The sequence below is a fragment of the Coregonus clupeaformis genome, chromosome 13, assembly GCF_020615455.1.
Source record: "Coregonus clupeaformis isolate EN_2021a chromosome 13, ASM2061545v1, whole genome shotgun sequence".
Taxonomy (NCBI): Eukaryota; Metazoa; Chordata; class Actinopteri; order Salmoniformes; family Salmonidae; genus Coregonus; species Coregonus clupeaformis.
The window spans coordinates 8,242,894-8,385,393 of NC_059204.1; the positions used below are offsets into that span (position 1 = coordinate 8,242,894).

The 142,500-nt window shown below is 43.3% G+C and overlaps 8 protein-coding genes across 15 annotated transcripts; 3 read left to right on the forward strand and 5 right to left on the reverse strand.

Annotated features, from left to right (window-relative positions):
* The first annotated feature begins 15,782 nt into the window (after positions 1 to 15,782).
* LOC121579126 (heart- and neural crest derivatives-expressed protein 1) lies at positions 15,783 to 19,082 on the forward strand. Its single transcript, XM_041893439.2, has 2 exons — positions 15,783 to 16,641; positions 17,181 to 19,082. The coding sequence occupies exons 1-2, from the start codon at positions 16,168 to 16,170 to the stop codon at positions 17,274 to 17,276; spliced, it is 570 nt and encodes a 189-aa protein (XP_041749373.1). The 5' UTR covers positions 15,783 to 16,167; the 3' UTR covers positions 17,277 to 19,082.
* Positions 19,083 to 22,374: 3,292 nt separating this feature from the next.
* LOC121579127 (histone deacetylase complex subunit SAP30L) lies at positions 22,375 to 27,788 on the reverse strand. The gene is made up of 4 exons (XM_041893440.2): positions 27,088 to 27,788; positions 26,225 to 26,347; positions 25,424 to 25,522; positions 22,375 to 23,711 (listed from the first exon to the last, which is right to left on the reverse strand). The coding sequence occupies exons 1-4, from the start codon at positions 27,271 to 27,273 to the stop codon at positions 23,583 to 23,585; spliced, it is 537 nt and encodes a 178-aa protein (XP_041749374.1). The 5' UTR covers positions 27,274 to 27,788; the 3' UTR covers positions 22,375 to 23,582.
* Positions 27,789 to 29,371: 1,583 nt separating this feature from the next.
* On the reverse strand, positions 29,372 to 45,424 carry LOC121579128 (gametogenetin-binding protein 2). 6 transcript variants are annotated; one of them, XM_041893442.2, is made up of 15 exons: positions 45,210 to 45,424; positions 44,325 to 44,449; positions 43,592 to 43,672; positions 43,130 to 43,383; positions 42,662 to 42,760; positions 42,291 to 42,407; positions 41,861 to 41,974; positions 41,530 to 41,739; positions 37,263 to 37,437; positions 36,812 to 37,000; positions 36,008 to 36,236; positions 31,126 to 31,251; positions 30,341 to 30,486; positions 29,880 to 30,107; positions 29,372 to 29,725 (listed from the first exon to the last, which is right to left on the reverse strand). In XM_041893442.2, exons 2-15 carry the CDS (start codon positions 44,415 to 44,417, stop codon positions 29,531 to 29,533), a joined length of 2,256 nt encoding a protein of 751 aa, XP_041749376.1. In that variant the 5' UTR covers positions 44,418 to 44,449; positions 45,210 to 45,424; the 3' UTR covers positions 29,372 to 29,530. The 6 variants fall into 6 exon arrangements, with proteins under 6 accessions (XP_041749376.1, XP_041749378.1, XP_041749377.1 ...); XM_041893444.2 differs by having other exon boundaries at positions 36,062 to 36,236; positions 45,210 to 45,423; XM_041893443.2 differs by lacking the exon at positions 45,210 to 45,424 and adding an exon at positions 44,831 to 45,011.
* Positions 45,425 to 47,246: 1,822 nt separating this feature from the next.
* pigw (phosphatidylinositol glycan anchor biosynthesis, class W) lies at positions 47,247 to 53,795 on the reverse strand. Its single transcript, XM_041893449.2, has 2 exons — positions 53,635 to 53,795; positions 47,247 to 48,791 (listed from the first exon to the last, which is right to left on the reverse strand). Exon 2 carries the CDS (start codon positions 48,786 to 48,788, stop codon positions 47,319 to 47,321), a length of 1,470 nt encoding a protein of 489 aa, XP_041749383.1. The 5' UTR covers positions 48,789 to 48,791; positions 53,635 to 53,795; the 3' UTR covers positions 47,247 to 47,318.
* Positions 53,796 to 53,906: 111 nt separating this feature from the next.
* On the forward strand, positions 53,907 to 74,590 carry LOC121579129 (unconventional myosin-XIX). Of its 2 annotated transcripts, XM_041893448.2 has the most exons (24): positions 53,922 to 54,174; positions 55,976 to 56,129; positions 56,336 to 56,484; positions 56,760 to 56,873; positions 57,115 to 57,247; positions 57,465 to 57,534; positions 58,100 to 58,202; positions 58,367 to 58,463; positions 58,668 to 58,744; positions 58,855 to 58,945; positions 59,163 to 59,331; positions 59,659 to 59,732; positions 59,975 to 60,096; positions 60,487 to 60,600; positions 60,957 to 61,133; positions 61,760 to 61,900; positions 62,038 to 62,145; positions 62,380 to 62,450; positions 63,075 to 63,154; positions 68,917 to 69,080; positions 70,973 to 71,102; positions 72,279 to 72,364; positions 72,783 to 73,112; positions 73,337 to 74,590. In XM_041893448.2, the coding sequence occupies exons 1-24, from the start codon at positions 54,127 to 54,129 to the stop codon at positions 73,448 to 73,450; spliced, it is 2,916 nt and encodes a 971-aa protein (XP_041749382.2). In that variant the 5' UTR covers positions 53,922 to 54,126; the 3' UTR covers positions 73,451 to 74,590. The 2 variants fall into 2 exon arrangements, with proteins under 2 accessions (XP_045080155.1, XP_041749382.2); XM_045224220.1 differs by lacking the exons at positions 70,973 to 71,102; positions 72,279 to 72,364; positions 72,783 to 73,112; positions 73,337 to 74,590 and adding an exon at positions 68,283 to 68,371 and having other exon boundaries at positions 53,907 to 54,174; positions 68,917 to 69,074.
* Positions 74,170 to 76,018, reverse strand: znhit3 (zinc finger, HIT-type containing 3). 2 transcript variants are annotated; one of them, XM_041893452.2, is made up of 5 exons: positions 75,833 to 76,018; positions 75,625 to 75,662; positions 75,388 to 75,456; positions 75,064 to 75,147; positions 74,170 to 74,882 (listed from the first exon to the last, which is right to left on the reverse strand). In XM_041893452.2, the coding sequence occupies exons 1-5, from the start codon at positions 75,898 to 75,900 to the stop codon at positions 74,713 to 74,715; spliced, it is 429 nt and encodes a 142-aa protein (XP_041749386.1). In that variant the 5' UTR covers positions 75,901 to 76,018; the 3' UTR covers positions 74,170 to 74,712. The 2 variants fall into 2 exon arrangements, with proteins under 2 accessions (XP_041749386.1, XP_041749384.1); XM_041893450.2 differs by having other exon boundaries at positions 75,064 to 75,150; positions 75,833 to 76,015.
* A 4,766-nt stretch (positions 76,019 to 80,784) lies between these two features.
* On the forward strand, positions 80,785 to 97,649 carry vkorc1l1 (vitamin K epoxide reductase complex, subunit 1-like 1). The gene is made up of 3 exons (XM_041893453.2): positions 80,785 to 81,222; positions 91,000 to 91,109; positions 96,682 to 97,649. Exons 1-3 carry the CDS (start codon positions 81,032 to 81,034, stop codon positions 96,906 to 96,908), a joined length of 528 nt encoding a protein of 175 aa, XP_041749387.2. The 5' UTR covers positions 80,785 to 81,031; the 3' UTR covers positions 96,909 to 97,649.
* An 8,775-nt stretch (positions 97,650 to 106,424) lies between these two features.
* On the reverse strand, positions 106,425 to 121,107 carry LOC121579133 (beta-glucuronidase). The gene is made up of 12 exons (XM_041893454.2): positions 120,844 to 121,107; positions 120,239 to 120,424; positions 118,068 to 118,249; positions 117,679 to 117,821; positions 117,236 to 117,423; positions 115,549 to 115,701; positions 115,103 to 115,281; positions 114,446 to 114,592; positions 112,157 to 112,241; positions 111,299 to 111,475; positions 110,838 to 110,973; positions 106,425 to 107,230 (listed from the first exon to the last, which is right to left on the reverse strand). The coding sequence occupies exons 1-12, from the start codon at positions 121,054 to 121,056 to the stop codon at positions 107,067 to 107,069; spliced, it is 1,953 nt and encodes a 650-aa protein (XP_041749388.1). The 5' UTR covers positions 121,057 to 121,107; the 3' UTR covers positions 106,425 to 107,066.
* Between the last annotated feature and the right edge of the window lie 21,393 nt (positions 121,108 to 142,500).

The following is a 142,500-nucleotide window of genomic DNA, read 5'->3' on the forward strand; positions in this document are numbered from 1 at the left end:
GAGGTTGAGGTTGGAGTTGTTGTGGCCCCTGCCACGGCGGACCTATCTCCAGCTCCCAGGAAGCTGCTGGGCTTTGGTGGAGCCAGAGTTCTGCCCATCCATCATCCTTATCAGGGGGAGTCTGGCGGCACTGGAGTCCCAGGCTGCAGCAGGCCCAGCAAGGCCTGCTCCAGAGGAGAGGAAAGCAGAGGGCCGGCCCAGTGAGTGCTGCTGGGGCCCAGGACCCTGAGACCAGTAGACAGAGGGAGGGAGGGAGGGAGGGAGGGAGGGAGGGGGGGAGAGCTGCAGCACTGCAGTGATAAGCCCTGATACAAACAAAAACAACAGGCCCCGTCCACTAACATCAAAGACCCCCATTTAGATTTGGAACGAGGGGCCGGGGGGAGGGGGAAGGGGGGGGACGGGGGGGGACGAGGGGTGTTCATCAAAGCCTGTACCACAAACTGACCTGTGCTGGGAGTCAGAAGACATCTTTTACAACACAATGTTAAATAACCAAAACACAGTAAATAACACAGGGAGGAGGAGCGGTTGGAATGTCAACATCTAGCTGGTTTGTCTTGATAATGTGTTCATGGCAAGGCAGACGGATAGAAAGCAACAACTCTCTTCTGAATGTGAAGCAGGAGAACCAAAATGATTGAAAAGGGGAAATATAAGAGGCAAGCAGGGATCAGACATGGAATGGGGAGAGTTGAATGAATATCCCTGTAGGTAGGGAATAGCCTGTCCCTGTCCACCCCACCATGGCAATAAAAGGCATTTTCAAGAACAGAGGACCAATACCAATGATCAGGAATGGCCGGCTGCATTTACAACATCCAAAAAACTACTTCCTCATCAGAAATGACTACATCGACAATAACAAATAGAGTCAACGAAAGCTGAAATAGATATTGTTACCATTTTTTTTTTTTTAAGTCAAGTTGATCATCTCTGTGTCTTCAGACCAAGTCATTGATTTTCAACATGAGATGCACCAGCACACATGGAACAACATCCTGACAGCATAGAAAACATGGTACCATTTATCTTGATGAATCTCAAAAGCAAGAGCCATCCATCTCACTGAAGATGAAGAAGGTTTTCTCTGGTTGGAAACGTAATAAAAAAAAACATTTCTAATGGCTCTTAGTTGTATTAAGGCTGGTTATAAAAGCCATACGGCTACTGTCAGACCAGGACGGGGATACAGCTTAATTACTGTAGCAACATACATCACTTTCTGATAACATTAAAGGAAAGCTTCCTTTGTGTGGCTGCAATCTGTTCAGTGCCATTCTAATGGTCTCTGGCATGAACCAGACAGAGGGCGCTTTAAAGCCACACTCCATAGCCAGGGCTACTTATCTGATGTCGTAGGAACAATATGGACGACTACAGCTAGAGAGGCCTTTGAATTACAGTCACCAGAATAGATTAGGACAGAGCCAATATGTCATGTACAAATGTAGGTCAGTTGAAACAACTCAAACGCAGCGCTTTGACACTAATGATTGGCATACAGTACAACACAATGTACGTGAAGGTTGAATATTCAGGAAAAAAACCCTGCGAAGCTGAACTCTGAACTACTCTCAGCTTTACTGAACAAGAGTAAGCCTAGGCCAAATATGATATTTGCTACAGATCAATTATGAACTATTCACAATTCATGTCGGTAAAACATTGTTATGAATAGTATCGTCCATCTGTGCCATTCAAGGACACAGACAAAATAATAGGTTAGGGAAAGTAAAAGACTCCTGTTTGCACATTTCTACTTTTATGTGGAACTCTTACAAATCAAATCAAATTAAATTAAATTTTATTGGCCACATGCGCCGAATACAACAGGTGTAGACATTACAGTGAAATTCTTACTTACAGCCCTTAACCAACAATGCATTTATTTTTTAAATAAAAAAAGTAAAATAAAACAACAACAAAAAAGTGTTGAGAAAAAATAAAATAACAGTAGGGAGGCTATATATACAGGGGGGGGTACCGGTGCAGAGTCAATGTGCGGGGGCACCGGTTAGTCGAGGTAGTTGAGGTAATATGTACATGTGGGTAGAGTTAAAGTGACTATGCATAAATAATTAACAGAGTAGCAGCAGCGTAAAAATATGGGGTGGGGGGGCAGTGCAAATAGCCCGGGTAGCCATGATTAGCTATTCAGGAGTCTTATGGCTTGGGGGTAGAAGCTGTTGAGAAGCCTTTTGGACCTAGACTTGGCGCTCAGGTACCGCTTGCTGTGCGGTAGCAGAGAGAACAGTCTATGACTAGGGTGGCTGGAGTCTTTGACCATTTTGAGGGCCTTCCTCCAGTCCTCTGTTGACTTCAGTGATTTTTTTTGCAGGCTGTTGTTTTCACGAAGTATTTTAACGCCCCTGACAGATATAATAAAATAATCCACAATGGCACCCTATTCCCTATATAGTGCACTATGGGCCCTGGTCAAAAATTAACGCACTATATAGGGAACAGGGCGCTGTTTGGGACGCGGACATGGGGATGTAATTGAAAGCGTCTGGCGTGGCGTGTTAGCCTGCGTTCTCAGTGCTTCTGTCTTCACGTACAGAGAGATTCCGACCTGGACACACAAGCTATAGGTGAGTCCCAGTATATCACGACTAAACGTCGCAGCCATTTCACACTGATCTACTGACTGTGAGACATGTTGTCCAATGGGAGATAAAAAAAAAAACTATAGGAACATCTCTGAAACATTAGTGTGTCCAAAATGGTACCCTATTCCCTATATAGTGCACTACTTTTGACCACAGTCCAATGAGCCCTACGTGGCCTAGGTCAAAAGTAGTGCACTATATAGGGAATAGGGTACCATTTGGGACACAAGCAATGTCTGTATTAAGTCTTCCTCCTTGGTTTTAAGTGCTTCCAAGCCATGTACCCATAACTGTACCTAATGCCTAATACTGTACATGTTGTCTTGGCAAAAGTCCCAGTCAGAACCACCATAACATGACACCGCGGATAGTGAAGGGACTCAAGGGAGGTCAAACAACATGTGAGGTCAATGGCGTGGTCTATAAATGGGGTGTGAGCTCCGTGGCTCAGTGAGTATGAGGAACAATGAGTGGTTAGAGTCAGCGGGCGGAGCGGGCCAGATGTGGCATGGTGAGGCTGAGCGGGGAGACAGATTTACGTCTCTTTCTTTAATGAGGTAACATCCTTTTCACTCATAAGACTTTTAAGAACCTTTTTCTCCCACGTGCGAGGAAGCAGTTCTCTACCGAGGTGAAGGGAGAGAAAAACGGGAAGAGATATTGTCTAATTTGCTACGTCAACGTAAACAAAACGAAAGTAGTCAGTAAAGGGAGTCTCTGGCTATTCGTGGAAAGTCAGATGACTCTAATAGCAATGTCAAGGTACTGTTCGACCGTTCATGATCTCTACATTACCTCTTATCAAAGCCAAATGAGTCTACTACCAAAGAAAGCCAAAGCGTGATTAGAGCCCACAGTAGTGTGTTGTATAAATCTGAAGGCCCTAGATTGTTTTTTTGCCGAAGCAGTGGGCGGCCCTTTATGAGCCGCTAACATGAATGAAACAAGGTTTTAAAACAGAGTAGGTAACAGTGGATTTGTGTGGCTGCACTCTGGGGCCTCCTGAACACTGGGCTAGATTGTTTGCTCGGTCCTGAATGGTTGAGTCAGCACCCTTTAACTCCTCGACTCCAGGTCTGAGTCCCAAATGGCACCCTAATTCCTTACACAGTGCACTACTTTTGACCCGGGCCCTGTGGGAAAAGGGTGGCATTTGGGATGAAACCCTGCACTACAGGCTCTCCACTTTTACTCGACAATGTTTGAACGGTGTTGAAGGACCCTCGGATGAAGAAAAAAAAACACCCATATCATTCATGAATGGGTGTTGCTTTCTGGGCTTTCCATAAAGAAGGAGGGAGAAAATGTCACAGAGGACCATGAACGACAAGAGTGTAAATAGAACTTCTGGGAAAGTGATGTAATCCGGTGCTCCGGGTCATGCAGAGATGTTATTATCTCGGTTTGGGGTTCATTAATCCCGTGCGGAGCGGCCCGATGACAGGGTTTCCACCTTGTCCCAGCTGCCTGGACCTGCCAGCTGATTTAGGAAGGCTCCCTGCCTTGGTATGTAAACCATTTGCAGCAGGAATGTATAAGCAAGCCATAAAAAGAGGATTTGGGCTGAGACACACAAGACAGATCGTGCCATAAAACAATGCGCCCCATCTCCAGTGGCCAACGGTGGTTCTCACCGGCAGAGGGGAGCCCGCAGGTTCAGAGTTCGCCCAATGACAGACCATAGATTTGAGGGGGAGCGTGTTTAAACCTGAGAATGGATTATTATCCCAGAACATTTCAATCCTCCTCAAAAACAAACTAAATATAATACACGACTCTCATGAGGGGTACTTAAAGGCCCAATGCAGCCGTTTTTATCGCAACATCAAATCATTTCTAGGTAAAAATTAAGTTCCTTACTGTGATTGTTTTCTATTAAAATGGTCAAAAATAAACAAAATAGCTTCTTAGCAAAAAGCAATTTCTCAGGCAAGAAAGGACTGTCTGGGAGTGGTTTGAGTGGGGAGGGGGGAAATGAAAACTAACTGTTATTGGCAGAGAGGTTTGGAACTCTCTTTCTTATTGGTCTATTAACTAATTTACCGGCTGGTGATGTCAAAAGGCAGGCCAAAACTCCATCCCACCAAAAAAAAACAGGCTGACATTTCAGGCGGTCTTTTCAAACAGCTCTTACACTAAAAGGGCATTATCACAATTTTCACAATTTCACAGTATTATTCCAACCTCATAGTGTGGAAATATACATAAAACACAGGACAGTCACATTTTTGACTGCACTGGGCCTTTAAGAAGAAGACATGCACAGAAGAAGAAAGAACATCTCAGAAAATCTAAATTCAGCCAGTCAAAATCATGGCACCGTGGCTGATTTTTTAAAAATTGTTCGTAATTGGCATGCACAGAAATAGACCTACAAGATGGGCTCGCATGCTATGAGAAGAGTTCACAGGAGATCCGTGCACACTGCTCTCTCCATCCATCCACGTCTCTCTCTCTTTCTCTCTCTCTCTCTCTCTCTCGCGCTCTCTCTCTTCCACCCTGTCCATGCATTACGTGTGGATAATTTTAAAAAATGTCTCTCCAGATATTCTGAATAAAAGTGAAATAAGTAATTATAATTTATATTATTTTACTTGATAGGGACCATGTACAACAGTTATTGTACCAGATTTAATGACATAGTTCATTTTAATCTGCAGTCCCTGTGTTCAATATTGAATCAATAAAGATCAACGAAAGACAGGATAACATTTCTCTCCCATTAAACAACATCTGATCCAGGACCAGTGCCACGCCCTGACTCTGGGGACTGGTATTTGTTGAGTCAGGGTGAGTATTTTCTGTGTGGTATGTTCCTATGTTGTATTTTCTAGGTTTAGATCTAGATGGTCTAGATCTATGTTGGCCGGGTTGGTTCCCAATCAGAGGCAGCTGTCGCTCGTTGTCTCTGATTGGGGACCATACTTAGGTAGCCTATTGGCACTAGTGTGTTGTGTTGTGTTGTGTTGTGTTGTGTTGTGTTGTGTTGTGTTGTGCGTTGCGTTGCGTTGCGTTGCGTTGCGTTGCGTTGCGTTGCGTTGCGTTGCGTTGCGTTGCGTCTGCGTTGCTGCGCTGCGCTGCGCTGCGCTGCGCTGCGCTGCGCTGCGCTGCCTTGGACTTCACGTTTAGTTTTGTTTGTTATTTTGTCGTTGTGGTTAATATTTAATAAACATGTACGCATATCACGCTGCGCCTTGGTCCGTCCCCTCTGTAAACGAACGTGACAACCAGGTCCGACCGTACATCTCCTCCACAAAAGAGAAACGGACACCATTACACAGGAACAAAACACACAAACCTTTAACAAAAAGGTTCGTTGTTAAACAACAACTTTTTGCCTTTCCAGCATAAATCAAGTAACATTGAGCTCCCTTTGTTCATAAAAAAAATATCCTTCATTTTGGTGGCAGCCAGGCAGCACATATAGTCTTCATGCAAATGAGTGAAATGTATACAGAGAATTACAACATGTCATACTGCATAAGACAACAGCTGAGCAGAGAGTTCACAGAAACCTGCGCTCAGGCAAGGTAGAAAGCTTTTTCTTTTTTTTAAATTGCCCAATGGGTCTACATTACACAGAGATGATTTCCTACCTTCCTAAATAGCGAAGTGTACTAAATATCCAAGTGAATTGGATTAAAGTATATATACGTTTTAGGGAGGATAAATCAACAATGTTATCACTGCTGAAAACTGGCATGGACAGAGATAGGAAAGTAGTGCTTCCTATTACATACAGTGAGGGGGAAAAGTATTTGATCCCCTGCTGATTTTGTACGTTTGCCCACTGACAAAGACATGATCAGTCTATAATTTTAATGGTAGGTTTATTTCAACAGTGAGAGACAGAATAACAACAAAATCCAGAAAAAAGCATGTAAAAATTTTTATAAATTGATTTGCATTTTAATGAGGGAAATAAGTATTTGACCCCTCTGCAAAACATGAATTAGTAATTGGTGGCAAAACCCTTGTTGGCAATCACAGAGGTCAGACGTTTCTTGTAGTTGGCCACCAGGTTTTCACACATCTCAGGAGGGATTTTGTCCCACTCCTCTTTGCAGATCTTCTCCAAGTCATTAAGGTTTCGAGGTTGACGTTTGGCAACTCGAACCTTCAGCTCCCTCCACAGATTTTCTATGGGATTAAGGTCTGGAGACTGGCTAGGCCACTCCAGGACCTTAATGTGCTTCTTCTTGAGCCACTCCTTTGTTGCCTTGGCCGTGTGTTTTGGGTCATTGTCATGCTGGAATACCCATCCACGACCCATTTTCAATGCCCTGGCTGAGGGAAGGAGGTTCTCACCCAAGATTTGACGGTACATGGCCACGTCCATCGTCCCTTTGATGCGGTGAAGTTGTCCTGTCCCCTTAGCAGAAAAACACCCCCAAAGCATAATGTTTCCACCTCCATGTTTGACGGTGGGGATGGTGTTCTTGGGGTCATAGGCAGCATTCCTTCTCCTCCAAACACGGCGAGTTGAGTTGATGCCAAAGAGCTCCATTTTGGTCTCATCTGACCACACCACTTTCACCCAATTCTCCTCTGAATCATTCAGATGTTCATTGGCAAACTTCAGACGGGCCTGTATATGTGCTTTCTTGAGCAGGGTGACCTTGCGGGCGCTGCACGATTTCAGTCCTTCATGGCGTAGTGTGTTACCAATTGTTTTCTTGGTGAATATGGTCCCAGCTGCCTTGAGATCATTGACAAGATCCTCCCGTGTAGTTCTGGGCTGATTCCTCACCATTCTCATGATCATTGCAACTCCACAAGTTGACACCCTGACACCCTTGGAGAGCTCTTTGGTCTTGGCCATGGTGGAGAGTTTGGAATCTGATTGATTGATTGCTTCTGTGGACAGGTGTCTTTTATACAGGTAAAACGCTGAGGTTAGGAGCACTCTCTTTAAGAGTGTGCTCCTAATCTCAGCTCGTTACCTGTATAAAAGACACCTGGGAGCCAGAAATCTTTCTGATTGAGAGGGGGTCAAATACTTAATTCCCTCATTAAAATGCAAATCAATTTATTACATTTTTGCCATGCCTTTTTCTGGATTTTTTTGTTGTTATTCTGTCTCTCACTGTTCAAATAAACCTACCATTAAAATTATAGACTGATCATTTCTTTGTCAGCGGGCAAACGTACAAAATCAGCAGGGGATCAAATACTTTTTTCCCTCACTGTATCTATATGGACATAAATATATATATTCACATGCTCTGTATTCCTGCCATTGTACGATAGTGTACACTCTGTCTAATGCATGGCAGACGTCATATGTCAGAGACAGAGGAGCTGCCATAAAAATGCCCCAGAGGAAGAGGAAAGAAAAGAGAGCTGGGAGAGGGAGGAGGAAGGGGAGGAGGGGAGGAGGAGGAGGGGAGGAGGGGGGAGGGGAGGGGGAGGAGGAGGAGGAGAGGAGGGAGGAGGAGGGGGAGGAGGGGGTAGGAGGGAGGAGGAGGAGGAGGAGGAGGAGGGAGGAGGGGAGGGAGGGAGGAGGAGGAGGAGGGTAGGGGGAAGGGAGGAGGAGGAGGAGGAGGAGGAGGAGGGGGGAGGGGAGGGAGGAGGGGAGGTGGAGGGGAGGAGGAGGAGGAGGGGAGGAGGGAGGAGGGGAGGAGGAGGGGAGGGGGAGGAGGAGGAGGGGAGGGAGGAGGAGGAGGGGAGGGAGGAGGAGGGGGAGGGAGGGGGAGGGGAGGAGGGGGTAGGAGGGAGGAGGAGGAGGAGGAGGAGGAGGGAGGGAGTGGGGAGGAGGGGAGGAGGGGGGAGGATGGGAGGAGGAGGAGGAGGGGAGTAGGAGGAGGAGGGGAGGAGGAGGAGGGGAGGGGAGGGGAGGGGAGGGGAGGGGAGGAGGAGGGGAGTGTGGTGGTGTCTGCTTTTTCTCAGGAGCGATGCTGCAGAGTGAGGCCGACGTGGAAAAGCCAGGGAATGGGAAAGCAGTGCGAGCGGGGCAGAACCTCCAGCCCTAAGCATGGCTCCAAACCCACCCCAGGCCCACGACCCAGGACAGGGACAGCACGAAGCCCTGGTCCCAGAGGCGGTTTGGGTCCAGATGAGACCCAGGGCCGGGGCCAGGCTGTGATGGCCCATCCTGGGTTCAGACGAGCAAGGTGGTTCACTGGCTGCTCAGATGAGATTTTCTCTTCCCAGAGAATTCCCCCCATAACGAGGCTCAAACAATATGGACAGATTTGTGTTCCAGGCTTCCATTATTTCTATTATGTAAAAAAAAAAAAGATCTAAAAACATCTGAAAGTACAATATTGTCATACACCTTGATGGATGAATAACAATATTACATTTGATACAAGGATCGTTATTTCTCTCAATGGAAACACATTGAGGTAGTGTATATTTTTGAATGGAAGAGTCTCTTGAAATATTCCCTCCCATCAATTTCATAGGGAATTGGTACCTATTGTAGAAATCAAAACAGGAGAGCACCACGACAGCAGTATCCTCACTGTAATTCACATGAAAATAACTTCATTTGTTGGTGTGGTATGGCGTTCAAAACACTCACGTCGCTCTCTTTGCATTACGTTATCCTGTGGTCATAATGCTATTTTGTTGTTTTGCCACACACACACACACACACACACACACACACACACACACGTTCCCTCTGTGATTATTATACACATACTGTAAATGGGAAAGTCCAGACTGCAGATAGCGGCTACCTCACCGAGGCATGGCATCCATGGCTCATAATCAGCCTGCGTCCCAAAATGTCACCAGATTCCTAAGATAGTGCACTACTTTTGACCTGGGCCCATTGGACTCTGGTCAGAAGTAGTGCACTATATAGGGAATGGGGTGCCATTTTAGGGACGCAGCCCGAATGTCATAACATTAGCGCAGAGGTTACCATGGTTATGATAAGCGATCCAATCAGGAACAGTATTGCTGTGATAAGGATCCAATCAAGCGTTGGTCTGAGAGCTTGTCACTGCATTCAGGTGGCAGATCTGACATTATCGTGCAGCCTGACGCAGATATACTTTTTAGGGTCTATTCAGATACATGTAGATGCTTCAGGGAGGTGGACAGGACAGGAGACTGCATGGCGTGGGCACATTGTTAAGTCAGACCCCTGTCCTGGTAACCCAACTGATTCGGACCAGCCCAATCGACATGCCTTGTAATGCTAGCCTGGTCCTAGATCTGTTGTCTCCTTCTATAGCCTGGTCCCAGATCTGCTGTCTCCTTCTATAGCCTGGTCCCAGATCTGTTGTCTCCTTCTATAGCCTGGTCCCAGATCTGCTGTCTCCTTCTATAGCCTGGTCCCAGATCTGCTGTCTCCTTCTATAGCCTGGTCCCAGATCTGTTGTCTCCTTCTATAGCCTGGTCCCAGATCTGTTGTCTCCTTCTATAGCCTGGTCCCAGATCTGTTGTCTCCTTCTATAGCCTGGTCCCAGATCTGCTGTCTCCTTCTATAGCCTGGTCCCAGATCTGCTGTCTCCTTCTATAGCCTGGTCCCAGATCTGCTGTCTCCTTCTATAGCCTGGTCCCAGATCTGTTGTCTCCTTCTATAGCCTGGTCCCAGATCTGCTGTCTCCTTCTATAGCCTGGTCCCAGATCTGTTGTCTCCTTCTATAGCCTGGTCCCAGATCTGTTGTCTCCTTCTATAGCCTGGTCCCAGATCTGTTGTCTCCTTCTATAGCCTGGTCCCAGATCTGTTGTCTCCTTCTATAGCCTGGTCCCAGATCTGTTGTCTCCTTCTATAGCCTGGTCCCAGATCTGTTGTCTCCTTCTATAGCCTGGTCCCAGATCTGTTGTCTCCTTCTATAGCCTGGTCCCAGATCTGTTTGTGCTCATGCCTACTCCTTGTCACTCGTTGGCACATATCATCATCATGTCTGGCGTGACAATTCCATAAGGAGTTGTCAGGAGAGGGTGGAATGCCAGAGAGCAGAAACAGGCTATTGTAATGCAAGACACTTATGATAGCGTTTAGGGGAATTTTTCACTCCATGGCCTTAAGAGTGGTATGCTACACCATCTTTTTGATCCTCTTACAGTTCACTCAAAACGTTTTTGCCTCGAACAAACAGGTTTTCCAGATGCTTACAGTAACACATTCACTTTGCTCTTTGAGATTTTGCCACATGCCTCTCAGTCCTCCTCTCTGCTTCTTGGTTTCTCTGTCAGTCTGTGTGATGTGTAACTTTGTTAAACCTAAACTAACCTCTTACAATGCTCCCTCCAGGAAAGCTAATGGCAATCTCACATCTGTAGCTCATTCATTGGTTTTAATGAGCGGAGAGACTCCAGTATGAACGAACAAACATGACCTTGAGCGCCTACCTGTTTCTACCATTAAAGGCAATTAGTCCTACAAACACAATGACAACAGCACCATTATAGCATACACCGACACATAGTATTATAGAATGGTACATAAAAACGGATCTTTAGTACGAAATGTTACTTCCAGTATCAACTAAGCCCTTTAAAACGAACTTCCCAGGGTCACATCTATAGGATGATGTTTTTTGTGTGTCAACGCTGTTCTCCCAAAATACTCTGCAGCATTTTGACATAGAGCAGCTGTGCTCTTTTAAAATGACTCCTGTGAAATCATTAGTGCCAGTCCCGTTGGTGGTCTCAGGAGCCGGGACTGTAAAATGGGTGGTGGTGGGGGGGGTATTTGTGTGGGGTGTCTCGTGTCTGCCCAGAGATGGGGCTGGGGCTGGTATTCTGCTGGGGCTGGGTAGGCTTCTGTCCAGACCACTGGTCTCGCTCTCCCTGGCTGAAAACACACAGCATAAATCAGCTCAGAGGGCACCAGGGTCTCCCAACCTCATCACTGCTGTAAACAATCACAAGAATCTACCCCAAATGTACCTCGCCGAGCCACCCTCACCACATTCCAGCCGGAGTGTCTTATCTTTATTGGTGGAGGATGGGAGGAAAAACACAACACAGCGACCGACGGTCACGAGGGTGATGCATGAGAGAGATGCTGCTTGAGATTGAATGGGGACAGGGAGACGGCCAGGGAGGCACATGAAGCCAAAGTGCATATTTCCCCGCCCTAACGAGCAGCCATGGAGAGAGACTGTCTGTTTGTGTGCATAACGTTTAATCAATTTGCATTTAGAAGTTTCATGCGAGAGATGGATATAAGGGAATACGGGAAAGAGAAGAAGAGAGGGAGCATACTGTGTGGAATAGTTATGCCATGCTGAGCACGTTAGCTTTGAATCATTCTGGGGATATTTGTTTAAAAATCTGAAGTCCAGAGTAAGCATTCTGAAGAGGGGGGAAACGGCACCATTGAAAAATCTACATGATGACACAAATAATTCCGAGGAGAATTCATAACACGGTCAAGATGGTTCCTATGACCTATTTTGGATGTTTCCCCAGGCACAGCTAGAAAAGACAGAGAAACAGAGAGAGACAGAGGGGGAGAGCGAGAGAGAGAAATAAAGAAAGGAGAGAGAGAGAGAGAGAGAGAGAGAGAGAGAGAGAGAGAGAGAGAGAGAGAGAGAGAGAGAGAGAGAGAGAGAGAGAGATGGGAGTTCAGAGGTAAAGGCATACGGTTAAGAGGTCACTGTTGGTGCCAGGGACCAGGGTCTTTCAGTGCTCCTGTTGGTGCCAGAGACCAGGGTCTTTCAGTGCTCCTGTTGGTGCCAGAGACCAGGGTCTTTCAGTGCTCCTGTTGGTGCCAGAGACCAGGGTCTTTCAGTGCTCCTGTTGGTGCCAGGGACCAGGGTCTTTCAGTGCTCCTGTTGGTGCCAGAGACCAGGGTCTTTCAGTGCTCCTGTTGGTGCCAGGGACCAGGGTCTTTCAGTGCTCCTGTTGGTGCCAGAGACCAGGGTCTTTCAGTGCTCCTGTTGGTGCCAGGGACCAGGGTCTTTCAGTGCTCCTGTTGGTGCCAGGGACCAGGGTCTTTCAGTGCTCCTGTTGGTGCCAGGGACCAGGGTCTTTCAGTGTTCCTGTTGGTGCCAGGGACCAGGGTCTTTCAGTGCTCCCGTTGGTGCCAGGGACCAGGGTCTATCAGTGCTCCTGTTGGTGCCAGAGACCAGGGTCTATCAGTGCTCCTGTTGGTGCCACAAGATGCCCAAGCCTATCCAAGACTATGAGGACGCTGATGCCTTTTTAGTGTTGAAAAGTGTTGGCTACAGCGAGCTATAGAAAAATATGACCAGTGTTATATTTCATATCTGTGTAGTGGAAGTCTTAATCAACAGTGTCAGGTTTTCTTTTCAAGAGGCTGTGTCTGCATTGGTCGTTTCATACTGACAGGAGAACCGTGAGGGGCAGATACTATACAAATGGAGGGTATATTAAATGGAGTGATTGTAAATCATTCATTCTTCTTGAGATACCTGTGAAAATTGAGCCTTCGCACTGGGCACAGACATCAAATCAACTTGTATTCCACATTGGTTCAACATCATTTCATTGTAATGACATGGAAACAATGTTGATTCAACCAGTGTGTGCCCAGTGGGACGGCTCAACTAAATAAAATGGATAGAAATGATGACAAGAAATGAAATCTAAATCAAAGAACAGCGGTAAAAAAAATAAAAAAACTTCCAAAAATAAATTGTAAAGGCAAAATAAAAAGCAGAGGTAACGATGTAAAATACTTGCAAGTTGCAACCTGTTGAATCAAATACAGTCTAATGTTAAATGGCAAATTATTATTATTATTATTATAATATAACAATGTAGGCTATATCCAATAATATTGAAAATGTCAAGCAAAACAATTCTGGTGCACTCGAAAACAACAGAGTTGGCCAAAAAAAAATGACACTGACATTCGGATTATCGTTGCAATTTAACAACTGAACACCAATTATTTGATATGGTCCTACATCTTACTGACCGTGAAAAGGAAGCTAGCTGATCATGACTGCATGGCCACTTCTCTGACAGCACAGCCATTTATAATGGGCATATTGTTGTGACTGATTATTTCTCGTGACCGTTGGCATTAACATAGGTGACGTTAAAATATGTAGCCAACTGCCCTAATGTAAACAGTGGCCTTCCAAGGAGTGCTTTTATGGAATACGTGCGCTAAACAGGAACGTGACACCTCTGATTTATTACTATATTTAGATAAGAAATGCAGTAAATGGTTTCTAAATAGCGTCAAGGTCATACAATGTAATGGGATAATGTTTTAGGCTGATAGAGATTAGATGGTATGTTAGTATGGGGCTGTAGTAGGCAGCGATGCGGAATGCTACTTGACTGAGCTATGGAGAATGAATAATACTGAGCCCGAAGAGAGATAACCGGCGCGTTCCTTTCAGCTGCCCCCCTCGCGACTGGCTCTCCCGTTATAGCGTCGTTGAAGCACGTGACGCTAAAGCTCTGCGTGTAGGCCCAGTGTATTTGTACACACGCGTTACACAAAATATTTTAAAAATATTCACACACAGAACCGTCATTCATTTTAACCCCAAGACCATAAACATTAATTCAAATTGTGCGTCATGCGTTTGAATTGTAAACATTTAGCCTATGAGAAAAATGAATACTTTTATTACATTTTTTTTTTTTAAATAACATTAATGTTTTTGTAGCATATCAATACTTAGACTATATGCTGTTCCCGCATATTTTTACTTGATAAAAATGTAATTACTTGAACAGTGAATAAATAATCTCATATCAGAAGCCTCTCCAATTAACGGAATACAGACTAATAAATAATGTATCCTTTCCATGTTTATAATATAATAATAAGCCATTTAGCAGACGCGTTTATCCAAAGCGACTTACAGTCATGTGTGCATACATTTTTACGTATGGGTGGTCCCGGGGATTGAACCCACTACCCTGGCGTTACAAGCGCCATGCTCTACCAATTGAGCTACAGAGGACCAGGTCACATTAACTGCATGGACATTTTAATAATAACCTCTAATGAATGTGTGTTATTGTGCAAACAAGTAGACTTATTTGACGAAATAGGCAGCTTCGAAATGTTTATATTTTATTCCCAAATAGGACCAATATTCCAAAAGATTCACCGTGTTGAATGTAAAAAGTAACTTGCTAGATTTACGAAACGATGTTATCATTTCATTATTCAGAGGACACACAAATATTAGGCTATACTTTTTCCCCCCTATTCAGGTAAACTCATCAAGTGAGGTCATTATTTAAATTACCTTTATAAATTAAGTTTCTATGGTTTTATATGATTAGGCATTTATATAAAACTATAACAAAGGTTGATTCTACAGTTCCGGTATGATTAAAAGCAACAACAAAAAAATTAAAAGCATGGTTAGAATGGACCGTTTTTGGATTGCGTAAACAACAAAAGGAATTGTGTGATGGGACGATTTCAAATGTAGGGTGTGAAAGAGCAGAGAACAAAACAATTGACGCATTTGAAAGGTTAATTAATAAAACATTTGTTTCCAAATGTTCTTGTAGGGTTGGCACTGCTCAGTCACACATCTCACCAATGAGAATACACAGTTTGCGCACTAACCGAGTAGACCATATTATCAATTTTGCAAAATAATAATGTTAAGATACACCATTGCATTTTATTTCTAATGTAGGCCTATTACCTATACGTTTTGCCTACACGTTTATTTAGCATTTCTATCTCTAGCCTACATTATATTGAATTAACCATTTCCCCTTCCTCAAAGTATTTCACATCTAATTGTATTAGATGTGAAATATATTACAAAGCCTATATGCTCACAAAGAAATAAGCTACAACATGCATGCAAGGAACTTGTTTTTTTTCCACAAATGCATGTAATATAGGACCAATGGAATCCATGCTGAACGAAAACACAATATTTTACTAACTGAAGCAAAACATAAATTTAAATATGATCAATTCTGAGTGTGGGGAAAAACCGCGCGTAAAGGCTGCAGAGAGCTCATTATGGAATCCGCAGGAGCATTTTCCACTATGAGTGTTCGAATTAAACATGAAAACTATGCTCTTCTTCGGGTTGAAAGGGGAACAGGCCGTGCAAATTATGTATTGGTTTGCGTATACGCTCGCATACGGGTTTTGGTTGTGGCACCATGGCACATGTTATTGTAAACCTCGCTGACTGCGCTGCTCTCCCACACTCTCCACCCCAACCTGTGGCCATCTCACCTCATTGGCTGACTGGTCGTTCTGTTGTTTTGGAAACCATATAAACCTGAGGCCCAGCACCTTCAGCAGGGTCAAATTTCTTGCGCAAATGAGAGCAATCCCACGAAAAAGGAGTGCTCTCCAGATTGCCAAAACCTGTCTGGATTATACTCCTTCACTTCACACGTAATTGTTCTAGTCTATCAGAATGACGACGGTTTCTCAACAAACTTGACTCTTTTTTTTTTTTTTAGGAGAAACGTTTAAAAACGTGTGTTGCTTGTCTTATGTGTTTGTATTTGTTATAGTGAAGGTCTTCCTATGTCAATTGGAGCATCATTCGCTAATGTCACTTTCTCCTGATCACTATAGCATTGGTCAGTGACGAGTTTTACCAACCTCAAGACTCCAACAAAAGACCTGCTGGGACCTGTGGAGATTTTTGTTTATCTATTTTTTAAAAAAATGAACCTTATTGGGAGCTACCAGCATCATCATCTGATGCACGAGACCTTTCCATTCGTCCAGAGGTGTCATCAAGATACCCCGTACTTCCAAAGCTGGGTGGTGAACCACGGCGAAGTCCCTCCTGATTTCCAGATCCAGACGCCGTACTCCACGGAGTTTGGGGCTCAGGGTCCGGCTCACGACAGCCAGCTGGACGCTCCCTCAGCGCGCACTGGGAAGAGGAGAGCCTCGGGGCCGAAGAAGGAGCGGAGGAGGACGGAGAGCATCAACACTGCGTTCGCTGAACTGAGAGAATGTATACCAAACGTACCCGCAGACACGAAACTGTCCAAAATTAAAACGTTACGACTAGCAACAAGTTACATTGCCTACCTAATGGACGTGCTGGCTAAAGACACTGGGGAGACGGAGGGATTCAAGGCCGAAATCAAGAAATATGATAACAGAGATTTGAAACGGAAACGGGAAACGGTAGGCTATGTGTACTAAAATGCTTATTCTGAAAACTTTGTAGGCCTAAAAAGTCTTTATTGGAATTTACATTCTGCCATCAACCTAAATTACTTTAATCGTTATTGAGTGTATTTAAGGCGTAATTAAGGAATATGCACCTTCGTGATTGTGGTTTTAATTGTTGAAACAAAGTTGAGGCCATAATGTTGCAATTACTATATAGGCCTATTCATTTGATGTTCAAATAATTTGCTTAACCACGTTTGTTGACTCTTCAAAGCGAAAACATTTCACAGTATAGAACAATGAAAGTCATTTTAGAATCCCATATCAGAGTTATATTTTTTGCTCAATTGAACAAGCCTGAGAAGGCCTTTAAAGATGCACAGTCGAGCACTATGATCCTGCTAGCCTGGTTGTTAAATAGCAAATGTAGGCTAATTTGTGTGTATTTAATTCAGACCATGTCAATTTACATTGAGTTAAAAGTCAGTCAGCAATACAATTGCATAATGCTATATCAATATTCTAAACCACCATTTTCCTTTCTTTCACAGAACGAGGACCTGCAAGAGTCATTAGGAAACGAGAAAAAGTTCAAAGGACGGACAGGTTGGCCTCAGCAAGTCTGGGCTTTGGAATTGAACCAGTGACTGTTCTGACCTCATTGAGCAGAGCGGCAGCAGAAACCCACGCAGACTCCGTATTCAAGCACTTCGCTGCAAGGAATACAACCACTTATATACACATCTATAGGCCTTCTACGTGCAATGTTCAAATTCAAACAAGGTAGACTTGGTGAAATGCAATATTATGCAAATGATTCAAAAACTGCCTGGATACCTTTTCTTTGTCATTTGTATTCTTTGATAGAATATAAATGAAAGTTAGGCTATATAGCTTAGAATAAATATTTTTGGTTGTGGATAGGCCACAATACCGAACGGAGAGACTGACACCGTGGGATATGTGCGGTGTTTCTTTATTCTTTACGCGGCAATCAATGTTCAGCACTATTTTTTTCTGCTATGCATTGTCTTGTTATAGTAGTGTCGACTTGTCGTGCTATGTCTTGTAAATATATTTTTTTGGGAATCTACCTCAAATTAATGTAACTGTCCCTTTGAAATAGAAAACTACAGGTATATTTTACTTCCAAAGGACACAGGTGGCTAATTATTAGACTATATATTTGAATCTGACGAAATTGTTCTTTGTGTGAATTGGATGTAAAATTATATTAATAGATGACTTAATAAATGAATGACATAATTCATCACAACATCGTTGTAAAACGGCAATGAAATCATTCAGTGCTTCAAAAGAATGATTAGGTATAGGCCTCCAAATCTTGACATGCATATCCCTAGGCTACTATTTATTAATTTATTTTATTTGAGGATACATTCTCTAAGTATTTACATTTTTTTATTGATACCAATCATGAGACACATCCGAGTAATGGAACAGTTTGGTAAAAAAAAAATGTTGGTTACAAATGGTACAATTTAATCATAGCATGTGTGAAAAATAAAAAAAGGCTGTGGAAGACCATAAGAACACCCATTCCCTCCCACTACCCCAGGTCCCCATACCGCTGACCCTCGAGGATACATTCTCTTATTTTGTTTCTTCAATCTTTTGTTTTATGGTAATGTACTAGATAACATAAGGGTTTGAGGTGCAGTAGTTTAACATATATAAACACATGCTTCAGTGTGCTGGGGTCCGAAGTAAAATAAATAATCAGTGGCATATATCTCTAGCCATAATTGATATAGGCGAGAGAAGTCATATGCCATTTGTGATGGCAGTTATAGGCTATTTTCTTGGGTATAAGCTAAAACATTTGATTGGCTCTATACGATATTTACCACATTCTGAAATTAATTATAGATCAATATAGGTCTATAGCAATTCAGTTGAAAATGTAGACGAAAAACTAATATTTTGTTACGTTCAATTTACGGTTATATATACCATTTTGGCATGGGACAGACGCACGCTGTTTCGCCTGAACCAATAAAACTGTCTTTCGATTGACTTATCAGCCCACAAGATAAACTCGTCCCATCAATCAATCAATTTCAAAGCATAGCCTATACCAGGGTTTCCCAAACTAGTTCCTGGGGCCACGTTTTGGATTTTGTCCTAGCAGCTGATTCAAATAACCAACTCATCATCAAGCTTTGATGATTTGAATCAGCTGTGTAGTGCTTGGTGCAAAAACTGAAACGTGCACCAGAGATGACGTAGGCTATTATTTCAATGACGCAAAAACATATAGCCTTGAACAAAAATGTGCTTATAGATCACTCAGCAACTATTTTTAAATATTAGGACAGCATAATATTGGTTTGGTAGTCTATATTTGCAGAGCCCTATGCACATACAGTGTCTTCAGAAAGTATTCATACCTGTTGACTTATTCCACATGTTGTTGTGTTACATCCTGAATTCAAAATGGATTAAATAAAACACTCACCCATCTACACACAATACCCCATAATGACAAAATTAAAACATGTTTTTAGAAATGTTAGCAAATTAATTGAAAATGAAATACAGAAATATCTCATTAACAAAAGTATTCACACCCGAGTCAATACTTTTGTAGAAGCACCTTTGGCAGCGATTACAGCTGGGAGTCTCTAAGAGGTTTCCACACCTGGATTGCGCAACATTTTCCCGTTATTATTTTCTAAATTCTTCAAGCTCTGTCAAGTTGGTTGTTGATCGTTGCTTAGATTTAAGTCAAATATGTAACTCGGCCACTCAGGAACATTCACTGTCTTCTTTGGCCTTGTGTTTTAGTTTTTGTCCTGTTGAAGGGTGAATTCGTCTCCCAGTGTCTGGTGGAAAGCAGACTAAACCAGGTTTTCCTCTAGGATTTTGCCTGTGCTTAGCTCCATTATGTTTCTTTTTTATCCTGAAAAACTCCCCTGTCCTTAACGATTACAAGCATACCCATAACATGATGCAGCCACCACTGTGCTTGAAAATATGAAGAATGGTACTCAGTAATGTGTTGTATTGGATTTGCCCCAAACATAACGTAATTGCTTTGCCACATTTTTTGCAGTATTACTTTAGTGCCTTGTTGCAAACAGGATGCAATGTTTTGGAATATGTTTTATTCCATACAGGCTTCCTTTTCAATCTGTCAATTAGGTTAGTATTGTGGAGTAACTACAATGTTGTTGATCCATCCTCAGTTTTCTCCTATCACAGCCATTAAACTCTGTAACTTTTTTAAAGTCACCATTGGCCTCATGGTGAAATCCCTGAGCGGTTTCCTTCCTCTCCGGCAACTGAGTTAGGAAGGACGCCTGTATCTTTGTAGTGACTGGGTGTATTGATACAACATCCAAAGAGTAATTAAGAACTTCACCATGCTCAAAGGGATATTAATTTTCAGCATAAAAAAAAAAAAAAAACTTTTACCCATCTACCAATAGGTGCCCTTCTTTGCGAGACTTTAGAAAACCTTGCTGGTCTTTGTGGTTGAAATTCACTGCTTGACTGAGGGGTCTTACAGATAATTGTATGTGTGGGGTACAGAGATAAGGTAGTCATTGAAAAATCATGTTAAACACTACTATTGCGCACAGAGTGAGTCCATGCAACTTATGTGACTTGTTAAGCATATCTTTACTCCTGAACTTATGTAGGCTTGACATAACAAAGGGGTAGAATACTTATTGACTCAAGACATTTCCACATTTCATTTTTAATTAATTTGTCAAATTGGGGATATTGTGTGTAGGCCAGTGACAAAAAAACCCAACTCAATTTAGGTGGTTCAAATACAGTTCATTGCTCTCAAGTTGAGACTTTCTACGTTGTGCCTGTGTTAGTACAGCAACTACATTTGCTTTTGAAATAATACGTTATAATATATATATATATAGTAACAATGACGCATTTTCAACCCTAATGAACACAGCTTCAATTAATTGCTTAAAATGAGTCTCAAAAGCTGAAAGCATGAAAATGACAAAATCCCAAACTGTTGAAATAGTTATTTCCCACCAGACACAACTTTACATAGAAATCTTACAATCAAGGATGAACTAAAGTACTGTTCTTTATATTTCTCACAAATAACGATATAAAAAAAAATGAAAACAGACATAAAATAGCTATTCGGGATCCACAGGACGTTCCTACGGTTAAGGTAAGGGTTATGGCTAGGGGTTAAGGTTTAGGGTCTTCCCAGGGAAGTCGGATAGCACTAGCCATAAGTTGTATAGGCTATATATGGCCCGTCTAACCCATTTGGTCCTACAGGCAAGAAACCGGTTCCTCCAGCAAATAGTTGCATCTGCGCACATGCAATGGTCTTAACCAGGCCAAGTTCATTCCACATCAACGAATCATGTACAGGCGGCAATATTTACTTTGGAAAAAACACGTGTCATTCTCTTATTGCATAGCCTACGAAATGTCACATGTAGGTAACATGTCAGGTTTCAGCCCGGTTACCTTCATGTGGAGCGGGTCTAGCATTGTTTCTGCCTGCCCCCCCACTGGAGCCCAACAGAATGCTGCTGACATCTAGCGGTAGATCTAGTAACCACACAGACAGACAGACAGAGAGAGAATAATGTATGCATGTGGTAGAGGTGCACTTTAAATCTGCAATACTAGTGATAGGGCTGCATAATTACATCTCACTGTATGTGGTTGCAAAAGCATGAAAGGAGAGCGGTTTGTCAGTTACTAATCCTATCCAGCTACTAAATCAGAAGAGAGAGTGACTGGCCCCACAGCAAATAAAGACAAGCCATTATCTATGTACAATACGTTTATTAAAATGCAATACGCAGCCATATTTAAATACGTCTTATCTATTACAAGTTCGGTTAATGCGGCACAGCCAATACAGTATTAACGCGGTACAGCCAATATGTTCAAGAGGGGGGAAATCTACATGGCACTAACAAGGCTACAAGCAAAAACAAAAGCCATCGATACTTCTGCAACGACACACCTGACATGGCTGGCTGATGATGTAGGATGGAACACAGCAGACATGGCTGGCTGATGATGTAGGATGGAACACAGCAGACATGGCTGGCTGATGATGTAGGATGGAACACAGCAGACATGGCTGGCTGATGATGTAGGATGGAACACAGCAGACATGGCTGATGATGATGTAGGATGGAACACAGCAGACATGGCTGGCTGATGATGATGTAGGATGGAACACAGCAGACATGGCTGATGATGATGTAGGATGGAACACAGCAGACATGGCTGGCTGATGATGATGTAGGATGGAACACAGCAGACATGGCTGGCTGATGATGTAGGATGGAACACAGCAGACATGGCTGGCTGATGATGATGTAGGATGGAACACAGCAGACATGGCTGGCTGATGATGATGTAGGATGGAACACAGCAGACATGGCTGGCTGATGATGTAGGATGGAACACAGCAGACATGGCTGGCTGATGTAGGATGGAACACAGCAGACATGGCTGGCTGATGATGTAGGATGGAACACAGCAGACATGGCTGGCTGATGATGTAGGATGGAACACAGCAGACATGGCTGGCTGATGATGTAGGATGGAACACAGCAGACATTACTCCTTTCTTAGGACTTAAATAAAGGCCAGGGAAAATTGAAACAACTCAATACTAAAAGGCATTACCATATCGTCTGTGGAGAGACTCAAACAAACCAGCAAACCGCAGTGTTGAAGTGGAGAAGAAACTACCAAATCAGTGACACAGAGGAAGCTAAAAGTAAATTGTATTTTTTTGTTTTTTTTGTTGTACAACTCCCATCTTCCTCCAGTGACTATAATTGGTACTGTTATCGTGTGTTCACTAGACACACACATAATTTCAACACTGTGCCAGGAAAGGAAATGGACTTGACAGCCGAGGGGGACATGATTGCTCAGAAATACATTCCAATAGAACAGAACAAACATATTGTGAACACTAAAGCAAAGTACAGCCAGTGCTCGTGTGCACCGTGAAAGCAATTTAGGTGGTTCAAATACAGTTCACTGTGGTAGTACAGCAACTACATTGGCTTTTGAAATAATACGTTATAATATATATATATATATATATATATATATATATATATATATATAGTAACAATGACGCATTTTCAACCCTAATGAACACAGCTTCAATTAATTGCTTAAAATGAGTCTCAAAAGCTGAAAGCATGAAAATGACAAAATCCAAAACTGTTGAAATAGTTATTTCCCACCAGACACAACTTTACATAGAAATCTTACAATCAAGGATGAACTAAAGTACTGTTCTTTATATTTCTCACAAAGGTAGTGAGTAAAAGAAAAGACAAATCATAGAAAATCACCACCAATACTTGAAAAAGAGCTTGTGTTTCACTGAAACGCCACTTCAGTCTGTGTGTGTTTCAGCGTAGAAGACAGGAGAGGGAAAAGTCTGAGTGAAAAAAATACAATTTAAGAAAATAAGACTCGGCCCAAATGCTACATCGTTCAACATCCTCAGTCTTCACATGCATGTCACACCACTGGATGACACAATGAGTACGAGCTGGACTCCAGAAAATGTACAACGCTTCCCAAAACCCTTTCAATTATCTTTTCATTCACAAAACGCACCCTGTCCAGTTTATTGATATCTTAAGTTTGCACACTCTGGGTTTGGCACAAGCATAAAAAAAAAAAAAAAACATGTTAACAGTCGACGCAAAAAAACTAAAAATACCAAACATCTTTACGGCAGCTATCATACATTGCATTCTACGTGTTGCTGATATCTTCATACTCTGTTCATTTTGTACATATCGGCATATTCACATTACAGCATTACATTACCCTGCGGAGTCTCAACAACGGTCTTAAAATCAGGTTCGGCTGCCTGTCGGAAACACCTTGTTATCAAACACACGTGTGTCCATGTCCAAGTCTTGGTATGGGAGGTTCACTGGTGGCCTTTACTCCAGCGGTTTGCTGCCGTCCGACTTCTGGTCCATTCGGCTTTTGGTGCTCTTCACCATATAAATAAAATAGGACAGAGTCTCCTTCTCGTTCACCGGGATATTCCGGAAGTGACGACTGACAGTCTGAAAACAAATAAACATTGAGGCCAAAATCACTAAGTTACCACAGAGGAGAACAACGTTCTGTATGTAAGAGATTACATTAGAGAGAAAGAGGAGGTCGGTGTAATCAGTCTATTGATTGAACATCCAGTTGTTTTCTGCCCACTTTAATAAAAACATTCTGTCAAAGATGAGTGATATTGAATATAGAATGTTATATCTAAGAGCAGGAGGCAAGACCAACAAAAGACCAAGTGGGATCATCAGTCTGTGACCAAAACATTGAGTCCCAAACTGTCAAGGATTAGAACTCGATGTATAAATTCACGAGACGCGTTTCTAGGAGACATTCAATCCCCTCTAAACCCAAAACACAGAGATCATTCGATTTAAAATAACAAGCGTGAGGGGAAATAAACATCCTCTGTGTAGTTTCACCCAGCTCCATTCAGGCTGACAGTTCCACTCAATGTGGGCGGCACATGGAGAGCTGTAATTGGTTGGACCTGTTGGCGTGTGCTTTATTAATGAGGTGACAGGCTCATTAATGGAGGTCTTGGGCCTCTCTACAGCCTGGGGAAACATTCAACTTACAGGGCAGCTTCATTTATTTCAACCAGCTCCCGCAACCCCCCCAGCACCGGGTCAGGCTGGAAACACCATAAAGGGGTTTTTGTAAGGACGGGGCTCGAGCCAGCTGCAAGATTACATGTCGCTTTCACAAATTCTCCTAACAATCCGTCTATGTCCAATTACTGTGTAATTGGGGTCCCACACCACATACATCATGGTAAATAATAATAATAATAATAATAATAATAATATGGGGGTATGGTCGCACCTCCTGAGGATGAGGGCACTGGATGAGGATACTGGACTTCTTAGAAGAGGAAAAGGACTATGAATAATTGTCTCGACGAAACCCCAAGACAGAAGTTAACTCTGTTAGAGCTAAGTCCTTCCGAGACAGCTTACGCTGTTCTTTGGACGGGATATATATATATATATTTTACAGGACTGCATTGCTGTACAAAAATAAATGCAAGTGTTGAAATCTGTGACGTAAGATATTTTTTTATAGTCCACCTACGATCATTGCGGCATTAAACAATGCACCGTTTGTCCTAAGGATTTATTAACACTAAGCAGTCCATGCCAAAATTAGGTTGGAATAAGCTTATTTGGACAAGGAATGAGAGTGACATGAGTAGTTTGACCACCCTTTGGGTTTAACTGCCGCTTATCCAATCAGATGTTCTGTTCTACCAGCCAGCACAGAGCAGATGTTGCGGTTTGTTTTGGGTCGCCGCTGGGAGACTTGATAGGTTGTAGTCCAGTATTATGAAGTACATCTAGATTGCAAAATGTCAATACACCATTTAGGACAATACATGAACATATTCATCAAAGGGAAAAACGTTGCCTGAACTCATCTTTAGCTGGGAAATGTTGTTAAGATGTGCCACTGGTGTGTAGACTGTTACCAGTCTATGCTATATTACATACATCTTACAGCTGTGGGTTTACTGGTCTTCCTTGCTTTAAAAAAAACACTCGCACTTGTATTTCTTACTAGCACTAATTTTTGCTAACAGTCGTTAATTTTGAGAAAAGTTTTACTTGCAATGACTGTGATACGTGGTTGTCTTAGCTAGCTTAGTTGAATGCACTGACTGTAAGTCTCTCTGGATAAGACAGGAAGCTTAACGACTACAATGTAAATGCAGGTCTACCTCGGCCAGTTGGGCCTTGTTTAAGCCAGGTCTGGTCTGCAGCTTGTAGTGTCTCTTGTAGCGTCTCAGCGTGTTCACCTGGAGCTGGAACAGGTCCACCTGACATCACAGAAACAACCGACCGTCAGGAAAGACTGGCGTGTTACCCATAAAGGATTGAATACCTTTAAGCACATTTTTTGTCATTTTAGCAGACGCTCTTATCGAGAGCAACTTACAGTTAGTGAGTGCATACATTAACATTTTTTATTTTTTTTCATATTGGCCCCCCCCCAGTGGGAATAGAACCCACAACCCTGGTGTTGAAAATGCCATGCTCTACCAACTGAGCTACATCCCTGCCGGCCCAGCTGCGCCACTCTATCAATTACATTTCACACGGAAAATGCATAGAGATTTCATGCTATTAGGAATTTTCATCAATAGCCATCTTATATTGTCTTTCATATCGAGTGGCGCAGTGGTCTAAGGCACTGCATCCCAGTGCTAGCTGTGCCACTAGAGATCCTGGTTCGAATCCAGGCTCTGTCGAAGCCGGCCGCGACCGGGAGACCCATGGGGCGGCGCACAATTGGCCCAGCGTCATCCAGGGTAGGGGAGGGAATGGCCGGCAGAAGAAAAAAAATTTATGCACTCACTACCTGTAAGTCACTCTGGATAAGAGCGTCTGCTAAATGACTAAAATGTATTCAAATTGCTGGTATTTTCTTCAACAATTATGTTTCCTATTGAGAAGCAGTGTCATGCTTTAGAGTCACATGATTTAAGTGAAGACAATGGGCTTGTTTTCCAGCCTGTTACCTCTGGAACTTCCAAGTCATGGTCTGGAGACTCCCCTCCGTCGTCGCTAGTCTTCCTCTTCCTCTTGTTACGAACACTCTGGATGAAGTTTTTATGGAAGTCGCATATGTAGAGGTGTCGAACCTTAAAATAAGACAGATATATAATTATGATGATGCACAAGTGGAAAAAAAACAAATCGAAAATTCACAAGATAGTTCTTCTTTGGGTGTGACAGATGTTGACACTACTCAATGTGCTACTGCACCAAACCTATGCAAGTTTAACTCCTCATAACGTACGTTTCCACATCATTTTGTGGTTAGCGAGGACCCCTTGTAGCACCGACCGCCGAAAGACAGAGTTCGATCTCGTCTGTGGCGGATACATCGTATACATTTCGCAGCTGGATCTTACAGACAATTAGCTATACACTACGGGACTTTTTTCTTTCAACACACTTGCTTGTAGCCAAATAGAACTGCCTGATCCTCAACTTTTGTGTCTTTCCCACCGGACAACCTATAGCTTCCTTAGTAACAGCCATTTTAGGGAGTGGAGGCGTGGAAAAAACTGGCTACGCAGGGTGAAACAGCCAGCCAAGGCTCGGATTGGAGGTGGGGGAGAAACCCTTCTAGTTTTTCTGTCCCACTGGCTGCTACTCCAAATGAAACCATAAGCAGTCAGAGAGAAGTCCACCATTTTTCGTGACACATAATTATGGCGCAGAACAAAACCATAATAAAAGTGTGAGGTTGAATTTGACAAGCTTGCTCGATTAGCAAGTGCTTGGCTTGCTTAGCCAGCTGGTAGAGGGGATGTCTAGGGGGCTAACTACATAGTCTCAAATGGTTGGGACAACTAGTTAGCAATAAAACACTTACGCTTTTGTCGATGTCCAGCTTTAGTTTTTTCTGCGATATGCTTTTTTGGATACGCTTGCTGAAGGAGGCGTTTCCAGCTGATCGTCCGCAGCGCTCACCGTCCTCAATCAAACAACAAGTCTGGCCGTAAAACGGCGGCGCTGGTGGGCCGTCGTGGCTGTCTTCTTCTGTGCTGAACCCGTTCATGATTGTTGGTTTGGGGACTGTTCTTGTAAAAACCACTGAGAACGTTATTTTCTCCTCCCACAATGTCCCCTTTCTTCTTTACAGACAAGCGTTAACTAGGAAAAGGCTGTTTTTCTCTCAAATTAAACAACAATGCGGAAAAACTATAACAATTAAAATGACACGTTAATGAGATTCCTCGTCGAGCTAGAAACGGTCTATGGCTAAAAATCCATTCCACAATACAGGCTAGAATGGCTAGCTAGCTAAGCTAGCTGTGATCACGAACAAATTCCTGAGCCGACAACGGTGATGTCGATTATGTACAACGCGCAACCGTTACTTTTCGCTCATTCGTACATGCAGCTCTAACCGGTTAACACGTATCAAACTAAATCGGAACACAAAAATCGTCTTTCACCGATTAAACAACTTTGAAGAAATCACGTATTTCAGACTTCACCTCAATAGCCGCGGTATTCTTTCAGAACAGCTTGTACAATGAACATGTCCCTGCTCCTGCAGCGGAAGTTCTTCCTGGATCACTATTGGTCATTTTCTAATAGAGGCGGAATTAACGTGTTTGTATTGCTCTTCGGTTGGTTAAAAAAATATGTCAATCATTCAGTTGTTGCTTCCTGGATCAGGATGCGTATTTGTTTTGTATGAAAATACGAGTCTGACATAGCCACTGTGTTGATGTGTAATCTTCATACTGAAAAACAGACATACGGGATTTTAGTGTGCATATACTGATGTCATCATGTACTATGATAGTCTGATATTATTTAAGTCTGAATACACTGTTGATGTAGTCTCCTTTCGAATACGATTTCATAATGCATTCGTTTGGACATCTGCAACACAGAAGTCATTTTGTTGTTGCATGTGATGACTGGAACTAAAAACTTGCTCAGCCAGTCCTGGGCCCGGTTTCCCAAAAGCATCTTAAGGCATTAGAACCATTGGTTCTAACGATGAATTTAGCTTTGCGATCCTTTTGAGAAACCGGGCCCTGGATAGTTTCTTCTTCAGAAGCCAGTAGCATTATATGAATAAAAAGTGGATTCAAAACAGACAAACGACAACATTTGAGTAAAAAAAAAAAAAAGTGACGATCAAACAGAAAAACACTCAATTCCAATACTGCTGCAAATAAAATGGTGGTTCGAGATCACGACTATGACTGGAACAATGCGCAAGATACATTCAATGCTTAAAAACTGGGAATCTTTTAGGAGACAAACGTCATCCTCACTATTTAACTAGTCAGAGGAGTACTTAGCTACTGTATAGCAAAACAGTAAGCGCTGTCGCCATGTAGCTTTCACATTCACATGCATGTTGCATTCTTTTGCCACCAAGAGCAGCCAAAGTTTGAACCTAAATTGAAAAGTTTTGCAAGAAATCCCCTTTACGTGTGAAAATGTAATGCAGACTATAAGAAGCTATAGGTATGAAATTATTAGTTCGATGACGGTAAAGTATAGTACTGTTCTGACGTTTGCCTTTGGGTCAGCTAACAATCACAGGCCTGTGAGGATAAACTACTCATATCACGCCATCTCCAGGTTCTTCATGAACATCGCACGAGTTGGTTGCCAGGTCAGAAGTAGAAAAAAAGTCATACAGCACACATTTTCTAATGCATATTAATAAATATTCTTTATTTTGTCAATTTTACACATTGCGCCCTTCTTAACATTACATCCAATCCCTGTTATAAATGGATGTTTTACTGTAAAATCTGTTCAGATGTCATTTCTGTACACATTTATTGGTACAACTTTTTTCCACTAAAATGAAGTGTCACAGAGGAAGAGACCGAGACAAATTGGAAAATGCGAAAACAAAAACAAAAACGACTGACTACTAACAGCTAAACCCTAACGTCACAGCTTGCAAGCTTAATTATCAGATCCACTGTGCTCTAAACCAGCAGCCCTACAAAATGAGACCAGAAAGAAACAGCTGGGTTTGGTCAGGGTGGGGAGGAGGACAACAAGGACGGTGTGACAAGGTAAACAGGAAGAGGTGAAAAGAGAGGAGAGAGATAGACAGAGTGTAGAAGAACAGAGGTGGGAAATTAAGAATCACATTTACTTCAACCAAATGGGGGGATAAGGAATCATTGAACAAGACACCAAAATGAACTACTGAATTCTTTCTCCCTATAAAAAAGGTGGCACGAGCAGAGCAGTGGTAATCTGGTAATCACCATGAGTGTTGTCCCATTAACAAGATTTCACGACAGAGTAGTGCAACAGCAGCTAATTCATTAATTGACGCTGGTGGTGGCGGCGGCAGCAGCGAACCAATCTCCACCTCCGCGGCAGTACTTGGTGAATTTATCTTTCAGGTGCTGTCGGTACTGGTCGCGGTTGTTGTAGAAGGACTTGTTGTTGTCCACAAACGACTGGATCTCGTCCTGCGTGAGGCAGTTCTCATCATCTGAAGTCACTTCAGAGTCGTCCTGTTTTTAGTACAAAAAAAAGCGCTGATCAATGGACCTTCCAAACACACACGTTGAATCATATTTTACATCCTACAGCGCCACTCAAAACTAGTACAAATAATGACATCGACACTGAAGTGACCATCACAGCTTTTGGAAAAACGTCACTGACCAGTAGTTCCATAAGACTCTTGGCATTGGTATCCTCCTGACCACAGATATTTGCCTCCAGACAATAGCTCATGTTCTTCCGATGTTCTCCCCATGGCAGTGCAATGCTAGAACAGGTGTCGAGGCACAGCTGGGCACACGTCTCTTTGGTTCTGCACACCGGTGACGTTGCAGCAGTGTTTTGCGCTCTCCTGTTCTCTTCCACAACACAACCCTCTGCATTTGGACCCTGTGGAGAAAAAAAATAAATAAAAAGAGAAAAAGTTTACGTTTAGTTTAATAGTTTCCACCTGAGAAGCAACGAATGACATGTCCTGATCACACCTCTGACCAGGCTAACATATCATCAGGAAAATCTGGCTATGGGAAAGGTCCATTTCAATTATAGGCTATACGAATGGAAAATGATGTACTAAAAGCAGGAATTTCTGCTAAATCACATCTACGACATTCTCATCTCACCTGATGGTAAGACAACAAGCCCTTGTTCTTCCTAGTCTTCTTCTTCTTCTTCGTGTTTTCTTTTGAGTTGGCCCAGCACTCCACACAGCTGTCCACCCCGCCGTCCTCCTTGTCTTCAGCACAGTGATGACCACACAAGTAGTCTCCTTCAGATGACAAGAAGACAAGGAGATGACAGGCATCCTATGCAGGTACGCCACATTTAGAGCCTTCCACAAAATGACAATGACAGCAACACTACTAGGGATGGAACAAATGGGGAAAAAAATCGTAAAGGTTTTAACTGCAAAAAATTTCACGTGAATAGCGAGGGAAAGCTGTATCTCGCAATGGAATGCTGCATCTCGCAATTTCTTGGCTTGCCATGTCTGATAACTTCAGTAAAGCAGAGGCTATCATCAATGAATAGGCTAGGATATTCTAGAAGCAACAGACCAAAGACTGAACATACACTGGCATCATTAGCAAAGAGCAAGAGCAGGCAATGTCGTCGTCGTCTTGCAGGCCTCGCAAATTCACCAAAGTTGCCTAAAGTTCACCTCTTACTCTGGTTTTATTTAAATTACACAACTTTCCCCAGGCCTCTATAGCATATTGTCTAGTTAGGCCATAACACAGAAAATAATGTTTTGTAATAACTGCACTATGATTTTAAATTTTGTGGGGGAAAAATAAAAATTAAACATTTTTCAGGTAGGGATTTTTCTTAACGTTAAGGATCCCAATTTCAAATTTACACACCTAGCCACTACTATTTTTGGACCATTAACTGAAAATGGACCAACCTGCTTCGTCGTGGTTGCAGATTCCCTCAGCGCAGGCGACGTCAGAGCCTTCCTGTGAACCAGGCTCGCTGCCTTCCATGCTAGAAGAGTAGCCATAGTCACTCCCATTGCTGTGAGGTGACAGACCTGGAGAAGGGAAAAAAAAAGAAAAGAAAAAAAACCTTGCTGACAAGTGTATAAAATTGAGCACACAGCCATGCAATCTCCATAGACAAACATTGGCAGTAGAATGGCATTACTGAAGAGTTCAGTGACTTTCAACGTGGCACCGTCATAGTATGCCACCTTTCCAACAAGTCAGTTTGTCATATTTCTGCCCTGCTAGAGCTGCCCCGGTCAACTGTAATGGCTGTTGTTGTGAAGTGGAAACGTCTAGGAGCAATAACGGCTCAGCCGCGAAGTGGTAGGCCACACAAGCTCACAGAACGGGACCGCCGAGTGCTGAAGCGCGTAGTGCTTAAAAATAGTCTGTCCTCGGTTGCAACACTCACTACAGAGCTCCAAACTGCCTCTGGAAGCAACGTCCGGAAAATAACTGTTCGTCGGGAGCTTCATGAAATGGGTTTCCATGGCCGAGCAGCCGCACACAAACCTAAGATCACCATGCGCAATGCCAAGCGTCGGCTGGAGTGGTGTAAAGCTCGCTGCCATTGGACTCTGGAGCAGTGGAAACGCGTTCTCTTGAGTGATGAATCACGCTTCACCATCTGGCAGTCCGACGGACAAATCTGGGTAAGGCGGATGCCAGGATAACGCTACCTGCCTGAATGCATAGTGCCAAATGTAAAGTTTGGTGGAGGAATAATGGTCTGGGGCTGTTTTTAATGGAGTCGGGCTAGGCGCCTTAGTTCCAGTGAAGGGAAATATTAACGCTACAGCATACAATGACATTCTAGAGGATTCTGTGCTTCCAACTTTGTGGCAACAGTTTGGGGAAGGCCCTTTCCTGTTTCAGCATGACAATGCCCCGTGCACAAAGCGAGGTCCATACAGAAATGGTTTGTCGAGATCGGTATGGAAAAAAACTTCACTGGCCTGTACAGAGCCCCAACATCAACCCCATCGAACACCTTTGGGATGAATTGGAACGCCGACTGCGAGCCAGGCCTAATCGCCCAACATCAGTGCCCAACCTCACTAATGCTTGTGGCTGAATGGAAGCAAGTCCCCCGCAGCAATGTTCCAACATCTAGTGGAAAGCCTTCCCAGAAGAGTGGAGGCTGTTATAGCAGCAAAGGGGGGACCAACTCCATATTAATGCCCATGATTTTGGAATGAGATGTTCGATGAGCAGGTGTCCACATACTGTTGGACATATGTACACACACACACACACACACACACACACACACAAGGGTTGGGCGATGTCTGGAATGACACATCGTCCTATCCAGGCATAGTTGTGCACGTAGGGGTCAATTGGCAGGAAAAACACAATATAAAGTACACATTGGTTATACCAGAACTGTGATTTGGTGAATAATATCATTCTAATAAAGATGTGAGAACAGCAGCAGACCTGACCGAAGTCACTTGCAGCGTACGCAAAAATATTCAGGGAAAAGGATTGACAGACTACAAACCTCTGTCAACATTTACAAGTCCATCGTCCTGCTCAATTCACTACTCTGGGGCAGAAAAGGTGAACATTCTGGTGGTCCCTTCCAGACATGGTAAATCAACTAGACCTGATGGTTCCTCATTGCCCTTTTATTTGTTTTGATGTAGCCTATATTCAAATCCAGATTCATCTTATTGGAAATACACCCTGAAGGCATAGAGACACAGACCCGAGCACAGAGAGAGAGAGAGAGAGACACAGACCCGAGCACAGAGAGAGAGAGACACAGACCCGAGCACAGAGAGAGAGAGAGACACAGACCCGAGCACAGAGAGCGAGAGAGAGACACAGACCCGAGCACAGAGAGAGAGAGAGACACAGACCCGAGCACAGAGAGAGAGAGAGAGACACAGACCCGAGCACAGAGAGAGAGAGAGACACAGACCCGAGCACAGAGAGAGACACAGACCCGAGCACAGAGAGAGAGAGAGAGAGAGAGACAGACCCGAGCACAGAGAGAGAGAGAAGCCAGGCACAGAGAGAGAGAGAGAGAGACACAGACCCGAGCACAGAGAGAGAGAGAGAGAGAGAGACACAGACCCGAGCACAGAGAGAGAGAGAGAGAGAGAGACACAGACCTGAGCACAGAGAGAGAGAGAGAGAGACACACAGACCCGAGCACAGAGAGAGAGAGAGAGAGACACAGACCCGAGCACAGAGAGAGAGAGAGAGAGAAGACACAGACCCGAGCACAGAGAGAGAGAGAGAGAGAGGAGAGAGAGAGAGAGAGAGAGAGACACAGACCCACAAGAGAGAGAGAGAGAGAGAGAGAGAGAGACACAGACCCGAGCACAGAGAGAGAGAGAGAGACACACAGACCCGAGCACAGAGAGAGAGAGAGACACAGACCCGAGCACAGAGAGAGAGAGAGAGACACAGACCCGAGCACAGAGAGAGAGAGAGAGACACAGACCCGAGCACAGAGAGCGAGAGAGAGACACAGACCCGAGCACAGAGAGCGAGAGAGACACAGACCCGAGCACAGAGAGCGAGAGAGACACAGACCCGAGCACAGAGAGAGAGAGAGACACAGACCCGAGCACAGAGAGAGAGAGAGAGACACAGACCCGAGCACAGAGAGAGAGAGACACAGACCCGAGCACAGAGAGAGAGACACAGACCCGAGCACAGAGAGAGAGAGAGAGAAGACAGACCCGAGCACAGAGAGAGAGACACAGACCCGAGCATAAGCGAAAATATTCTGTCAAACCTTAAGACTTATTTGCACTGTTTTTGTACTAATTTAGGTTATTTTCGTACTTATTTTGTTTAGGCTACTTTATTTATTTTGTAACTTGTACGCCTATATTTAGGATTTGTACAGTTCGATATGCAAAAGGCATATCCTAATAAGCTTAGGCTATTAGTTTAGCCTAAGCCAATGTTCATTCCTTTTTTTTAGGTGTGAAAAGAGTGTCAAAGAATGTTATTAATAATCATTTGTTTTATCTGATAGGCAAAAGGCATAGCCTGGATAATAGGCCTATTTGTCATATGGGATAGCGGTTTGCTGATGTCAACGTTGTGAACAGAGTGCCCCATGGTGGCGGTGGGGTTATGGACAGGCATAAACTACGGACAACGAACACAATTGCATTTTATCGATGGGAATTTGAATGCACAGAGATACCGTGAGGAGATCCTGAGGCCCATTGTGATGCCATTCATCCACCGCCATCACTTCACGTTTCAGCATGATTATTATTTGTATTTTTTTTAGGTATCTGAAGAACAGACGCATATCTGTATTCTCAGTCATGTCAAATCCATCAAATTAGGGCCTAATTAATTTATTTAAATTAACTGATTCCCTTATAAAACTGTAACTCAGTTAAATCTTTGAAATTGTGTTTGCGTTTGTATTTTTGTTCCGTGTAAATGCACAATTTGTAAGCTATTAAAAAGTTGTTTGTGAGACAACTACAACTCATCATTCATTAATGTTGTGTTTCCGATTATTGAAAGTGCTTCTACGGGAGCTTATATGTCCTATTGCTCATTGTGCAATTAAAAAGGACATTAATAAACGCTTCGTAAATATTATAAATATAAATTTATACGTTTAATTTGTCAAAGTAACATTTAGCCTACTGCAACTTTTGACAGTAGGCTATGTGTAGGCCTATAGGCTATCATTGGCTGTAGATTTTGCCAGGAGGGATTTTCCTGACGGCACAATTTATTTTTGCCTACACTTTGGTCAAGTAGAGCAGTAACGTTTCAGGCTATTTCCAACTACCTAATTCCATTAATCTCTCTCATTATTACTATGTTCTGAGACGGAACTCCAGTTAGACCTACAGATTCATTTCGATGGTTGATCGTGGGAAAAAGTAGGCTATGCCGAGGCCAACAAGACGCATTCAAATCAAAAACGGGGATTGGGGAGAAAAAGGAAGATGAAGATGAGAAAACAATAAGCCAGACAACGGCGTGTCCGCAATAAAAAGGCCAATGATCAGCATTATGCTAATAGTCTAACTAGCACTAACTGTATGTGTTGAACATTTCCGGCCAGTTGGCATGTCGCCCTGTGCGTTGGTGTGCCCTGCCAGACTCCGGCGGCGCAGTAAAAGTTCAAATATGCTAAAAAAACATAACTTGTGACGTCACGACGTCGTCACCGTCGACGATGGCTGTCGAACATGGTCAAAAATCAGCCAACCCTAATATACACCATCACAGTCAGTATGGGTACACATCCCGACCCCACCGATATTCTCCCGACCCCACCGATATTCTCCCGACCCCACCGATATTCTCCCGACCCCACCGATATTCTCCCGACCCCACCGATATTCTCCCGACCCCACCGATATTCTCCCGACCCCACCGATATTCTCCCGACCCCACCGATATTCTCCCTCGCTACGTCTCCTTTCATTCTATCTGTCTGAATAAAGTGAAAACACTGAAACATATACACAAAGAGCTCAGCCTGTTGATTCATCAATGGGGACTGAAGATGACATTTACATTTTAGTCATTTAGCAGATGCTCTTATCCAGAGCGACTTACAGTTAGTGAGTGCATACATATTTTATTTTTTTCATACTTGCCCCCCGTGGGAAACGAACCCACAACCCTGGCGTTGCAAGCGCCATGCTCTACCAACTGAGCTACACGGGGCAATTAGCTGTCTAGCTATGATATAATACATCACATTTCCTATTGAGATTTACGTTTAAAATTGTACATGTTCCCTTCATCAAATAAATACATTTCAGAAATATGGCCATCATTGGGTAAGATTGATCTTACCAAGGGTCAGGTGTCTGGTCTTGAGTGATGGTTGGATGGTGGTGGCAGCATTACCTTTCTTGACTTTGGGAGAGCCCAGGATGGGCACGTTGCCGTCTGGGCAGCTGCAGGAAGTAGGGCTCTCGTTGCTGGTGACGACGACCTCCACACAGCCGACATGCCCCCCCTCCCCCTCTCGGCTTCCACAGGCCTTGCAGCCACCACCACTCTCCACAGACTCTAATGAACCCTGTGTGGGGGGGATAACAGAGAATGACAGGACAGCATTAGAGTAACATATCACTAAATGGCCTCGACCACAGAAAGGGAAGGCAGTGTTATAGGCAGGGAGAGTTAGGGACTTAAAACACTGTCTGGACATTTGATAGCTATATTTGCCATTTAAAACCTACTGATGGCATTTTGAATGTCTTAATGTGACGAACACAGTGTGTGAACAACAACAAGGTCACAAACAGAATGCATTATTAAATCAGTCAATAACATGGTTAGCCTGGATGAGGTTAACCAGATAATGTGGAATAAGTATGCCGATGGCATGCAAGGACAGTTTCCTATAACAGTCTCCAGGGCGGCAGGTAGCTTAGTGGTTAAGAGCGTTGTGCCAGTAACCGAAAGGTCGCTGGTTCTAATCCCCGAGCCGACTAGGTGAAAAATCTGTCGATGTGCCCTTGAGCAAGGCACTTAACCCTAATTGCTCATGTAAGTCGCTCTGGATAAGAGCGTCTGCTAAATGACTAAAATGTAAAATGTATTTCCTTGTTGTCATGCTGCCTCAGTGCTCCGTGTTTTGTGTGTGGTTACCTCATCCAGGCTCTTGTCCTTGCCCTCGGCCTCCTGCACAGACACGTCGAAGCTGCACTTGTTTTTGCGTCGGTTCTTCTTCTTCTGTCTCTTCTTCTCCTGCTTCAGCTCCTTGGCCCTCTCCTCCTCCGACAGCTCCTCACACAGCTGCTCCAGACGACTGATGCCCTGCACCTTCTCCACAGCCGTCTGGGGGAAATGGGTGTTACCAAGTCGTTATTATAAAAAGACGAGTTCTCAAATGACTTACCTGGCTAAATAAAACATGATATAAAAAGTATGTCAAATGAGTCAATACATACACTGTGACAATGTCACCACATTGTAAACAGACTTTGTGTTGGATGGGAAAGCGCTCTACATACATCACTTCCATCAACAAACCTGTCCGTGTCACATCAGCATGTTATTGGTGGCCTAATGCTGGCAGGCATTGTGCAAACAAACAAACCTCAAAGCTTTTGCGTAAAGCGTCGATGCCAAGGTAGAAGAGCATCTGCCAGGTTTGCTCCTCTGCCCTCAGTTTCTGCCAGATTCTGTGCAGCCGCTCGTACAGGTGGATGCCCAGGCAGGTCAGCACCTCCTCTTGTGCAATGTCAATGGTCTTGGCATGCCGCTCTCTGCGTCTAACGAGAGAGGGCAAGAGAGTTGTGAGAATTTGCATGTTACTTCAATATGATGGTCTTTAACCAGCAAACAAAAAGGTAGTGGAAGAACTGCAACTAAGTGGAGTGAGTGGATCATACTTTACTACTACAGTGCCGGACAAATATATTGGCACCCTTGCACTTTCCTTAATTCCCAATTTCTTGTAAAATAACACGAAATGTAACACCATGTTATTGGATTTTAAACATTGCAGAACTAATTTTATTTTTGTAAACTGAAGTTTACAATTTAAAAATAAAGAAATCGCATGGACAAAATTATTGGCACCTTTGGCTCAGCCTGGGGACCACTAGTGGCTCAGCCTGGGGACCACTAGCGGCTCAGCCTGGGGACCACTAGCGGCTCAGCCTGGGGACCACTAGCGGCTCAGCCTGGGGACCACTAGCGGCTCAGCCTGGGGACCACTAGCGGCTCAGCCTGGGGACCACTAGCGGCTCAGCCTGGGGACCACTAGCGGCTCAGCCTGGGGACCACTAGCGGCTCAGCCTGGGGACCACTAGCGGCTCAGCCTGGGGACCACTAGTGGCTCAGCCTGGGGACCACTAGTGGCTCAGCCTGGGGACCACTAGTGGCTCAGCCTGGGGACCACTAGTGGCTCAGCCTGGGGACCACTAGTGGCTCAGCCTGGGGACCACTAGTGGCTCAGCCCGGGGACCACTAGTGGCTCAGCCCGGGGACCACTAGTGGCTCAGCCCGGGGACCACTAGTGGCTCAGCCCGGGGACCACTAGCGGCTCAGCCTGGGGACCACTAGTGGCTCAGCCTGGGGACCACTAGCGGCTCAGCCTGGGGACCACTAGCGGCTCAGCCTGGGGACCACTAGTGGCTCAGCCTGGGGACCACTAGCGGCTCAGCCCGGGGACCACTAGTGACTCAGACTTGACCAGTTGTGACTGTCAGAAAATATATTTTGTATTATTTAACATACTAGCCACAACAGCAAGTGTTAGATAGCCGTTTCATCTATTTAGCCTTTAAACGTGCAACAGTAGATCGGTTGCCATCCAATTGTCGACAGATTTTCATGCAAATGTTCTAAAATTCACATTAAAAACCCTATGCGCATTTTCCCACCAGAGACGAGTTTCCATCAAATTCACTTGTTGCAGTTAAAAGGCTGTGAGTGATGACGTCGTGCACATAAAAATGATTACGTCGAATTTAACGCTACAAAAAAAAAATGTTGCGTTATATATTGAATGTACCCACTCTGGTCTTGGCACGTGCCCTCTGGCCAACAGCGCACAGACACAGTGCGGGTAGGCTACCTGATTATTTTCATTTGTTAAAAACGGCAGCCAAGCATCGATCATGTCACCAGAATAAGACCCTGGATATTTATTGGAAAGGAGCATCAAGCTCATCACCGTGGCACTTTCACCACCCTGTGAAGTTCTTCATAACTCATTTCATTTGGATCCTAATAAACTGCATGATTTCCTGAGACGTAATGGGAGGACCACACAACATATCGCATGACTCCAAGTTCACGTCGATAGGATGGTTGTTATATCAATATTTGCATATAAAAAAGGCGTTTCCACTGCCATTTCTCGCATAATTACATTTTACAGACACAAAAAGATCCCACCTTGTCTAGAGTATTTTTGTTTTGTCGACATTTGGAAAGTTCACCGACAAATTTGCTGTTTCCATCAGGCCTGTCGTGACATTTTTTTATCCCACGTACTTTACTCCCTTAGAAATGTTGGATGGAAACCTGGTTAGTGTAATGAAATGTTGCATTAAAAAATGGTTGGACTTGAGTATAAAGGATTCAGACTTGGACACTTGGGACTAGACCTCAAGGCTTAGTGACTTGACTACATCACTGCCCTGGGGATAGTACTTGGTTGCACAGCCTTTGTTCAAGAAAACCGCAGACAAACGCTTCTTGTAGCCATCAATGAGCTTGCAGCACCGTCTACTGGAAGTCCTGCCCACTTTTCAGCAGAAAACTGCTCTAATTCTTCAATGTTGGAGGGGTGCCCTCCACCAAATCAAATCCAATTTTATTTGTCACATGCGCCAAATATAACAGGTGTAGTCCTTACAGTGAAATGCTTCCTGACAAGCCCTTAACCAACAATGCAGTTAAGATAAAAAATAATTAAGAGCAGCAGGATAAAGTGACTATGCATAGCTCCCGAGTGGCGCAGTGGTCTAAGGCACTGCATCACGGTGCTAGCTGTGCCTCTAGAGATCCTGGCCGCGACCGGGAGACCCATGGGAGGGGAGGGTTTGGCCGTAAGGGATGTGGGTTCGTTTCCCACAGGGGAGGCTGAGCAGTTGTCATACCAGTCAGTGATGCAACCAGTCAGGATGCTCTCGATGGTGCAGCTGTAGAACTTTGAGGATCTGAGGACCCATGGCAAATCTTGTCGTGCCCTCTTCCACTGTCTTGGTGTGTTTGGACCATGATACTTTGTTGGTGATGTGGACACCAAGGAACTTGAAGCTCTCAACCTGCTCCACTACAGCCCCGTCGATGAGAATGAGGGCGTGCTCGGTCCTCCTTTTCCTGTAGTCCACAATCATCTCCTTTGTCTTGATCACGTTGAGGGAGAGGTTGTTATCCTGGCACCACACGTCCAGGTCTCTGACCTCCTCCCTATAGGCTGTCTCATCTTTGTCGGTGATCAGGCCTACCACTGTTACGTCGTCTGCAAACCTAATGGTGTTGGAGTTGTGCCTGGCCATGCAGTCATGGGTGAACAGGAGTACAGGAGGGGACTGAGCACGCACCCCTGAGGGGGCCCCCGTGTTGAGGATTAGCGTGGCAGATGTGTTGTTACCTACCCTTACCACCTGGGGGCGGCCCGTTAGGAAGTCCAACGGCTGTTTTCTGCGCTCGCTGGTTTTGGATGTGATTCAGATCCGGACTCTTCGCTGGCCTCTCCAGAATAGTCCAGCATCTCTTCTTGAACTGTTCCTGGGTGCTTTTTTTGATGCGTGTTTGGGACCTTCAATGGAGACCCAGTTTTCGGACACCGTGTTGGAACATTGGACTCCAAACCACCTGCTGATGTCATGATGCCTTGGGCACGTTCGAGGCCCCCCCAGTACCAGAGACAGCAAAGCAACCCCGCAGCATTATCAAACCTCCCCCATCTTTGACTGTAGGGAGGGTGTTTTCATTTCATGCTTAATTTGGTCATCAGTAAACATAGCACTGATCTGTATTGCCAAAGAGCTCCAATTTTGTTTTATTAGTCCACAAAACATTCCCCCCCAGGATTTAAGTTAGTTTAGGTTTTACAGAAGTTCAATCTGGCTTTCTTGTGTCTCCTTCAGCAGTGGGGTCTTTCTATGTTTTACCAAAGGCCAAGTAAACCATTAAAAATAGAACACTCTCCCTACAATCAAACATAAAAATAATAATATGCCATTTTAGCAGACGCTTTTATCCAAAGCGACTTACAGGCATGCGTGCATACATTTTTTTTATGTATGGGTGGTCCCGGGGATCGAACCCACTACCCCGGCGTTACAAGCGCCATGCTCTACCAATTGAGCTACAGAGGACAACACGGGGGAGGATCGATAATGCAAGACATGAACTCTGCTGATTATCAAGGTGTTTGAGTGCAATTTTCAACCCAGTGTCCAAAAACGACTGTCTCTCTGTTGAAGATTGTGGGTCTTCCAGCAGGACAACAACCCCAAACGCACATCAAAGGCACCCTGGAATGGTTCAAGAAGGAACGCTGGACTGTTCTGGAGTGGCTGAATCCCATCCAAAACCTATGGCAAGTGCTGAACACAGCAGTTGGTGGAGGGCACCCCTCAAACATTGAAGCAATAGAGCAGTTTGCTGCTGAAAAGTGGAAGGTGGTCCAGGCCATTTGTAAACTGAACAAAAATAAAATTGGTTCTGCAATGTTGAAAATCCACTAATGTGTGGAGACCAAATTATTTTTCATTTGCAACTTATTTCAGAAGAAATACAGAATTATTTAAGAAAAGTTGATACGGTGCCAATGTATTTTGCCAGCACTGTAGGTTACTACATGTGTTTAGAACAAAGGAAAAAGGCAGCAGTTTACATACTCGTAACCTCCGGAGAACTCGGGCTCGGCCCGGCCCAGGAGATGTGCCATGAAGTCAGTCTCACAGCAGACGTGGACGTGGCGCTCGTGGGGACAGCAGCGAAGCCCCTCGTACAAGGCAGCGCAGTAGCCCTTCTCTTTAGTGCAGTCCAGCTCCCCGACCAGGATGTTGTACGCTCTCAGTACCTTGTTCTTGCAGTCAGTACAGAACCTGAAAGGAAGAGAGAAGGGAAGATTAAAACATTAGTACAATTTCCCAAGCAGTCGAATGCGAAAATAAAACAAAGCCCATTGGATGTAAACAGACTATATTACTTAATACCATGACTTACCTGTGCTTGCGCAAGTATGTTTCCAGGGTCTCCAGGAGGCAGGCGCTGTCGATCAGGACGACCTCGTCCCTGCACTCCTGAGACATGAGCTCCCACACATCCATCCAGCTTCCCCTGTGAGCAGCAAAACCCCCCATTGTTGACATCATGCACGATTCAATCAATGCATTATTTCAATCAATAAACCTATCAAGTCAGCTTCACAATAGAGGTGACGAAAAGGTCATGCGTGCCAATTAAAAATTAGCTTTAACTCAAAAGTATTTTACTTTTGAAAAAAGTAGATCTTCACAGATGTACATGTACACAACATAATACAAGATGCTGACAATGAACTCAACTACTTCAGACTGGCGATAACTAACTAGCATCAAGAAATGTCAGTTAGAAACACTCTGAATGAACAAGCAGTGTTTGCTTTGCTGCCTACCTGCTGGGGGCCGGACAGCGTCCAAAGGGAAAAACGACGCTACATCTGCTGTCTGTCTTGGCTCCTCCATCTTTGTTGTTCTCTAAACCTAGCATTTTGTCTACGCTCCCTTCTCCTCTAAAGATTCAGAGATATCTCAAAGACACTACAATACTGCACATCACAAATGACTATTACTGTAGCTTGAAATGGCCTAGTCTGGCCCTGGTGTGACCAAAATGTGGACGTTCAGCCTACATTTCATTTACAAGATCTGAGAGAAGAGGCTTTACAACTTTTTTTTTTCTAGAATTGTATCATCATTCATGACGTCATAAGTCCAACACAAGCAGTTTAATAGATAATAAATAGCGGTGGTAAATGTGACTCACCCCAAAGGCTTAGGTTTGTGTGTGTCTAAGGAGTGCAACTGGCAGCGTTTATTCTTTTTGCTTTTTGGAATGGCATTGATCGTGTCATTTAACTTTGACCTACAAAAACAAAAAACAACATTATTTTATCTTCCAGTCTGACACATTATTTATGCTAATAGTTTACCATAAAAACATAGTGGTCAAATTGTTTCAGTACTTACATATGCTAAACAAAAAAATCTTCCAACACACAAACACAGCGGATTCTTACAGGGATGCGAGAAATTGCATGTAATATTTATTCTGTCAATCGGGGGCACAGTTTTGAGAGATTGTTTCTTAGGCAAATTGGCCAATAAAGTACAGATAAAAGAGTCGGTCTGGAGACAGGTCAATAAAATGTAGGCTACACAAGAAGCAGTCTGACAGGCTAATAAAGTATGATGGTTACAGGAGTGTGAGTCTTGTGACAGGTCTCTCACTCACCCGTGGACGTAAAAGAGGGTGTAGAGCATCTTTGCGTCGGCCATGCAGGCCTTGGTGACAGACAGCACGCCGGTGGGCTTCACAGTGAGGGGCTCCAGGGCCGGGTTCCCGGACTCCACCAGCTGGGAGAAAAGGCGCTCCACACTCCGCCTGCAGCCCACACACGGCACCAGCTGGGCCAAGGCGCTGAACACCTCCCTGGAAGTTACCATCATGGCGATGTTCAGGTCCTGCTGCTTCAGCATGCTGTGATGCTGAGGGGAGGCAGAGGCAGGCAGGCACACACGAGTTAGACACCACTTGACTTAGTACTGTCTTAGTACTGTGTGTAGTAGCTAAGTGGTGAAGAAAAAAAGGCCTAATCCTTGAGCAAAGTAAGACAACCAGTCTTAAAGGTAAACATTATCAAGCCATGTTTGAAAGGTACACTCAAATCTTATAACTGTCACAGCACTCACTCACCTCAACAAACTGCTTCATCTGAGAGCTGTTGATCTGGTGAGTGTCAAGGTTCATGACACTGTCAGTAAACTCCATCACCATCTGTAATAACAAATTTAAAAAAGGGACATATATTCATAGTGAAAGTGTCATCAGCACATGACTGGGGGATGCTACACCAGCTATGTAAAGTAGCGCAAGTAAAGCTGTCCACTAAATGAATGCTCTTCCAACATTAACCTGTCCATACAGTTCCTGCATAGCCAACATATGTCCATGCTCAGTATCTAATATACTACCACTGCTCAAATGATAACCATTTAGGCAAGCCACCCACCCAGCTAACTAGCAACCGCATACAATTAACAGTTTGCAGTCGTGATTAGCTTGCCGGTTAGCTGGTCAGTTAGGCTAGCCTAACAGCTCAGAAACATAATTTAAAAATACATTACATAACATACATCAGGGAATCATTAAATTCATGACCGCTCGAGATAGCTCGGTATGCCAAAATAGCTAGCTAGCAAACAATATTGCTGACTGGAAAGCCGGTTGGAGAATCGGGCTAGCTAGCTTGCTAACGCTAGTTGTTGGAGAGGCCTAGTAACAGTAGTCCGCTCGCTCGCAACTAACGTCAAGGCATTTGACCTGAGTTTCTTGCTCGACATAGATAGCTTCTTTCAGAAGAGTGACTGATTGCAAAGCCTTCAAACTACAGCACCGTGTGCGAGACGGAAACACTGCACTTTCTTACCGTGAGAGTGTCATCGATGTACAGGGGAATCTGTCTTGCGAGGAAAGGGAAGTCCTCTTCCCCGTCCCTGCAAACCGCAACCAGGCGCGCCATGTTTTCCAGCTCCTGTCGTGGTGGTCGCAGTACTGCCGGTATACAGTGGGGACAGATTGAGCAAATCCAACAGTCGCAGTTTCACCAATAGTTAGGGCTAACGTTTACGTCGCGGGTCATTTCAATTTCGATGCCTTGTCATTGCATAATATCAAAAGTTAAAGTTAGCTATGTAAGTTAGCTAGCGAATTATAAATTGGAAGGTGACATTGCAATGTACCGTTAGTTAACTAACTAGTTAATGATTTGAAAATATGATAACGGCAACAATTTAGCTAGTATTCCTAAAACGCTTACACATTGCAGTAAGTCTATGACCCATTTATCATGGCTAACTTGCTGGCCAGATAGCTGACCATATTGGCTAGTTAAGTGGATGCTAATAAATGCTGGCTAGCTAGCGTGGTACTTACGTTAGCAAAGTTAGCTAGCTAGTAAGAGAACTTCAGTTGTTTTGAAACTGAGGCGCAATCTTTAAGAAAATACAAAAACTACAGTCATGACGTGTTAGATTACGCAATTGACTTTGTTTATATTTACTAGTAACTAACTATGTGGTTAACATTATTTGTTAAGTTAGCTAACTACCAACTACGTCCAGGGTCTGAGGAAATTATTATCAAATTGAAGCGTCAGAACGCCACAGATAGCTGGCTAACGTTAGCTCTCGCCTCAGACAGAGTGCGTCAACAGATCTGTCCATGTTATTAAAAACAGACACTTCTTTCCGAATTTACACGAGTATAATGACATTATTTTTGTAAACACAAGTAATCATCGTACATTACTTACCCGCTTTTAAAAGTTGCCTTTTTATACAAAAACAAACAAGTGCGACGGTCACAGAGGTGTATGCGCCAGCGGCGGAATATTCATGTAACCTTTGCACTCAAGACGTACGAACAAAAATAACTTCCGGGCAAGGTTCGCGCAATCCGTGTTTCTTGGGACGTCCTTAACCTTAACCTAGTCTATAACCCGTTTTGGGATTTTGGAGGTATGGCAACGCAAGACCAAAGATTTAGTATAACTAAACCAAGATAGACCACAGCCCGCCGTTTCAAATGAGAACAAAGAGTCATAGTGGGCAGAACAAGCAAGGCGGTGGGCAGAGCCAAACACGAGCTAGCGAGATCCTATTGGTGCGTTCTAGCATATATTTGCATATTTCTGTTAGGCAACGCCTACTCTGTGAAGTGCGCGTGTGCAAAAACTAAATTCGCCTTTATGCTCCTAAACAACTCCATTAAAAAAAACTTTGGCTAAGGGTAAAGTCTAAAAAACGTAGTCCACTCTGTTCGTAACCTATTGTAGTTTTGGGAACAGATAACTGTATTGAGATCAAATCTTTCATCGATGAGAAAAGTAGCAGAATGTCGGCCAAAATCCATCTCGTTCCATCTTCTCCCACTGCCAGCCACTGGGCTTCCTCTCACTACCATATTTGGTAGTGGAAACGCCAAGCGGATGCTTCACATTTATACATCCGGTGAAATATCTGTCTCAATGTTCTATCTGTGTCGAGGCTACTTTTACCATAACCCTTGCCTAACCTTAACCCAGCGTTTCCCAAACACTGTGCATGTTTTGGTTTTTGCCCTAACTCTACACAGCTGATTCAAATGATCAAAAGCTTGATGATTAGTTTATTATTTGAATCAGCTGTGTAGTGTTAGGGCAAAAACCAAAACTTGCACAGTTTTCTCTATGATAATATATTTGATCAAAGTGACATTAAATGTGAATAAAAACGAAACATTTGAAAGCATTTTATTATCAAGAGATCATATTTGTACAACATGTTTGCATAATATTTACAACGGCAACTTCTCATTTTAATACACCAATAGTAACATGATATTCTCTAACCAAATTTAAATAAGTACTGCCTTGTAACCAACATCGGAGAAGGCGTGTTTGCAGAGGGGCGTGGTTTATATAGCAAGATAGCTACTGTACCGGTGCCAAAACGCATTTCCCCACCAAATGTTCCATAAAATGTACTTGTTGCAGATAAAAGTCTGTGCGTGATGACGTAGTGCACATACAAATTACTTTTGCGGTTAAATTCCCATGTACCGAATAAAAAAAAAAATAGTTAAATGGGTTTCCATCGCTACTGTATATAGCGATTGTGCCCACTCTGGTCTTGGCACGTGCGCTCTAGCCAACAGCTCGCAGATATGGACAAAAGAGTGAGATTATTTTTATTTGTCAAACGGTAGTCAAGCATCGATCATCATGTCACCAGAATAAGACCCTCGATATTAATTGGAAAGGAGCATCAAGCTCATCACCTTGCACTTTCAAGTTTACTTCGATATTTTTGCGCATAAAGGCGTTTCCACCACCATTTCTCGCATAATTAATTTTACAGACACAAAAAGATCCCACCATGTCAAACGAACACATTCTGTCTGCGTTTATACAATTGTACTAAAACTACCAGTTTTCATCACAGCTGTCATGATTATTTATTTTTTAATACGGTATGACTTTACTCACATAAAAACTGGATGGAAACGTGGTTACTGATGTTTGAGTTGCTTTGTGTATTACCAAATTTGCTTCAGATGATTTTGCTGCAACACTGAATCCACAATTCATGAAATAGGCGTTTCAAAAGAGCTGTCTGTCAAGGCGAGCTCATAAATATAAGATCCCCACCGGCTCAGCCTGTCTTTTCAAACTTCCTGGTAGGTAGCCATGAGAAAAAAAGTACTTTTTCAACAACAACAAAAATCTAACCAAGAAAAATATAATGGGTGATATTTTAGTTACTTAAAAGGCAATTTTACATGGGAATCAGAATGACTGTTGACACTCCAGTTTATTTGAATAAGTCTTTATGACTGCTAAAATAAGAAGAGGTCAGTCATTGTAAAGAGAACAGCACTGTGCTTACCAGAATTTTACTGTGATTTTCATGAGATGTAAAATGTACATGGCAAAACTATTTATGAACATGTATGACAGCAAAACACACACAGAAATGTAATCACTACTGTTGAATGTATCTACTAGCACATTTGTGATTCCAGTCAGTAAATTGGCAAGCATGAAAAACAACAACTGATTACGGTTCACAGCTTGAATGAGACAAAGTCCCTCAACTTTCTTCTCCATTTTCTCCTCAGATGCAGAAGCTTCCTTTCTACAAGGATACCAGGAAGAGGACACCAATGAACAACCTGATACCGTTTTCATAAAAACCAAAATAACATCAGCAGTTGCTAAACAGGACAAGAAAAACATTGACTGGGCAATGGTCCAGAGGCAGAATGGTAGATTGGCCATCCTGCGAGACACTCGCTCAACAGAGGCCTGACATAGGACCAAGGTAGTATACAGTACAGCACTAACCAACAAGAGATTCCAAATCACTCTGATCCACTCTTTGACCTGTGTCCTTGGTCGCATTATGTACAGTCCAATCTGGACCCCTGCCATGTAGATGGCTATGTAGCCCACAACAGATGAAACCCCCTCCTTGTTGGCTTGCAGAAATCCTCCTGTCCTGTCATCGTTGTGGATGATGGAATACTTCAGCCCAGACATCTCCAGGGTCACTTGGTAAAGCCCTCCAATCAGAAGAGCCAGGAGCCATGACCTGTTGACAGGGAACAGAGCCAAGAGAACAGAAGCCCCTACTCGGACTATGGCTAGGGTGAAGAAGAAGTTCCAGTGCACACCATACTCTGACACGTGCTCGTGGTAACCAGACATTTTGACGCTCACCAGCCTGGCCAAGCCTAGAATGACCAGGGGCCAGACAGACATGAACTGTTTTACCACTTGGCTTAACTTGGATCCTGAGACTTCCTTCCTCCGTGCCTCTGGGCAGACGAGGGCGTTAGCGAGGACATATGCTCCGACACCAAAGTCCATAACCCCTGTTCCGTAGGTTTCCGTTTTCGCATAGCGTCTGGGGAACACGCTGAAGTCGACAGCTAGAATGCTTATGGCCGTTTTCACATTGACCAGGACTCGAAAGATAGTCACAAAGGGGACCTGGTCGCACTGAACACGGCTCTGGAAGAAGCTCTTGACAGCGGTTGTCCTTTTGGTACGGTAGATATAGCATAGCACAGCCCCACACACAACCGCCAGGCCCAGGATGACTAGGTGAAGGATGTCACTCAGAACAGTGCACGATAAGACCAGTGGTAGTATGATCATGGAGAAGTCCAGGACGAAGTGGGCGATCCAGGGGAGGGGGAGCACCCCCTTGCCCAGATGGTATAGAATCAGAACCAGTCCTCTGCTGATCAGACACAGCGGGGCCAGAAAGGAGCCCAGGGCAACTTCCCCAAGGCTGGTCCCATTCAGATTGCTGACGAACGCCTCCTTCAATTCCCTCGGACTTGACATTTCCTACAAAGGAGGAAAATAAAATCATCATAAGGACATCCCTACCATTACCCTAACCCAGGGTTCCCCAACTGGCAGCCTGTGGGCCGAATTTGGGCCGCATTTGATTTTATTTGACACCCAAGTTTTCTGAGCAAGAAAAAAAATTGTTGGACATAAAAAAAAAGACTAAAAACGTCAGCAAATCAGCTCCAAGTGATTTTAATTTTGGAAATCTGTTCCAAAGTATTCCCACGCATAATAGCGAGATATACTGTACGTGATTGTATACAAATGTAAGCAAGGTTTGAAATGATTATGTTTTAGTCAAATATCTGTTTGGGCTTCTTGGGGTACATTTTTAGTCTACAAATGATTTGCAATTATGTTCCGGCCCCCTGACCATCCGCTCAATAAATAAAAAAACGGTCCGCGACTGAATCTAGTTGATGATCCCTGCCCTAACCCATAAACATTTTTGTCATTTAGCAGACGCTCTTATCCAGAGCGACTTACAGTTAGTGAATGCATACATGTTTTGTTTTTTTCATACTGGCCAAACCCTCCCCTACCTTGGACGACGCTGGACCAATTGCGCGCCGCCCATGGGTCTCCCGGTCGCGGCCGGCTGCGACAGAGCCTGGACTCGAACCAGGATCTCTAGTGGCACAGCCTTAGACCACTGCGCCACTCGGGAGTCATGCAAAAAACCCTACCCTAACCCTTAAAGTTAAACTCGGCGAAATAACATTGCCACTAGCAGCACTGCAGATATTGCGGTGAGCGAGATGCATGACTTCGCTCTCACACAGTTACACACAGTAACTGCGCATGTGCATGGGTTCGCGTCAGGGTAAATCCATTTGAATTCCATCACTTTTTGACAGCACCCCTTCAGATTTGAACAAAACCTTCCATACATATTTGCCCATTGTAGAAGCGCTCAGAAAGTGGCTTTTTAGACCTGAACGCCAAAATATTCAAGAGATAAAGGTGCTCAAAGTTTACCCATTTTGCATTCCCCACCCTACCATGAGACATTCATGTCTTCATCACTGAAGAAGATCAACGGTTGAGATATTGTTTAAAGCTTACAAACAGGGTTTTCAAATTATTTTATAATGTAAAAATAAAAAAATAAAAATGTTGTTGTGCCCTTGAGCAAGGCATTTAACCATAATTGCTCCTGTAAGTCACTCTGGATAAGGGTGACTAAAATGTAATGGTGGGGTATACAAAATGGGCAAACGTTGAGCACCTTTATCTCTTGAATGTTTTGGCATTCAGGTCCAAAAAGTCACTTTCTGACCATTCTTCCATGGGAAAATATGTATGGAAGGTTTCGTCAAAAAGCGATTGAACTCAAATGATAGAGTCTAGTGATAGAGGCTAGTGATAGAGGCTAGTGATAGAGGCTAGTGATAGAGGCTAGTGATAGAGGCTAGTGGCCAAAAGTCTGTATTAACATGGGCAGCGCCATTGAGGGCTTCCACCGAACGGACTGGGTGGATTGTGATGGCCGGTTAAATGGCGTCCCTTGACAAGGCAAGAACAAGATGTACAGTGCATTCGGAAAGTATTCAGACCCCTTGACTTCCACATTTTGTTACGTTACAGCCTTATTCTAAAATGGATTAAATGCACACAAAAAAATCCTCATCAATCTACACACAACACCCCATAATGACAAGGCGAAAACAGTTTTTTTGTTGCAAATTTATGAAATATAAAAAAACAGAAATAACTTATTTACATTAGTATTCAGACCCTTTGCTATGAGACTTGAAATTGAGCTCAGGTGCATCCTGTTTCCATTGATTAACCTTAAAAATGTTTCTACAACTTGATTGGACTCCACCTGAGGTAAATTCAATTGATTGGACATGATTTGGAAAAAGGCACACACCTGTCTATATAAGGTCCCACAGTTGACAGTGCATGTCAGAGCAAAAACCAAGCCATGAGGTCGAAGGAATTGTCCGTAGAGCTCCGAGACAGGATTGTGTCATGGCACAGATCTGGAGAAGGGCACCAAAACATTTCTGCAGCTTTGAAGGTCCCCAAGAACACACTGGCCTCCATCATTCTTAAATGGAAGAAGTTTGGAACCACCAAGACTCTTCCTAGAGCTGGCCACCCGGCCAAACTGAGCAATCGGGGGAGAAGGGCCTTGGTCAGGGAGTGGGGATATTTTTCAGCGTCAGGGACTAGGAGACTAGTCAGGATTGAGGGAAAGATGAACGGAGAAAAGTACAGAGATCCTTGATGAAAACCTGCTCCAGAGCGCTCAGGACCTTCCATCAGGACAACAACCCTAAGCACACAGCCAAGACAACGCAGGAGTGGCTTCGGGACAAGCCTCTGAATGTCCTTGAGTGGCCCAGCCAGAGCCCGGACTTGAACTCGATCGAACATCTCTGGAGAGACCTGAAAATAGCTGTGCAGTGACGGTCCCCATCCAACCTGACAGAGCTTGAGAGGATCTGCAGAGAAGAATGGGAGAAACTCCCCAAATACACGTGTGCCAAGCTTGTAGCGTAATACCAAACTAGACTCGAGGGAAAAAGAGAGGCAGAGGAGGTCTAAGAGAGAGAGGGAGGAAGAGGGTGAGCTTGAGTCGGTTAAAAATGGCGGGAAAAAAGGGAGATGGTTTGTTAAAGAAGAATAGTAGAAAGTGTAAGCAGAGTGAGCTGAAGACAGGAGGAGAAATGGAAGTGAATGAGGGGGAAGTATCAGAGGTGGTAGGTGTGGTGAAGTTCTCGGAGCCCGAGGCTTGGCACCGAGGGTCAGGATAAAGATCAGTCTGTGACAGAAGGATTGAAGTTTTTTGAAAAAGTGGACCCTTGCCATTTGGCTGATCCATTTGTGTGTTTCAGGGTGGGTGAAAACAGAGTTGGGTGCTGTGGAATCGGTGAGGGTAACCAGAAGTGGTCTTGTGATAATTGTTTGTGCTGGTCAGAGGGAGAAGGCGCTCCGTGTTAAACTAATGGGGGCAAGAGATGTGAATTGTTTTGCTCTCAAGAAAAGAGCGCCAGTGAAAGGAGTAATTACTGTGGTAGCGGTAAATGTGAAAGCTGACCAACTGAAGGGTAAGATTCCCGGTGTTTGTGATGCTCGTCGTTTGGTGTGACGCAGACAGGGTGGCGTGAGTGGAGAAACCGAAGAGTCATTGTCTGTTCTTTTGAGTTTTGATGTTGAGTCTTTGCCTGACAAAGTGATGTTAGGATATACAAGTTATCCTGTACGAGCTTTTGTGCCGAATACATTACATTGTTACAGGTGTCAAGCTTATGGGCATGTGGCAACAGTGTGTAAGAGGGAGGTGTGAGAAGTGTGCAGAAGGGCATGAGACAAAGGAATGTGTAGCATTGGGGAAAGTAGTGGTATGTGTTAATTGTAGGGGTGCCCATGGGGCTGGGGATCAGAAATGTCCGGTGCGAGAGAGGCAGGTTGAGGTTTCCAGGGTTAGAGTAGCGCAGAAGTTGTCATATGCTGAGGCAATTAAGAAAGTAGATGAAGATATGTTAAGGGAGAGGGATCCTGAGAGGAGTGGTGTGAGTAGTAGATCTGTACCAGTACAGAGGGATAAACCAACAAGGGATATATGTTTCAGTAAGATTGGATTTTAGCCATTTATAGCAATGGTTATCAACTGTACTGCAGGGATGGACCGTAAGTCACAGAAAATAGAGGTTGTGGTGGCATCTGCAGAGAGGTATTTGGGTGTGCGAGATTTGACGTCAGTAGAGTTACAGGGTGTGATAAGTGGCGGTGTCCCATCCTTTCAGGCTGTTGGCCTGAAGTAGGACTAAATAGATTTAAATAGTGGAGTATGATATTTTTTTTGTGCGTGTAGCGATAGATGGTAGGGTATTTTTTATTATTTTTTTCAAGCAAAGTATAAGGGTGTTCTACTCCATTCTAGTAGGTGGCGGTAATGCAACAATTATTGGAAGCCAACCGCATTAAACCTCATCAAACAAGAAGAAGACGGCTTCCACCATTTTAATGTAGTCAACTTAGTCGGACTTCCAACTTCATTGGCTGATCCCGCCTGGTGACTGTTGGGAGTAATGTCCAACCGGGTCATCAGGAGGGATCAGCCAATTGTAAAGAAGAAAATGGACTACTTCCAATGGAGATAGGGTCAATAGCGCTGCCACAGAAGCTATAATGGCACATACAAAAATGTACCATTCACGCTTATGCTTGGTAGGTATGGGACCAAAACAGCTGTTTTTAACTTCAATAGAAGTTTACCCTTGCGCTTCAACGCAAGTAGAATACACAAGTTGCAAGTTCGAAATGTAGTTGTTGGGGAAATTGACCCACTATGCTGTTTACTTTGTGCACCTACGTCATATTACGCCATACCGCTGAGTCTACCTTTGATGCCGCGTTCAAATCAACTGGGAACTTGGAAATCTCCGACTTTTAACTTCAGTGCGTTTAAGACAACTGGGAAATCGGAGAAAAAAACGAGTGTGGATTGGTTAAAATCTTTTGAACGGTCATCCAACACGTCGGAAACTCGGCCCTTTCTGGAGTTCCGACTTTCCGACCTAATGATCACTGACGTCATGATTTTACCAAGTTTTTTTCCCCAAGGATCCGTTGAGACTTTTCCATAAGGAGCTAGCTAAGCAGCTACCTTAAGTACAAGCAGCTGAAGTACAAGCAGATATGTTTACTTGTATGCCAGCCAGCCAACCAACCAACTAATTATTTCATTACAAAATGTGATTACAAGATTGAAAATCATTGATGCCTCAATGAAACAAGTGTAGAGACATTCAGCGACAAGTCTGGCTAGCCAGCATTTGGCGCTAACATCATACACAGACAGACTTCATTATTTTTCACCTACCGCACTTTCCTTCGGTAGCTAGCGTGGTTCAAAACAAATATACGTTGATAATACATTAATCATCCTAGATTAATCAGAGAAAATGTAGCCCACATCCTCGATGAATGTATTTAAAAAGCTACCGCAGGCGGGTGTATTCTTATTTCCGCGTTCTGCAGTTGGGCGTTTCTGTGTCTATGTGACCAGGAGGACGCGTACTAGGTTGTGGCCAATTACGTTTCTCTCAAGTTTCAACAGCCCAAGTGTGTAAAACGAGGCGGGGAAAGTGCTTTTGTCCTTCACTGTGGAATTTTATGACAGAGGGAAGGCTTCACATTCCATGTCAAATGGCGGCGGAACAGTGAGACAGACTATGGATCCTACACGTCTAAACTATATATTAGTCTGATTCACTGTCCTTTATAGCGTTTTTGCCTGGTGTCAAGAACAAACTCCTTGACAGCAGCATCGCTTGTTCTACTTCGCAAGGGCGGCGGGACAAGTTCCAAATCCATGAATTCTGAGAATAGTCAGCGCATAGGAAATGGACATGGGGGAAAGGTAGGCGAAAACAGTGGGCCTTTTGAGCACTTTGGTAGTTAGTTGTATAGAAAGTGTTTTAATGAATTCCAAATCTCTCAATGAATCGACGTCAATGTATTATTAACTAAAGTCGGCGTTATCTTGCATTGATAATGTTCTGAATAAAGGAGCTTGTTCAGCAGAGGTGAGGGAGGGGTGACCGGACCCTAGTCTAGAACAATAACATTTTGCCCAGCTGTTGCCACACCTGTGTAGCACATCTATGCTGATATGCATCAGTTAATCTGTAACTGTCATGAATCTCCTCACAGTTTCATAAAATTTACCAAATTCGATCATCTAGAGTTGTCTTCATTCAGCCTTTTGAAAGATCTCCAAGACAGTTATTTTCAACCTTACTGACAATTTTAAATTGGTGACATGCAATCATCACTTGTTACAATCAATTGAATACAAACATTTAAACATTGACAATGGAGCAAAATGCACCCCATTACAGCCTCATACTGTTACGCTATGCAGTGCTGAAGGAAGAGGCCAAACATTTCATGAGAGCAACACAGCTTTTTTTAAGACATGATTTGAAGCTACACACAATTTGTTTACAAAGTCTCATACCACAAAGAAAAACACAAATAGGGGAGTAAATAGATCCATGGTTGTTTTGTTATGATAAGGTAAGACAATTGTATCATGACAGTGCTGATGGTATGTACATTTTAGAAAGAAAAAGAAGCCTCTGCACACACATTGCATGACATCTGTTGCCAGACTTTATATTTAACTGCGCACCATTTGAAGCATTGGGGTGGATTTAACCAATCCGATAAAGATGTATAGAGAACACACTAACTAGACACTGAGGATAAGCAAGGTAGCTGTAGATTAAATGTTTATTTTGTCGAGTGTAAACCTACAACTGTCTTTGTGGTCACCTGACAGAAGCTGTGGTGCGGTTTGTCTTTGTCATGGTAGGCCGGTCAGTTTTGTCTTTGTCATGGTAGGCCGGTCAGTTTAGTCTTTGTCATGGTAGGCCGGTCAGTTTTGTCTTTGTCATGGTAGGCCGGTCAGTTTTGTCTTTGTCATGGTAGGCCGGTCAGTTTAGTCTTTGTCATGGTAGGCCGGTCAGTTTAGTCTTTGTCATGGTAGGCCGGTCAGTTTTGTCTTTGTCATGGTAGGCCGGTCAGTTTTGTCTTTGTCATGGTAGGCCGGTCAGTTTAGTCTTTGTCATGGTAGGCCGGTCAGTTTAGTCTTTGTCATGGTAGGCCGGTCAGTTTTGTCTTTGTCATGGTAGGCCTGTCTGCTGGATGGTGGTGTTGTTGTTTGCGCTCTAAACTTTTTTAATTGAACATATATGTGGTTATCTTTTTTTGAATTGTGTATGCAGTAACAGAGTGATGCTGAAACTCAGATTTTTCACTTTAAAATGTATGTTGTATGTCAAACACGTACCAATGATTGCGAAGTTAAACAAACCATACAACTCTATGCACAAGTACTACTCTTAACAATTACCACTGAACATTTTTACAAAAAACACATTTACTTCTAGAACATTGCGGATGCAAAGTTTGGTAACAGAATGACAGAACAAACAGTCATTCTGTTACCAAACTTTGCATCTGCACTGTTCTTCAAGTTAATGTGTTTTTGTAAAATGTGTTCAGTGGTAATTGTTCAGTCTTATTAGATTAATCTCAGCGCAATGCCCTCACTTAATGCTAACGCCCTTTGTTATGATACAGGCCTGCGTTTCTGTGGAATAATGCAGGCCACTGGTTTTAACCCTGTTCCTCCCTTTCCCTTGGGGTTACTACAGGTGAAAGGAGGAGTCGGGAAGAAGTCTGGACATGCTCACAGGAAGTCTCTGAATGACTCACTGGAGGGAGAGGTCAAGGCCTTCCTCATAGACGAGGGCCAGCTGCACACTTATGATGACCTCACCAAAGTCAACCCCGTGACCCCAACAACAGGTAGAGAGTCCCAAAGCCTACCTCTTGTTGGAGAGGGCCAGACATGGCTCACCAGCGGTCAAGCTTGTTTTGCGTTGGAAATGGAACTGACATTTCCTAGGGACTTAAATGATGGTTCCTTTTTGAACATGTTAATATAGGTACTCGTTTAGGCTTTCTGTTTTCCTGTTAATTAATGTGTAATCCCTGTGTGTTTTCTGTGGCAGTGCTGAAATGCCTACAGGCCAGGTACAGCGCTAAGGTTTTCTACACCCATGCAGGCTGCACCCTGGTGGCCCTCAACCCTTTCCAGCTCGTCCCTGACCTCTACTCCCTGGATGTGATGAAGGAGTACCATTGTGCCCCACAGCCACAGGTATTGTACAACCATTAGCCTCTTTATCAGAGGCATTACCATGGCCTTTTTGGTTAATGTTTATACAATGTTATATCTACAAACACCGACTACTATATTTCATTTTAGCAGTGGCAAGTTCCTGTAACATGACTCTTAACACCTTAAACAAAGTCTGTTGGGTAAATTTAATGTTTAATAGTTTAAACAACATAGGGATGGGTCAATGCCAAACGGAAAGGAGTCCATTTCATGCATTCAACAAACGTCTCTAATATTTTTCTTTGTCTGTCCAGGAGTCCAAACCCCACATCTTCATAGTGGCGGAGGAAGCCTACAGGAACGTACAGGGCCAGGTGGAGCCCGTTAACCAGTCTCTGGTGGTCAGCGGAGAGAGCGGCGCAGGAAAGGTAAACTTTATTAACAATCAACAATGGTGGATAGAAATGTATAATATTCTACTGCCTCACTGATTACAAAAAGCAACAAAGCATTCCAAATTCATTGTCCATTATCATTCAGCTTTGTGGGTCTTTTTTTTTGGTCCTTTATTACTGTGAAGTGTTAATAGTGGAAGTTTAACATATGTTTAGAATGTTTTAAAGTGACCCTGAATAATTTCAAACCACTGTCTCTTTTATTCTTTACCAGACATGGACCTCTCGTTGCCTCATGAAGTACTATGCCACGGTGGCAGCCTCTTCCTCTCTCCTGAAGAGGCGGGACACTGTGGAGAGGATAGAGAAGAGGGTACTGGACTCCAACCCCGTCATGGAGGCTTTTGGTGAGACTGGAAACTATTTTAGTTTTTTAATATAAACTTTAACCGGGACAAGTACGCAATCATCAACAATTCAGACAATATTGGGATCAAGGTGTCTGTAACCATCTAGTCAGTGTGGTTCAGTGACGTGTCCAGTTGACGTGATGGTTGTTGTTGCTATAGTGGACACGTGCTGATTCCATGCTTTGTTTATTTACTGGGCCCCTGTTTTATATAGGCAACTCCTGCACCTTACGGAACAGCAACAGCAGCCGCTTTGGAAAGTACATCCAGCTCCAGCTTAACCGGTATGTCTGGTTGTGTTTCTTTTTTTTTGTAGCTGATCCTAGATCAGTCCTGTTTAGTCAAGTGGTCATTGATGACAATGACCAATAATAGTTGACAAGATGGCACAAACAGATCTGGGACCAGACTAGATCACTGCAGACACCTAATAAATAACTTGACGAGAAATGAGAACGGAATAAGCTAACTGACAGGGTAGTTTTTGTGCTGACGACACAACCAGCGCCCTGTTCAAACAAATGTCTTTGTCATCGCAGCGCTAGCTGTGCCACTAGAGATCCTGGTTCGAATCCAGGCTCTGTCGTGGCCGGCCGCGACCGGGAGACCCATGGGGCGGCGCACAATTGGCCCAGGGTCGTCCAGGGTAGGGGAGGCAATGGCCGGCAGGGATGTAGCTCAGTTGGTAGAGCATGGCGTTTGCAACGCCAGGGTTGTGGGTTCGATTCCCACGGGGGGCCAGTATAAAAAATTTAAAATAATGTATGCATTCACTAACTGTAAGTCGCTCTGGATAAGAGCGTCTGCTAAATGACTCAAATGTAAAATGTCAAATGTAAATTTGACCAGGTCTCAGCTGCTGGTGGGGGCGTCAGTACAAACATACCTACTGGAGAAGACCAGGGTGGCTGGACAACCAGCTAATGAGAGAAACTTCCACATATTCTACCAGGCAAGTTAAAGGCACACTCTTGACTACAAAGATTAATTCTAAGTTAATGTTAATTAACTGTAGTTTAATTGTAAATGAAGTAATATCGTGTGTGTGTGTGCCTGGCCTCCGTACATGTCAATACATTTAGTGTCTGATATATAGTGAAATTCTATTCTTTTCAGATGATGGCAGGAGGCAGCGATGAGCAGAGGAGGGACTGGAAGATGCCTCATGACCAACGTTTTGTCTGGCTTCCAAATGCTGACAAGACATTGGAAGGTACGTTTGTTGTGTCCTCATCCCCCAGCCAGTAGATTAAAAAACAATAGCTTCTAATCGGTTGCATGTAATGAATGTAAAGGTACCATGTATTAAAAAATATATATATATATATTCAGGTCAGTGTTCCCAGTTACTGATTTTACTCTTCTCTTCTTCGCTTCTTTGTCTACTTCTTCTTCGCTTCTTTGTCTTGTTTTGCAGAGGATTGTTTTGATGAGACTGTAGAGGCGATGGTACACCTGGGCATCAATGCCGAGAAGCAGGGACATATATTTAGGGTATAATGATATACATTAAATCACCTAAAATGATTCTGAAGATGATTCTGTACTTTCTCCACATAATCACTCCATAAATATATTTCTACCACAACTCCCTGTCTTAACAGATACTAGCAGGTCTTCTTCAGTTGGGGAACGTGACTTTCTGTTCTGCCATGGATGAATCACAACCTTGTGACCTCGAGAAGCAATCCAAAGGTATTTCATCTGATATTACACTAGATCAACTTTCCATTCTGGTGTCTTAGACTTCAATTCGGTTAAATTCAATTTAAACTGTGGTCTGACTCCTTTCTCAACCTTCCACCCTCGTGTTTTAGACATCAGTTCAGCTCCAACGTGGTCTGAACAATCAATTAATCAATCAATCAAATTTGAAGACCTTTTTACATGAGCCCTCCTGTCTATCCTATAGTCTTTGTGCAGCGTTGTGCAGCGTTGCTGTGTGTCCCGGTGGAGGAGCTTCAGACATGTCTCAGGGTACGGACCCTGAGGGCAGGGAAGCAGAGTGCTCTCTTCAAGCCCTGCTCCCTGGCAGACTGCAGCGTCAGGAGGGATTGCCTCGCCAAGGTCATCTACGCACAGTGAGTCAGACTAACAGAGAGGACACATTTCCTTCATAACCTCTTTTATAATCACTCCTATGTAAAAATCTGTCAAATGTTCAGATCTGAACCAGGTTGTGATTTTGAATCACTTTATTTTTTCCTAAAGCAGATTCGGAGAGTGAATACTTATTAGAAAGCATGCATTTGGGCTGAGGTCCAGCTCTTGTCTGTTGTGATGAACGATTACCTGTCCTTTCCCTCATCAACTCCATTCTGAAAATATCACACCCTTTTAATGTGTACTGTAACTACAAAGGAATCAGACATTGTGTACTGAATGTTTTTTTCAATTTTTCCAAACAGATTATTTGAATGGTTGGTTACATTCATCAATGACAGCATATGTGCAGACAACTCCACCTGGTGCAACTTCATAGGTAAATAAGTTATTTTCTATTGCTTAATCTCTCCCATATTACTAATTAAACATGAATCCTTGGTGTTTACTTGTCTCTCAGGCTAAGCCGAACCTGTTCTTTTGGTTATCTTTCCTTTGTAATAACACCAGGGTAGTGGGTTCGATTCCCGGGTCCTCCCATATGTAACGAAAATGTATGCACACGTAACCGCTTTCGATAAAGTGCCTGCATTTATTATTATAGTTCTTCTTCGTCTCCAGGTCTGCTGGATGTTTATGGTTTTGAGTGCTTTCAGTTGAACAACCTGGAACAGCTGTGCATCAACTACGCCAACGAGAAACTGCAGCAGCACTTTGTAGCCCACTATCTCAGAGCCCAACAGGTAGCCGTTAGGCTAAATTAACCTTTTCCACGTTGACCTAGTGAAATGTCTTCTATTTTTTCTTCTAGTTTAGCCTCTACAGCAGGGGTATTCAACTCTGACCCCTAGAGGGTCCGGAGCCTGCTGCTTTTTCTGTTCTACCAGATTAATTAATTGAACAATGGGGGGGGGGGACTGGCTTCGAGGTCTAGAGTTGTTTTGCTGGCTGTAGGGCTATAGGCTCCGGTCTCAGAGTGTTAACCTGTTTAGTAGAGTGTGGAAATAGAACGTGGAAGAACTGGATGTTCCAATTCTGAATTTGCCTCGAGGGTGTGGAACACTTTTTTTGTAGCATAAGAGAATGTTGTCTTTAGTTATCTAGTGCTCAACAGTGAAGCCTCTCACCCTTAGGAGGAGTACGTCTCCGAGGGATTGGAGTGGTCGTTTGTTAAATACCAGGACAACCAGGGCTGTCTGGATCTGTTGGAGGGCAACCCCACTGGAGTGTTCTCTCTCCTCAATGAGGTGTGTACATCAGTGGAACCTCCTAGAACAGTGGATCCCAACTCCCGTCCTCCAGTATTCCCCAACAGCACACATTTTATGTTATAGCCCCCGGACAACACCTGATTCAACTTGTCGTGGGCTTGATGATTAGTTGTCAAGTAGAATCCAGGTGTGCTTGTCCTGGGGCCGCAACAAATAAATATATGTACTGTTGGGGAATACTGGAGGACGGGAGTTGGGGAACCACCGCTCTAGAATACTGTTATTAGTTCTACCTTTTTTATAAAGTAATTTTTGTCCAGAAAAATATATCAAGTTCTTTTGGTTGTTTACTTTACTCACGTCTTTGTCCGTTAACCCATCCACCCATTCAGGAATGCCTTCTCAACCGAGCCTCCGACGCCAAGCAGTTCAGGGTTCGCTTGGAGAAGGAGCTGTCCGACAACAGCAGTATGAGCTGGGACAAGTTCGGCAAGCTGCCCCACTTCACCGTGGCTCACTACGCTGGCAAAGTCTCCTACCAGATAGAAGGCATGATGGAGAAGAACAAGGTACGTTGGAACAGTGCTGTGGAAGGTGCTGCTAACCATTCATAGCTGATGGCAAAAATACTATTTTTGGATTACAAGACCCACCTGTGCCGACTATAATGGATTACTGTGACGCGTTTGGTCCATTCAAACACTACTGTATATGCACTATGGAAGTCTGTGAAAGATGCTAGCCCTACAGACATACATCATAGCCAAAGGACGTTGCAAGACTTAATTTCATGAGAAGACTTAATTAACACCAAACATACTGTGCATTCGGAAAGTATTCAGATCCCTTCAGACACATTGTTCCCCCCTCATCAATCTACACACATAAAACCATAATGACAAAGCAAAAACAGGTTTTTAGATTTTTTTTTTAGCAAAAGTATTAAAAATAAAAAAAACGGAAATCCCATTTACATGTGGAAAAAAATGAGGTTCTGAATACTTTTACGAAAACACTGTACTTCATAGCCAAAGGACATTGCAAGCCTTAATTTCATGAGAATACTTAATGTTTTCTCTCCACTAACACTATTTGAAAATGTATGCACTCACTTAACTGTAAGTCGCTCTGGAAAAGAGCGTCTGCTAAATGACTAAAATGTCAATGTTAAATATGCACCTTTCTCCCTCTATAGGACCCAGTGCCCCCAGAGCTCATCCACCTGCTACAGAAGTCTGAGAACCCTCTGCTTCACCAGCTGTTTGCTGACAGAGACCCAGCGGACCAAGGCACCAGGGGGCTCAGACAAGTGGTCACTGTGGTCTCCAAGTTCAAGGTGAGGCACAAAATCCTAGACGTTAGGATTCCTTCTGTTTGTAGCGTTGATCTGGTTCTGTGGTATTCACTTTGTTCCGGAATTCCTCAGAGCCTCTTTGTTCCATATTTCATGGATGGTATATTGTCTCCCTATAGAACTCTCTGGAGAGCCTGATGAAGATTCTACACAGCACCACTCCTCACTACACCCGCTGCATCAAACCCAACACTGACTGCAGGCCGCTCACCTTCGTAAAGGAGGAGGTAGGAGAAAGCGACTGCTTTGACTTGGTAACAAACCATGAAAACGCATGAATCATCACTACGTCTTTGTTCAGTAGATGTCTTTTTATCTTCTTGGAACACAAAACGTGACATTCGAAAAAATGAAATGTGCAATTGATGACTCAGATATTGGTCACTAGGCAAAATCGTATGTTCATTTAATAATTTATGTTATACAATTCTCTTATAAAGCTGTTTTTGACTCATCGTTAGGTCATTATGCAACTGGAGGCCTGTGGGATTGTAGAGACCATAAACATCAGCGCAGCAGGCTTTCCAATAAGGTAGGGGGGGGGGTTGTGTATTGTACAGTATGAAAATGTATGCACTCACTAACTGTAAGTCGCTCTGGATAAGAGCGTCTGCTAAATGACTAAAATGTAATTATGGCCGCAAAATTCAGGTAACTTTCCAAGGTATTCCAGAAATCCTGGTCGGAGGATTTCGGATTTCTTGCTTATTCCCTCTTAAATCCAGGGATCTTCCAACCTGGTTTTCTGGATTTTGGGGGAAGTTACCAGATTTTTTTTTTTGTTGCAACACTATAGAGAGCAGATCCCTTACCTGAACTGGGCTTGAACCTAGGAACCTCTGCACAACTACACAACAACTCATCAGTAGGGCGGCAGGTAGCTTAGTGGTTAAGAGCGTTGTGCCAGTAACCGAAAGGTCGCTGGTTGTAATCCCCGAGCCGACTAGGTGAAAAATCTGTCGATGTGCCCTTGAGCAAGGCACTTAACCCTAATTGCTCCTGTAAGTCGCTCTGGATAAGAGCATCTGCTAAATGACTAAAATGTAAATGTAAATCAGTACCACTGACCCTATAACACAAAGCCTTTTTTAAACACAAAATGTCCTCTTGATTTAGACTGCCCCTTTCCATTTCTTTGTTTTGTTTCTCAATGCAGAATTCCCTACACGAGTTTCATACAGCGTTATGGACTGATTTCCAACTGGACGTTGTTCTCTCAAGGGGCTGGTGAGAATGGTAAGTCTGACATCAGGAGAGATATACTGTAGTAGTGTGTGGAGTCGTTATGCCTTCTGACATGTCCAGCGCCTTCAGAAAGTATTCGGACCACTTGACTTTTTCCACATTTTGTTACGTTACAGGTTATACTAAAATGGATTAATTCCCCTCATCAATCTACACACTACCAGATAATGACCAAACCAAAATAGGGTTTTTATACATTTTTGCAACTACAAAATACAATAAAAACTGAACTCACATTTACGTAAGTATTCAGACCCTTTACTCAGTACTTTGTTGAAGCACTTTTGGCAGCGACAGTGTTTCCTCTGGGGGGGAGGAGAGGTCCCTCCTATAATGAGCTCAGTTCTGGTGACTTTTTAAAAGGACATTCTACTCTAAAATACAATTTCCACCTCCAGAAATTAGCCCAATAACACATTGGTAAAATTATTTGTTAACATTTATTTTAACATATTGGGCCATGTACAGAATATAGCCTATTCATGGTCCATATTATCAGGAATGCTATTAGTAATAAACATGATCACCTTTAGCCCAACTGATGCAGCAAAGTGCATATAGTCTGAAGCATGGGGTTGCCTATCTGCATAGGTGATCAAATTATGTCATGCAATAAAATGCAAATTAATTACTTAAAAATCATATAATGTGATTTTCTGGATTTTTGTTTTAGATTCCGTCTCTCACAGTTGAAGTGTACCTATGATAAAAATTACAGACCTCTACATGCTTTGTAAGTAGGAAAACCTGCAAAATCGGCAGTGTATCAAATACTTGTTCTCCCCACTGTATCTGCATTTACCCTATTGGGCTAATCATTAGCCAGATCTCAAATGTGATCTTTTAACTAGTTATTATCATTGATTAATTTTATGTCCCAAAAAACTTGCATAAACACTGAATATAATGTAGGCCTACCTGTTAGGGTAACATGGGGTAAAAAGCCCTCTGCCTGTACTTCTCACAGAAACCACTTCATGTCACAATTTTTCCCCCAACACTTACCCTGGTTTCCACTACTCTTGCTCAACAACAAAAAATATGATCTGTCTCATCACAATTTAAGTCATTCCAAATAAATGATTTTGAGGTAGTGAGGCGTTGTACCCCCCAGGCACCCTACTATTGACCGGTGTTACATTTAGCCCCACTCTCCCCTATGCACCCCCTGCAAATTGCTGCCCCATAAACGTGCTTAACCATGCTTCTGCTCAAAATCCCCGGGTTTAAAATGGTGCAGGTTCCGCATATTTAGGAGTTGAAAAATAAATAAAGTAGGAATGGAAAGCTGGGATTCCCCTCTTTTATTTTTATTTTTAGCAAAAGCCATTAAAACAGCTGTTTTTGCGATTGAAAGAATTGTTGTGCATTGACTGCTTGTCAGAATGCATGTTTCCCTCCCTGTGGTACTTATAACATGAATGTACCACGAGAGGAATATTTATCTAGCATAGAACACAACAACAAGCAGACTTGGTAAATAGATCAACTATTCTACTATGGGGTTGTCAGATTTGTCTATTTATTACTTGTTTTGTTTGCAGAGAAAGTACATGTGGAATGTTCTAGCATCTTCAAAATGCGCCTCAGCAGAAATATTTTTTCATTTTCCATATTTTTTGTTGTTGCGTGGCGGCAATGATTTTGCCGTGGCGCAGCACCACAGCAAAACGAGTGCAGCGGAAACACTGGGCAGCGATTACAGCCTCGTCTTTTTGGGTATGACGCTACAATCTTGGCACACCTGTATTTGGGGAGTTTCTCTGCAGATCCTCTCAAGCTCTGTCAAGGTGGATGGGGAGCGTCGCTGCACAGCTATTTTTAGGTCTCTTCAGAGATATTAGATTGAGTTCAAGTCCGGGCTCTGGCTGGGCCACTCAAGGACATTGAACTTGTCCCGAAGCCACTCCTGTGTTGTCTTGGCTGTGTGCTTAGGGTCGTTGTCCTGTTGGAAGGTGAACCTTCGTCCCAGTCTGTGTTCCTGAGCGCTCTGGAGCAGGTTTTCATCAAGGATCTCTCTGTACTTTGCTCCATTCATCTTTCCCTCGATCTGACTAGTCTCCCAGTCCCTGCCACTGAAAAACATCCCTACAGCATGATGCTGCCACCACCATGCTTCACCATAGCGATGGTGCCAGGTTTCCTCCAGACGTGACGCTTGGCATTCAGGCCAAAGAGTTCAATCTTGGTTTCATCTGACCAGAGAATCTTGTTTCTCATGGTCTGAAAGTCCTTTAGGTGCCTTTTGGCAAACTCCAAGCGGGCTGTCATGTGCCTTTTACTGAGGAATGGCTTCCGTCTGGCCGCTCTACCATAAAGGCCTGATTGGTGGAGTGCTGCAGAGATGGTTGTCCTTATGGAAAGTTCTCCCATCTCCACAGAGGAACTTTGGAGCTCTGTCTGAGTGACCATCGGGTTCTTGGTCACCTCCCTGACCAAGGCCCTTCTCCCCCAATTGCTCAGTTTGGCCGGGCGGCCAGCTCTAGGAAGAGTCTTGGTGGTTCCAAATGACTTCCATTTAAGGCCACTGGGTTTTTGGGGACCTTCAATGCTGCAGAAATGTTTTGGTACCTTTCCCCAGATCTGTGCCTCGACACAATCCTGTCTCGGAGCCCTATGGACAATTCCTTCGACCTCATGGCTTGGTGTTTGCTCTGACATGCACTGTCATAGCGCCATGTAACCAAGGGAATGAACCGAGACATGTTGGGATATACCACCTCTTCTTCTTCTGTCAACTGTGGGACCTTATATAGACAGGTGTGTGCCTTTTTCCAAATCATGTCCAATCAATTGAATTTACCACAGGTGGACTCAATCAAGTTGTAGAAACATCTCAAGGATGATCAATGGAAACAGGATGCACCTGTGCTCAATTTCGAGTCTCATAGCAAAGGGTCTGAATACTTCTGTAATAAATAAGGTATTTATTTATAAATTTGCCAACATTTCTAAAAACCTGTTTTCGCTTTGTCATTTTGGGGTATTGTGTGTAAATTTAATCAACATTTTGAAAAAGTCAAGGGGTCTAAATACTTCCGAATGCAATGTATTCATACCTCTTGACTTTTTCCACATTCTGTTGTGTCACAGCCTGAATAAGAAATTAATTAAATTGAGATTTGTTGTCACTGGCCTACACACACTACCCCACAATATGAAATTGGCATTATGTTTTTTGAAATGTGTTTAAAAAAAAAAAAAAGTAAAAGCTGAAATGTTTTGAGTCTATGTATTCAACCCCTTTTGTTATGGCAAACCTAAATAAGTTCAGGAGTTAAAATTAGCTTAAGTCACAAAATAAGTTGCATGGACTCACTGTGTGCAATAATGGTGTTTAACATGATGTTTTAATGACTACCTCATCTCTGTACCCCACACACACAATTATCTGTAAGGTCCTTCAGTCGAGTAGTGAATTTTAAACACAGATTCAACCACAGAGACCAGGGAGATTGTCCAATGCCTCGCAAAGAAGGTCACCTATTGGTAGATAGGTAACAAATAAAAAATAAAAGCAGACATTGAATATCCCTTTGAGCATGGTGAAGTTATTAATTACACTTTGGATGGTGTATAAATACACCCAGTCACTACAAAGATACAGGCGTCCTTCCTAACTCAGTTGCCGGAGAGGAAGGAAACTGCTCAGGGATTTCACCATGGTGACTTTAAACTCTAACTCTTGTAATTGCTGTGATAACACTGTAGTTACTCCACAATGCTAACCTAATTGACAGAGTGAAAAGAAGGAAGCCAGTACAGAATAAAACATATTCCAAAACATGCATCCTTTTGCACTAAAGTAATACTGCAAAAATTGTGGCAAAGCAATTAACTTTTTGTCCTGAATACAGTGTGTTATGTTTGGGGCAAATCCAATACAACACATTACTGAGTACCACTCTACATATTTTCAAGCATAGTGATGGCTGCATCACGTTATGGGTATGCTTGTAAGCTTTAAGGACTGGGGAGTTTTTCAGGATAAAAAATAAACATAATGGCGCTAAGCACAGGCAGAATCCTAGAGGAAAACCAGGTCCCGTCTGCTTTCCACCAGACACTGGGAGATTAATTCACCCTTCAGCAGGATAATGACCTAAAACCCAAGGACAAATCTACACTGGAGTTGCTTACCAAGAAGACTGTTCCTGAGTGGCCGAATTATTATAGTTTTGACTTAAATCTGCTTGAAAATCTATGGCAAGTCCTGAAAAATGGTTGTCTAGCAATGATCAACAACCAATTTGACAGAGCTTGAAGAATGTTGAAATGAAGAATGGTCCTCTGTAGCTCAATTGGTAGAGCATGGCGCTTGTAACGCCAGGGTAGTGGGTTCGATCCCCGGGACCACACATATGTAAAAAAAAATGTATGCACACGACTGTAAGTCGCTTTGGATAAAAACGTCTGCTAAATGGCTTATTATTATTATTATTATTATTATTATTATTATTATTATTATTAAATGTTGAACAATTCAGGTGTGGGAAGCTCTTAGACTCACAGCTGTAATCGCTGCCAAAGGTGCTTCTACAAAGTATTGACTCTGGTGTGAATACTTATGTAAATGAGATGTATTTATTTCATTTTCAATAAATTAGCAAAAATGTCTAAATACATGTTTTCACTTTGTCATTATGGGGTATTGTGTGTGTGTGTGTGTGTAGATGGGTAAGGGATTTTATTTATTTATTTTTAATCAATTTTGAATTCAGGCTGTAATGCATCAAAATCTGGAATAAGTCAAGGGGTATGAATACTTTCTGAACGCACTGTAACTCCAAAGAAAACAAACCGTTGAATAGCGAACTCTTTGGTCATGTGCATAGTCAATACTTTTATCAGAATGAATACAGGTTCTGTTATCTTTGTACTCTCTTGCTGATGGCTCTTTTCTTTCCCCTATCCTGTCCCCTCTCCTGTCTCCTGTCCCCTGTCCTGTCCCCTCTCCTGTCCCCTGTCCTGTCCCCTCTCCTGTCCCCTGTCTGTCCCCTCTCCTGTCCCCTCTCCTGTCCCCTCTCCTGTCCCCTATCCTGTCCTGTCCCCTATCCTGTCCCCTCTCATGTCCCCTATCCTGTCCCCTATCCTGTCCCCTGTCCTGTCCCCTCCTTAGAGTTCATCCTCTACTCTCCCCTCCTACTCTGGCGCTCCTTAGAGTTGACTTTTCTAAAAGATGTTTCCAACTATTTTATAATCTCTCAGGTAAACGCATGCTTAAGCAATTTCTTCATTGCATGCTGTGCTTTTTCCTTCTCCGACGTTCCCCGCCGGCTCTGACTTGCTGTCAAAATGAATTATCTGTCCTACTGTCAAGTCGGTGCCGTTGGTTTGGATTCCAGAACGGAAATATGTGTTATGCTAATTTTCCATTGTTATGGGGTGACACTTAATACTGTGTAATGCTCATCATCTACATAGTTTTACCTCATACCTTGGTTTACAGGCTACCATCAAGTGTTTATACACAAAAGGCATTCATTGTGTGGTTTGGCAGTCGAAACAGAATGGGGTCAACAACATTCACGTTAACCTTGAAGCAACCATTTTTAAGTGCTACCTCGAATGAAAAATATCAGGCTGTGGTAAAAATCTGGGCAGTGTTTCGGCATGCAGACTATCGTGTGGTGGATAGACATGCTATTGTGAGATGTGTTCGACTCTGCCATGTGTCTGTATGCATTGCAGTCCTTCATATAGATTTCAGTCTATGTCTCTAACCCCTCCCCCCCCCCCCCCTCCTCCCTCAGGATTGGAGGAGAACAACAAGGATGATCTTGGTTCGGCTGTGGCTGATATTCTCAGGGTGGTGTTAAAAAGTAACTTTCTCGACCCCTCGCACCATAGCGACAACGAGACCCGCAGCTCGCTGGCGCACTGCGGCAGGACCAAAGTGTTCCTGACTAATTCCACGGTGAGTTGGTCTTCAGCATCATAGTCGGTTGAATTTACATCTGTGATTTGATTTGATTTGATAACAATGAGATTTAATAGTCTTGAGTGAAGTCCAGTTATCATTTACATTTACATTTACGTCATTTAGCAGACGCTCTTATCCAGAGCGACTTACAGTTAGTGAATACACATATATATATATATATATATATATATATATATTATTATTATTTTTATACTGGCCCCCCGTGGGAATTGAACCCACAACCCTGGCGTTGCAAACGCCATGCTCTATCAACTGAGCTACATCCCTGCCGGCCATTCCCTCCCCTACCCTGGACGACGCTGGGCCAATTGTGCGCCGCCCATGAGTCTCCCGGTCGCGGCCGGCTGCGACAGAGCCTGGATTCGAACCAGGATCTCTAGTGGCACAGTTAGCACTGCGATGCAGTGCCTTAGACCACTGCGCCACTCAGGCTAACATATTAGCAATTACAGTTATGTATACTGTACAAAAATATAACCACAACATGCAACAATTTCAATGATTTGACTGAGTTACAGTTTATATAAAGAAATCAGTCAATTGAAATAAATAAATTAGGCCCTAATCTATGGATTTCACATGAGTGGGCAGGGGCGCAGCCATGGGTCCCACCCACATGAGCACCAGGTCCAACCACTGGGGAGCCAGGCCCAGCTAATCAAAATGAGGTTTTTTTTCCCACAAAAGGGCTTTATTACAGACAAATACTCCTCAGTTTCATCGGCTGTCCGGGTGGCTGGTCTCAGACAATCCCGCAGGTGAAGAAGCCGGATGTGGAGGTCCTGGGCTGGCTGGTTGCATGTGGTCTGTGGTTATGATGCCGGTTGGACGTACTGCCAAATTCTCTAAAACGACGTTTGAGGCAGCTTATGGTAGAGAAATTAACATTCAATTTTCTGGCAACAGCTCTGGTGGACATTCCTACAGTCAGCATGCCAATTGCATGCTCCCTCAAAACTTGATACATCTATAGCATTGTGTTGTACATCTATAGCATTTTAGAGTGGCCTTTTATTGTCCCCAGCATAAGGTCCACCTGTGTAATGATCATGCTGTTTAATCAGCTTCTTGATATGCCACACCTGGCAGGTGGATGGATTATCTTGGCAAAGGATAAAATGCTCACTACCAGGGATGTAAACAAATTTGTGCACAACATTTGAGAGAAATTGTTTTTTTGTGTCTATGGAAAATTTCTGGCCTCCTTTTTATTTCAGCTCATGAAACATGGGACCAACACTTTTTAAATGTTGCATTTATATTTTTGTTCTGTGTAGTTAGTTGGTGGGATTCGTATGTTAAGAAGCCCTCTAATCCATACACTGTAACAGGATCACACTGTTGAGTGGAGCATAAAAACTCAAAACATCCCACTGGGCACAAAATGCTTGAAACAACATTGTTTCCACATCTTTTCAGCAACAACAACAAAATTAACGCGATGACACTGAATCAATGTGGAAAACCGATTTTTGGATTCGCAAAAAGTAATCAACGTAAAGGAATTTCGAACGTGTCTTTTTTTAGTCTAAATCCAAATGAGATGGTTCAAATGTTTCTTGAATTCACGTTAGTTGACAACTAAAACAATTTGTAAATCAAAAACTAGACGTTGAACTGACGTCTGTTGCCCAGGGGGATAGGTCACAGCTGGCATAGCCACGATAGTCAGCGGACCGTTTATGTCACCATGGGCCGACCAATAGAACTGAATGGGATCTCTACCCGGCCGACGGACTATTGAGGGCTCGGCCACTGTGAACTATGAACTCCGCTTCGGTGGCCTCCAGACAGTTGTCCTGTCTATAAGCAGTGTACTGTGAGTCTGGGATAGGTCTAATCCTCAGCACTGATCTAATCTATAGCTGGAGCTGATGGAGGAAGGCAGAAACAGGGTGCGCTCCCAGAGGGCCTTCTCTATCCAGTGCTGCTGGCACAGGCACAAACAACGCAGACGGCACGCCGCGAGACGGGCCTCCACCCTGATCCAAGCAGGTAAGGTCAAGACCTAAATCCCTACCGGCCTGTGAGGAGAGGGAGAGGTCACAGTATACTGCTCAGTAACAATGGCCTCGCTCCAACTGTGTCTGCCATCACTTCTGTTATGCGAATGGGATCATTGCATGGCACACAGGTTTTCTTAAAGCTTTGGTACACAGCTCCACTGCTGTATGTACAGTAACCTCCTGTCTTGGTCTGGCTTGACCTGGCTGTTCCTGTCTAGGTGTCCTGTCTTAGTCTGGCTCTACCTGGCTGTTCCTGTCTAGGTGTCCTGTCTTAGTCTGGCTCTACCTGGCTGTTCCTGTCTAGGTGTCCTGTCTTAGTCTGACTCTACCTGGCTGTTCCTGTCTAGGTGTCCTGTCTTGGTCTGGCTGTTCCTGTCTAGGTGTCCTGTCTTGGTCTGGCTGTTCCTGTCTAGGTGTCCTGTCTCGGTCTGGCTGTTCCTGTCTAGGTCTCCTGTCTTAGTCTGGCTCTACCTGGCTGTTCCTGTCTAGGTGTCCTGTCTTGGTCTGGCTCTACCTGGCTGTTCCTGTCTAGGTGTCCTGTCTTAGTCTACCTGGCTGTTCCTGTCTAGGTGTCCTGTCTTGGTCTGGCTCTACCTGGCTGTTCCTGTCTAGGTGTCCTGTCTTGGTCTGGCTGTTCCTGTCTAGGTGTCCTGTCTTGGTCTGGCTGTTCCTGTCTAGGTGTCCTGTCTTAGTCTACCTGGCTGTCTGACCAAGAGGCACCAGCTGGTAGAGCCTGCAACATTGTTCAGATGACTACGGGTTACTGTACCTAAATCCTTATGAAGGGAACAGAACAACTTAAGCTCACCTGAACAACACCTTGACCATACGTTTCCCCTGAATCACATTGATGTTAATGTTATCTAGATGTACCTTTTGGTGATCAGATCTCGATGATTTAATCCAGATAAGGTGTTCATTTATACAGATTGCAGCATTTGACACAGCTGTCAGACAAAATGGTGCATGTATAGAATGCACTGTTGTCTTGATATTATTACATTTACATTTAAGTCATTTAGCAGACGCTCTTATCCAGAGAGACTTATTATGGGAGTTACTGTTCGGTTGTCTGTGATGGATCTATAGAGATACGATGTAAATGTGTTCTTTCTAATTCTGTGGCTGTATCATTATCTGGTCGCTTCTCCTTCCCCCCCTGCAGTGGTGCGGTCATGGCTGGTCAGGAGAGCGATCCAGAGGTGGCACAGGGCAGCCATAGTGCTCCACAGGTCCTGGAGGAAATGGAGGGTGAGTAGAAGTGCTGCTGGCTTCTTGCTAGGTCACCCTCGCACAAAATGGGTTTTTAACCTCAAGGATCTTTCCTGGTTAAAACGAAGGGTCAATTAAAATAGGTGGCATGCATGATTTTCTTGAATTCAGTGGCTCCCATCCTCGCTGTCTGAATTCTAGGACTGTGTGTTTAACTCAAGTGGCCAGTTCTTCTAAGTAGGATTTTCTCCTTTCCTACGGGAATGAATTCATTTTGATTTGACATGTAAAATACAAACAGTTGCTTCAGTCAAAGGAAATAAACCATACACGCATTAAACACAAAGTCAACCGTTTTTTTTTTTTCCTCCATTGTGGTCCTCCTTGTCAGACGTGCAAGAAGGAAAAGCTAGTGCAGGAGCTGTGAATGACTGTACTGACTGTCCTCGTGTTGCAGGCGCTGATGGACGCCCTGGCTGAGGCAGAGCTGGACGACGCAGAGGATCTTCAGGAGGAGGCCGTGCCACCAGAGTTGGACCCCATCCTCCGGGCCAGGGGCTTGGTGCAGCTCTCCAGCATCCAGGAGCCCGTCATGGTGCGAGGCTGGCCCATGGGCCTGGCCCTGGCCTCAGCCCCCACCGTCACTGTGTCCATGACCGCGACGGGCTTCCAGAAGATGATGTCTGTAATGGCCTGCCTCAACGGACACTGCTTCAGGACCGGGGAGTACAAGGTGGAGACCAACCAATTCAAGCAGGGGGTTGCCTCCATCAGGGCTCAGCCCAGGGTAAGACCACAATCTCTCCCCTCCAGACAAATATTTGAAATACTTGAGGCAAGCGAAGTCGAGCGCACCTCAAATATACATTTTTTTGAATTATGTATTTGACCCAGGTATTATACTCCCCTCACACAGACCATTCCCACCTGTATTCACATTTGTGATACTGTATTGTTGTTATTTCTGTACAGATTCATTGTGATTTTGTGGTCCTTTCTCACTTCATTTAGGGGTCTATTAAGCTCCACTACCAGCGATCTCCACTGCTCTACGCCGATATGCATCCAGACAACAAACATGATGGAGTGACAGGATTGAACCAGATACTGCTAGAGGGTACCTGAATGGGATCCATTCTATGTTCCTGCTTTATATCCAACACTTTAAATGAGCTGCCTCAATTATATAACTGCACCTTTTGATATGTACTGTAGATGGAGATAATGGTCCTAGAGAAATGGTCTTGTAGGACTGTAGCTGCCATATTGGAAATATTTGTTGATTGTTGGAAAGTCTCAGGCTTTATGACCACTTGGGTGCCTTTCTCAAAATCCGTGGTGTTAAACTCAAGAATGTACCGTGGGTGAACTTGCCATTTTTATTTATGGGTAGAGGGAAGCAGTTGCTTTTGGGATATTTGTGGTACTCCTTTTGCAATGTTAAAGATCATGTTTAATTTTAGATATTGCTGCATTGTTTTTAAGTTATTGACATGCCTGTTTTTTAGAGGGAAATTATCTATAAAATGTTATTTTCATCAGGGATACATGTTCTGTTTAAACCACATTCTGGATTTTTTTTATATCTGTACACTTGAGCTCACTGACCAAATCGAACTAATTTTAGCATAGTCAACTACAGATCAAGAGAAAGCTGGGCATTTACACCAAATCCAGTGTATTTTATGGCACAAGCTTCATTATGAGATCTTTATTAGAAGAGGTACACTACAGTGTTTTGCATACATGGGAATAGTATGTATTTTAACAAGCTTTATAATCAATGTCAACCAGTTTGCTGCTGATCGCTTCAGTGTTAATAACCAAACGGCACGACAGAAACACCCAATGTTTTGCTGTATTTATTTGAAAAGAACCATTGATGTGCCACATTGCTTGAAATGCCATGACGATGTTTATTTGCCAAAAAGGATTGTATACTTTTGACCTTTATTTTGCTACTTCGCCACTACAGTAGTTACCTTTGCCTTGTCCAATACCTTCTACTAGAGTAACTTATCTTTTGTAACCCACTGCTAATATAATCCTTCCTTGAATTACGTTTGTATTTTGAACCGACTAAACAATAGTTCTTGTTACGTTTAAGGCCATTCAAAGCCATACCCAGACCAAATGTGTTATGAAACATTGCTAGCTACTTGGTGTTTATATAGCTGTACCAAGAACCCTTTTAAAAGACCTGACTTAGCTAGTTGTCTTTGCAATACTGTAGTTCCAAGTCAAAATAAATATTTAACAAATTGGTATACTGCTTTGTATATTTACACAGTAGAAATAAACCGAAGATAATTGTTTTTGTCAAAAAAAAAAAAAAACTGAATTATTGACTCCGTGTGGGTCATAATAGGGTATTCTGCAAGTACATTTTAATCGTTTTTCTCAACAATCTGCAAGCATTGATCTGATAGCTCAACAAACAGAGGCTCTTGCATGGCGGTCTTCATGGCGTCTGCTTTGCTCTCGGCCGTGTCCACAGAGCGCATCAGCTGACAGAGGTGGGGGTTCCGGAGCAGCGCTCTCAGCTCCTCCGACTTGCCTGTAGAGAAGCATAAACAATGGTATTACAGCAGACGTTAGAACAACATTTCATACAGTAAAACTCGTCCATTAATAATGTATTAGTGGACAATATGGCAGCCAAGTGACTCATGTACCCAGTAAGTTACAGGGGTTTAAAAGTTCAGAGTGCAAACGGAAATGTCCAATGCATTTAGTACCTAATAGTCGTAGCCTCTGAAGTGGAACTTTATCTGTATGGTCGTCATCATCATCAAGGACATCTTCAACGGTCCAGGGATCTTCTGCTGAAAGAACCAGACAGAGTGTATAGTCGAACTGCTGTATTTTACACAGAGCGTCAAACAAACGTGATAAACAAATGTGTTGCCTGATAGAAAGAGGAAAACAGGTCCCAACGGATAAAGCATAATTCTGTCTGCAATGTTTAACTTCTGAACATCTCACCAAACTGAGTACATTCCTGGGAATTGATGAGAAGGTTCTAGGTATAAGATTGGCAATTACATTGACCATTAACCTACCATTGCCGTAAGCTCCATTTAGGTCTTGAGCAGGAGGAGGCACTGACTGTTTTGGGGGCTGGCAGGTATCTGGGAAAAGAAAACATCATGGTAGACTGTCATGTCATGATCCACATGATACCTCAACTGTGATAACGCATGTTATCTGCTATTGCTCTATACTCTATAGGTTATTTATGAATGATAGTCACTTCAAGACTATAGGTGCTAATGTAATGGAAAAACAAACGTTCTTACCATTGGCCTTGTGGGTCTTGTAACAACTGAGAGAGCAGCTGAAAAACAAAACAAAAGGTCAAAATGTGGAACAGAACATGACAGACAAATCATATAATGCATGTTTTGTAGCTAGCTAGCTAAATTCTGTAGCTTTAGTAGCGGTACCTAGCTAGCTGTTTTTTTAAAATCTGCAGCAGAAGTACAAACAAGAAGAAATTATACTCACTATCTGATTCTACAGGCCGGACATCGGTATTTGGGTGTCTCTCCACTGCACACATTGCAGATCTGCATTTTGATTATAATATTCTAAACAAATTTCACGTGGAACACAACTCTAATATGTCGACTGCTAGCTAGCTAGAAAAACAGACACGTTGGTAAAAGGCGTGACGTCATCAGGGGTGAAAGTACCGCCCACTCGTGCTAGTCGCAATACTTTAGGGACACCTACAGGCCAGGGAGAGTAAAGGGGATACCTAGTCTGTTGCACAGGCGAATGCGTTCAACCAACAGGTCTTTCGCGTTAAACTGCCTTACTGAAGGGCAGATTTTTCCACCTTGCCGGCTCATGGATTTGAACCAGCAACTTTTCGGTTAAAGGCCCAATGCTCTTAACCGCTAGGCTAACTGCCACAAGGATATTTGCACTGCCAGTGCCTCCAAATGTAGAAAGGGAAGAAAGCACGATTTAGCGAGGAACAATGTCTTACTGGGATTACATTCACATTTACATAATTTAGCAGAAGCTCTTATCCAGAGCGATTTACAAATTGGTGCATTCAATTTAGGATAGCCAGTGGGACAACCACCCTTTTTAGGGGGGGAAAAGGTAGAAATGAATGAGAAAGTGGAAAGACGGATAGAGAAAGTGATGAGGCTGAGAGAGGAGATGGAGAGTGAGGTGACTGTCTTACATTTGGGATTCATACCAAATTTCACAGTGATGGGGAGTAGTGAACTGTTGGTAGAGCATGGCGCTTGCAACGCCAGGGTTGTGGGTTCGATTCCCACGGGGGGCCAGTATGAAAATGTATGCACTCACTAACTGTAAGTCGCTCTGGATAAGAGCGTCTGCTAAATGACTAAAATGTAATGAACTACAGTATATGTATACTGAACAAAAATATAAACGCAACATGTAAAGTGTCAAAATTTTCCATACTCACAAAAAAGCTTATTTTTCACAAATTGTGTGCACAAATTTGTTTACATCCCTGTTAGTGAGCATTGCTCCTTTGCCAATATAATCCATCCACCTGACAGGTGTGGCATATCAAGAAGCTGATTAAACAACATGATCATTACACAGGTGCACCTTGTGCTGGGGACAATAAAAGGCCACTCTAAAATGTGCAGTTTTGTCACACAACACAATGCCATATATGTCTCAAGTTTTGAGGAAGCTTGGAATTGGCATGCTGACTGCAGGAATGTCCACCAGAGCTGTTGTCAAATAATTTAATGTTCATTTCTCTACCATAATGTCGTTTTAGAGAATTTGGCAGTATGTCCAACCGGCCTCATAACCACAGACCACATGCAACCAGCCAGCCCAGGACCTCCACATCCGGCTTCTTCACCTGCGGGATCGTCTGAGACCAGCCACCCGGACAGCTGAGAGAAACTGAGGAGTATTTCTGTCTGTCATAAAGCCCTTTTGTGGGGGGGGGGGAAAAACTCATTCAGATTGGCTGGGCCTGGCTCCCAAGTGGGTGGGCCTATGCCCTCCCAGGCCCAACCATGGTTGCGCCCCTGCCCAGTCATGTGAAATCCATAGATTAGGGGCATTATTTAAAAACTAATTAGGGTGATTTGAGTCACATCATACAGGTATTTCGATCAGATAAATGAGGGTCAACTTCAATCATCTCTCTTTAAAATCACCATCTCTTTATTTCTGCCTTTTAGTCACAATACAGTACATCTTACACTTTAAACCAAACAGTATCATAACAACATAAGAGTCCTAGAGAGGTCTACAACCATTAAAAACAAACTGTTCTTGCACACTGCTGTAACTGGAGACCACCCAGGTCTGGTTACAGGGGTGCAACATGTGGAATAGGAGTGCCCTCGAGACTAAATGCCAAGGTGTGTTTCCATGCAGGCCAGCATTGCAGGTAAAGTCACAGTCAACTCCGTTCACTGGGTCAGAAGGGTCAGGAAAGGCGAAAATACATATTTAGACCACGTTCCAGTTCAATCTTCAGTTAGGGTTCAGATCTGTATAGAAGGGAGATAATACATAAAGAATAATAAGTCCTTGTTCAAGTTCAACAATTAACAATAGTTACACCGATTTGTTATTGGGTATAAATGCTGTTAATCCAGAATGTCAAAAACTCCACCCAATGCATTTGACACGGTTCTTTGTTCGTCTTAAAATGGCAGCTGGACAAGTACAACAACAGCTCAGAGGGAGAAGGACATGAACAGACATGTTTATACGCAGCATTGTTCACACGAAAATTGGCACATTTTCATCACATTTTCCATATCTTTCATAGTTCTACAACATTACCTGAGACGAATTCCATCAAGATGAACTTTTGGTTCTCCTGCGTTTCAGTTCACTGTTTTGATATTTTTCGGCAATTTTTCTCTCGTGCCCAGCAGGGATATGGCGATTGGTGTTCAGTCCGATTTCTCTCTTGGTTCTACCTTTTCCACCCGCATGACATGAATATTCGGCTAGGTTGTAGTAATCATATTGGTCGTAGTGTGCTTCTTCGAAAAATGCAAATATTTCGATGTCTGTTGCCATAATTTTAGGAGAGGCAAATGTTGTTAGTACAGTACTCTAGTGAAGTCTATCAGCGGTGCAAAAGCTGAAGTAAACAGATGATGTCACTCACTGTTTATATGCATAACGTCACATGATCAAGAGACGACTCTGATTGGCCCATGTCAAGGTCCCTTCGTTTTACAAGGCTGCGTTCTCAGTTTTTCCCCCAGTGGGAAGCTGCTATTTACCTATTTACAGTATGTATTCGCTCTATGCGGGATCAACTCGATTCTTGAGAGGATGGTCAGGGGGCCGGAGCTTAATTACAAATAATTATTAGACTGCAAATTGACCGCAAGAAGCCCAAACAGATATAACATTTGACTAAAACAATCATTTCAAGCCTTGCTTACATTTGTATACCATCATATTGTAATGACCTGGCTAGATCATAAATTAACAAATGTCCAGACAGAGGATGGAGTTTACGAATTCCCGGTTTATTAACCGAACTCAACACAGTATAAAAACAACAGTGACCATCTCTTGTTAAGACAAGACGTAAGAGAGAGAACATTGGCTAAGCATGGTCTTAAACTTGCGATGCTCCACTCCCCTGAAAGCCTGTGACAGAGCAGAGGCTATGATACAGGTGGTTGTGCACTTGACGTGTAACTAAAGGGTTCAATGTAGCACGACAAGATCTGCTTATTGGTCAGTTAACCAATACTTATTTGCCTTCTTCACAATTTGCTTTGGGAGCTCGTACATAAGACATTACATTTTACATTTTAGTCATTTAGCAGACGCTCTTATCCAGAGCGACTTACATATATGAATACATATATATTTTTTTAATACTGGCCCCCCGTGGGAATCGAACCCACAACCCTGCCGTTGCTCTATCAACTGAGCTACATCCCTGCCGGCCATTCCCTCCCCTACCCTGGACGACACTGAGCCAATTGTGCGCCGCCCATGAGTCTCCCGGTCACGGCCGGCTGCGACAGAGCCTGGATTCGAACCAGGATCTAGTGGCACAGTTAGCACTGCGATGCAGTGCCTTAGACCACTGCGCCACTCAGGAGACTCAGAATGCAAAAAAAACAAACATTTATTTATTAACAGATGGGTCATAATAATGATGAAAAAATTATAGTAATGCCAGCAGAATAATTACAACAGAAAATATGAATATTTAAATATTAATATTGTAATTGTCAGACAGACTTCAAATGTATATAGAATGTATGCTGGAAGTAGAGGCCTAAGCATTGTCGGTCACTAGTTTACTCCAATTAGGGAAGGGGTGGTGGGGTTGGAAAGTAATAAAGGGAAATATATTTTTTTATGTGTATATATATATGTATATACATGTATTTATATGTATGTGTGTATGTATGTATGTATATGTGTATATATATTTGCGAGATAATTACATTGATGGAAGTTACAATCTATCTGCAATATTAAAGTTGATCTACCCTCTAAAAAAATATATAAAAAATAAAAAATGTTTGCCAGACAGACTTTACAATTTATACTGTATGCAAGGTAGGTAGTCACATGTTCCATTACTATTATAAACATCATAGCAAAGCAATAGTTACCACCTAAGCATTGCTGTATTGATCAATCAGTTTGAAATGTAATCTCTCCACCTGATGGCACAGGAGTGCTTCACGAAAGCTTGATGTCTATGGGTGCTCCTTACTCTTCACTCGAACCATCGAAGTCCATTTCCTTTCTTATATATACTTTCTGGCAAATCTCCTAATAGCTTTGACATTTCTAAACTGTCCGTTTCAACCATTTAAGGGAAATATGATCTCCTACCGTGCGTTTGTGAGTGAGAACACAATCCCAATACCGAGATACATGCAGTAAATCTACCATGATGACAATATGTCTATTGGCTGTAGACTGCTATCGGGGCCTACTGGTCAATGCGAGTCAAATCTAGACATGTACAGTAAACATATGACACTGTCCACTTTCACATTCCATGTGTATTGTATTTGCAAGACATTCTACTGCACTGTTGGAGCTAGTAACAAGCATTTCGCTGCACCCGCCAAAACACCTGCAAATCTGTGCACGTGACCAATAAACTTTTATTTGATTTGTAGAGACACATACTCCTATGTTTTACTCAGTATGTGTTTCATTAGAAATTATCTCAAACTCTAATATCTAACAGTACACGACTGAGACACTGAGAGGCAGTATGACCCAACTGCTAAAAACATTTTTTAAGCTATGTGCTACTCTTGCTCAGAGGCATGGGAGGATTGCCATACATGTTCATTTGAATTTATTTTTGTAATAGATTAGATTGGTCTCAGAGATCAAGGACATGGGGAGCGCCAGCTCTTAGATAGAGGTATAGTTTTATTATCATAGACCAACACTAAGTCTAGCTGACCAGCAATGTGATAAATACAGTCAAACTCTGTTACAGGTATGATATGGGAAAATGTTCACGCAAATTTTTTATATGTACACGAACATATTTTCCGTATTAGCACTTTGGCAGGCCCCTTGTACAGTAGACAAGGGGTGGCGAGACCATGACACTTTGGTGACACGCCCCTGCCCTGGTGGTGTGGGCGCGTCCTGACGCTTTTCCACGTCGCAGTTCTCGTTGTCCCCAATGGTAAGCGGTTGCGTGTACGACTCTAGCTAGGCCGGAGAAAGATGGCGGCGCCCGTCCTGCGAGTGTCCACCCCTCGATGGGAAAGAATAGCCAGGCTCCTTGTTTGCGTCTTGGGCATATTGTTGTCCTTATACGCCTTTCATGTGGAAACTGAAAAGTCTAGAGACTCGAATTATCGGGCCATGTGCGACGTGAGCGATTCTATCAGCTGTTCAAAAGTCTTCACCTCCAGGTAAATTTTGAATTCAACAGCGGCGCCGAGTACCAGCAGCGCTCTGAATGAGACTGGGCGGTTTTGTGGCATTGTGGGAACGGCTTTGCCAGCTGAACTGTCATTTTCTTCCCCGCATGCGCTCTTTTTTTTAGTACATTTGCAATTTCTGTAAAAACTGCAATGGTTTTCGCCAAAAAAAACGTACAAAAGTTACAATCAGAAGCTTGCTTACTATTGATAACAAACTTAGGCTGGCATGTTTTACTGTAGAAGCTAGTGTAGCTTTTTAGCCAAATTGCTAACGCTACTTATTCACCAGCCAGCAACTAACTAGCTAGCTACTAACTGGCTGTTTGTTTGCTAGATGCCAGGAAGTGGTGTTTTTTCATTTCAATGGATGCACATTTTACACACTTTGTTTTCCTCCAAACTTCATTATATTGTTAAATTAGCCAACTACCTAGCTAGCGAATACGGCGCCACCGCCGGCAGCAAACTATATTGGCTAGTTACTAAGCTAGCCTAGCTAGCTAGACGAAATCGGCGTAACCATTCAGCCAGTTTTGTGTAACTTGTCTAAACATGTGTGAATCAGCTGTCTAATCTAACGTTACCCATTAAATAAGTTGGATAGTACCTCAAGCACGTTTTCCAATATCTAAAACTGGTTTAAAAAGCCAAACGGCAATGTTAGAAACTATAGGCTACATTTGTATAGGACCATTAACTATATCAAATATGGCCCATTTTGTAAGGGGCCTTGGATTCCGTCAATAAGATTAGTTGAATTGTCAGCTGTAGCTCAGTTGGTAGAGCATGGCGCTTGCAACGCCAGGGTTGTGGGTTCGTTTCCCACGGGGGGGCCAGTATGAAAAAATGTATGCACTCATTAACTGTAAGTCGCTCTGGATAAAAGCGTCTGCTAAATGACTAAAATGTAATACGTCAATGACAATATGAACAACCTGTTCCTTTATATTGGGGAAATGCATATAATTGTATATTGACAAAGCTGAAGTCACATGACCTGTTTGGATTTCATCCTTAGTTCACTTGTCATGTGCCCTAGTCCACGTGATTTTAGGGTAGCTACAAGGGTTATATGAAATGCACACTCCTGTTTGATTTTTAAGGTGGATGGGCAATGTCAGGTCTCTGGGGGGGAATACAGGGAAGAGATATTTCAGACGTGGTGCTGGAGTCATGAGAACAACACGTGATGAGACCATCAGTTTCTCAACCACACACTGCCTCCCGAAGGCCATCATGATGCTTTGAATAGCAAAGAGAGAAAAGAGACTGGATGCTCTTGGTCTGTGTGGCATCTCTGAACTGTATACAGAGGAACCCATTTACATTTTAGTCATTTAGCAGACGCTCTTGGTAGAGCATGGTGTTTGCAACGCCAGGGTTGTGGGTTCGATTCCCGCAGGGGGCCAGTATGAAAAATAAATACAAATATGTATGTACTCACTAACTGTAAGTCGCTCTGGATAAGAGCGTCTGCTAAATGACTAAAATGTAAATGTAAGTTGTTCACACAAGAATTCAGCTGGACTGCTCCATGGTTGTATAGGCCTGGCCTTTCCAGCTGGCCTTCTGAATGGTTGTATACAGTGCATTCGGGAAGTATTCAGACCCCTTGACTTTTTCCACATTTTGTTACGTTACAGCCTTTTATTCTAAAATTGATTAAATTAATGTTTTCCCTCATCAATCTACACACAATACCCCATAATGACAAAGCGAAAACAGGTCTTTAGACATTTTTGCAAATGTATAAAAAATAAAAAACAGATACCTTATGTACATAAGTATTCAGACCCTTTGCTATGAGACTTGAAATTGAGCTCAACTTGATTGAAGTCCACCTGTTAAATTCAATTGATTGGACATGATTTGGAAAGGCACACACCTGTCTATATTATAATAATAATATGCCATTTAGCAGACGCTTTTATCCAAAGCGACTTACAGTCATGTGTGCATACATTTTTGTGTATGGGTGGTCCCGGGGATCGAACCCACTACCCTGGCGTTACAAGCGCCGTGCTCTACCAGCTGAGCTACAGAGGACCACATAAGGTCCCACAGTTGACAGTGCATGTCAGAGCAAAAACCAAGCCATGAGGTCAAAGGAATTGTCCGTAGAGCTCCGAGACAGGATTGTGCAGAGGCACAGATCTGTGGAAAGGTACCAAAACATTTCTGCAGCATTGAAGGTCCTCAAGAACACAGTGGCCTCCATCATTCTTAAATGGAAGAAGTTTGGAACCACCAAGACTCTTCCTAGAGCTGGCTGCCCGGCCAAACTGAGCAATCGGGGAGAAGGGCCTTGGTCAGGGAGGTGACCAAGAACCTGATGGTCACTCTGACAGAGCTCCAGAGTTCCTCTGTGGAGATGGGAGAACCTTCCAGAAGGACAACCATCTCTGCAGCACTCCACCAATCAGGCCTTTATGGTAGAGTAGCCAGACGGAAGCCACTCCTCAGTAAAAGGCACATGACAGCCCGCTTGGAGTTTGCCAAAAGGCACCTAAAGGACTTTCAGACCATGAGAAGCAAGATTTTCTGGTCTGATGAAACCAAGATTGAACTCTTTGGCCTGAATGCCAAGTGTCACGTCTGGAGGAAACCTGGCACCATCCCCACGGTGAAGCATGGTGGTGGCAGCATCATGCTCTGTGGATGTTTTTCAGCGGCAGGGATTGGGAGACTAGTCAGGATTGAGGGAATGATGAATGGAGCAACGTACAGCGAGATCCTTGATGATAACCTGCTACAGAGCACTCAGGACCTCAGACTGGAGCGAAAGTTCACCTTCCAACAGGACAACAACCCTAAGCACACAGCCAAGACAATGTAAGAGTGGCTTTGGGACAAGTCTCTGAATGTCCTTGAGTGGCCCAGCCAGAGCCCGGACTTGAAGCCGATCTGGAGAGACCTGAAAATAGCTGTGCAGCAACGCTCCCCATCCAACCTGACAGAGCTTGAGAGGATCTACAGAGAAGAATGGGAGAAATTCCCCACCGCTGGCCTTCTCATGGTTGTATAGGCCTACCCACGGAGGCAACACTGATAAAGCATGATGGCAAAATGAAAAACAAAACTTAAGTGCTGTGAGCTGGTGACACTCTGGCCCTAAAAGTAGTCCAAATAAACATTCCGTACTATATCTGTATTATTCTTTGCTGTTGACATTCAGAAACACTCTGGTTGAATTGGAGCCGGTAGGAAAGACACTCTGGTTGAATTGGAGTTGGTAGGAAAGACACTCTGGTTGAATTGGAGCCGGTAGGAAAGACGCTGGTTGAATTGGAGCCGGTAGGAAAGACACTCTGGTTGAATTGGAGCTGGTAGGAAAGACACTGGTTGAATTGGAGCCGGTAGGAAAGACACTGTGGTTGAATTGGAGCCGGTAGGAAAGACACTCTGGTTGAATTGGAGCCGGTAGGAAAGACACTCTGGTTGAATTGGAGCCGGTAGGAAAGACACTCTGGTTGAATTGGAGCCGGTAGGAAAGACACTGGTTGAATTGGAGCCGGTAGGAAAGACACTGGTTGAATTGGAGCCGGTAGGAAAGACACTGGTTGAATTGGAGCCGGTAGGAAAGACACTCTGGTTGAATTGGAGCCGGTAGGAAAGACACTCTGGTTGAATTGGAGCCGGTAGGAAAGACACTCTGGTTGAATTGGAGCCGGTAGGAAAGACACTCTGGTTGAATTGGAGCCGGTAGGAAAGACACTCTGGTTGAATTGGAGCCGGTAGGAAAGACACTCTGGTTGAATTGGAGCCGGTAGGAAAGACACTGGTTGAATTGGAGCCGGTAGGAAAGACGCTGGTTGAATTGGAGCCGGTAGGAAAGACGCTGGTTGAATTGGAGCCGGTAGGAAAGACACTCTGGTTGAATTGGAGCTGGTAGGAAAGACACTGGTTGAATTGGAGCCGGTAGGAAAGACACTGTGGTTGAATTGGAGCCGGTAGGAAAGACACTCTGGTTGAATTGGAGCCGGTAGGAAAGACACTGGTTGAATTGGAGCCGGTAGGAAAGACACTGGTTGAATTGGAGCCGGTAGGAAAGACACTCTGGTTGAATTGGAGCCGGTAGGAAAGACACTCTGGTTGAATTGGAGCCGGTAGGAAAGACACTCTGGTTGAATTGGAGCCGGTAGGAAAGACACTCTGGTTGAATTGGAGCCGGTAGGAAAGACACTCTGGTTGAATTGGAGCCGTAGGAAAGACACTCTGGTTGAATTGGAGCCGGTAGGAAAGACACTGGTTGAATTGGAGCCGGTAGGAAAGACACTGGTTGAATTGGAGCCGGTAGGAAAGACACTGGTTGAATTGGAGCCGGTAGGAAAGACACTGGTTGAATTGGAGCCGGTAGGAAAGACACTCTGGTTGAATTGGAGCCGGTAGGAAAGACACTGGTTGAATTGGAGCCGGTAGGAAATAAATGGGTCACATCTCTCTTGTTTACTGTTACAGGGATGTTGACGTTGTCATGAACTTATTGACTGTTACAGACCTCTTGATGAGCTATTGGGTAAAAGTGCGGTCTATGCAGTAGTGATGTTTATCTTGTAAAATTAGTGTGCATTTCGACCTCCCGGGTGGCGCAGCGGTCTAAGGCACTGTATCGCAGTGCTAGAGGCGTTACTACAGACCCGGGTTCATTCCCGGGCTGTGCCACAACCGACCGTGGCCGGGAGTCCCATAGGACGGCGCACAATTGGCCCAAAGTCATCCGGGTTAGGGGAGGGTTTGGCCGGTGGGGCTTTACTTGGCTCATCGCGCTCTAGCGATTCCTTGTGGCGGGCCGGGTGCCTGCAGGCTGACCCCGGTCGCCAGTTGAACAGTTGTTTCCTCCGACACATTGGTGCGGCTGGCTTCCGGGTTAAGCTGGCGGGTGTTAAGGAGCGCGGTTAGGCGGGTCATGTTTCGGAGGACGCACGACTCCACCTTCGCCTCTCCCAAGCCCGTTGGCCAGTTACAGCGATGAGACAAGATCAAAAAAGGGGGTAAAATACAAAAAATAAAATAATTCTATGTGCATTTCGTTACCCTCTTGCCAGAAACAGTCAACCCTGTCATTTTTCGAGTGAAACATTTTGGAGTCAGTTTACCTTGAAGTCTGCTGTCTGAAGGCTGGTTTGCCAGTTCAGGGCTTCCCTCTGAAGACGTGTAACCAGGACCAGTGCTTGTTGCGTCACTCAGGACTTCCAACGTACTTGGTTATCTTTCTTCTCTGTCATTTCCACTAACCAAGGAAACAGTGTGTTCAGTGAATGCCTGCTTTTTACTTTTATGGTTATAACTAGTAAATTACACCGTTTAGGCGACCTATTACACTGCCTTATCAGAATATAAGTTAGTATTGTAGACCCGTTTTATCATTTATAGTTGTAACTTTTAATTGACACCGTTTACGCTACCTAGCTATCACCTTATCAGAATCTAGACCAATAATACGCTACCTAGCTATCACCTTATCAGAATCTAGACCAATAATACGCTACCTAGCTATCACCTTATCAGAATCTAGACCAATAATACGCTACCTAGCTATCACCTTATCAGAATCTAGACCAATAATACGCTACCTAGCTATCACCTTATCAGAATCTAGACCAATAATACGCTACCTAGCTATCACCTTATCAGAATCTAGACCAATAATACGCTACCTAGCTATCACCTTATCAGAATCTAGACCAGGGGTGTCAAACGTCCGGCCCGCGGGCCGGATCAGGCCCGCAAACGGGTTTAATCCGGCCCACGAGATGATTTTGACAAAAAAAAGAAAAGAAAAAAAAGAGTACAAAATTTGTAAAGTATAAAAATGCGCTGCAATTTTTCTATAAAATAAACTGCTGTTCCAATTGCGTCCACTGGATGGCGCAATAGCAATTGTGTTAAGCAAGCAAACTGTTTATACCGGGGCAGAGCAAGTAGGTCAAGCACGTGCAGCCAATGAGCTACTTTGTTTTGCCCGCAATATTTATTATGGCTTCTACTTTTAACATTATGTGCTTTGGCACCCTCATTGCCCCAATATGTCTCTGTCAAAAAAGAGAAAAGTGGACGCAGAGTGCAGAGTGTTCCAAGAAAAATTGTCATCCTATTTATTCACGGAATTGAATGGAAAGCTGTATGTTTGGTGTGTTCAGAGCATGTTGCAGTGCTGAAAGAATATAACCTTCGTCGCCACTATGTGTCTTCATGCCGACAAATATGACAACTTTCAAGGACAGCGGAGATGAGAGAAGGTGAATGAACTGTTGGCGGGTCTGAAGAAACAGCAGTCTGTGTTTACTCACAGCCGAGACATCAGTGACGCTGCAGTGAAAGCTAGCTACCTCATTGCTAATGAAATCGCAGTGGCTTCAAAACCATTTAGTGAGGGTGAATTTGTAAAAACATGCATGATGAAGGCAGCGGAGATTGTGTGCCCTGAAAAGCGTCAGGCTTTTGTAAATATCAGCCTGACAAGAAACACAGTTGCAGACAGGATTTCCGATCTTTCAGTGGATTTGGACAGCCAGTTGAAGCAAAAAAGTAAAGTCATTCATTGCGTTTTCGGTTGCAATTGATGAAAGCACGGACATTACAGATGTTGCACAACTGGCCATTTTCATCCGCGGAGTTGATGACACATTGACCGTCACCGAGGAGTTCGTGGAGTTGGTGCCGATGACAGATACAACGACAGCAGCTGATATTTTTACCGCACTCGTCGGCGCGCTGGACAGGGTCGGAGTGGACTGGTCCCGCGCTGTCAGCCTGGCTACAGATGGTGCGCCCTCAATGATCGGGAAAAAAGCAGGCGTTGTGACAAAGTTCAGAGAGAAAGTGCAATCTGCAAATGGTGGATGTGATTTTTGACTTTTCACTGTATTTTGCACCAGGAGGCTTTGTGTTGCAAGTCATTAAAGATGGATAACGTCATGAAGGTGGTCATCCAAACTGTTAATTTCATCCGATCCAGAAGCCTGAATCACCGTCAGTTTGACAGCCTTCTCAGAGAGAAAGACCACATCTATGGCCTGCCATACCACACTGAGGTAAGATGGTTAAGCTGAGGTGCTGTGCGGAGGCGTTTCTTTGATTTACGAGAAGAAATTGAACAGTTCATGGAAGAAAAGGGCAAACCAGTGTTAGAATTTCATTCCGCAGAATGGATGCAGGACCTAGCATTTATGGTGGATGTTACAGAGCACCTGAATAACTTGAACAAACATCTGCAAGGGCGCAACAAAGTTGTCACGCAGTATTATGACAGCATACGTTCTTTCAAGTTGAAGCTGTCATTGTGGGAGACGCAACTTGCCGGTGGTGATGCAGCTCACTTCCCCTGTCTGAAAAATGTGTGCGCGACCCAACATGTGGCAGACATGAAGCGGTTCAAAGATAAAATAACGGGACTGTTACGGGAGTTTGAGCAACGCTTTCAGATTTATGTTTATATGTTTTTATGTTGTGCTATTGTTTTTAATTGATTTTATTTTATTTGTATATTTAACCTATTCTTGACTCTGTGGTTCTTGCACTTGTTTGGGGAACAGGATCTCATTATTCTTATCTACATTTCTGCCTGAGAAATGACACCCTGATATAGTTCTGTGATATACTTCTGTGAATCACTGAGGCATTGTGTGTTTGTGTGTTCTTTGTCCTCAGAACTTTCAAATAACTTGAGGTGTTTTATGATTAATAGTGATGTTGTGCTTTTGGACACTGTCCTCAGGCTCCAGCTTTATGTTTATATGTTTTTATGTTGTGCTATTGTTTTTAATTGTTTTTATTTTATTTGTATATTTAACCTATTCTTGACTCTGTGGTTCTTGCACTTGTTTGGGGAACAGGATGTCATTATTTTTATCTACATTTCTGCCTGAGAAATGACACCCTGATATAGTTCTGTGATCTGTGAAACAGTTCTGTTAATCACTGAGGCATTGTGTGTTTGTGTGTTCTTTTTCTTTAGAATTTTCAAATAAACTTGACGTGTTTTATGATTAATAGTGATGTTGTGCTTGTACTATTTTGGACACACTGTCCTCAGGCTCCAGCTTTATGTTGTATGTTGATCGTATTAAAACAAAGAAAACAATCTGAAGTTGTTGTTTTTAAGTTATATATACCATGATTTTTCCAGTCCGGCCCACTTGGGAATAGATTTTCCTCCATGTGGCCCCTGAGCTAAAATGAGTTTGACACCCCTGATCTAGACCAATAATACGCTACCTAGCTATCACCTTATCAGAATCTAGACCAATAATACGCTACCTAGCTATCACCTTATCAGAATCTAGACCAATAATACGCTACCTAGCTATCACCTTATCAGAATCTAGACCAATAATACGCTACCTAGCTATCACCTTATCAGAATCTAGACCAATAATCGCTACCTAGCTATCACCTTATCAGAATCTAGACCAATAATACGCTACCTAGCTATCACCTTATCAGAATCTAGACCAATAATACGCTACCTAGCTATCACCTTATCAGAATCTAGACCAATAATACGCTACCTAGCTATCACCTTATCAGAATCTAGACCAATAATACGCTACCTAGCGATCACCTTATCAGAATCTAGACCAATAATACGCTACCTAGCTATCACCTTATCAGAATCTAGACCAATAATACGCTACCTAGCTATCACCTTATCAGAATCTAGACCAATAATACGCTACCTAGCTATCACCTTATCAGAATCTAGACCAATAATACGCTACCTAGCTATCACCTTATCAGAATCTAGACCAATAATACGCTACCTAGCTATCACCTTATCAGAATCTAGACCAATAATACGCTACCTAGCTATCACCTTATCAGAATCTAGACCAATAATACGCTACCTAGCTATCACCTTATCAGAATCTAGACCAATAATACGCTACCTAGCTATCACCTTATCAGAATCTAGACCAATAATACGCTACCTAGCTATCACCTTATCAGAATCTAGACCAATATACGCTACCTAGCTATCACCTTATCAGAATCTAGACCAATAATACGCTACCTAGCTATCACCTTATCAGAATCTAGACCAATAATACGCTACCTAGCTATCACCTTATCAGAATCTAGACCAATAATACGCTACCTAGCTATCACCTTATCAGAATCTAGACCAATAATACGCTACCTAGCTATCACCTTATCAGAATCTAGACCAATAATACGCTACCTAGCTATCACCTTATCAGAATCTAGACCAATAATACGCTACCTAGCTATCACCTTATCAGAATCTAGACCAATAATACGCTACCTAGCTATCACCTTATCAGAATCTAGACCAATAATACGCTACCTAGCTATCACCTTATCAGAATCTAGACCAATAATACGCTACCTAGCTATCACCTTATCAGAATCTAGACCAATAATACGCTACCTAGCTATCACCTTATCAGAATCTAGACCAATAATACGCTACCTAGCTATCACCTTATCAGAATCTAGACCAATAATACGCTACCTAGCTATCACCTTATCAGAATCTAGACCAATAATACGCTACCTAGCTACCACCTTATCAGAATCTAGACCAATAATACGCTACCTAGCTATCACCTTATCAGAATCTAGACCAATAATACGCTACCTAGCTACCACCTTATCAGAATCTAGACCAATAATAGCTGGAGCTCCTTGGACATTTGTTTTTCGGGGTAATTAAATGTACTTTATATTTATCACTGCAATTCATCAACATTACGATTACCAACAAATGTCCATTTGTTTCTTCCAATTTCTCTCCCTGTGTAGGTGGGGTCGAGGATTTGGACTGTTGGGCTCGATCTTCGGAAACGACAGTGCAATGAACCAGCCAAACAGTGTCTACGGAATTGTATTTTATGTCTTTCAACTGTTACTAGGTAAGACTTTGTTTCCACAACCACAGGCTCATGCTATTCAAAGTATGGAGAGATTTTAGGTGGAGAAACAGATTTTTTTTCTGGATCAAAAGGGGGCACGGTCATCAACGCGGCTTAATTTCAGAGAACATTTTAGAGGCCCCCATCCTGACGGTGTAGAGACATTTTAGCATTTTAAGCCAATTTCCTGCTATTTTACAAATTTCTCTGTCGAGCTGAGAGAAAATGTTGCAGTTTTAAAGCAAATATCCTGCGATTCTACATTCTGCCATGGAGATGAGAGAATTTTGCAGTTTGCCAAATAAATGCATTTTAGGGGTGGTATAACTTTTCAGTGTAAACTTAAATGACCAAAACCAGTTATAAAGTATGTAAAAAAAGATATTTGACCTATATATTTTTATACTATTAGATCATCTTTAAGAACTTATAAAAACTAGACAGTCAGGGAGAATCAAAAATTTAAAAAAATTATTAACATGGGGCCCCCCCCATTTGATTTGAGTCACTCAGATAGCATAAGAACATGACGTAAGCCATGGTAAAATGTGTAGAATTGCAGGAAATTGGCTTTAAAACAGCTACATTTTTGTCTCTGCGGCCAAGAGGAGGGCCTTTAAAAACATTGGTCGTAGACTGCGCCATTGGCTACGCCCACTACCACGCTAACTTTGCCACCGCTGCCTGTAAAAATCAGAGGGGAAACATTGACTGAACTTCGGGGCCTGGGGCATACTGACTGGTCTACAGAAACTGGGTCCATCTGACTGGTCTATGGTGCCTGGGGCCTACTAACTGACTAGTCTACGGGGCCTGGGGCCTACTAACTGACTGGTCTACGGGGCCTGGGGCCTACTAACTGACTGGTCTACGGGGCCTGGGGCCTACTAACTGACTGGCCTACTAACTGACTGGTCTACGGGGCCTGGGGCCTACTAACTGACTGGCCTACTAACTGACTGGTCTACGGGGCCTGGGGCCTACTAACTGACTAGTCTACGGGGCCTGGGGCCTACTAACTGACTGGTCTACGGGGCCTGGGGCCTACTAACTGACTGGTCTACGGGGCCTGGGGCCTACTAACTGACTAGTCTACGGGGCCTGGGGCCTACTAACTGACTGGTCTACGGGGCCTGGGGCCTACTAACTGACTGGTCTACGGGGCCTGGGGCCTACTAACTGACTAGTCTACGGGGCCTGGGGCCTACTAACTGACTAGTCTACGGGGCCTGGGGCCTACTAACTGACTGGTCTACGGGGCCTGGGGCCTACTGACTGACTGGTCTACGGGGCCTGGGGCCTACTAACTGACTGGTCTACGGGGCCTGGGGCCTACTAACTGACTAGTCTACGGGGCCTGGGGCCTACTAACTGACTGGTCTACGGGGCCTGGGGCCTACTAACTGACTGGTCTACGGGGCCTACTGACTGACTGGTCTACGGGGCCTGGGGCCTACTAACTGACTGGTCTACGGGGCCTGGGGCCTACTAACTGACTGGTCTACGGGGCCTGGGGCCTACTAACTGACTGGTCTACGGGGCCTGGGGCCTACTAACTGACTGGTCTACGGGGCCTGGGGCCTACTAACTGACTGGTCTACGGGGCCTGGGGCCTACTGACTAACTGGTCTACGGGGCCTGGGGCCTACTGACTGACTGGTCTACGGGGCCTGGGGCCTACTAACTGCTTTGCCACCTGGTGCTGTGCTGCCTCAGAACAAGAGGCCCTTTAACCCAGTTTAATACAACGCTGATTTGACTAACACAACAGTGGTGAGTGAAACTTACTGTGAGGCAGTGTGGTTAGATTGAACATGTCTATACAGTGCATTCGGAAAGTATTCAGACCCCTTCACTTTTTCCACATTTTGTTACGTTAGTCTTATTCTAAAATTGATATAATTAATTTTTTTCCTCATCAATCTACACACAATACCCCATAATGACAAAGCAAAAACAGGTTGCAAATGTATTAAAAATAAAAAACAGAAATACCTTATTTACGTAAGTATTCAGACCCTTTGCTATGAGACTCGAAATTTAGCTCAGGTGCATCCTGTTTCCATTGATCATCCTAGGGATGTTTCTACAACTTGAATGGAGTCCACATGTGGTAAATTCAATTGATTGGACATTATTTGGTTTCTGTTGCTCCAAATTCTTGTGACTTGTTTAACACATGACATTAGAATTTCCCCTGTTAACTAAAAACCGATAGCTTTAACCTCATCCTGTAGCATTCCTGCCCCTTGTACAGTATGGTACGGTATGGTATGGTATGGTATAGTATGGTACGGTATGGTACGGTATAGTATGGTATGGTATGGTATGGTACAGTATAGTATGGTATAGTATAGTATGGTATGGTACGGTATAGTATGGTACAGTATAGTATGGTACGGTACAGTATGGTACGGTACAGTATGGTACGGTATAGTATGGTACGGTACAGTATGGTACGGTATAGTATGGTACGGTATAGTATGATATAGTATGGTATGGTACAGTATAGTACGGTATAGTATGGTACGGTATGGTATGGTATGGTACGGTATGGTATGGTATGGTATAGTATGGTATGGTACGGTATAGTATGGTACAGTATAGTATGGTACGGTACAGTATGATACGGTATAGTATGGTATGGTATGGTATAGTATGGTATAGTATGGTATGGTACGGTATAGTATGGTACAGTATAGTATGGTACGGTACAGTATGATACGGTATAGTATGGTACGGTATAGTATGGTACGGTATAGTATGGTATGGTATGGTACAGTATAGTATAGTATGGTATAGTATGGTATGGTACGGTATAGTATGGTATGGTACGGTATAGTATGGTACGGTACAGTATGGTATGGTATGGTATAGTATGGTATAGTATGGTATGGTACGGTATAGTATGGTACAGTATAGTATGGTACAGTATGGTATAGTATGGTACGGTATAGTATAGTATAGTATGGTACGGTATAGTATGGTATGGTACGTTACGGTACAGTGTGGTATGGTACGGTATAGTATGGTATAGTATAGTATGGTATAGTATAGTACAGTATGGTACAGTATGGTATGGTACGGTACAGTATGGTACGGTATAGTATAGTATGGTATAGTATAGTATGGTATAGTATAGTATGGTATAGTATGGTATAGTATAGTATGGTACGGTATGGTACGGTATAGTATAGTATGGTACGGTATAGTATGGTACGGTATAGTATGGTACGGTATAGTATGGTACGGTATAGTATGGTATGGTACGGTATAGTTTGGTACGGTATAGTATGGTACGGTATGGTATATTATGGTACAGTATAGTATGGTACGGTATAGTATGGTATGGTACGGTATGGTATAGTATGGTACGGTATAGTATGGTACGGTATAGTATGGTACGGTACGGTACGGTATGGTATGGTACGGTATGGTATAGTATGGTATGGTATAGTATAGTATGGTATAGTATGGTATGGTACGGTATAGTATGGTATGGTACAGTATGGTACGGTATGGTATAGTATGGTATGGTATAGTATAGTATGGTATAGTATGGTATGGTATAGTATAGTATGGTATAGTATGGTATAGTATGGTATGGTATGGTATAGTATGGTATGGTATAGTATGGTATGGTATGGTATGGTATGGTACGGTATAGTATGGTACAGTATAATATGGTACAGTATGGTACAGTATGGTATGGTACGGGATAGTATAGTATGGTACGGTATAGTATGGTACGGTATAGTATGGTACGGTACGGTATAGTATGGTATGGTATGGTATAGTATAGTATGGTATAGTATGGTATGGTATGGTATAGTATAGTATGGTATAGTATGGTATAGTATGGTACGGTACGGTATAGTATGGTATAGTATAGTATGGTATAGTATGGTACGGTACGGTATGGTACAGTATTTGTGAGAACTATGTTGGTCCCTGTCACCTCTAATGTAATTTCAGCACTATGAATAGAAGCCTGATCCAGAACCAGAAGGTGTCTGTTTAGAACGTCCTCTACACTAGAACACCTGTCCTCCTCCTTCCTCTAACGTGGTTCCTGTGTCCTCTACACTAGAACACCTGTCCTCCTCCTTCCTCTAACGACGTTCCTGTGTCCTGTCATTCATCTAGCTCACTGGTTCATTGTCTTAAGCAGATCTGGGTTCAAACACTATTTGCTGCCATTTTGCTGGGCTTGATTTAGCTTGCCTGGCTTAATCGCCCAATAGAAGAGTCCCCAAACTGCAAACTCCTCCCATGTGGCACTACAGGCAGGCTAGAGCAAACGCATGAAAGTATTTGAAAGATTTTCAAATAGTATTTTGAACCCAGGTCTGGTCTTAAGATGTCCATCTCTTCAGCTGAAGGGTGCAGCCAGAGATTTGTGGTGGTCAGTGGTTACTCACTAGAGCTAGCTTACAATGAGGGGCCTATGGGCTGCATAGCACAGACGCCACCACTAATGGGTGATGGGTCACCTGACGGATGAGTCCCAAATGGCACCCTATTCCCTATATAGTGTACTACTTTTGACCAGAGTCCAATGGGCCCTGATCAAAAGGAATGCACTATATAGGGAGTAGAGTCCAATGGGCCCTGATCAAAAGGAATGCACTATATAGGGAGTAGAGTCCAATGGGCCCTGATCAAAAGTAGTGCACTATATAGGGAGTAGAGTCCAATGGGCCCTGATCAAAAGTAGTGCACTATATAGGGAGTAGAGTCCAATGGGCCCTGATCAAAAGTAGTGCACTATATAGGGAGTAGAGTCCAATGGGCCCTGATCAAAAGTAGTGCACTATATAGGGAGTAGAGTCCAATGGGCCCTGATCAAAAGTAGTGCACTATATAGGGAGTAGAGTCCAATGGGCCCTGATCAAAAGTAGTGCACTATATAGGGAGTAGAGTCCAATGGGCCCTGATCAAAAGTAGTGCACTATATAGGAGTAGAGTCCAATGGGCCCTGATCAAAAGTAGTGCACTATATAGGGAGTAGAGTCCAATGGGCCCTGATCAAAAGTAGTGCACTATATAGGGAGTAGAGTCCAATGGGCCCTGATCAAAAGTAGTGCACTATATAGGGAGTAGAGTCCAATGGGCCCTGATCAAAAGTAGTGCACTATATAGGGAGTAGGCTGCCATTTGGGACGCATTGTCTATCTGAAAAACTCTTATCCCTCCGAGACCCTTGTTACTTTCAACAGCTGGGGGCTCAGATTTAAAGGTCAGAAAGATGGCCAGGTGTCCAATCTCTGTATTTATACTTGTGATCGTCAAGCATGACAAATAGGTAAATATGTCAGTTAAGTGCCAAGCCTTAAAGGTCACCTGAGGAGGGCACAGAACGTATTCCTCCCTGATTATTACAAGGTCCAGGCATTTGATGACCACCATTTTATCCAATACTCTTGCTTTGGTCTTTTTCAACGTAGTAGTGTTTGTCAAAGTGATTTATATTTCTTCACTGCTAGCCTCGCTCGGCATATCTTACTTGCTTATTTGTACACGTCATGTCAGTAGCCTAAGTCCCTGCTCTCTCTCCTCTGGTTGGTTACAGGAATCACCGTGAGTGCGATGGCTGCCCTGATCCTCATGACGACGTCCATCCTATCGGTGATGGGCTCTCTCTACCTGGGCTACATCCTCTACTTTGTCCTCAAGGACTTCTGCGTCATCTGTATCACCACATATGCACTGAACTTCATTCTCTTTATACTCAACTACAAGCGACTGGTTTACTTGAACGAGGCCTGGAAGCAGCAGCTTCCGGTCAAACAGGACTAAGATGGGGGTGGAAAATACAGTACGTGGAAAATATAACAACAACAAAAATGTAATGTGACCTCTTGAACAGAACATTTTGACTTGCCACCAGGAGACCTTGCTTCCAAAACAATGTTTATTCTGCTGTGTGTTATTAAAAAAAAAACAAGAAGACGACCAAAAAAACTAAAACATGTCCGGGCGAGACATCTCAAGTTCATTGTTGCAGAAATTATGGAAGGATTTTAAAACGGGGAAAAAAAATCTCTTCAATTTTTTTTATTTGTGTTTTTATTTATGCTCCCCTTACACATAATAAGCAAGCAGGAACGCAAAGGCAGAATATCCAGTCTTCACTGTGAACGATGAGAGGACGGGACACCCCTCTTGAACAAAAAGGACCAGAACATGGAAGAAAACTGGGACTTTTTTAAAAGGCCTATACTTGAAATAGATAGGAACGACCTGTTCCTGCACACCTGGACCGGCTCCGGAGGCTAGCTGCAACGTTACTACGACCTGAGCGGAACTGAATAATGGGTCAGAATACAAAATGCATGATCGTGGGGATTATAATCGTACAGTTGGCAGCATAGCTAGGATTCCATGAGGATAGCGAAACGGTTAAAACTCAACACCATACAGAATCGTGTTTTTTTTTTAGTTTTTTTTTTACGTTTACACTTTACAGCAAGTTTGTTTTGTCTTTTGATAGGACCACTAATATTAAACACGGGCGAATGTGAGAAACTGTGTAAATCAGACAGTTGTTTCTTTTTGTCTTTTTTTTTTATTCTGTAAATAGCTGCTGAGCAATATTCCAGGTTAGATTGTGGTTGACATAGACTTTAAGTTAAAAAAATATATATTAACATGTTAGAAATAAATCACAAAATGAGGAACAAAGAAGTGACTGAAGTCAAGTCGTCATCTAGGTGAATTAAGTCAGTCTGAAGATGTTTTGCAGTCAGTGTGGCACATCTTTAATTTCCTGTAACCCCAAGCGATGCATGCTGCACAGAGTTGCGTTGATTCATGTGCTCACTGATCACTTTCTTTAATCTCTTTCTCAGAAGTCTTTAACTCACTGAGGTCACAAAGCATATGATATGTCCTTCCTCAGTCTTCAGAGCGGGGTTGTGTTCATTAGGCAACGCCACGTTTTCATTTGTAAGTCGCTCTGGATAAGAGCGTCTGCTGAATGATGTAAATGTGAAAAAGAACGTTTTGCACTGGGAAATGAACATGAGGGTTTCTTATAGGCTGGTTAGCTGACAATGTCACGAAAACAATGCGCGCGCGTCATTGGGCCAGAAGACCGTGTTGTGAGTCTGGGATGGGCAGATGGTTAGCAACGATGACATGCAGCTGCCATTTGGGGAATCGTAGGTGGCTCGTTTCAGTTAGTTTTATCTTGTTCTTGATAGCATAGTCTTGTTTTGAGGTGTTTTGACTGATGTCACATCTATGCTAAAATTTGCTTGCTAGCTAGCTAACCAACAACTGTAACAATGTACTTGAGACAAGTGCTCATTGTGCAAATATATTTTATGTTTTCAATAAACATTGGCGACGAAATATAGATTGTGTCAACAATCTAAGACAACCCCCGTCTGTTTTGACCCATAGTTGCGCCGCTTTGACGCTAAACAACCAACCCTTCTATTGTCCGGGGGAGTTCCCCGTTTCAGTTGGTTTTCTTCGGTCTGTGGTGCCTAATGAACATGACCCTAGTTAATTTCTTCTCTGCCAAGATGACGTCTTCCTCTACAATGCACTTCCCTGTCGTCTTCATTATGTGTGAAAAGCGTTCCTGACATGCTACTGTACCAGCGGGATCCATGAAGACTTGTGTGCCTGAAAGAGAATTCCCTTTATTTGGTTGGGTGGAGGGGTGTATGTAAATGAGACGGGAATTCCCTTTATTGGGTGCAGGGGTATATGTAAATATTTCACCACTCCCCCCCCTCATTGTCTCACCATTGTTACAAACTAAATTGTGTACTTAAAATGCCCTCACCCCTCTCGTGTATAGTGTAATGATACGGTAGCACAGGCTGCGAAACTAACTGTGATTGTCAGCTCAACGGTGGCAGTAGTAGTAGTAGTAGTAGTAGTAGTAGTAGGCCATTCCGTTAAGGAAAACTGTTAGGCATTTTTGCAGGTTACGGTTGTCGATTTGAGTAATAAGGTTCAGTCTCTCTCTTTAGTGTTACAACAGCACTATCTGTACCTACACTTTGGGGAAGGAAACCACACAGTGCTTGGTGTCCTTACCACTACCTCTCAGTATTGCCCAAGGTGTGTGAAACAACCCAAGCCCGTTGGATCGTCCAGCGCCAAGGGAAGCAGAGTGGCCGATAGATCAGCTTAAAGCCATTCAAACCCGAAGTTTGTTGGTGAAGTTACTATCCAGGTTCATGGATAGTAGAACATCCCCTGGCTCACATTGAACAATCTCATTGATACTGTTTTAGATGGGCACTCAAACACAGACAGCTACACCACGTATTGGCACATTTTTTTTTACACCGGTTGGTTTTATGATACGGTGTCCTTTGTACAAGATGGTCAGCGTCTCATGTCCCTATGTGTCTATCATCATGGAATGCAAATTTCAAATAGAAAAGGGGCACTTGTTTCATAATGGCAGAGGTCTAAACGAAGATGGTGGTGGTTGATGATGATGCAAATGACTGCTTCCTGAATGTTTAAAGCACGCCAGGCCATCAGTTGTGAATGGTGGGTTTTGCATGATGGAATATGAGGTACTTATTGGTTACATATTGTCTGCATTGTAACTCACTCACTAGCGCTGAACAAGGTATTCGACACACACAAAAAAAAAATACTGTATTGCCCTGTTGCGTCAGAATTTTAGCAGCGATACGCTCACTGAGGTCTTTGGGACGAGATGCCATTTTGTGCACGATGATGCCGATCAGGTCTAAAGCGCCACTCCCAGAGGTTGATTTACAGTGATCTGGTTGTACACTAAAGACTTCCCTAGGGGTTACTCACGGAGTCCATGTTGGCAGCCATCGTATAGGTCCTAAAGTCGGTGCAACCAACTTTAAATAGACGTAATAATAGTCCCACAGTTTACTCTGTTCCAGAGAGGTGGGTGGAGAGTGTTTGGCTTATTGAGTCACACAAGTCAAAGTCCCTAAAAAAAAGTATCTTGTTGAATGTGTTCCTATTGCTAACCTGTTGAACGACGAGTCAACACATTTCATGTATGATTTTGTACACGTATTCATCAAATCAACAGAAATACAGCTAAATGTATAATAAACCCTCGCCTAATCTTTAATCCACGAGTCCTGTTCATAAAGTGTTGAATAAATTCTAAAATGTCCCAAGATTTAGAACCATGACAGTCATGTTCACTGCATCAACAAATGCCATCAAAAGTGCCTTCTGTTGGATCACGGGGCCTTGAGCGGTTAAAGAGAGACCGTAAAATAAAGCCTTGTGGAAGTGACGAACGCTGACAGTGATTGGCTCTCCTGCTTGCCTTCCTAAATATGTATTTCTGATCATTGGACCCCACCACCAACCCACTTGTCAATATCCACAGCATTCTGTAGATATCCTGGGTGCCAGTCTGTTAATGCTGTCTTGCCAACTCCTTATGGAAATGTCATGGCTTGGCAATGGAGTTGGTAAAAGCACTAACAGATCAGAGACCAGGGGTGTAATCATTACGCTGATTCCTTTGCAAAATGTTTTATCAAACTGTTTACGCCAAACGGAGAGCGCAAACGAGTTTCTATTGGACAAATCCAGATAGATCTCTCCACGTGTCTTTCCATTTGCTCTGTTTGGTTCTTAAACGGTAAACGGTTTCTGTAATGAATCCATCCCAGGCTACCCTATAACCTACGTGGGGTAGAAATTACTCACCAAAAAGCCCTGTCTTGTATTTAAACAGTTATTAATGTTTATTTTATTTAGTCAACTTTATTTTCACTAAATGTTAATCTTTAATTTATGTTATTGGAGTAAGAAGACACTTGTTTCTGCTATAAAATACATTTGTCAGAACTACAAGATTGTAAAGTTCGTATTTCTTTCTCTGTGACTTTGTGTGAATGGACTCCATTGGTAACGACACCTTTTAGCTGTATAGACAACATTCTGGGTTATTTTAGTAGAACAATATTGGAGGTCTAGGAATCCATGTGTCAGCGTCAAATTTATTTTCAATCAAGTTTGTTTGTGGGAGGAATACTGTAGGTTTGCTTCTGCATTTGCCAAATAATAAGTTGGACAAATGCTGTATTTTCTTACATGGGGAAAAAAAGTGTTACATGAATGGTAGATTGGATGGGTACAGAGAAACGATCGGATGAAATCCACTATTTGATTAACTTGTGAGAAACTGTTGCGAAAGTTGACACTACAGTGAACATTTTAAATTGTGTCATTGTCGTGTGGAAATGGTCTACCATTAAAACATTCCATCTGAAGTGACTTTGCTGTGCCTCTTCTTGTAACATCTCACTCTTGAATTAATATTTCACAAAATATGTAACCAAAAACACAAAATGTAATCTTGGCAACCAGAACAAAATCAATGTTAAGGCTGTCACTCAAAATGTAACATTGTTTGGTGTTAAAAATAATAACTAATACTTTGAGAGGATCTCTTTAAAATGCATTTGATTGATAATACAAACAATTTCCTGTAGTATTCAACGCCATATATTCAGGCTTTGTAGAAACCGGTCAATGTTAGGGGGGTTATAGATGCCGCAAAGCACTGGGATGGTAACGTCAAGGTTTTACAGTATAAAAGGGAAAGGATCGACTGGTAAGGATGGTTTTATGCTTTAAATGTGGACTACCCAAGGCTATATTGAAGAATTTCTACAGTTCATTATCTAGGACGTAAGGAACTAAATTACACCTGAGGGGTATCCTACGAAGCAAGCTAGATCTACTCAGGGTTTTCTAAGGCTGGCTTCACATTCCAGCTCAGGCTTCATCCGTACTAAAACGGTGGATATTGCTCGTTCGCCTACGGCTAACTCAAGCAGGCTTGTAACTGCGCATGCATGTCGCACACATGGCTTGTCGAACACCTAACTTCACAATGCTGAAACATCAAACCATTGACAAATCAGTGCCAAAATCAAAATGGTTATTGGTGACGTTTGAGTCATTTAGCAGACGTCCTCAACCCTGATTCGTAGTATAGGCCTCAGGCAGAATGTTAGGGATGATTGGAATGTTCCGAAAACAAAGACTGATTGTTGACAAGGTAGCGCCCAATATCTGGCATGCGAAACTCCATAACCACCCAAAAACGTAGTCATCCAATAATACTGATGCTGATGATGAGAATTAGTCCATTTAATTTGACGAAAGTGCATAGATTTAGTTTATATATAAAATCAAGGTTATAAATACAGTGGGGAATAAAGTATTTAGTCAGCCACCAATTGTCCAAGTTCTCCCACTTAAAAAGATGAGAGAGGCCTGTAATTTTCATCATAGGTACACGTCAACTATGACAGACAAATTGAGAAAAAGAAATCCAGAAAATCACATTGTAGGATTTTTTATGAATTTATTTGCAAATTATGGTGGAAAATAAGTATTTGGTCAATAACAAAAGTTTCTCAATACTTTGTTATATACCCTTTGTTGGCAATGACACAGGTCAAACGTTTTCTGTAAGTCTTCACAAGGTTTTCTTCACTAGGACCATACGTCGGGACTACCGGCCGTGGTGACTCCTTGCTGTCCCCAGTCCGCCTGGCCTTGCTGCTATTCCAGTTTCAACTGTTCTGCCTGCGGTTATGGAACCCCTACCTGTCCCAGACCTGCTGTTTTCAACTCTTAATGATCGGCTATGAAAAGCCAACTGAGATTTATTCCTGATTATTATTTGACCATGCTTGTCACTTATGAACATTTTTGAACATCTTGGCATGGTTCTGTTATAATCTCCACCCGGCACAGCCAGAAGAGGACTGGCCACCCCTCATAGCCTGGTTCCTCTCTAGGTTTCTTCCTAGGTTTTGGCCTTTCTAGGGAGTTTTTCCTAGCCACCGTGCTTCTACACCTGCATTACTAGCTGTTTGGGGTTTTAGGCTGGGTTTCTGTACAGCACTTCGAGATATTAGCTGATGTAAGAAGGGCTATATAAAATAAAATTGATTGATTGATTGGTTTTCACACACTGTTGCTGGTATTTTGGCCCATTCCTCCATGCAGATCTCCTCTAGAGCAGTGATGTTTTGGGGCTGTCGCTGGGCAACACGGACTTTCAACTCCCTCCAAAGATTTTCTATGGGGTTGAGATCTTGAGACTGGCTAGGCCACTCCAGGACCTTGAAATGCTTCTTACGAAGCCACTCCTTCGTTGCCCGGGCGGTGTGTTTGGGATCATTGTCATGCTGAAAGACCCAGCCACGTTTCATCTTCAATGCCCTTGCTGATGGAAGGAGGTTTTCACTCAAAATCTCACGATACATGGCCCCATTCATTCTTTCCTTTACACGGATCAGTCGTCCTAGTCCCTTTGCAGAAAAACAGCCCCAAAGCATGATGTTTCCACCCCCATGCTTCACAGTAGGTATGGTGTTCTTTGGATGCAACTCAGCATTCTTTGTCCTCCAAACACGACGAGTTGTATTTTGGTTTCATCTGACCATATGACATTCTCCCAATCCTCTTCTGGATCATCCAAATGCACTCTAGCAAACTTCAGACGGGCCTGGACATGTACTGGCTTAAGCAGGGGGACACTTCTGGCACTGCAGGATTTGAGTCCCTGGCGGCGTAGTGTGTTACTGATGGTAGGCTTTGTTACTTTGGTCCCAGCTCTCTGCAGGTCATTCACTAGGTCCCCCCCGTGTGGTTCTGGGATTTTTGCTCACCGTTCTTGTGATAATTTTGACCCCACGGGGTGAGATCTTGCGTGGAGCCCCAGATCGAGGGAGATTATCAGTGGTCTTGTATGTCTTCCATTTCCTAATAATTGCTCCCACAGTTGATTTCTTCAAACCAAGCTGCTTACCTATTGCAGATTCAGTCTTCCCAGCCTGGTGCAGGTCTACAATTTTGTTTCTGGTGTCCTTTGACAGCTCTTTGGTCTTGGCCATAGTGGAGTTTGGAGTGTGACTGTTTGAGGTTGTGGACAGGTGTCTTTTATACTGATAACAAGTTCAAACAGGTGCCATTAATACAGGTAACGAGTGGAGGACAGAGGAGCCTCTTAAAGAAGAAGTTACAGGTCTGTGACAGCCAGAAATCTTGCTTGTTTGTAGGTGACCAAATACTTATTTTCCACCATAATTTGCAAATAAATTCATAAAAAATCCTACAATGTGATTTTCTGGATTTTTTTTCTTCAATTTGTCTGTCATAGTTGACGTGTACCTATGATGAAAATTACAGGCCTCTCTCATCTTTTTAAGTGGGAGAACTTGCACAATTGGTGGCTGACTAAATACTTTTTTCCCCCAATGTATTTGAAGCCTTTAAGTTGAACCAGCAAGTATTCAATCCCTATCGTGGAGGTTTAGCGTTACAGCCTTATTGAAATGTAAAGGCAATGTTAGCGGAGACTGCATTCACGGTAAACGCTGCATACACTGCATTCGGAAAGTATTTAGACCCCTTGACTTTTTCCACATTTTGTTAAGTTACAGCCTTATTCTAAAATAGATTAAATAATGTTCCTCAATCTACACACAATACCCCATAATACCAAAGTGAAAACAGGTTTTTATAATTTTTTGCTAATTTACACAAAAATTCAAAAAACTAAATACCTTATTCACATAAGTATTCAGACCCTTTGCTATGAGACTCAAAATTAAGCTCGGGTGCATCCTGTTTCCATTGATCATCCTTGAGATGTTTCTACAACTTTACCTGTGGTAAATTCATCTGATTGGACATGATATGGAAAGGCACACACCTGTCTATATAAGGTCCCATAGTTGACAGTTCATGTCAGAGCAAAAACGAAGCCATGAGGTCTGAGACAGGATTGTGTCGAGGCACAGATCGGGGGAAGGGTACCAAAAAATGTCTGCAGCATTGAAGGTCCCAAAGAACACATTGGCCTCCATCATTCTTAAATGGAAAAAGTTTGGAACCACCAAGACTTCCTAGAGTTGGCTGCCCGGCCAAACTGAGCAATTGGGGGAGAAGGGCCTTGGTCAGGGAGGTGACCAAGAACCTGATGGTCACTCTGACAGAGCTCCAGAGTTCCTCTGTGGAGATGGGAGAACCTTCCAGAAGGACAACCATCTCTGCAGCACTCCACCAATCAGGCCTTTATGATAGAGTGGCCAGACGGAAGCCACTACTCAGTAAAAGGCACATGACCGCCCGCTTGGAGTTTGCCAAAAGGCACCTAAAGGACTCTCTGACCATGAGAAACAAGATTCTCTGGTCTGATTAAACAAAGATTGAACTCTTTGGCCTGAATGCCAAGCGTCACGTCTGGAGAAAACCTGGCACCATCCCTACGGTAAAGCATGGTGGTGTCAGCATCATGCAGTGGGGATGTTTTTCAGCGGCAGGCGGCAGGGACTGGGAGACTAGTCAGGATCGAGGGAAAGATGGATGGAGCAAAGTACAGAGAGATCCTTGATGAAAACCTGCTCCAGAGCGCTCAGGACCTCAGACTGGGGCGAAGGTTCACCTTCCAACAGGACAACAACCCTAAGCACACAGCCATGACAACGCAGGAGTGGCTTCTGGACAAGTCTCTGAATGTCCTTGAGTGGCCCAGCCAGAGCCCGGACTTGAACCCGATCGAACATCTCTGGAGAGACCTGAAAATAGCTGTGCAGCGACGCTCCCCATCCACCCTGACAGAGCTTGAGAGGATTTGCAGAGAAGAATGGGAGAAACTCCCCAAATACAGGTCTGCCAAGCTTGTAGCGTCATACCCAAGAAGACTCGAGGCTGTAATCGCTGCCAAAGGTGCCTCAACAAAGGTTTCTAAAAAACCTGTTCTTGCTTTGTCATTATGGGGTATTGTGTGTAGATTGATGAGCGGGGGGGAAAACGATTTAATCCATTTTTGAATAAGGCTGTAACATAACAAAATGTGGAAAAAGTCAACGGTCTGAATTTTTTCCGAATGAACTATATGTCGGCTCAATCGGAAATTACCTTTAAATTTCTATCACCAATCTGTACCGCTTCAGCGATCCAGACTGAATAGAGCCCTAAAACAAATGAGACAGTTTAAAAAAATACATGATCTTTCTTTCATACAGCCATTTATTTACACTGACACGGAACAGCATGATGATTCACATTCATGTATGAAACTGGTTGATCCCTGAATTAAGAGGAAAGACAGACATTGCATGCGTCAACCAATGGTTGTTCAAAGCCCAGGCGAAGTCGTCTCAAAGCCCAGGCGAAGTCGGCTCAAAACAAAAGTGACCTAATTAAGCACATGGAGTAATGAGAAGGATTATGTGTTTTCACATGCAAAAGTGATTGCTTTGGATAAAAACGCTTTATCTGCCTTCCCAATGAAAACTAGTTTGAAAATTCAATCATATATTTTATGGAAAAGAGATGCGTGTTTCTGGGCAATGCACCATGCTGCCTTGTTGACAACATGACCGAGCAGCGTAGATTACTGTTCTCTCTCACTGCTTTTCACCGTTCACGTCACGGGCCATAGACCGTTGCCCTATGGCTCAGCATATTCAAATCAAACTGACTGACAGATTGCTATAACATATGTGGCGTTGTGAGATCTACCAGGCATCAGCAACGCCTGAGCAGAGGACCGCACCCAATGGCTGTGTTTACACAGGCACACCAATTCTGATCATTCTTCCACTAATCAGATCTTTTATCAGAGCTGATCTGATTGGTCAAACAACCAACCAATTAGTGAAAGGAATATCAAAATTGGGCTGCCTGTGTAAACGCAGACATTGATCCAGTGAGGTTGGTTCTGGTAATTTATGTGCTGTGGTGTTCATAGCGTTCTAGTTGTCATGTTCTGAGTCGGAGTAGCTCCATACAAGGGTGTGTTAATTAGGCACCAAACAGAACAAAACAGAGAAGGACAACCTGGACTCGTCCAATAAGAAATGCTTGTTTTTGTTTTCGGTTGCAAAACGTTTTGAAATGTTTTGTTACAAATGTGCAGGGTTTTGCGCTACTGAATACGACCCAGGTGTGTCAGGGGTATGTGGCCAGGTAGCAGGGGTACCTGGCCCAGGTGGGCAGCAAGCCCGTCTCATTGGCCAGCCTCCAGTACCTCTCCCTCAGGAGGAAGGCCCCAGCTTTGGGCTGCCTCTGCCGGCTGAAGATTCCCTTCTTGTTGCCCACCACGCGGGTCACCGCTGCAGAGAGAGAAGGAAAAGGTTAATTTCCTAAACAAAATGTTTCAGCCCTATAGATATGTACATTACTCTGTTACAGAAGACAAGCAAACAGGGGAACTATCAACAAATTCAACACCACCAAATTCCAGAGGTGTAGACTCACTCGAGGCACGTGACTCGAGTACACAGTGCCTTCAGAAAGTATTCAAACCAGACGGCACAGTTTTCTAGTTTTTTTTATTTATTCATGGACAGCCAGGGGCACACTCCAACACTCAGACATAATTTACAAACGAAGCATTTGTGTTTAGTGAGTCCGCCAGATCAGAGGCAGTAGGGATGACCAGGGATGTTCTCTTGATAAGTGTGAATTTGACATTTTCCAGTCCTGGTAAGCATTCAAAATGTAACGAGTACTTTTGGGTGTCAGGGAAAATGTATGGAGTAAAAAGTACATTATTTTCTTTAGGAATGTAAGTAGTACTTTAAAGTATTTTTACGTAAGTACTTTAGACCACTGACCATACCAAACATAACATATAATACTAATTTGAGTGTCCTGTATTGTTACATCCAGTCTATGAGACCAGGCTGTCCAAAGTGATCATGCGCGGCGCAGACAGAACATGCTTTCCATCTGATCCGGCAACCTCCACCGCATAGATGCAGGCCGTGTGATTCTGCTTGCTCTGGACTCCAGAGAAGTGATTATTGGCTGCTAACATTAATGACTTTCAGCAACAACAACAAAAATGCAGGTGTAAAACACAGTTTATTTCTGTATCTTAGTTTTGAAAATGCATTGCCGTTTATGGCTGTAATGACGGGCTACATTTACGTCGAAAGCTTTGAACCACTGATTTTTGGGGGTCGCAGGTCAAAAAGTTTGAAAGCCAACAGATTGTTGATTTGCTGTATAGTGATTGGCTCGGGTGCTGCATAAACATCACATGGTAGGGAGAGAGGATTTCCATAAATGAATATGCGGCTCCAAAAACAGTTTGGTGATCAAGAATATGAACTGTTTACTTTGCAAGCTCACCAGCAATGGGGCATCAAGCAACAATTACTAGCATAGACCTATTGGTCTTTTGGCATGTCAAAATTGCTTGAAATTAACAATTAACTTATGAAGCATTTGGAATTTGTAATTTTTTTTTTTACAAAAAAGACTAAAAACTAGGGCCAGGACGATACCAGTATCGCAATGTTTTTTTCCGTGGCAAAAATGAAAACACGAAGCAAACCACAGTCTTTGATCTTGTGTAGCTTGGAAAATAAATACATGTGACTCTGGATGACAACATAATGTTTGCTTCCAACATTAGGGCTGTTTTCCTAAAGAAGATAAATCGGCTTCGTGTTTTGTTTCCTTGCCACGATACTAACGAGTATTGCGATACTGGTATCGTCCCGGCCCAAGTAAAAACACCAGCAAATCAGCTCCAAGTGATTTTAATTTAGGAAATATGTTCCATAGTATTCCCACGCATGATAGAGAGATATACAGTACCAGTCAAACGTTTGGACACACCTAGTTAATCAATGGTTTTTCTTTATTTTTTTACTATTTTCTACATTGTAAAATAATAGTGAAGACATCAAAACTATGAAATAACACATATGGAATCATGCAGTAACCAAAACAGTGTTAAACAAATCAAAATATATTTTATATTTTTGATTCTTCAAATAGCCACCCTTTGCGTTGATGACAGCTTTGCACACTTTTGGCATTCTCTCAACCAGCTTCACTAGGAATGCATTTCAACTAACAGGTGTGCTTTCTTAAAAGTTAATTTGTGGAATTTCTTTCCTTCTTAATGTGTTTGAGCCAATCAGTTGTGTTGTGACAAGGTAGGGGGGTATACAGAAGATAGCCCTATTTGGTAAAAGACCAAGTCCATATTATGGCAAGAACAGCTCAAATAATCAAAGAGAAACAACAGTCCATCATTACTTTAAGACATGAAGGTCAGTCAATACGGAACATTTCAAGAACTTTTAAAGTTTCTTCAAGTGCAGTCGCAAAAACCATCAAGCGCTATGATGAAACTGGCTCTCATGAGGACCGTCACAGGAATGGAAGACCCAGAGTTACCTCTGCTGCAGAGGATAAGTTAATTAGAGTTACCATCCTCAGAAATTGCAGCCCAAGTAAATGCTTCACAGAGTTGAAGTAACAGACACATCTCAACAGTGGGACTATCATTTGTTTTTCAACAGGACAATGACCCAGCACACCTCCAGGCTGTGTAAGGGCTATTTGACCAAGAAGGAGAGTGATGGAGTGCTGCATCAGATGACCTGGCCTCCACAATCCCCCGACCTCAACCCAATTGAGATGGTTTGGGATGAGTCGGACTACAGAGTGAAGGAAAAGCAGCCAACAAGTGCTCAGCATATGTGGGAACTCCTTCAAGACTGTTGGAAAAGCATTCCAGGTGAAGCTGGTTGAGAGAATGCCAAGAGTGTGCAAAGCTGTCATCAAGGCAAAGGGTGGCTATTTTGAAGAATCTCAAATATAAAATATATTTTGATTTGTTTAACACTTTTTTAGTTACTACATGACTCCATATGTGTTATTTCATAGTTTTGATGTCTTCACTATTATTCTACAATGTAGAAATCAGTAAAAATAAAGAAAAACCCTTGAATGAGTAGGTGTGTCCAAACTTTTGACTGGTACTGTATGTGATCGTATACAAAAGTAAGCAAGGTTTGAAATTATTATATTTTTATCTGTCAATTTGCAGTCTACAAATTATATTTAAAATTATGTTCCGGCCGCCTGACCATCCGCTCAAGAAAGAATCGTCCCGCGCCTGAATCCAGTTGATGATCCCTGGTGTAAACCGTCCTGGTGTGCCACACCGACTCCTGCTGACTCGGAGCTTACCAAACACTGGGAGCTTTAAATACAATTCACATAAATATCAGCACCGTTTTCAAATCACTGGCCTGGTTTCAACTTCTACTGCCCCCACCATCACACTACTAACTCTTCCTTACTCAGGGAAATAAATAACCTGTAGGACTGGAATAGGTTGAAAGTGTCGTCATACCAACCATTGTTGTCAAACCTACCATTGAAGCTGGTTGTCATACCATTGCCTGTTTAGTTCAGCTAATCTTTGTCTTTACTCAGGGCTCCATTCAAAATCGGTATGGCGGAAGTTCATCGCTATAATGCGATTGAAATGTAAAGGTAATTTCCGGTTGAGCCGAAAATACTGTATGCAGAGTTGACCGTGAATTCACCCTGTAGCTCAGTTGGTAGAGCATGGCGCTTTGCAACGCCAGGGTTGTGGGTTCATTTCCAACGGGGGGGCCAGTATGAAAAATGTATGCAATCACTAACTAAGTCGCTCTGGATAAGAGCGTCTGCTAAATGACTAAAATGTAAAATGCAAATGCCAACGCTGGAACATTGCCTTTCAATTTAAATCGCGCCACAGCGCTGAAGTTCTGCGATACGGATTGAATGGAGCCCTGAGTAAAGACAAATATTAGCTGAACTAAACAGGCAATGGTATGACAACCAGCTTCAATGGTAGGTTTGACAAGAATGGTTGGTATGACGACACTCTCAATCTATTCCAGTTATTTATTAATTCCTCCTTACTCTGTGCTGTCATGAAGTCAGCGAAGTTCCAGATGAGCTCTCCAATGAGATACTCCTTCCTCTTCCGGTCAAACACACCATGGTAGTTCTGTAACACTATCTTCTGGTATTCCTCAGTGAACATCATGGGAGGATCCTGTAAAAAGACAACAATGTGGCTTTTCATTTCAACTTTTATTTCTGCTGATCATTCAAACTTCAACCACTTAAAAACTTTCAATTCATAGGTTTCAACCAGTGTTCTACCCCTGAGTAGGTGCTTGACAGAGGTCTTTGGTCAAGCACATTTGACAGACTGGTATCCAGACCATTGTTCGCCTCAAAAGAGAGACCTTGAAATCTCAGCAAATATATATATATATGCCTGTTTGCTTTAGACCTCACGTTCTTCTGTCTGTTTTCTGTCCTGTGAGGACATGACGTGTGACGTAGAACAACGAAGAAAGTTCCGGAATACTCACCGTGTGTATCCCTGGGACCACGTCGGCTCCATATTCACTCTGGATGATGGGTTTCTGGTACTTCCCGTACCAGTTCTCAAACTGGGTGTTGAGCTGCAAGGGGATGACCTCCAGGTGACCTGGGTCGCTGTACCAGGAGAAGTAACTGTTCACACAGATGACATCCACATAGGGAGCCTGGGGGCGAGAAGAGCAGAAATACATGGTTAACGGTGTCACGGTGATCAACATTTCATTGGCATTGAATTCCCGTTGTGATGTATGGAACGTTACGGTGATAACTGGTGGCGCCTAGGTGTAAACATGTTCCAATGGGAGAAGAAGAAGAAATAGAACCACTGGTACAGTGTTGGGCAACTTGTTACGGTATACATCTTCATTGGCATTGAATTGCCATTGTAATGAATGGAATGTTACCGTCATAACTGACGTGCTTAGCTTAGTCACTGACACCACTGATAAACTACCGTCTGGTAAGACATTCAGTAAGACATTCCTCTTACAGAGTTATCCGCAGCAGGGAGTCACTGTGGCTGCAGAGTCAGACCTCCTGGGTCAGACCTCAGTAAGCCAGGATGATTGAATCAGGGCATAGGTATGCCTTCAAAATAGCTATATATTTAGGCAACAAGCACAGTCAAATAGGGAGACTAAGGCTCTTTTTCAGTTTTCCTCGATTCTTCAGATCCTCTCTTCAAAAAACACATTGGAAGAGGTCCAAAATTCGCCCTCTGACCTCGTCTTTCAATATGTTTCGAGAAGGAGGATGCGAGGAATCGAGGACAAGCAAATTGAGAGAGCCATAGTTCTGTGAAGAATCCTTTATAATCATAACAGAGAAACACAGTGAAGTCTCACCCCCTTGTCCCTGGCAAAGTTACTGGCTGTGATAAAGGTGACAGGTCGAGTGACATCCAGAGATTTGGTATGAGCTATCAGTGTCCTGAAAAGACAAAACAAAAACATTTAGTGAGAGCAATTGTTTCCTGTTCCAAGATGGGGTAGGGGTCAGAGGGTCGGGGTACAGATGGACTGAGTGAGGAAGAAAGGACCTAGAAGAAGAAAATGAGTCTAACAACTCAGTCTTATAATATCAGGCTCTCTTTGTTGACTATGACTACACCACATAGTTAAGTACTGTAATGGCAAGAAACTGTATGAGGAAATTCCTGCTGTTTGGGGTCAGTAGTACTCTGACTGCATTCCACACGCCAGTAAGCCATTCTACCAGGACATGCTCAGACTCACCCATACACTTATCTCTGCCATATGATGAATAAGCATGCAAAGTACACACCCACCCACCACCACGCACTCATACACACATGCGTGGGTTTTCCAGATGAAAAGCCAATACCAACGCTGCTTGAAATACCTGAGAAATTGTAGCCTTCAAGGCCTTGCCCGGTTCCCTCCTCAAGCTGCCCTCGGTGATGCTAGGTAGTCCTCCCCAATAAGAACACATAGCCTACAATATCTCTATTAATTCTCTGTTTCCCTTCCTTTATGACGTCACCTTTAATGCTCAGTTTTCCTTCCTTTATGACATCACCTTTAATGCTCAGTTTCCCTTCCTTTATGACATCACCATTAATGCTCAGTTTCCCTTCCTTTATGACGTCACCATTAATGCTCAGTTTCCCTTCCTTTATGACATCACCATTAATGCTCAGTTTCCCTTCCTTTATGATGTCACCATTAATGCTCAGTTTCCCTTCCTTTATGATGTCACCTTTAATGCTCAGTTTCCCTTCCTTTATGACATCACCTTTAATGCTCAGTTTCCCTTCCTTTATGACATCACCATTAATGCTCTGTTTCCCTTCCTTTATGACATCACCATTAATGCTCAGTTTCCCTTCCTTTATGACGTCACCTTTAATGCTCAGTTTCCCTTCCTTTATGACATCACCATTAATGCTCAGTTTCCCTTCCTTTATGACGTCACCATTAATGCTCAGTTTCCCTTCCTTTATGACGTCACCATTAATTCTCAGTTTCCCTTCCTTTATGATGTCACCATTAATGCTCAGTTTCCCTTCCTTTATGATGTCACCTTTAATTCTCAGTTTCCCTTCCTTTATGACGTCACCTTTAATTCTCAGTTTCCCTTCCTTTATGACATCACCATTAATTCTCTGTTTCCCTTCCTTTATGACATCACCATTAATGCTCAGTTTCCCTTCCTTTATGACGTCACCTTTAATGCTCAGTTTCCCTTCCTTTATGACATCACCATTAATTCTCAGTTTCCCTTCCTTTATGACGTCACCATTAATGCTCTGTTTCCCTTCCTTTATGACATCACCATTAATGCTCTGTTTCCCTTCCTTTATGACATCACCATTAATGCACAGTTTCCCTTCCTTTATGACATCACCATTAATGCTCAGTTTCCCTTCCTTTATGACATCACCATTAATGCTCTGTTTCCCTTCCTTTATGACATCACCTTTAATTCTCAGTTTCCCTTCCTTTATGACATCACCATTAATGCTCTGTTTCCCTTCCTTTATGACGTCACCATTAATGCTCTGTTTCCCTTCCTTTATGACGTCACCATTAATTCTCAGTTTCCCTTCCTTTATGACGTCACCATTAATGCTCAGTTTCCCTTCCTTTATGACGTCACCATTAATGCTCAGTTTCCCTTCCTTTATGACGTCACCATTAATGCTCAGTTTCCCTTCCTTTATGACATCACCTTTAATTCTCAGTTTCCCTTCCTTTATGATGTCACCTTTAATTCTCAGTTTCCCTTCCTTTATGATGTCACCTTTAATGCTCAGTTTCCCTTCCTTTATGACGTCACCATTAATTCTCAGTTTCCCTTCCTTTATGATGTCACCTTTAATGCTCAGTTTCCCTTCCTTTATGACGTCACCATTAATGCTCAGTTTCCCTTCCTTTATGACGTCACCATTAATGCTCAGTTTCCCTTCCTTTATGACGTCATCATTAATACTCAGTTTCCCTTCCTTTATGACGTCATCATTAGCTCGTTAATGTGAGAACCGAGAAGAAGACGTTTTGTTTTTAACTGACAATTTGTTCACTACAACGTCCCTCCACCATTATGTGAATGTGCATTTTAAGAAACAAGGACGCACATTCACGGAAAGTGATTGAACGCTAACGTTCTCTTACTTTAAATATAATCCAGCAGGGGGCATCTCAGCGGCTGGCTCATTGGCTACAGACCACATGACCACGGAGGCGTGGTTCTTGTCCCTTCTCACCAGTTCGTCCATGACCACCAGGTGATGAGACAGGGAGGCGGACCCAAAACTACGGCTGGCGGACAAGAGAGAGCACAGGGTTAGTGGCTGTCCCAGAGACACAGAAGACCTGACTTAATGCTGATGCTAGATTCTATCCATGATGTAATGGGCAGAGCATCGATTAATATTGCTAAGTTTTATGTGGTGTATACACTTAATAATAACTGTCCATTAAAAATGGTAAAATGGTAAAGAGGTTTAAAATAAAAAAGTGTGTCTTTAAAAATGTCTGGCACACTCGTTGTGTGGAAAACACCTGAAGTTATCTCTTCAAACGTTGCACTAGCAGTGTATTCATTACGGAAACCGTTTACTGTTTAAGAACCAAATGGAAGCAAACAGAGCAAAACGAGTTTCTATTGGACAAATTCAGGTAGGGCCCTCCCTGTTTGGTTCCATTTGCTTCTGTTGAAGAAACGTTTTGCAAAAGAATCGACTGAATGAATACACCCCTGGGGACCGTGTAACCTTTAACTGACCCTTCAGAGAGATCACAGAAACTGTCACCATGGCAATGACTTACATGTCTTTGATGCCCACCCCGGGACACTCGTCGATGACCACGATGCCATGGCGGTCTGCCATCTGCAGGATCTCCTCAGCGTATGGGTAGTGGCTGGTCCTGAACGAGTTGGCCCCTAGCCACTTCAACAGGTTAAAATCCTTCACTATCAGGGGCCAGTCCAGGCCCTTCCCTCGGATCTGACACACAGACACAGAAAGCAGGGGCAACTGTTGAGACCTATTTCCATTGACCCTTTAAAAGATCATTCCAAAATGCATGACTGAGAACTACTGAAAATAGTTTCTGTTAAAAACACAGAGAAATGGATAAAAACTTCTAATCAGCTTCAACATTCATTACTTCTATATCTTGGCAAATATGTAACACAACCTGCTGGACATCAGTTGTCCACCCAAGACAAAACAGTGTTTTGCTGCCCTCTAGTGGTACCACTCAGTACTTACATCAGCATCCTCATGTTTGTTGACTCCATGGAAATAGAAGGGTTTGTTGTTGATGAGGAACTGTGTGTTGGTGACCTGCACAGTGCGGATTCCCACAGGCAGAGCATACACATCCTCACAGACAGAACCCTCGCTACCTGTCGTCATGTGAACCTGGAAACAAATTAGATGAGGACCATGTTCAGTGAGGTGGAATGTTCAGAATGTTGCAGATAGAAATGTAAAGAGTTTATTTATTTTAACCTTTATTTAACTAAAGCAAGTCAGTTAAGAACAAATTCTTATTTACAAATGACGGCCTACACCGGCCAAACCCGGACGACGCTGGGCCAATTGCGCGCCGCCCCTATGGGACTCCCAATCACGGCCGGTTGTGATACAGCCTGGAATCGAACCAGGGGGTCTGTAGTGACGCCTCAAGCACTGAGACGCAGTGCCTCAGACCGCCGCGCCACTCGGGAGCTGACAGTACCAAATCTGCACGACATAATCATATTTTCTAGGCCATATATTTCTATCTGAACATTCTATAATGTTGCACCCTCATGAGCAAGCCCTAGCCAGGACAATAGCTCCAGTCAGAGCCCTTCCATTAACAACACAGGAAGTATCGACGGTGTGATGCTGAGTTGTCAAACTAAAGGCGATGTTCATGGTGGCGGTGACTCGTCACACGGAAAAGGGTAATACATGAGAACAAACCACTGAATATTTAGAAATCGGTTAGCAAGTGCTTTTATTTCTCTAAATAATATACACTGAACAAAAATACAAACGCAACATGCAACAATTTTACTGAGTTACAGTTCGTATGAGGAAAATCAGTCAATTGAAATAAATTCATTAGGCCCTAATCTATGGATTTCACATGACTGGGCAGGGGCGTAGCCATGGGTGGGCCAGAGAGGGCATAGGCCCACCCACTTGGGAGCCAGGCCCAGCAATTCAGAATACGTTTTTCCCACAAAAGGGATTTATTACAGACAGAAATACTCCACAGTTTCATCAGCTGTCCGGGTGGCTGGTCTCAGATGATCCCGCAGGTGAAGAAGCTGGATGTGGAGGTCCTGGGCTGGCGTGGTTGCATGTGGTCTGCGGTTGTGAAGCCGGTTGGACATACTGCCAAATTCTCTAAAACAACGTTGGTGGCGGCTTATGTTAGAGAAATGAACATTCAATTCTCTGGCAACAGCTCAGGGGGACATTCCTGCAGTCAGCATGACAATTGCACGCTCCCTCAAAACCTGAGACATCTGTGGCATTGTGTTGTGTGACAAAACTACACATTTTAGAGTGACCTTTTATTGTCCCCAGCACAAGGTACACCTGTGTAATGATCATGCTGTTTAATCAGCTTCTTGATATGCCACACCTGTCAGGTGGATGGATTATCTTGGCAAAGGATAAATGTTCATTAACAGGGATGTAAAGAAATGCACAACATTTGAGAGAAATAAGCTTTTTGTGCGTTTGGAAAATTTCGGGTATCTTTTATTTCAGCTCATGAAACATGGGACCAACACTTTACATGTTGCGTTTATATTTTTGTTCAGTATAATTAAAATGACATGGTAGTTCACATACGTTTGATAAAAAGTTACATTAAAATAAAACAAACACTAAAAAGGAACAGACACTGGATCACCGAAGCCTTGTGAAATGCAACTACGAACATAACCCAACTTACCTCCATAGAATACAGATAACCTGGGTTCTCATGCATTAGATACGGCCACCACAGGCTGACGTCCGTCACCTTGAGGACCCCGGAGGGTCCAGTGGAGGAGGCAACCGAGCGGCCATCTTTGTCTGAGAGTGTCACCTTCAGCGTGGCGTTGGAACTGCCCAGCACTGACACCTGGTAACTGACCAGCCCTAGACCAAAGGGCAGAACAGGAGAGACCAACAACACCTTAGTACACTAGTGCCGTTTTTCACAACATTCCATAGTTACTGGAATCATGCAGAAAAGGACAATGTGAAAAGGACATAGCCAAGTCAGCACGGTATGGTTTTGGTCGGCGCGATAGTGTAAACATGGGAATGGATGAACTGGGGAATGAATAGGCCTAAACACTAATTTGAACAAGTGAATGAGAAAAGTTTTTTTTTTTTTTTTTTTGCACTCACCAATGTTGTCAGCAAAGGTTGTCAGCACTGTGATGTCATCCACATACGCCTTAGGAGTGGTATACAACACCACAGGACGGTGCAAACCAGCATAGTTGAAGAAGTCAAAGTTGGTGTTTTGCACAACATAGTCAGCAGGATACCTGTAGACAATATATGGACACAACACAGATTTACATTTGGATTTGGATTCCAAAACCAGATTTCTTCCCCCTCAAACATCAGAGAATGCATTGTTGCGTACTTAGCCTCAACCTCAGCCTTTCTAGGTTTGGTCTCCAGAACATCTAAAATTAAATGTCTGAGAACGTGAGATTACACCCAATTTGCTAAAAACATTTGAATATATTTTCCCATTGAAAGGAAGTAAAATCTGTCAGTCACTTCACCTGGTGGGGTCGTCAATATGTTGGATGGTCCCTGGGGGCAGGGTCTGGAGAGTCAGGGTGTTGTTGACAGCTATGGTGATCCTGCAGGCCACACCTGGGTCCTTTCGGAGGACGTCACCTATCTCAGCCTCGAAGGGAAGATGGCCGCCCTCGTGCTCTGTTATTTTGATCCCATTCACCCACTGGCAGCGAATAAAGTGTGAGAAATATAGACTGTTATTCCTATGTAGGCAGAGTGACAGTCTATATACAGTGGGGAGAACAAGTATTTGATACACTGCCGATTTTGCAGGTTTTCCTACTTACAAAGCATGTAGAGGTCTGTAATTTTTATCATATGTACACTTCAACTGTGAGAGACGGAATCTAAAACAAAAATCCAGAAAATCACATTGTATGATTTTTAAGTAATTAATTTGCATTTTATTGCATGACATAAGTATTTGATACATCAGAATAGCAAAACTTAATATTTGGTACAGAAACCTTTGTTTGCAATTACAGTGATCATACGTTTCCTGTAGGTCTTGACCAGGTTTGCACACACTGCAGCAGGGATTTTGGCCCACTCCTCCATACAGACCTTCTCTAGATCCTTCAGGTTTCGGGGCTGTCGCTGGGCAATACGGACTTTCAACCCCCTCCAAAGATTTTCTATTGGGTTCAGGTCTGGAGACTGGCTAGGCCACTCCAGGACCTTGAGATGCTTCTTACGGAGCCACTCCTTAGTTGCCCTGGCTGTGTGTTTCAGGTCGTTGTCATGCTGGAAGACCCAGCCATGACCCATCTTCAATGCTCTTACTGAGGGAAGGAGGTTATTGGCCAAGATCTCGCGATACATGGCCCCATTCATCCTCCCCTCAATACGGTGCAGTCGTCCTGTCCCCTTTACAGAAAAGCATCCCCAAAGAATGATGTTTCCATCTCCATGCTTCACGGTTGGGATGGTGTTCTTGGGGTTGTACTCATCCTTCTTCTTCCTCCAAACACGGCGAGTGGAGTTTAGACCAAAAAGCTCTATCTTTGTCTCATCAGACCACATGACCTTCTCCCATTCCTCCTCTGGATCATCCAGATGGTCATTGGCAAACTTCAGATGGGCCTGGACATGCGCTGGCTTGAGCAGGGGGACCTTGCGTGCGCTGCAGGATTTTAATCCATGACGGCGTAGTGTGTTACTAATGTTTGTTTTTGAGACTGTGGTCCCAGCTCTCTTCAGGTCATTGACCAGGTCCTGCCGTGTAGTTCTGGGCTGATCCCTCACCTTCCTCATGATCATTGATGCCCCACGAGGTGAGATCTTGCATGGAGCCCCAGACCGAGGGTGATTGACCGTCATCTTGAACTTCTTCCATTTTCTAATAATTGCGCCAACAGTTGTTGCCTTCTCACCAAGCTGCTTGCCTATTGTCCTGTAGCCCTTCCCAGCCTTGTGCAGGTCTACAATTGTATCCCTGATGTCCTTACACAGCTCTCTGGTCTTGGCCATTGTGGAGAGGTTGGAGTCTGTTTGATTGAGTGTGTGGACAGGTGTCTTTTATACAGGTAATGAGTTCAAACAGGTGCAGTTAATACAGGTAATGAGTGGAGAACAGGAGGGCTTCTTAAAGAAAAACTAACAGGTCTGTGAGAGCCGGAATTCTTACTGGTTGGTAGGTGATCAAATACTTATGTCATGCAATAAAATGCAAATTAATTACTTAAAAATCATACAATGTGATTTTCTGGATTTTTGTATTAGATTCCGTCTCTCACAGTTGAAGTATACCTATGATAAAAACTACAGACCTCTACATGCTTTGTAAGTAGGAAAACCTGCAAAATCGGCAGTGTATCAAATACTTGTTCTCCCCACATACACAACATTGTACCTTTTACAATGAGGGATGTACACTGCAGATAAACTCAAACAAGAGGAGGTTGTGGAGTTACAGCTATCACACAAGGGATACAGAATGGCAACTTATAATAATAATATGCCATTTAGCAGACGCTTTTATCCAAAGCGACTTACAGTCAGTCATGTGTGCATACATTTTTACGTATGGGTGGTCCCGGGGATCGAACCCACTACCCTGGCGTTACAAGCGCCGTGCTCTACCAATTGAGCTACAGAGGACCGCAGAATCTTGAGCTGAAAACAAGTGGTAGAAGATTTGTGAAATACTCACGGCCACTGAGTAGTAGTGTGCACTCCCGACCCTCAGCACGACTCTGGTTCCCTCACCAGACAGCCATCGTGAGGGTACCAACACCTCTCTCTCATACCACACCCAGCCAATGAAATCCCTCAGCCGTGGATCCTGGGTGATGTCGTTGTAGCTGGCAGGCACTGGCATGTCAATCACTGGACCAGTCTAGACAAACAGATACAAATAGAGTGAGAGAAAAAAAAAGGGGGGCGGGAGGAATGAATAACAACAAATGTTTACTTTACAATCATTATGACTTGAATTATCATCAAGACAGTTTACACAAAGTATTAGCTCAAATACGTGCAAAGACTTAGCGAAACAAACAGTTTTAGTTGGTGTGAAGTTTCAACATAGACTACAGTTTAGCTGTTTTTTTTGCAGACTAGAGATGGGCTAGTCTGCAAACAAAATGATTATTCAATCAATGTTCCCCAAATAGACCACGCATTAAAGGCGTGGCAGATAACTATTCTGAACAAACAGGACTCGTAGTCCACATGCTTTTTTGCGACGATTTAATAACACAATATCCATGTTACATAGTTTAAATGGTTTATTACACAATGGATGTTCATGTTTACCTCTGCAAGGCGACTTCTGTACCATGCCTGTTCAAAGCCCAGGTTCCTGTTGTGCGAGAGATCGGCTCTGAAGGTCCACAGCCCGTTCAGATCTTTGATCTCTCGGGACGACGACTCTCGAGGGAAGAGCATTCCACTGTCCTGAACATGAGCGACATCCCATACTGCAGACAGGAACACAAAATAGTTGACTAGCCTTCTAAACCGCTCCATTTTCACAGCTAACAACAAACGACTTTGGCTTGCAGAAGTTACAGTCACATGACCAGCTCTAACGTAAGTCATGTGATTATACAGGTATTTGAGTGTTTCGAACTTTCCCAAAACACAACAAAAAAAACTACAACTATTTATTTACCATTTTATTTGTCTACGCATTAATGCACAAATATTTGTGAGGAAGAATAATGTTTTTGTAAAATTCCCACGCACCAACAAAAATGCAATGCTTGACTCTGGCCACTACGCGGAGCCTAACACAGGAGATGTCATGCTTTTCATAAAGATTAAGAAATGTATGTGTGCAAAAAAACGTGTAAACCTCTCCAAGGCCATCATTATTGATGGCAAACAGAAAGGTGTATATTCATTATTTGTGACTGCGGTTCACTACCATTGTTGGGATTGGAAACATCATGGATCTGATTTCACTGCACTTGATGACATTGGGGTTGAGTGTAGGCTACTCTAACGCAACAAACTGAACCATGGCCCAACAACAACTACAACTCAAGGAGAAACTTAATCTGGATGAACCACAGCTAATTCGGTAACTATCAAGACCAGGGGTACTCAAGTACTATTTGAGAAGGTCCAGACACACAATTCCTAGGTGGTAAAGGTCCGGATGGATATTGTCATTTATCGGCGTAGTAACAAACCCCCACATCGCGACCCATGCGACCCCAAACTTAAATGAGATTTTCCTCAATTCTACGCATTTATCATCCTGAACTTCTCGTCAGATTGACACGTTTAATCAATGGTCAACCACCCAGATGGCGCCATTGATCAATAATAAGTGGAGCACAATCTAGCCTTTCATAGCATAAAATGAGAGCAAAGCATAGGATGTATAGCAGGGTTCTTCATTTCCGGTCCTGGAGGGCCGAAACACTTCTGTTTTTTTATTTCTACCTGGTAGTTAATTGCACTCACCTGGTGTCCCAGGTCTGAATTAGCCCCTGATTAGAAGGAGAGGATGAAAAACAGAGGTGTTTCGGCCCCCTCCAGGACCGGAATTGAAGAACCCTGATGTATAGTATAGTGAAGGACCATGTTCTGAGATCTCATGTGTCATGTCCAATGAGAGAGAGGATCTGTCTGTCTCATATCCAATGAGCGAGAGGTATCCTCTGGCTACGAGGTCACAGCCTATGGAGTGAGATTCCCAGTGAGGTCATAGAGGTATAGAGGCACCACAGCCTTGTCTCTGAGACGTCGTGTAGATAAATAATCCAACCTAAATTAGTGTTTATGTTATTGCTGAGTTTAAAGTTAATTTCCTGTCTGAGTCTAGTTCCTCACTCATGGTCATTGCTTGTGAAAACATTTTCTTTCTGAATGAAATTAGTTAATTAGAAGAATGGTCAAGTGAAGGTTACTGCTGACCTAGGCTTGTGTAATTTGTTATGTTAGTTAATGCTGAGCCAGTATCCTTCCATGTTTCATTCATATACCCATTCATGGTCCATGCCATACAGTATAAAATAATATGCCATTTAGCAGACGCTTTTATCCTAAGAGACTTACAGCCATGCGTGCATACATTTTTTTTTTGTGTACTGGTGGTCCCGGGGATCGAACCCACTACCTTGGCATTACAAGAGCCGTGCTCTACCAGCTGAGCGACAGAGGACCACAGAATACATGGTTTTAGTTTATAGAAGTAGTATGAAACTCTTGGATATGAGGCATTTAATTAGACCGTTTCATCCGTCCCTATAGGCGACTTTCCCCAATGTTGGTATGGTGCAGAACTGAACCTTGAGGGTTACGCAGAGTCCTTTATATAATCCATGTGCGTCATTCATAAGTTTACTCCACTATAAATAATGAAAATCACTAAGTTTAGGCTATATATTAATTATGCTATGCATCGTTCCAGTGTGTGCGTAAGTGCGTGCGTGCATGTGCAGCGGTTTGATGACTCAATGAATTGGTCAAGGCTCAGCTGGGGTGTATTCATTAGTCGGATTCTGTTGCAAAACATTTCCTTTGTTGCTATATCTTTTTGCAACTGAACCCGTTTACTCCACACGGAAAATGTTTTGCAACGAAAACAAGACTTTCTATTGGACAAATTCAGGTAGGTCCCTCCCGTTTCGTTCCGTTTGCTCTGTTTGGTACCTCGAGTAAACGGTAAACGGTTTCTGTTGCAAACTATTTTGCAATAGACCAAACGTTTTTCAACAAAATTCGACTAATAATTACACCCCTGGTCTCATTAAGATGAAAGAGAAACTGAATTGACCCTCTGATCTCTGGTCTCATTAAGATGAAAGAGAAACTGAATTGACCCTCGGACCTCTGGTCTCATTAAGATGAAAGAGAAACTGAATTGACCCTCTGACCTCTGAACTGTTGCAATTAACAGAAACCTCAGATGGCACTCTTACCTGGCATCAGTGCTACAGGCGGTCTTGTCACCCCAGGCCAGGCATAGGGATACAGACCTTGATTAGAACTTTAATATATGCTATGCAGAGCATCCTTCCACTGTTATGGGTTGAATATGAGCTAGACAGAGGTCAGGGCAGAAAAATTATTTAATTCCCAATTTACTGTTATTTAAATAGGAAGTCCATATGACACTATGGCCCAGAGCATATCAATCTGTAGCTCAGCTGGTAGAGCACGGCGCTTGTAGCGCCAAGGTAGTGGGTTCGATCCCCGGGACCACCCATACACAAAAATGTATGCACGCATGACTGTAAGTTGCTTTGGATAAAAGCGTCTGCTAAATGGCATATTATAATCACATGCCGTTTCTTTTTAGAAGAACAACACTCAGTCCATTTCTGCTGCATCGTATTTTTACTTTGAATAAAACGTTTTTAGGGTATTTCCAAAATCCTCATCCGTTGCTTATGCTTTTGCTCTGTTGGTGCAAAAAAAAATGAAGCTTTTACTGCATTACCGCAACAGGTTAAATTGTCCAACCATCATTTTAGCATGCGGGAACCCTTGACGTCATCAAATTCCACCTCAACAGAAAAGTTCTGTCTAAAGAGCAGAATAGAGAGAGAGAGAGACTTTCTAAAATCATTATATAAAGTTTCTTGCTGTTGCTCCTTGCAATATGAAGAGAGGAGCACCTTAGCTGGTCCCAGATCTGTGTTTGCTGTTTTGCCAAAGTCTATGGCCATTACCTAGCCTGGTCCCAGATCTGTGTTTGCTGTTTTGCCAACTCCTATGGTCATTGTCACACCAAACAACCATAGGAGTTGGCAAGACGGCACAAATAGATTTGGTACCAGGCTACCTTAGATGTCATGGGCTGGATTGGACTTCATTTGTTGGTGCATTTCATGAAATTGGGAGTACTTTAGCTTGGTGTTATTTGGGAATAGATACAGAATTGCGTGCAGGTCATCGGGGGCTGACATTATATGGTTTTCTATTGGTCTTTATTCAACATTTAATAGTACATGAGGTGGTGTTACGTGAATGTAAAAGTAGTGTTTGGGGAGTGTGTTTTAAAGGGTGCTATCCATGCATAATTGATAAGTAAGCAAGTGAGAGAAAGCAAAAAGAAACAAAGAAACAAAGAATGTTGTGGTCCTCTGTAGCTCAGCTGGTAGAGCACGGCGCTTGTAACGCCAAGGTAGTGGGTTCGATCCCCGGGACCACCCATACACAAAAATGTATGCACGCATGACTGTAAGTCGCTTTGGATAAAAGCGTCTGCTAAATGGCATATTATATTATATTATTATATTATATTAAAGTGCATGTCAGAGCAAAAACCAAGACATGAGGTCGAAGGAATTGTCCGTAGAGCTCCGAGACAGGATTGTGTCAAGGCACAGATCTGGGGAAGGGCACCAAATAATTTCTGCAGCATTGAAGGTCCAAGAACACAGTGGCCTCCATCATTCTTAAAGGGAAGATGGAACAACCAAGACTCTTCCTAGAGCTGGCCGCCCGGCCAGACTGAGCAATCGGGGGAGAAAGGCCTTGGTCAGGGATGGTCACTCTGACAGAGCTCCAGAGTTCCTCTGTGGAGATGGGATAACTTTCCAGAAGGACAACCATCTCTGCAGCACTCCACCAATAAGTGAAGGGGTCTGAATACTTTCTGAATGCACTGTATATCAGAGAGAGAGAGAGAGACAGAGACAGAGACAGAGACAGAGACAGAGAGAGAGGCAGAGACAGAGACAGAGACAGAGACAGAGAGAGAGAGAGAGAGAGAGAGAGAGAGAGAGAGACAGAGAGAGAGAGAGAGAGAGAGAGAGAGAGAGAGAGACAGAGACAGAGAGAGAGGCAGAGACAGAGACAGAGACAGAGACAGAGAGAGAGACAGAGACAGAGACAGAGACAGAGACAGAGACAGAGAGAGAGAGAGAGAGAGAGAGAGAGAGAGAGAGAGAGACAGAGACAGAGACAGAGAGAGAGGCAGAGACAGAGACAGAGACAGAGAGAGCGAGAGAGAGAGAGAGAGAGAGAGACAGAGACAGAGGCAGAGGCAGAGACAGAGACAGAGACAGAGAAATGTAGGCTATACAGAAAAGCACCAAATGCTAAACATTTCAATGTAGATCCTTATCTGTAGTAGCCTTATTTGTTTTGGGATGTAACACATCCATCACTGAAATCAGCACATGATTTATGAGCTCTTTAAAACAGAAACAGAAACAGACGATGGGAGACATAGATCAGGGCAAAAGCTCCCTGGAACACACCGTCTACAGTATTATCGATGGTGGTGGGGGGCATGTTGATTTACATGTAACATGTTGATTTACATGTAACATGTTGATTTACATGTAACATGTTGATTTGATGGATGACTTCAGTCTCTAGGTGATACATACAGTGAAGGAGGAAATAGCTTACATAATACTTTCCCTGTGATTAACCCTGTTCATCCATGCGATTAGATCCGATAAAAATGTGTTGTGTACAGTACGGCTGTTTGTATGAACAACAAGTGCGTAACAACGCATGACTACACATTAGTGCAACTGGAAAACAAGCTGCTTGCTAACTAGCATGGACCAGTGCATTGTGGATATTCTTCCGGTTTTTCCCCCAGTCCAATATACCCTTTCTGCTTCCTGTCTCTGTACATTGTCGGCCCTTGGTCGGCCACTGTTCAGGTCACAGTAGATAAATAAGCAATCATTGACAGCCCTGTCTGAGTAGGACACTGATCTATAGGCTTGGAACACCTGAACATTCATATGTTCTTATCCTAACAATCCCCCTGTTTACACTGCTCAGACCCCGTCTAATCTGGTTGGCAGTGTTTTTATGTCAGTGACAGGCTGGACGCTCATTGACTGAATCAGTAAATTAAGAATGTGGAGGGGAGGGAATGATATTGAGGGGAAGCACATGGGGGGCGGCGTCACTTTGTAGTTTCAGATGACGAACTGGATGTGCCATACCAACGTGTCATGCCAACAAGGGGTCAGAATGTGGGGGAGGGAGGACGGAAAGATGACACGAGCTGTCCAGCACCAGAAGTTGTGCCCGTCGTCCGGTGAACATGTGTTGGAAGGTGAAACAGGTCATTCTGGGAGCTCATCATCGTGTGCCCTCCCTCCCTCCCTCATGACTGATCTCCTCTCCCCTCGCCAGGCTCTCTGTCCGTCTGCCATCCACAGTCAACGCACAGCAACTCCAAAAGGAATGTTACATGACAGATGCAGGGATCCATTTTTACAGATAACTTTAACACATCAAGGTTTTTGGCCAATTTGGCTGACTATTTACAAAATGGTTGCCGTATCTATCTAGACCCTATCGCTCTTGTTATGCCTGTACAGTACGCACAGTAGGACAGTCACAGTGGTTGACCCTGGGGTTATGTTACACCCCCACGGTCTGTATTGTCCAGTTGACGTTATGATTCCAATGTTGCAGTTAGCTCTGACACCTGTGGTCACATCTATCCTTCAAACTGAACGTGTCTACTGCCCCCTCCTGGTGCTGGATGGAGAGGAAAAAGCTGAAACGCTAAACGCATTCTTTTAAATTCTCACTCTTTCATGGATAGAATGTCATTGAAGACCATTGTATAACATTGTTCAGTTGTAGTAGTCCCAGCGTTGTGTTGTCTCGTTGGAGGAGGGAGAAGGTAGCTTGGCAGCCAGGAGGCAGACCATATAAGGCTGTAGTGGAGTGTGTCCATGCCTGGATGGCTCCATCTCTCTCTCTCTCTCTCTCTCTCACACACACACACACACACACACACACACACACACACACACACACACACACACACACACACACACACACACACACACACACACACACACACACACACACACACACACAGCAGCAGCAGTGGCAGCAGATTGGCTGTGTGGGCGCAGACGTGACAGTGTAAGAAGCCATCTCTGAAGTCCCACTGAGTCTCCCTCTGTGCCAAGGCATCACACTGCCAACGCTCTGCACTGTGGCATGAATCACTGCAGTGGCACCCTCGCTCCACTAGACTACCATCTCCACCACTAGACTACCATCTCCACCACTAGACTACCATCTCCACCACTAGACTACCATCTCCACCACTAGACTACCATCTCCACCACTAGACTACCATCTCCACCACTAGACTACCATCTCCACCACTAGACTACCATCTCCACCACTAGACTACCATCTCCACCACTAGACTACCATCTCCACCACTAGACTACCATCTCCACCACTAGACTACCATCTCCACCACTAGACTACCATCTCCACCACTAGACTACCATCTCCACCATTAGACTACCATCTCCACCACTAGACTACCATCTCCACCACTAGACTACCATCTCCACCACTAGACTACCATCTCCACCACTAGACTACCATCTCCACCACTAGACTACCATCTCCACCACTAGACTACCATCTCCACCACTAGACTACCATCTCAACCACTAGACTACCATCTCCACCACTAGACTACCATCTCCACCACTAGACTACCATCTCCACCACTAGACTACCATCTCCACCACTAGACTACCATCTCCTCCACTAGACTACCATCTCCACCACTAGACTACCATCTCCACCACTAGACTACCATCTCAACCACTAGACTACCATCTCCACCACTAGACTACCATCTCCACCACTAGACTACCATCTCCACCACTAGACTACCATCTCCACCACTAGACTACCATCTCCTCCACTAGACTACCATCTCCACCACTAGACTACCATCTCCTCCACTAGACTACCATCTCCACCACTAGACTACCATCTCCACCACTAGACTACCATCTCCTCCACTAGACTACCATCTCCACCACTAGACTACCATCTCCACCACTAGACTACCATCTCCACCACTAGACTACCATCTCCACCACTAGACTACCATCTCCACCACTAGACTACCATCTCCACCATCTCCTGATCTATGGAGATGGTCTATGGATATGGTTATGGCTAGGGTTCGGGTTGAACCAGGATGTGGACATGAAGCTAGGGTTAGGGTGGTGGTTAAGGGTTAAGGTTAAACCGTGATGTGGAAATGAAGCTAGGGTTAGGGTTAGGGTAGTGGTTAAGGGTTAAGGTTGAACCAGGATGTCGACATGAAGCTAGGGTTAGGGTGGTGGTTAAGGGTTAAGGTTCAACCGTGATGTGGAAATGAAGCTAGGGTTAGGGTGGTGGTTAAGGGTTAAGGTTCAACCGTGATGTGGAAATGAAGCTAGGGTTAGGGTTAGGGTAGTGGTTAAGGGTTAAGGTTGAACCAGGATGTCGACATGAAGCTAGGGTTAGGGTGGTGGTTAAGGGTTAAGGTTCAACCGTGATGTGGAAATGAAGCTAGGGTTAGGGTTAGGGTAGTGGTTAAGGGTTAAGGTTGAACCAGGATGTCGACATGAAGCTAGGGTTAGGGTGGTGGTTAAGGGTTAAGGTTCAACCGTGATGTGGAAATGAAGCTAGGGTTAGGGTGGTGGTTAAGGGTTAAGGTTCAACCGTGATGTGGAAATGAAGCTAGGGTTAGGGTTAGGGTAGTGGTTAAGGGTTAAGGTTGAACCAGGATGTCGACATGAAGCTAGGGTTAGGGTGGTGGTTAAGGGTTAAGGTTCAACCGTGATGTGGAAATGAAGCTAGGGTTAGGGTTAGGGTAGTGGTTAAGGGTTAAGGTTGAACCAGGATGTCGACATGAAGCTAGGGTTAGGGTGGTGGTTAAGGGTTAAGGTTCAACCGTGATGTGGAAATGAAGCTAGGGTTAGGGTGGTGGTTAAGGGTTAAGGTTCAACCGTGATGTGGAAATGAAGCTAGGGTTAGGGTTAGGGTAGTGGTTAAGGGTTAAGGTTGAACCAGGATGTCGACATGAAGCTAGGGTTAGGGTGGTGGTTAAGGGTTAAGGTTCAACCGTGATGTGGAAATTAAGCTAGGGTTAGGGTTAGGGTAGTGGTTAAGGGTTAAGGTTGAACCAGGATGTCGACATGAAGCTAGGGTTAGGGTGGTGGTTAAGGGTTAAGGTTCAACCGTGATGTGGAAATGAAGCTAGGGTTAGGGTGGTGGTTAAGGGTTAAGGTTCAACCGTGATGTGGAAATGAAGCTAGGGTTAGGGTTAGGGTAGTGGTTAAGGGTTAAGGTTGAACCAGGATGTCGACATGAAGCTAGGGTTAGGGTGGTGGTTAAGGGTTAAGGTTCAACCGTGATGTGGAAATGAAGCTAGGGTTAGGGTGGTGGTTAAGGGTTAAGGTTCAACCGTGATGTGGAAATGAAGCTAGGGTTAGGGTTAGGGTAGTGGTTAAGGGTTAAGGTTGAACCAGGATGTCGACATGAAGCTAGGGTTAGGGTGGTGGTTAAGGGTTAAGGTTCAACCGTGATGTGGAAATGAAGCTAGGGTTAGGGTGGTGGTTAAGGGTTAAGGTTCAACCGTGATGTGGAAATGAAGCTAGGGTTAGGGTTAGGGTAGTGGTTAAGGGTTAAGGTTGAACCAGGATGTCGACATGAAGCTAGGGTTAGGGTGGTGGTTAAGGGTTAAGGTTCAACCGTGATGTGGAAATGAAGCTAGGGTTAGGGTTAGGGTAGTGGTTAAGGGTTAAGGTTGAACCAGGATGTCGACATGAAGCTAGGGTTAGGGTGGTGGTTAAGGGTTAAGGTTCAACCGTGATGTGGAAATGAAGCTAGGGTTAGGGTTAGGGTAGTGGTTAAGGGTCAAGGTTGAACCAGGATGTCGACATGAAGCTAGGGGTTAGGGTGGTGGTTAAGGGTTAAGGTTCAACCGTGATGTGGAAATGAAGCTAGGGTTAGGGTGGTGGTTAAGGGTTAAGGTTCAACCGTGATGTGGAAATGAAGCTAGGGTTAGGGTTAGGGTAGTGGTTAAGGGTTAAGGTTGAACCAGGATGTCGACATGAAGCTAGGGTTAGGGTGGTGGTTAAGGGTTAAGGTTCAACCGTGATGTGGAAATGAAGCTAGGGTTAGGGTTAGGGTAGTGGTTAAGGGTTAAGGTTGAACCAGGATGTCGACATGAAGCTAGGGTTAATGTTGAACCGGGATGTGGAAATGAAGCTAGGGTTAGGGTTAGGGTGGTGGTTAAGGGTTAAGGTTGAACCGGGATGTGGAAAGCTGTGGTAAATGGGTCCTCACAGAGGCTTCAGAACAATTTCAATTCCAAGTCACAATCCTCCCACTGTCCAAACATCGCAGGAAAGATATACAGTGCCATGAAAAAGTATTTGCCCCTTTCTGATTTTCTCTATTTTTGCTTATTTTTTTATACTGAACGTTATAAGATCTTCAACCAAAACCTAATATTAGATCAAGGGAACCTGAGTTTGAAGAATTTTTGGAAGAATTTTCTATGGACAGATGAGTCAAAACTTATTGGACGACATGGGTCCTTTATGCCTGGTGAAAACCAAACACTGCATTCCACAGTAAGAACCTCATACCAACGGTCAAGCATGGTGGTGGTAGTGTGATGGTTTGGGGATGCTTTGCTGCCTCAGGACCTGGACGACTCGCCTTAATAGAAGGAACCATGAATTCTGCTCTGTATCAGAGAATCCTCCAATGGAGAATGTCAAGCCATCCGTCTTTGAGCTGAAGTTGAAGCTGAAGCGCAGCTGGGTCATGCAGCAAGACAATGATCCAAAACATACAATCAAGTCTACATGAAAACGGCTAAAAAGCAACACATTTGAAGTTTTGGAATGGCCTAGTCAAAGTCCAGACTTAATCCAAATTGAGACGTAGCAGGACTTGAAATGAGCAGTTCATGCTTGAAAACCCACAAATGTCGCTGAGTTAAAGCAGTTCTGCATGGAAGAGTGGTCCAAAATTCCTCCACAGGAACAACTACATGAAGCGTTTGGTTGGAGTCATTGCAGCGAAAGGTGGCACAACCAGTTATTGCGTGTAAGATGGCAATTACTTTTTCACACATGGGCATTGGGTGTTGCATAACTTGGTTTAAGAAATATATGAAATAAGTATGTAATTGTTGTGTTATTTCTTCACTCTGGTTCCCTTTATTTAATATTAGGTTTTGGTTGAAAATCTGATAACATTCATTATCAAAAATATGTAAAAGTAGAGAAAATTAGAAAGTGTCTCATAGCTGACCCTGACAGGGTCATTTGGATGGGAATGGCTATGGATTGTGTTTTCTGTTTGTATGTGTGCGTTTGGTTTTACTATCCTTGTGGGGACCAGAAGTCCTCACAAGGACAGTAAAACAAGGAACATTCGGACAAGTGGGGACATTTCGCTGTTCGGTCCTCACAAGAAAAAAGGCTATTTTAGGCTTAGGGGTTAGGTTTAGGGCTCCCGAGTGGCGCAGCGGTCTAAGGCACTGCGTCTCAGCGCTTGAGGCGTCACTACAGACCCCCTGGTTCGATTCCAGGCTGTATCACAACCGGCGGTGATTGGGAGTCCCATAGGGCGGCGCACAATTGGCCTAGCGTTGTCCGGGTTTGGCTGGTGTATGCCGTCATTGTAAATAAGAATTTGTTCTTAACTGACTTGCCTAGTTAAATAAAAGTAAAAAAAAAAAAAAAAAAAGGAGTTAAGGGAAAATAGGATTTTGAATGGAAATCAATTGTTTGGTCCCCACAAGGATAGTAAAACAAACGTGTGTGTGTCAAATAAAATTGTGTTAGTCGTATCCTTCGTAAACAACAGGTGTGGACTAACAGTAAAATGCTTACTTTCCAACAATGCAGAGAGAAATAATAGAAAAGTTAAACACGTAATAATAGATACAAAACGAGTAACGCTGTGTGTGTGAACTACACAGTACTACTAAATTATTTACTTATTGATTGGATCCCCCCCCACAAGCCAATTATGCTTGGTTTGGCCCGGTCCTCAAGGCGTGTAAGAAGAAGGAGCAATATATCCCCCTTTTCTCTCTCACTCTCCTCCCTCTTCCTAACAACCCCCTTAATTCTGTCAGTTAACTTTTAACACATAAAGAAGTACTGTCACATTTAACATGATCAATTCATGAGCATGAATAAGAATTAAATAGAAAAAGATAGCCTATTTTTCAAATGGAGAAGGTTTCTACTGTGAAGTGAAGTGAAGCGATGCGCATCTCGCGTGTGAGTGCGAAAAACGAGCGATAATTGGTAATGGTTATATTGGGCTCAATTTTGCGACTGTTCCCCCATGATGAAAGGGGGGCATGACTGAAAAAGTTTAGGAAGCACTGATCTAGCTAATGATTAGCACAAATACAGATAGGCAAACCAATGCTTCAGCCTATTGATTTATAGACACTATGCTACATCAGTTGGGCTACAGGTGATAATGCAGTAACACTTTGGATAGTTCATCTGTAGATGCTCTACAGACTATCTACAGACTATCAGTAACATTTCAACTAACCAGTGTTGAGGAGAAGTGAACTACATGTAGTTCAACTAGTAATTGTATTATATTTTGCAGTAACTTGGTGGTAGTTGAACTAAATTCTAATCTAGGTAGTGTTTTCAGTAATGAATTCCTTTTTTTTGCCATGTATCAAAATATGGGTGAAATAGGCTATAATCTCCTCCCTTTCAGCATCAGCCCTTTCTAATTGTCACTTGAAACACTGTTTTGTGTTTAATATGCTAAATTACACATTCTGTTAACATCTGACTGTACAGTGAACTGTTCTTGCAATTTGTAGTCTATGACATTTCAGATTAGGATATGATCGTTTATCACAATACAAGCCGTTCAATACAAGCCGTTACACAACGTAGCAAACGTTCAATCGAACTGAACGCAACCCAGAACTGACTTTTTCACAGTCATTCTACAAAAAATTGCCAAGCGTGGTTAACCGTGGTAACCAACAGTTTCAAGTAATATAGAAATTATTGGTATTTCAGTTTGGTTGGGATATTGACCAAATTATCAGGAAAGTTTTGGATGTATTCTCCCTTCAAAATGCACCACAAACAACAATTTCACAGCCATTTCTTTAAAAAATATCTAATGGGGGGGGGTGGGCAAGCCCCACGGACCCCCCTAGAAGGGTGATGAGCCCGGAACCCATTGACCCTGACCCCCGCAATATGCAACACAAAGTTACGACCTTGATGTCGTGTGACAGGAAATGGAGTGGGAAAACACTAACAGCTCCCAATCGAGGTTGGAGGTCAGAGGTCAATGACCTGGATAATGGGGAAACGAACACCTTATCATTTTTCCACATTGAGCAGTAACACTGAGTGGGAGGAGTGTTTCATTCAGTCTCCCGAGTGGCGCAGTGGTCTAAGGCTGTGCCACTATAGGTCCTGGTTCAAATCCAGGCTCTGTCGTAGCTGGCCGCGACCGGGAGACCCATGGGGCGGTGCACAAGTCGTCCAGGGTAGGGGAGGGAATGGCTGGCAGGGATGTAGCTCAGTTGGTAGAGCATGGTGTTTGCAACGCCAGGGTTGTGGGTTCGATTCCCACGGGGGGCCAGTATAAAAAAGTGATGTATGCACTCACTAACTGTAAGTTGCTCTGGATAAGAGCGTCTGCTAAATGACTTAAATGTAAATGTGTGAGCAGTGACACTGAGGGGCAGGCTAGGTGTTTCATTTTTCCTCTCCACCACCAGGAATATTTCCTTGATAATTCATTTATTTCAAAGAAGATTAAATTAAGCCAGGTCAGGTGGACCTTAGTAGCTGATTCCTAAATCTCTATTAAACCTGTTGAGATACCTTCCTCTCGTCCTTAGTACGCTATTGCACCACTTGCATTCTCAGGTGATGTGTATTGTAGTCACACGCTCAGTTAGATCATTGGTTCCCAAACTGTGGGGCGGGTCAGCAGTGGGGTCGGGGCCCCCCCCCCCTCCAAAAAACAAACAAAAAAAAACATATATACTGAACTAAAATATAAACGCAACATGTAAAGTGTTGGTCCCATGTTTCATGAGCTGAAATAAAAGATCAAAGACATTTTCCATATGCACAAAAAGCTTATTTATCTAAATTATTTTGCACAAATTTATTTACATCCCTGTTAGTCAACATTTCTCATTGGCCAAGATAAACCATCCACCTGACAGGTGTGGCATATCAAGAAGCTGATTAAACAGCGTGATCATTACACAGGTGCACCTTGTGCTGGGGACAATAAAAGGCCACTCTAAAATGTGCAGTTTGTCACACAACACAATGCCACAGATGTCTCAAGTTTTGAGGGAGCGTGCAATTGTCATGCTGACTGCAGGAATGTCCACCAGAGCTGTTGCCAGAGAATGTAATGTTCATTTCTCTACCATAAGCCGCCACCAACGTTGTTTTAGAGAATTTGGCAGTACATCCAACAGGCCTCACAACCTCAGACCACGTGTAACCACGCCAGCCCAGGACCTCCACATCCGGCTTCTTCACCTACAGGGATCGTCTGAGACCAGCCACCTGGACAGCTGATGAAACTGAGGAGTATTTCTGTCTGTAATAAAGCCCTTTTGTGGGGGGGAAAGCTCATTCTGATTGGCTGGGCCTGGCTCCCCAGTGGGTGGGCCACCTATGGCTGCGTACCTGCCCATTCATGTGAAATCTATAGATTAGGGCATCATTTATTTATTTCAATTGACTGATTTCCTTATATCAAATCAAATCCAATGTTATTTGTCACTTGCACCGAATACAACAGGTGTAGACCTTACAGTGAAATGCTTACTTACGAGCCCTTAACCAACAATGCAGTTTTGAGAAAAAGAAGTGTTAAGTAAACAATAGATAAGTAAAGGCAGTGATGCAACCAGTCAGGATGCTCTCGATGGTGCAGCTGTATAACTTTTTGAGGATTTGAGGACCCATGCCAAATCTTTTCAGTCTCCCGAGGGGGAATAGGCTTTGTCCTGCCCTCTTCACGACTGTCTTGGTGTGTTTGGACCATGATAGTTTGTTGGTGATGTGGACACCAAGGAACTTGAAGTTCTCAACCTGCTCCATTACAGCCCCGTCGATGAGAATGGGGGCGTGCTCTGTCCTCCTTTTCCTGTAGTCCATATGAACTGTAACTCAATAAAATCGTTGAAATTGTTTATATTTTTGTTCAGTATATATAGTACCAGTCACAAGTTTGGACACACCTACTCATTCAAGTTTTTTAAAACTATTTTCTACATTGTAGAATAATAGTGAAGACATCAAAACTATGAAATAGCACATATGGAATCATGTAGTAACCAAAAAAGTGTTAAACAAATCAAAATATATTTCTTCAAAGTAGCCACCCCCTGCCTTGATGACAGCTTTGCACACTATTGGCATTCTCTCAACCAGCTTCATGAGGTAGTCACCTGGAATGCATTTCAATTAACAGGTGTGCCTTGTGAAAAGTTAATTTGTGGAATTTCTTTCATTCTTAATGCGTTTGAGCCAATCAGTTGTGTTGTGACAAGGTAGGGGTGGTATACAGAAGATGGCCCTATTTGGTAAAAGACCAAGTCCATATTATGGCAAGAACAGCTCAAATAAGCAAAGAGAAATGACAGTCCATCATTACTTTAACACATGAAGGTCAGTCAATCCAGAAGTTTCTTCAAGTGCAGTCGCAAAAACCATCAAGCGCTATGATGAAACTGGCTCATGAGGACCGCCACAGGAAAGGAAGACCCAGAGTTACCTCTGCTGCAGAGGATAAGTTCATTAGAGTTAACTGCACCTCAGATTGCAGCCCAAATAAATGCTTCACAGAGTTCAAGTAACAGACACATCTCAACATCAACTGTTCAGAGGAGTCTGCGTGAATCAGGCCTTCATGGTTGAATTGCTGCAAAGAAACCACTATTAAAGGACACCAATAATAAGAAGAGACTTGCTTGGTCCAAGAAACACGAGCAATGGACATTAGACCGGTGTAAATCTGTCCTTTGGTCTGATGAGTCCAAATGTGAGATTTCTGGTTCCAACCACTGTGTCTTTGTGAGACACAGAGTAGGTGAATCTCCGCATGTGTGGTTCCCACCGTGAAGCATGGAGGAGGAGGTGTGATGGTGTGGGGGCGTTTTGCTGGTGACACTGTCTGTGATTTATTTAGAATTCAAGGCACACTTAACCAGCATAGTTACCACAGCATTCTGCAGCGATACGTCATCCCATCTGGTTTGTGCTTAGTGGGACTATAATTTGTTTTTCAACAGGACAATGACCCAAAACACACCTCCAGGCTGTGTAAGGGCTATTTGACCAAGAAGGATAGTGATGGAGTGCTGCATCAGATGACCTGGCCTCCACAAACCCCCTACCTCAACCCAATTGAGATGGTTTGGGATGAGTTGGACCACAGAGTGAAGGAAAAGCAGCCAACAAGTGCTCAGCATATGTGGGAACTCCTTCAAGACTGTTGGAAAAGCATTCCAGGTGAAGCTGGTTGAGAGAATGCCAAGAGCGTGCAAAGCTGTCATCAAGGCAAAGGGTGGCTACTTTGAATAATCTAAAATATATTTTGATTTGTTTAACACTTTTTTGATTACTACATATGTGTTATTTCATAGTTTTGATGTCTTCACTATCATTCTACATAAAAATATAGAAAAACCCTTGAATGAGTAGGCGTGTCCAAACTTTTGACGGGCACTGTATATATTTTTTAAAGGTACTCAGTCCGGCTTTAAACTTACTGTTGAAAGTTGTAATAGTAGAATGCACATGGTGCAATTTCGAAATTGGGTAGTGGATCATCAGTTCCTCTTGTCATGTTATTCATTGCATACCTTAGAGAGCTATTTAATGTAGAAAATGTCCAGATAAACTAGCCCATGTCAGCTGACGTTTTTTTTATTTCGTTTTTTTTTTGCCCATAGACATTGTTGTAATTTTTTTGTCACTCAGATATCACATGAATACACATTAGACATGGCACATTTTATAGAATTGCAAGAAAATGTGCTTTAAAACTGCAACATTTTTCTTTGCACCCCATGACAAAATGTGTAGAATTGCAGAAAATAAGCTTTAAACCTGCAGAATTGTCTTTACCAACAAGAGGGGTGTTTACAGTTTGTGTCATGAACAGAAATGGCGCGTGCAGGATGTTTCCCAATGCTGGAAGGAGGCCGCTGATTGAAGAAGTTTGGGAACCCCTGAGTTACATCACTCCGGCTACATTTACGTCATTTAGCAGACGCTCTTATCCAGAGCGACTTACAGTTAGTGAGTGCATACATTCTTTTTGTAAAGTATTTTTTTCATACTGCCCCCCCGGGAATCGAACCCACAACCCTGGCGTTGCAAGCGCCATGCTCTACCAACTGAGCTACACGGGGCCCATGTAAGCACATCTCAACAGTCTGTCTATAAAGTTATGGTTAAAAATAAACACTCTCTCCTCTTCTACCCCCCCCACATCTCAACAGTCTGTCTATAAAGTTATGGTTAAAAAGAAACACTCTCTCCTCTTCTTCTGATTAAATACAGTTTCAGATGATGGAGTAAACAAGGTTTGGGTTTTGATTGACAGGTCATTAGACGAGCCCACCACCTCAGTGAAGTGTTTTTTTTAAGCTTCTCAGCTGCATCCCAAAAAAGCAACCTATTCTCGGGATAGTGCACTACTTTGGGCCCTGGTCAAAAAGTGATGCACTGTATATGGGAATATTATGCCATTTGGGACGCTTGCCATTCAGTCACCTTGATGGAATACTGTGGCACTTTATTAGATGGAGGGAATGAATTAAATAGGAGATGAAAGAGAGAAGAAAACCCTGATAGAGGTGCAGTAAACGTGGGCGGGCGGAAGATCTTCAAAGTACTCCTCTGCTCCTCCTCCTCTCCTCTCCTCTCCTCCTCCTCCTCCTCCTCCTCCTCTCTTCTCCTTCTCTCCTCATCACGATCGTTTGTCTTTGTATGCCTAAGTGTGACAATGCCACATGAGAGAGAGAAATGGAGCTTGGGGAAGTGAGAGAGAAAAAGAGAGAGAGATGGAGGAGGGCGAGAGAGAGAGAGAGAGAGAGAGAGAGAGAGAGAGAGAAAAGAGGTATCGCTCTCATCCCCCTCTCTGTTGTTGTGGAAGTGTGAGTGTTGAATAATGCATGTCTGGGCGTTGAATAATTAATAGGTGAGTGTGATTAAAGGGATGCATGCTAATGAGTGTGATTAAAGGGATGCATGCTAATGAGTGTGTGGTGTGTTGTGTGTGTTCCTGCGCACGCCAGTGGGGCTTCCCCAGTTGTGGGCCACTTGCAACTAAAGACCCCACCAAAATATCCACAGTCAATATCCAGCCTCCTTGGGGGGCGGCAAGGTAACTATAATCAGATAATGTTAGCTGACTCTGAGCTGCATGTTGAAAACAAAACGACACCTGTTTGGTCGCGCAATGGATTTTACTGATGCTTCCTCTGGCGTCTGTGCTTCCGTTCTTCTGTCTTTGAGAGTTTTTGTTCCTCCAAACCCAGCAGGATTACATAAACTGCTGTGTGGGTAAATGAAGTGGAACGCCAAGGAGGATCCATGTTCATCCTTCAGTGGTGTATAATGCATTTGGCCAGCAAGCCACACTACCCACATGAAAAAAAAGACTAGTTTACTATAGATTACTACAGTACTTACTATAGAATTATGTAGTAAACTAGTATACTGTAGAATACTATACTACACACTGTAGTATCCCTCGATCATGTGTAGTACTTGGTATATAATGTTGTAGTATACTGAAAAATACTATAGTAAATACTACAGTATTATCTGCAACAAAAACAAAAAACACTTCAGTACACCTTTTTAACTATAGTAAATACTACAGTATTTAATTTGCATATACCCTGCCCATTCCCCTCCCCCATATCCCAATTTGTGCCACCCGTAAGTGAGAAACCTACATGCCAAGTATAGATCATATAGTGTGTTCCCTACAAATGATAGAGAAGACCAGAAGCTCTGAACTTTTCATTCAGACCCCAGTCCTACTTACTTACCTACCAACTTGCCTGCCTACCTACCTACCTACCTACCAACAATGTGCTCTTTTAGTATTTCTCCAGTACGTTTCCTGAAGGAGAAAGCCTCCACTTCTATGTCAAAGATAACACGACAAAAACACTACAGTAAATACGACAGTATTGTCCCCCAAAACACTACAGTGAATACATATTGTATTTATACCATAGTATACTGCAGTATGGTTACCAACATAATTAGAACATCAAAAGTATTATTCTGTCATACCCGTGGTATACGGGCTGATATACCATGGCTTTCAGCCAATGAACTGTAACGCAGTAAAACTGTTGAAATTGTTGCATGTTGCGTTTATATATTTTTAAAGTAGAATTAAGCAATACGTCTCGAGGGGGTGTGGTATATGGCCAATATACCACGGCTAAGGGCTGTAATATTGATACCATAGTATTTATACCATAGTACAGTGTTTCCCAACTCCAGTCCTGAGTACTCTCAACCACATTTTCACATTTTGCTGTGTTACAGCCTGAATTTTAAATGGATTAAATTGAGATTTTGTCACTGTTCTACACACGATACCCAATAATGACAAAGTGGAATTTGTTTGAAGAATTTGTTTGAAATTAATAAAGCATTAAAAGCTGAAATGTATTTTGAGTCAATAAGTATTCAACCCCTTTGTTGTGGCAAGTCTAAATAGGTTCAGGAGGAAAAATGTGCTTAACAAATCGCATAATAAATTGCATGGACTCATTCCATGTTCAATAATAGTGGTTAACACGATTTTTGAATGACTACCCCATCTTTGTACCCCACACATACAATTATCTGTAAGGTTCCTCTATTCGAGAAGTGAATTTCAAGCACAGATTCAAACACAAAGGCCAGGGAGGTTTTTCAATGCCTCGTAAAGAAGGGCACCTCTTGGTAGATGTGTAAAAATAAGAAAAGCAGACATTGAATATCCCTTTGAGCATGGTGAAGTTATTAATTAGGCTTTGGATGGTGTATCAATACACCCAGTCACTACAAACATACAGGCGTCCTTCCTTTCTCAGTTGCCGGAGAGGAAGGAAACTGCTCAGGGATTTCACCATGAGACCAATGGTGATTTTAAAACAGTTACAGAGTTTAATGGTTGACTCACAGCTGTAATCGCCACCAAAGTTGCTTCTCCAAAGTATTGACTCAGGGGTGTGAATACTTATGTAAATTTGATATTTCTGTATTTCATTATCCATACATTTGCTAAACATTCTAAAAGCAAAAAAAACATGTTTTCACTTTTCATTATGGGGTATTGTGTGTTCATCCAACACAACAAAATGTGAAATAAGTCAAGGGGTGTAAATATTTTCTTAAGGCACTGTATTTATACCGTAGTATACTATAGTGTTTATGCCATAGTATACTATAGTATTTATATAATATTATACTACAGTATTTATACTATAGTATACTGTGGTATTTATACCATAGTATACTACAGTATTTATACCGTAGTATACTACGGTATTTATACCATAGTATACTGCGGTATTTATACCAGGGAACCTGCAACGGGAACCCAAGATCCCATCCCCCGGTTAATTGGACACTGGAATTCCTGAAGTGGAAATTCTGGTGGCTCAACATGATTGAGAATGTGCGATCCTTCGTTATGGCCTGCTCCACCTGTGCCCAAAGCAAGTCCTCACTGCTCCAACCTCTGCCCATCCCCAGCTGGCCCTGGTCCCACCCGTCCCTAGACTTTATCACAGGGTTACCTCCTTCCCAAGGGCTCACCACTATCCTGGTGGTCGTCCATCGCTTCTCCAAAGCTGCCCATTTCATTGCCCTACCCAAGTTGCCCTCGGCCAAAGAGACAGCCAACCTCATGATTAACCCTGTCTTTCGACTACACGGACTCCCCCAGGACAATGTCTCGGACCGTGGACCCCAGTTCGTTGCGCGGTATTGGAAAGCCTTTTGGTCCCTCTTCGGGGGCGTCGGTGAGTCTCCTCTGGGTTCCACCCACAGTCTAAGGGGCATACTGAGCGGGTCGACCAGGAGCTGGAGAAGTGGGCATTCTGAGCGGGTCGACCAGGAGCTGGAGAAGTGGGCATACTGAGCGGGTCGACCAGGAGCTGGAGAAGTGGGCATACTGAGCGGGTCGACCAGGAGCTGGAGAAGTGGGCATACTGAGCGGGTCGACCAGGAGCTGGAGAAGTGGGCAGACTGAGCGGGTCGACCAGGAGCTGGAGAAGTGGGCAGACTGAGCGGGTCGACCAGGAGCTGGAGAAGTGGGCAGACTGAGCGGGTCGACCAGGAGCTGGAGAAGTTCCTCCGCTGCTTTGTCTCCATTCAGGCCACCAACTGGAGCAAGTTCCTCGTCTGGACCGAATATGCTCACAACACACTGCCGAACTCGTCCACTGGACTGTCTCCATTCAAGTGTCAGTTCGGGTTCGCCCCCTGCAATTCTGCACGTTTTTAAACAACTAATTGACCGACGTCGGTTCAATTATTTCAATTCCATATCGTTTTGTTTTGCACGCATTGCACAGTTTCTCTAGAGATAAATCAGATCCAGCCTGAACTCTGCAATGTGGTAGGGAGTTGTAGTTTCCAACAGGCCAATATTCTACATAGTTCAGCACGTAGCCTTTTTGGTAATTAACTACAATGACCATAATTCATTGCACATCTACTTGTCCGGTCTGTGTTTCTTTTACACCTGCTACAGAAGAGGCAGAACCTGCTACAGAAGAGGCAGAAGAACACGCAATCGTGAGGGGATATAGAGAGCAGCTTCACGAGGTATCTCTACCTGACAATATATGATCTAAGTAATATTATTTAATATTAGTGATGGGTAGTTCGTATTCAGCAGTCATAAAAATATGCCTTATTTACTTTGAAGAACTACGAATGAGAGATTTTGTCAGAAAGCATAGGCAGCAGCTCTCTAAAGATGAGATGTTGACTTGGAAATAAATAATAAACTTGATCAAATAAAACAAACGCAACAACTGAAATATTTTATTAAAGTAAAGTAATGTGAATAAATGGTTAATCGTTGCTAAGCGGTAATGGACAGTCACTACCATCATGGGACTTTTACTAATTGTTTTATTCT

Coding starts and splice junctions, on each gene's coding strand:
- znhit3 (XM_041893450.2), bottom strand. CDS start 75,900: ATGCAGATCTGCAATGTGTGCAGTGGAGAGACACCCAAATACCGATGT. Junction 75,457..75,624: donor CAAGACCCACAAGGCCAATG/GTAAGAACGTTT, acceptor TTCTTTTCCCAG/ATACCTGCCAGCCCCCAAAA. Junction 75,151..75,387: donor AAATGGAGCTTACGGCAATG/GTAGGTTAATGG, acceptor TGGTTCTTTCAG/CAGAAGATCCCTGGACCGTT.
- LOC121579126 (XM_041893439.2), top strand. CDS start 16,168: ATGAACCTTATTGGGAGCTACCAGCATCATCATCTGATGCACGAGACC. Junction 16,642..17,180: donor TGAAACGGAAACGGGAAACG/GTAGGCTATGTG, acceptor TTTCTTTCACAG/AACGAGGACCTGCAAGAGTC.
- vkorc1l1 (XM_041893453.2), top strand. CDS start 81,032: ATGGCGGCGCCCGTCCTGCGAGTGTCCACCCCTCGATGGGAAAGAATA. Junction 81,223..90,999: donor TCAAAAGTCTTCACCTCCAG/GTAAATTTTGAA, acceptor CTCCCTGTGTAG/GTGGGGTCGAGGATTTGGAC. Junction 91,110..96,681: donor TGTCTTTCAACTGTTACTAG/GTAAGACTTTGT, acceptor GGTTGGTTACAG/GAATCACCGTGAGTGCGATG.
- LOC121579127 (XM_041893440.2), bottom strand. CDS start 27,273: ATGAACGGGTTCAGCACAGAAGAAGACAGCCACGACGGCCCACCAGCG. Junction 26,348..27,087: donor AGCTGGACATCGACAAAAGC/GTAAGTGTTTTA, acceptor TCTTATTTTAAG/GTTCGACACCTCTACATATG. Junction 23,712..25,423: donor ACAAGGCCCAACTGGCCGAG/GTAGACCTGCAT, acceptor ATTTGTTTTCAG/ACTGTCAGTCGTCACTTCCG.
- LOC121579128 (XM_041893442.2), bottom strand. CDS start 44,417: ATGGCGCGCCTGGTTGCGGTTTGCAGGGACGGGGAAGAGGACTTCCCT. Junction 30,487..31,125: donor CTGCAACCACGACGAAGCAG/GTTGGTCCATTT, acceptor TGTCATCTGAAG/GAGACTACTTGTGTGGTCAT. Junction 30,108..30,340: donor GCTTGTTGTCTTACCATCAG/GTGAGATGAGAA, acceptor TTTTCTCCACAG/GGTCCAAATGCAGAGGGTTG.
- LOC121579133 (XM_041893454.2), bottom strand. CDS start 121,056: ATGGAGCGGTTTAGAAGGCTAGTCAACTATTTTGTGTTCCTGTCTGCA. Junction 115,282..115,548: donor ACAAACATGAGGATGCTGAT/GTAAGTACTGAG, acceptor TCTGTGTGTCAG/ATCCGAGGGAAGGGCCTGGA. Junction 114,593..115,102: donor GGGGTGGGCATCAAAGACAT/GTAAGTCATTGC, acceptor CTTGTCCGCCAG/CCGTAGTTTTGGGTCCGCCT.
- pigw (XM_041893449.2), bottom strand. CDS start 48,788: ATGTCAAGTCCGAGGGAATTGAAGGAGGCGTTCGTCAGCAATCTGAAT.
- LOC121579129 (XM_041893448.2), top strand. CDS start 54,127: ATGAATTCTGAGAATAGTCAGCGCATAGGAAATGGACATGGGGGAAAG. Junction 56,874..57,114: donor GAGAGAGCGGCGCAGGAAAG/GTAAACTTTATT, acceptor ATTCTTTACCAG/ACATGGACCTCTCGTTGCCT. Junction 59,332..59,658: donor GCCAAGGTCATCTACGCACA/GTGAGTCAGACT, acceptor TTTTCCAAACAG/ATTATTTGAATGGTTGGTTA.